We start from the raw sequence: 140,741 nt of genomic DNA on the forward strand, positions 1-140,741 counted from the left end.
TAAGTAGAGACAGGGTTTCACCGTATTAGCCAGGATGGTCTCGATTTTCTGACCTCGTGATCCGCCCGTCTCGGCCTCCCAAAGTGCTGGGATTACAGGCTTGAGCCACCGCGCCCAGCCTATTTATTTCTCTTTTGGTTTTTCTCACTGGATCGTAAACTCCATGAGGACAGGGCTTTGTCGATTTTACTCAATACCCTATTTTACAACATCCCTATTGCTGGGATCTCAGTATGCAGTCCTTAAATATTTGCAGAATTTAAGTGCCTCATAAGTGACCACGTGGGCAACGCCTTAACCCGCGCCATTTTTGGGGCTAGGATTGGTTGGACCCTCCGTCACGTGACATGCAGTCGCCGGACCGCCTTTGAGTCTCGTGAGGTACTTTTGGGCCCAGGCTCCGCGGAAGAGGTACTGCGCAGGCGTGGGGGGTGGGGGTGGGGGTGGGGGTGGGGGTGGGGGGGTGGGAGGGGGGGTCTGCGCACGCGCAGAAGCACGCCGGGCGTGCTGCAGGCGGAGGTTGGTGGCGCGCGGGGTCGGCGGGCGGTTGGCGTGAGCGGGACTTGAGCTGAGGCAGGAAGAGCCGGCGCCATGGTGGAGAAGGAGGAGGCTGGCGGCGGCATCAGCGAGGAGGAGGCGGCGCAGTATGACCGGCAGATCCGCCTGTGGGGACTGGAGGCCCAGAAACGGTCAGCGCCGGCGCGGCTTGAGGCGCCGAGGGTCTGGAGGGGGCGTCTGGTCTGAGGCGTTTGCGGCCCGGAAGGAGCGGGAAGGTGTGATTTGAAGGGAGGAGGCGGAAATTATGTGCTCCGGCATCGTCTCGCTCCTGAGGGAACTGGAGGAGTTGATTGGGGATGTTTCTGGAAGGTCTAGGAAGTGGTTGGGAGGGCCTTTCCGAAGGATGGGAGCTCTGAAGGGGGCGTTGGGAAGTCCTGAGAGAGCGGGAGAATTCAAACTCAGGAAATCCGAGGCCCGAAAGCGGTGATTGTGGGATTTAGGTCGCGGTTAGGGAATAAGACGGGCTGGGGTCCGTGGAAGGGGTGAGGTGAGGGACATAGTTCATTCATTCGATGGTGTGGGACCCGGTTCCGTGCTGGATACGGGGGAGACTGGACTGGCCGACCGGGCCGACGGGAGCTTACATTCTTGTGGGTTCTCAGGGGCGGGCCAGTCTGAAAGAATGCGGGTTTTGAGGAGTTTTGGAGCAAGTTATGTCAAATAGGAATCTTGAGAGGCTCGGAGAGTCTGGAGGGGGACGGCAGTAGGCTCCCAAAAAGGTTGCTTGTGTCTGGTATGGGGCTGTGCCTTGGTAAGACAGGAGACATAGTTTGGGCATTGTGGAGTAGCTTAGGGATGGCGTTTTCTTGTCTTTTCTCTTTTCAACGGAGTCTCTCCCTGTCGCCCAGGCTGGAGTGCAGTGGCGCGATCTCAGCTCACTGCAAGCTCCGCCTCACGGATTCAAGCAATTCTCCTGCCTCAGCCTCCCAAGTAGCTGGGATTATAGGGACCCGCCACCACGTCCGGCTAATTTTTGTATTTTTAGTAGACACGGGGTTTCGCCATGTTGACCGGACTGGTCTCGAACTGCTGACCTCAAGTGATCCACCCGCCTCGGCCTTCCGAAGTGCTAGGATTACAGGAGTGAGCCACCGCACCAAGACGTCTTTTGTTTTGTGCAGTTGGGCGATCTCGTCTCACTGCAGCCTCTGGCCTCCCAGGTTCAAGACTTCCTCTCAGGCCGGGCGCGGTGGCTCAAGCCGGTAATCCCAGCACTTTGGGAGGCCGAGACGGGCGGATCACGAGGTCAGGAGATCGAGATCATCCTGGCGAACACGGTGAAACCCCGTCTCTAATAAAAAATGCAAAAAACTAGCCGGGCGAGGTGGCGGGCGCCTGTGGTCCCAGCTACTCAGGAGGCTGAGGCAGGAGAATGGCGGGAACCCGGGAGGCGGAGCTTGCAGTGAGCTGAGATCGCGCCACTGCACTCCAGCCTGGGCGACAGAGCAAGACTCCGTCTCAAAAAAAAAAAAAAAAAAAAAAGACTTCCTCTCACCTCAGTCTTCTGATAGCTGGGATTACAGGCTCACGGCACCCCGCCCGGCTAATGTTGTATTTTTAGTAGACAGGTTTTCACCATGTTGGCCAGGCTGCTCTGGAACTCCGGACCTCAAGTGATCTGCCCGCCACAGCCTCCCAAAGTGCTGGGATTACAGACTTAAGGCACTGCGCCCGGCTTTTTTTTTTTTTTTTTTTTTTCCCCTCTCTGTCGCCCAGGCTGGAGTGCAGTGATGGGATCACAGCTCACTGTAGCCTCGACCTCCAAGGCTCAAAGTGATATTTCCTCTTAAGCCTCCCAAGTAGCTGGGACTACAGGTGCGCCCCACCACATCATCCGACTAATTATTGTATATTTTTTTTTTGTAAGATGGGGTTTTGCCACGTTGCCCAGACTGGTCTTGAACTCCCAAGCTCAAGCGATCCTTGGCCTCAAGAGATCTCCCCCCAACTCAGACTTCTAAAATGCTGGGACTACAGGCCTGAGCCACCATGCCTGGCCTCACTGATCAATATTTTTACTTAGCCGGGATGCAGTGGCTCACACCTGTAATCCCAGCACTTTGGGAGGCTGAGTTGGGGGGAGGGGATCTCTTGAGTCCAGGAGTTTGAGACCAGCCTGGGTAATGTTGCCAAACCCAGTCTCTACAAAAATACAAAAATTAGTCAGGCATGGCAGCGTGAGTTTATAGTCCCAGCTAGTCTGGAGGTTGAGGTGGGAGCATCACCTGAGCCCCCAGGAGGCGGAGGTTGCAGTGAGCTGTGATTGCGCCACTACACCCCAGCCTGGGCGACAGAGTGAGGAGGCACTGTCTCAAAAAAAAAAAAAAAATTCCACAAACGTGTACATATGTGTCAGTCATTAAAGGATGGTGAAGTGGGAGGGTTGTTTTGATAGGTTGGCTGGGGAAGGGCTCTGAAGAGGTAACATTGAGCCTCTTATGAAGGGGAAAAGCCTTGTGATCATCTAGGAGAACTTTCCTAGCAGAGAGAACAGCAAGTGCAAATGCCCAGAGGTCCAGGCGTGATCGTCAAATTAGAGAAATAAGGTGGCAAGAACCAAATGAGTTGAGTAGCTTTTATTCTAAGTGTGTGGGGAAACCTGTTGGAGTGTTTTGAGTATGGGAGTAACATGATCTGTGTTTTTTTTGTTTTGTTTTGTTTTGTTTTGTTTTGTTTTTTGAGATGGAGTCTCGCTCTGTCGCCCAGCTTGGAGTGCAATGGCTCAGTCTTGGCTCACTGCAACCACCGCCTGCCAGGTTCAAGCGATTCTCCTGCCTCAACCTCCTGAGTAGCTGGGACTATAGGCGCGTGCCACCACACCCGGCTAATCTTGTGTGTTTTTAGTAGAGACAGGGTTTCACTGTGTTAGCCAGGATGGTCTCCATCTCCTGACCTCATGATCCGCCTGCCTTGGCCTCCTAAAGTGCTGGGATTATAGGCATGAGCCACTGTGCCTGGCCTGGTTTTTGTTTCCATTACTGGCAGAAATGGAAGTAAAGATTCTGGCTGGACTATTGCAGTAATCCAGTTGAGACAAAAAATATTAGTGGCTTGAAACTCAAGAGGTCAAATATATATATTCTGGATATATATATATTTTGAAGGTAGAAGAGGGAACAGGATTTGGGGCAGAAATCCAGTATGACACCACTGTTTTTGGCTTGAGCACCTGGAATGATGGAATTGCCATTTTGAAAGATATGGGGAGCTGTAGGTTTGGTGGGGTCAGGGAAAAGTCAGTTCTCTTTTGGGTTTCAGATTTTTTTTTTTTTTTGAGATGGAGTCTCCCTCTGGCCTGGACTGGAGTGCAGTGGCATGATCTCGGCTCACTGCAAGCTCCGCCTCCCAGGTTCACGCCATTCTTTTGCCTCATCCTCCTGAGTAGCCAGGACTACAGGCACCCTGCTCGGCTTTTTTGTTTGTTTGTTTGTATTTTTAGTAGAGACAGGGTTTCACTGTGTTAGCCAGGATGGTCTCGATCTCCTGGCCTCGTGATCCACCTGCCTCGATCTCCCAAAGTGCTGGAATTACAGACATGAGCCACCGTGCCCTGCCCAGATTTTTTTTTTATACAACTAAGTAGAAATATGTGAGGGGTTGAGTTCAGAGATAAAATTTGGGTGATGGTGGGCATTGTGTGAGTACGGTGTATAGAATTAATGGAGGGGTTGGGGAAGCAAACACATCAGGAGAATTTAGTTTGAGGGGGTGGGAGCTTTCAGGAGGTTTTAGAGTGTGCAGTGGTGGGATGGGAATTACCTCAGGCTCATTTCAGATCTGTGGGGTCTTTGATGGGGTCGGGGGATGTCATCATGAGGTATTAACATTAGTGGGAAGGTTGAAGACACCTGGAATAGATTGAGAATTAAGTGATGAGAATATGCCTCTGGACATAGGTGGGCTGCATTGATTTTAGGGACTGCTATTTTCTGGGTGGAGTGGAAAGAGGGTTTATGTGAGTTGGAGAAAACTTTGAGGAAGCTTGGGGTGTTATGAGGTCCTAAAGAGTTGGGGAGGGGATTTTAAGGTCCTGGAAGGGTTAATCGAAGGGGTTTGTGGCAGTAGATAGTTTTGTTTGAAGTGGGGCAAAGTTGGTGAGATTTAAACTGGAATGTAGTTAGGGAACTTTCAGAGGGATAGGGATGATTTTTCTGAGAAGCAGTGAAGAATGCATGGGGGGCCTCTGAGTGGTAGATGACCTAAGGGACAAGTCAAGGTCAGGGCATGGAATTTGTGGGAGGTGGGAATTATTCTGAGGGAGTGGAGCTAACTGAATTTGGTGGAGAACTTGAAAAGGACTGGCTGGGAGTTGTAGGAGGGAGGGAAGAGGTTATTTCTAATTTGTACTCTTATTTTTAGACAGTCTTAGAGAGTTTATTAAAGTGTTTTTATGTCCATTTTCAGCGGAGTCTTTAAGAAATTAAACATTTTTGTGTGTGAGTACATAGTAGGTGTATATATTTTGGGAGTATGTGAGATACTTTGATACAGGCATACAATGAGTAATAATCACATGAGGGTAAATGGGGTATTCACCACCTTAAGCACTTATCCTTTGTGTTACAGACAATCCAATTATATTCGTTTAGTTACTTTGAAATGTACAACAAAGTATTGTTGACTAGTCACCCTGTTATGCTATCAAATTCCAGATCTTATTCATTGTATTTAATTATATTTTTCTACCCATTAGTCATCCCTCCTTCCCCTCCACCCCCCACTATCCTTCCTAGCCTCTGGTAACCATCAGTCTACCATCTGCATAAGTTCAATTGTTTTAATTTTTTTTTTAGTTCCCACAAATAAGTGAGAACGTGCAAAGTTTCTTTCTATGCCTATTTCACTTAACATGATAACCTCCAGTTCCTTCCATGTTGTTGTAAATGACAGGATCTCATTCCTTTTTTTTTTGTAGGCAGGGTCTCCTTCTGTTGTCCAGACTAGAGTGCAGTGGTGTGATCACAGCTCACTTCAGCCTTGACCTCTTGGGCGCAGGTGATCCTCCCACCTCAGCCTCCCAGTAGTTGTGACTACACCATGTGCCACAAACCCAGCCAATATTTTAGTAGAGGTGGGGTTTCACCAGGCTAGTCTCGGGCTCCTGGGCTCAAATAATCCTCCTGCCTCCCTTAAAAGTGCTGGGATTAGAGGCGTGAACCGCCATGCCCAGCCTTTGTACCACGATTTCTTTCTTTCTTTCTTTCTTTCTTTTTCTTTCTTTCTTTCTTTCTTTCTTCTTTCTTTCTTTCTTTCTTGCTTTTCTTTCTTGCTTTCTTGCTTTCTTGCTTTCTTGCTTTTCTTTCTTTCTTCTTTCTTTCTTTCTTTCTCTTTCTTTCTGCCTTTCTTTCTGTCTGTCTTTCTTTCTTTCTGTCTTTCTTTCTTTCTTTCTTGACAGACACTCTGTTGCCCAGGCTGGAGTGCAGTGGGGCCATCAGTGGCGCAATCTCAGCTCACTGCAAGCTCCGCCTCCCAGGTTCCTGCCATTCTCCTGCCTCAGCCTCCCGAGTAGCTGGGACTACAGGCGCCCGCCACCGCACCCGGCTAGTTTTTTGTATTTTTAGTAGAGACGGGGTTTCACCGTGTTAACCAGGATGGTCTCCATCTCCTGACCCCGTGATCTGCCTGCCTCGGCCTCCCAAAGTATTGGGATTACAGGCGTGAGCCACTGCGCCTGGCCATTTTTTTTTTTCTTTTTGAGACAGAGTCTCCCCCTGTCGCCCAGGCTGGAGTGCAGTGGCGCAGTCTCGGCTCACTGCAAGCTCCGCCTCCCGGGTTCACCCCATTCTCCCACCTCAGGCTTTAGAGAGTAGCTGAGACTACAAGCGCCCGCCACCACGCCCGGCTAATTTTTGTATTTTTAGTAAAGACGGGGTTTCACCTTGTTAGCCAGGATGGTCTTGATCTCCTGACCTCATGTACCACAATTTCTTTCTTCTTTTTTTTTTTTTTGAGACGAAGTCTCGCTCTGTCGCCCCAGGCTGGAGTGCAGGTGGCAAGAGCTCGGTTCACTGCAAGCTCCGCCTCCCGGGTTCATGCCATTCTCTGGCCTCAGCCTCCCTACTAGCTGGGACTACAGGCGCCAGCCACCACGCCCGGCCAATTTTTTGTATTTTTAGTAGAGACGGGGTTTCCCTGTGGTCTTGATCTCCTGACCTCGTTATCCCGCCACCTCGGCCTCCCAAGTGTACCACTATTTATTTATCCATTTGTCTTTTGATAGACACATGGGTTGCTTTCAAATCTTGGCTATTGTGAAGAGTGCTGTAATAAACATGGGAGTGCAGATACCTTTTTTTTTTTTTTTTTTAGACCAAGTCTCGCTCTGTCTAGAGGCTAGAGGACAGTAGCATGATCTCAGCCCAGTACAACCTCCGCCTCCCCGGTTCAAGCGATTTTCCTGTCTCAGCCTCTCGAATAGCTGGGATTACAGGCACCTGCCACCACGCCTGGCTAATTTTTGTATTTTTAGTAGAGATGGGGTTTACTATGTTGGCCAGGCTCGTCTCAAACTCCTGGCCTCAAGTGATTGGCCCTCCTTGGCCTCCCAAAGTGTTGGGATTACAGGTGTGAGCCACCACACCAGGCCTGATTGATTTTCTTTTTTGAGACGGAGTCTTGCTCTGTTGCCCGGGCTAGAGTGCAGTGGCCGGATCTCAGCTCACTGCAAGCTCCGCCTCCCGGGTTTACGCCATTCTCCTGTCTCAGCCTCCGGAGTAGCTGGGACTACAGGCGGCCGCCACCTCGCCCGGCTAGTTTTTTTTGTATTTTTGGTAGAGACGGGGTTTCACCGTGTTAGCCAGTATGGTCTCGATCTCCTGACCTCGTGATCCGCCCGTCTCGGCCTCCCAAAGTGCTGGGATTACAGGCTTGAGCCACCGCGCCCGGCCGTTTTTTGTATTTTTAGTAGAGACGGGGTTTCACTGTGTTAACCCGGATGGTATCAATCTTCTGACCTTGTGATCTCCCTGCTTCAGCCTCCCAAAGTGCTGGGATTACAGGCGTGAGCCACCACGCCCGGCCTAATTTTTGTATATATTTTGTATATTTTGTAAATTTTATATACGGGTTTTCCCCATATTGGCCATGCTGGTCTCAAACTCCTGACCTCAAGAAATCTGCCCGCCTCAGCTAATTTTGTGTATTTTTAGTAGAGACGGGGTTTCACCATATTAGCCAGGATGGTCTCCATCCCCTGACCTCGTGATCCTCCTGCCTTGGCCTCCCAAAGTGCTGGGATTACAGGCGTAAGTCGCTGCGCCTGGCACACCCAGCTAATTTTTTTTTTTTTTGTACAGATGGAGTCTTACTTTGTTGCCCAGGCTGGTTTCGAACTGATGGGCTCAAGTGATCCTCATGCCTTGCCTTCCCAAAGTGCTGGGATTACAGGTGTGACCCACTGCCTCCAGCCTGCTGTAGTTTTGTAGGAGAGAAATGATGGTGGCTCAAACTAGAGTGGTGGATGTGGAAGTTGAGGGAGGTAGATGGATGATGCTACCGTGAATGTGTATATTTTCTTTTCTTTTTTTTTTTTTTTCCAGACGGAGTCTCGCTCTGTCGTCCAGGCTGGAGTGCAGTGGCGCGATCTCTGCTCACTGCAAGCTCCGCCTCCCGAGTTTACGCCATTCTCCTGCCTCAGTCTCCCGAGTACCTGGGACTACAGGCGCCCACCACCACTCCTGGCTAATTTTTTTTTTTTTTGTATTTTTAGTAGAGATGGGTTTTTTTTTTTTTTTTTTTTTTTTTTTTTTTTTGAGGCGGATAGTCTCGCTCGTCGCCCGGACTGGAGTGCAGTGGCGGACTCAGTGTCACTGCAAGCTCCGCCTCCCGGTTTACGCCATTCTCCTGCCTCAGCTCCTGAGTAGCTGGGACTACAGGCGCCCGCCACCTCGCCCGGCTCGTTTTTGTATTTTTAGTAGAGATGGGGTTTCACCGTGTTAGCCAGGATGGGTCTCGATCTCCTGACCTCGTGATCCGCCCTCTGCAGCCTCCCAAAGTGCTGGATTACAGGCTTGAGCCACCGCGACCGGCTGAGAGGGGTTTTTACCGTGTTAGCTAGGGGGTCTCGTCTCCTGACCTGTGATCGCCTGCCTCGGCCTCCCAAAGTGCTGAGATTTAAGGTGTGAGCCACTGCGGCCGCCGAGTGTGTATCATTTTTGTGCCCATTTGGGTTTTTTTTTTTTTTTTTTTGAGAAGGAGTCTTGCTCTTTTGCCAGGCTGAAGGCAGTGGTGAGGTCTCGGCTCACTGCAACCTCCGCCTCCTGGGTTCAAGCGATTCTCCTGTTTCAGCCTCCCAAGTAGCTGCAATTACAGGTGCCTGCCACCACGCCCGGCTATTTTTTTTTTTTTTTTTTGCGACGGTGCCTCGCTCTGTGGCCCAGGGTGGAATGCAGTGGCGCCATTTTGGCTCACTGCAAGCTCCACCTTCCAGGTTCACGCCATTCTCCTGCGTCAGCCTCCTGAGTGGCTGGGACCACAGGCGCCCGCCAGCGTGCCAGGCTAATTTTTTGTATTTTTAGTAGAGACAGGGTTTCACCGTGTAGCCAGGATGGCCTCAATCTCCTGACCTCGTGATCTGCCCGCCTCAGCCTCCTAAAGTACTGGGATTACAGGTGTGAGCCACTGTGCCCAGCCCACGCCCTACTAATTTTTTGATTGTAGTAGAGATGGGTTTCACCATGTTGGCCAGGCTGGTCTCTAACTCCTGACCGCAGATGATCTACCCACCTCGACCTTCCAAAGTGATGGGATTTGTAAACCCAGCACTTTGCGGGAGGCAGAGGCAGGAAGATTGCTTGAGCCCAGGAGTTAGAGATCAGCCTGGGCAACATAGTGAGACCCTGTGTCTACAAGAAAAAAACCAAATCCATAAATTAGCCAGGTGAAGTGGTGTGTACTGTAGTCCCAGGACTCAGTAGACTGAGGTGGCATGATCACTTGAACCTAGGAGGTTGAGGCTGCAGTGAACCCCTCTTGCCACTGCCCTTCAGTCTGGTTTCACAGAATGAGACCCTGTTTCTTTTTTTTTTTTTTTTTTTTGAGACGGAGTCTCGCTCTGCCGCCAGGCTGGAGTGCAGTGGCCGAATCTCAGCTCACTGCAAGCTCCGCCTCCTGGGTTTAGGCCATTCTCCTGCCTCAGCCTCCCGAGTAGCTGGGACTACAGGCGCCCGCCACCTCGCCCGGCTAGTTTTTTGTATTTTTAGTAGAGACGGGGTTTCACCATGTTAGCCAGGATGGTCTCGATCTCCTGACCTCGTGATCCACCGTCTCGGCCTCCCAAAGTGCTGGGATTACAGGCTTGAGCCACCGCGCCCGGCCAGAGACCTGTTTCAATAAAACAAAATGTAAACATGATATTTGGTGTTGATGGCAGTTGAGTAATGAATTTTATTTTATTGTATTTTTTTCAGATAGAGTCTGTCACCCAGGATGGAGTGCAGTGGTGCAGTCCTGGCTCATTGACACCTCTGCCTCCTGGGTTCAAGTGATTCTTCTGCCTCAGCCTTCCAGATAGCTGGGATTACAGGTGCCTACATTAACACGCCCAGCTTTTTTTTTTTAAAAAAGCAGAGGCTAATTTTTTTTTTTTTTGAGACGGAGTCTGGCTTTACCGCCAGGCTGGAGTGCAGTGCCGGATCTCAGCTCACTGCAAGCTCCGCCTCTGGGTTTAGGCCATTCTCCTGCCTCAGCCTCCCGAGTAGCTGGGACTACAGGCGCCGCCACCTCGCCCGGCTAGTTTTTTGTATTTTTAGTAGAGACGGGGTTTCACCATGTTAGCCAGGATGGTCTCGATCTCCTGACCTCGTGATCCGCCCGTCTCGGCCTCCCAAAGTGCTGGGATTACAGGCTTGAGCCACCGCGCCCGGCCAGAGACCCTGTTTCAATAAAACAAAATGTAAACATGATATTTGGTGTTGATGGCAGTTGAGTAATGAATTTTATTTTATTGTATTTTTTTCAGATAGAGTCTGTCACCAGGATGGAGTGCAGTGGTGCAGTCCTGGTCATTGACACCTCTGCCTCCTGGGTTCAAGTGATTCTTCTGCCTCAGCCTTCCAGATAGCTGGGATTACAGGTGCCTACCATTAACACGCCCAGCTTTTTTTTTTTAAAAAAGCAGAGGCTAATTTTTTTTTTTTTTTTTGAGACGGAGTCTGGCTTTACCGCCCAGGCTGGAGTGCAGTGGCCGAATCTCAGCTCACTGCAAGCTCCGCCTCCGGGTCTACGCCATTCTCCTGCCTCAGCCTCCCGAGTAGCTGGGACTACAGGCGCCCGCCACCTCGCCGGCTAGGTTTTTTTTTTTGTATTTTTAGTAGAGACGGGGTTTCACGGTGTTAGCCAGGATGGTCTCGATATCTGACCTCGTGATCCACCCGTCTCGGCCTCCCAAAGTGCTGGGATTACAGGCTTGAGCCACCGCGCCCGGCCTTTTTTTTTTTTTTTTTTTAAACAGTTTCACTGTGTCACCCAGACTGGCATGATTTTGGCTTACTGCAAACTCCGCCTCCCAGGTTCAAGTGATTCTCCTGCCTCAGTGTCCCGAGTAACTGGGATTACAGGCACCCGCCACCACGCCTGGCTAATTTTTGTATTTTCAGTAGAGATGTGGTTTTGCCATGTTGGCTGGGCTGGTCTCGAACCCCTGGACTCAAGTGATCTATCTGCCCATCTTGACTTCCCAAAGTGCTTGGATTACAGGTGTGAATCACCGCACCTGGCCATATTTTTTTTTGTATTTTTAGTAGAGAGGGGGTTACACCAGGTTGGACAGGCTGGTCTCAAATTCCTGACCTCAGATAATCCACCCATCTCAGCCTCCCAAAATGCTGGGATTACAGGCGTGAGTCACTGGGCCCAGCTGAGTAATGAATTTTAAAAAACTGCAGAACAGAGTCTGTAGAGCTATGTAGAAATGTAGGTCGTGGAGGAGATTTATTGTCAGGGACTTTTTATATGTAGCTGTTGCTGGAAGAGTTCGGGGAGGGGGAGTGCTTGCTAGTGTCGACTCAGCCATGATAAAAAAGGCTTTTTTGAGGAAATGGCATTGGAGTTAGGTTTTGAAGAGGAAGGGCTTAGCTAGGCATTGAGAGGAAGAAATGGTGCATTTTGCGAGGGTGGAATGTTGTGATTAAATTTTACTTAATTTTTAATTAATAGCAAACTTATTAGCCAGCAGAACTTGAATTGTGTGAAACTATTCTTAGTTATTACTAAATCCTTTTCAGTATGAATAATACATTTGCTGCAGAATTATTAATGAGTTTGGTTACACGATGCAGCCCAAGATCTTGATGAGTTGTTTCATAATATATGATGTAAAGTCTGTATTTCCTTTTTGAAATCTGAAAAATTGTGATTCTGAAATACTTCTGGTTCAAGAGATTTCAGATAAGATATAGTGGATCTGTTCTGCTTCTTATTGACCTCAGACAAGCATTGGGATGGCCTGACCTCTGATTGCCTTTTTTCAACCTCATTTTCTGTCACTTTACAGATTTAAAAAGCTAAAAACAAGGCCGGGCGCGGTGGCTCATGCTTGTAATCTCAGCACTTTGGAAGGCTGAAGTGGGTGGATCATTTGAGGTCAGGAGTTCGAGACCAGCCTGAACAACATGGTGAAACCCTGTCTCAACCAAAAATACAAAAACTAGCTGGGCGTGATGGCAGGTACCTGCAGTCCCAGCTATTCGGGAGGCTGAGGCAGGAGAATTGCTTGAACCTGGGAGGTGGAAGTTGCAGTGAGCTGAGATCAGCCACTGTACTCCAGCCTGGGCAACAGAGGGAGACTCCGTCTTTAAAAAAACAAAAGGGTAAAAACAATTCCTGTGTACATGCTCTTTTCATGCCACTATGTGTTTTGCTTGTGTATTATACTTAACTAGTGCCTCTTCTCAGGACCTCTTCTGCTGTCATACTAGTTTGAGCCACCATCATCCTCCCTCACCTTAACAGTGACATCTTCCTACCCCCGTGGGTTTCCATCATGCTTAGAAGAAAATCCAGAATCCTTCCATTGCATGTAAGAGCCTTCATGATGTGGCCCCTGGTTCCAGCTTTTCAGCCTGTCTGTCATTCCTGTCCTTAGAACATGCCAAGCACTCCTGCTTCAGGGCTTTTGCATTTGCTGTTTTCTCTATCTAGAATGTTCTGCTCCCAAATATCTGTGTGTTTGTCCTTTATTTCATTTTGATTTTTGCTTATATGGCATCTCCTCAGAAAGGCTTGTATGATTTCTCTGTCTCAAATAGTGTACTTCATCATTCTTGATTCTTGTCACATTTGATTTTCATCACTTTTTCACATAATATGTATCTATTTGTTTATCTGTCTACTACTTTTTCATGAGGGCAGGGACTGTGTCTTTCTGATTCACTGCCTTATTTCCATACCATAGAAGGATACCTGGCATAGTAGGTACTCAATAAATATTTGTGGAATGAATTATTATGTGCAGTATGGATTGCAGCCTGTCTCTTTCCTAGATTTGAGGCGTGATGCCTCAATGCAGTTAGAACCAAAATGATTTCTTTTTTTTTTGAGACAGTGTCTCAATCTTGTTGCCCAGGCTGGAGAGCAGTGGCGTGATCTCGGCTCACTACAACCTTCGCTTCATGGTTTCAAGTGATTCTCCTGCCTCAGACTCCCAAGTAGCTGAGATTACAGGCGTCTGCCACTACACCCGGCTAAGTTTTGTATTTTAGTAGAGATGGGGTTTCACCACGTTGGTCAGGCTGGTCTCAAACTCCTGACCTCAGGTGATCCTCCCATCTCAGCCTCACAAAGTACTGGGATTACAGGTGTGAGCCACCGTGCCTGGCAAACCAAAATGATTTGTGTATTTTTTGTTCTGTGATTCTGCAAGCTTACTGTTCTATATTATCAGGTTAACAATGTTTGTCTTACAGGCTGCGGGCCTCCCGGGTGCTTCTTGTCGGCATGAAAGGACTTGGGGCTGAAATTGCCAAGAACCTCATCTTGGCAGGAGTGAAAGGACTGACCATGCTGGATCACGAACAGGTGCGCTGTTGTCAGCTCATTCCTCCCCTGCTCTGGGCTCCCCTTTCCAGTATGAAGACCTGCAGGTTTTGTGAGTTCCTACTTGTGCCTTAAGGGCTGTGAAAGGAGGGCTAACATTAATGAACCATTGCCTCTGGAGACTGAAGGTGATATTATTGGGTTTGAATTCCAGCTCCACCACATCTAGCTGGATGAGGAGTGGAGACTCACATCCCCTCATTGAGCTTGCCTGTCTGTAAAATGGGGTTAATAATATCTCCCTTGGTGGTTGCTTGTGAGGCATAGAGAAGTGTCTTTCCAATTTGTGCCTGAAAATGACCTGAGTGACTGACTGAAAATGCAGAGTGGCCTGGAGGCTTTGTGGTGCCCTAGCTTTCACCCCTAGTGATTCTCATTTAGGTCTGAGATGAGCTCAGGAGTATGTGCATTTAAAAGGTATTTTAGGGCCGGACGCAGTGACTCATGCCTGTAATCTCAACACTTTGGGAGGCTGAGGCAGGTGGATCATATGAGGTCAGTAGTTTGAGACTAGCCTGGCCAACATGGTGAAACCCTGTCTCTACTAAATATACAAAAATTAGCCAGGCATGTTGGTGTGCACCTGTAATCCCAGCTACTCGGGAGGCTGAGGCACAAAAATTGCTTGAAGTTGGGAGGTGGAGTTTGCAATGAGTTGAGATGGCACCACTGCACTCCAGCCTGGGCAACAGAGCAAGACTCTGCCTTAAAAAAATAAATAAATAAAAGGTGTTTCAGGAGATTGTGATTTAGGTGGTCCACAGTCATCACTTTAAAAAACACTGGATCAGGCCGGGCGCGGTGGCTCAAGCCTGTAATCCCAGCACTTTGGGAGGCCGAGACAGGCGGATCACGAGGTCAGGAGATCAAGACCATCCTGGCTAACATGGTGAAACCCCGTCTCTACTAAAAAATACAAAAAAACTAGCCGGGCGAGGTGGCGGGCGCCTGTAGTCCCAGCTACTCGGGAGGCTGAGGCAGGAGAATGGCGTGAAACCCGGGAAGCGGAGCTTGCCGTGAGCTGAGATCCGGCCACTGCACTCCAGCCCGGGCGACAGAGCAAGACTCCGTCTCAAAAAAAAAAAAAAAAAAACACTGGATCAGAGAGAATGTGTGCAGACTGCTTAGTATAGTGCTTGAACCTAACAAGTATCCAGCAATTAGGAATAATGATCTGACATGCTGTTTGTTTGTTTGTTTGTTTTTGTGAGACGGAGTCTCACTGTGATGCCCAGACTGGAGTGCAGTGGCACAATCTTGGCACACTGCAACCTCCACTTCCCAGACTCAAGCAATTCTCCTGCCTCAGCCTCCCAAGTAGCTGGGATTACAGGCATGCGCCACCATGCCTGGCTAATTTTTTTTTTTTTTTGAGATGGAGTTTAGCTCTCGTTGCCCAGGCTGGAGTGCAGTGGCATGATCTTGGCTCACTGCAACCTCAGCCTCCCAGGTTCAAGCAATTCTCCTGCCTCAGCCTCCAGAGTAGCTGGAATTACAGGCATGCAACACCATGCCCTCCTAGTTTAGCATTTTTAGTAGAGATGAGGTTTCTCCATTTTGGTCAAGCTCGTCTTGAACTTCCCAACCTCAGGTGATCTGCCCGCCTTGGTCTCCCAAAGTGCTGGGATTATAGGTGTGAGCCACCGCGCCCGGCCATGCCTGGCTAATTTTTGTATTTTTGGTAGAAACAGGGTTTCACTATGTTGGCCAGGCTGGTCTCAAACTCCTGACCTCAAGTGATCCACTGGCCTCAGCCTCCTGAAGTGCTGGAATTACAGGTGTGAGCTACCACGCCCTGCTGACATAATGCTGCTTGATTAATATGATGGTAGAGCCCAACTCCAGTGTAGCTTTCTCTGACCAGGCTCATCTTCAAGGTGAAAATAAGTGCCTCTCTCTCTACATTTCCGTGCCTCAGTGACATTTTATTTATTTTAATTTATTTATTTTGAGACAGAGTCTTACTCTGTTGCCCAGGCTGGAGTACAGTGATGCAACCTCAGCTCACTGCAACCTCTGCCTCCCGGGGTCAAGCACTTCTCGTGCCTCAACCTCCCTAGTAGCTAGGATTACGTAACTACTTCATCTGGTTGCAAGATTCCAACATTGGAGGCCAATCACAGAACAGTGATTCTGACACCACAGGTGTGAGCCATTGCACCCATCTTAGAGCATATTATTTAGTTTACGTTCGAAAAGCATCTGATAGTACCTACTGGGTGCCCTGAATTCTGCTAGGTGCTGGTGATAGAAAGATGCTCACGGTTTGGTTCCCATTCTCAAGTTTGTTTTTTTTTTTCCCCCCAGAAACCAGAGCAGGCTACCTGACTCAGGTTGTGAGACATGAAAGATTTCCTAGAGTCCTGATCTAAGTATTAAAGTACAAGGAGGATTTGTCAAGATAAGGGCCTGTGTTTAGGCAGGGGACATAGCAGTGTCACAAAGGCACTCAACAGTGTGGTAGAAATGGAAGATAAAAGTAGTTTGGTGTTTTTAGAGTGTGAGACCCAAAGTGGTGGATAGGGACAGGTTGCTGGTGAAGTCCAAGTCAGTAGGGGCTCCTAGGAAGCCCCACTGTAAGCTTTTACTTAATCCTCCGGGTGGTGCAGATTCACTGAAGAATTTCACATGACAGGAAGGGTGACATGGTTAGCTTTGGGCTTTATGTGTAGATCACTAATTACTGTATTAACTATGGTTGGCACAAAATACAGGGCAGAAGACCACTTAGAAGGCAGTTTTTAGTAGTTTAAGTGAGAGGCGAAAGTGGCCTTTCGGATAGGGATGGCAGGAAGCACACAGATGTGAGAAATAGATTTAGGTGGTAGAATCGGGAGGTCTGTGTATGGGAGCTTAAAGAAAGCCAGGAATAACCAGAGCAGCTGACACTAAAGGGGCTAGGCACTGTTCTTAGAGCTGCAGTTGTATTATCTCATAGAGTTCTCATGACACATCTTGAGATCAAGGACCTATTATCATCCCTGTTTTACAGATAGGAAAACAGAGAAAAAGGAAGAAAAGTACTGGCCCATCCAAGGCCCCAGTGGTATGGCCGAGACCCAGGCATCTGACTCCAGAGCCCATGTTCTCAGCCACCTCACTATGGACTACTCTCGTGGAAATAGCAAGGATATATGAAGACCAGGCTTCTGGCTTGAGTGACTGGGTGGGTGGTTGGTGGACTCTGGAGACGGCACACAGAAGCAGACAGACACGTAGGGTCTATAGATGTCTGAGAGGAAATGACTGATGGGCAGTACAGTAGAGAAGACTCAGGTAGATCAGGAAGAAATCTTCACCAGAAAGAGGGATTTGAAAAATAACAGCAGATTTTGGTAGAAACTAAAGAGGCATTGAGTTGATTTATGGAGCTATACAGAGTGAAAAGATGAGTAGTTCTGAGATGGAATCTTGGGGACAACCACACCTAAGAGGGCCCAAATTGAGACTAGAATGTGTAGCAGGGGAGGAGAACATAGCAAGAAAGGTGTGATCTGTGGACTGATAGTGATGAAGTGATAATTGTATGTGTATTTTTTTTTTTTTGAGACAGCCTCACTGTCACCCTTACTGGAATGCAGTGGGCATGATCATGGCTCACTGTAGCCTTAACTTCCTGGGCTCAGGGTATTCTCCCACTTAAGCCTCCCGGTAGCTGGGACTACAGGTGCACACTACCACACCTGACTAATTTTTCGTTGTTTTTTTTTTTTTTTTGAGACGGAGTCTCGCTCTGTATCCCAGGCTGAAGTGCAGTGGCAGAATCTCAGCTCACCGCAAGCTCCGCCTCCCGGGTTCCCGCCATTCTCCTGCCTCCACCTCCCGAGTAGCTGGGACTACAGGCGCCCGCCATCTCGCCCGGCTAGTTTTTTGTATTTTTTGGTAGAGACGGGGTTTCACCGTGTAGACCAGGATGGTCTCGATTTCCTGACCTCGTGATCCACCCATCTCGGCCTCCCAAAGTGCTGGGATTACAGGCTTGAGCCACCGCGCCCGGCCATTTTTCATATTTTTTATAGACACTGGGTTTCGTGATGTTGCTCAGGCTGGTCTTGAACTTTCTGGGCTCAGCCGTATTTTTGTTGTTGTTGTCTGTCTTTTTGAGGCGGAGTCTCACTTGTCACCCAGGCTAGAGTGCAGTGGCAAGATCTTGGCTCACTGCAACCTCCGCCTCCTGGGTTCAAGTGATTCTCCTGCCTCAGCCTCACAAGTAGCTAGTATTACAGGTGTGTGCCACCACACCTGGCTAGTTTTTGTATTTTTAGTAGAGATGCGGTTTCACCATGTTGGCCAGGCTGGTCTCGAACTTCTGACCTCAAGTGATCCTCCCACCTCAGCCTCCCACACTGCAGTGATTACAGGCATGAGCCACTGTGCCCGACCTCAACTGTATGTTTTTATCTGTGTCCTCGTTTTATATGGGATTCCCACATTCTTGCTCAAGGTCACACGGTTGTTGAGCCAGGATTGAATCAAAGATCGAATTCAGCCTGAATTATTTCAGAGCCTTACTGTTAACCATTGTGTGGTGCAGCTTCTCAGCACATAATGAGATCCCTGAAGAAGCAGAATGGGATGGGTCAAGGATACAGGGTTAGCCTGGAATGGGAAGTGGGCCAGCTCATTTTCTTGGAGGAAAAGGTAGTAAGATAGAGAGTGTACTGTGGATGGTTGGTAGGAGGCGATGAGGAGAGATAACTTCTGTTGAATCTAGTCTTGGTGAAGGTGGCAAGGTTATTTGCAGAGAATAATGGTTCAATTAGTTGTTTGATGCGTGAAGAAATCCTTTGAGAGCAGTATGGAATCTGTAATCTTACTGGTGGCTGTTAGGGGATTATATTATCCTGTCTTTGAGGCTCTGCTCTGCTGATGTTCAGCCTTAAGAGTGAAATAATTCCCATGTTTCAGTTCCCACATCTCTCTTTCTCTCTTGAGTTTTTTTTTTTTTTTTTTTTTTTTGGAGACGGAGTCTGGCTCTGTTGCCCAGGCTGGAGTGCAGTGGCCAGATCTCAGCTCACTGCAAGCTCTGCCTCCTGGGTTTACGCCATTCTCCTGCCTAAGCCTCCTGAATAGCTGGGACTACAGGCGCCCGCCACCATGCCCAGCTAATTTTTTGTATTTTAAGTAGAGATGGGGTTTCACCGTGTTAGCCAGTATGGTCTCGATCTCCTGACCTCGTGATCCGCCTGTCTCGGCCTCCCAAAGTGCTGGGATTACAGGCTTGAGCCACCGCACCTGGCCCCTCTCTGAGTTTTAATTGAATTTAAGAGTTCATTAAGAAACTGGATGTGAGGCCGGGCGCGGTGGCTCACTCCTGTAATCCCAGCACTTTGGGAGGCTGAGGCGGGTGGATCACGAAGTCAGGGGATTGGAGACCATCCTGGCTAACACGGTGAAACCCCGTCTCTACTACAAATACAAAAAGGCGCCGAGGGTGGTGGTGGGCGCCTGTAGTCCCAGCTACTCATAAGGCTGAGGCAGGGGAATAGTGTGAAGTCTGGAGGCGGAGCTTGCAGTGAGCCAAGATTGTGCGACTGTACTCTAGCCTGGGAGACACCAAGACTCCGCCTCAAAAATAAATAAATAAATAAACAAGGCCGGGCGCGGTGTCTCATGTCTGTAATCCCAGCACTTTGGGAGGCCGAGGCGGACGGATCACGAGGAGATCGAGAACATACTGACTAAAACGGTAAAACCCCGTCTCTACTTAAAAAAAAAACAAAAAAACAAAAACATTAGCCAGGTGTGGTGGCAGGCGCCTGTAGTCCCAGCTACTCGGGAGGCTGAGGCAGGAGGATGGCGTCAACCCAGGAGGCAGAGCTTACAGTGAGCCGAGATCGCACCACTGCACTCCAGCCTGGGAGACAGAGCGACTCCCGTCTCAAGGAAGAAACTGGATGTGGTGGCTCACACCTGGCAGCCCAGCTAATTGGGAAGTGAGGTGGGAAGATCACTTGCGCCCAGGAGTTTGAGGCTGCAGTGTGCTATGATCGTGCCTGCGAATAGCCACTGCACTCTAGCCTGGATGACATAGCCTGTCTATATATATATATTCATTATTATTATTATTTTGAGACAGAGTTTTGCTCTTGTTGCTCAGGCTGGAGTGCAAATGGCACAATCTCGGCTTACTGCAACCTCTGGCTCCCGGGTTCAAGTGATTCTCCTGCCTCAGCCTCTGGAGTAGCTGGGATTACAGGCATGCGCCACCACGCCTGGCTAATTTTGGGGTTTCACCATGTTGGTGAAACATGGTGAGATGGGGTTTCACCATGTTGGTCAAACTGGTCTTGAACTCTGAACCTCAGATGATCCGCCTGCCTCGGCCTCCCAAAGTGCTGGGATTACAAGCGTGAGCCACCGCGCCTGGCCATAGTCTGTCTATATTTTTTAAAAGTTCATTTCAAGCGTTGTTAATTTTGTCTGATTTTTGAACTGGTTTGATTTTTTTTTCTTTTTCTTTTTTTTTTTTTAAGTTTTCTCATGAGGTTGCAGTTTTTTGTTATTTTTTGAGAGAGGGCCCCTCTGTGTTGTTCAGGCTAGTTTTGAGCTCCTGACCTCAAGCAGTGATCCTCCTGCTTTGGCATCCCAAATTGCTGGGATTACAGATGTGAGCTACTGTGCCAGGCCACACTCCACACTGGTCTACTTTTTTTTCTTTGAGACGGAGTCTTGCTCTGTTGCCCAGGCTGGAGTGCAGTGGTACGATCTCAGCTCACTGCAACTTCCACCTCCCGGGTTCAAGTGATTCTCCTGCTTCAGCCTCCCAAGTAGCTGGGATTACAGGCACACACCACCACACCTGGCTTATTTTTGAATTTTTAGTACAGACAGCATTTCACCATGTTGGCCAGGTTGGTCTCGAACTCCTGACCTCAGGTATCCACCTGCCTCGGCCTCCCAAAGTGCTGGGATTACAGGTGTGAGCCACTGCGCCCTGCCCACACTGGTCTACTTTTAAACCATTGGAAGACAGAGACTTAATCCTGTAAACTACTGGTGTATTTCTACCCAAATGCTTATAGTTGGGCACATGCTAAGCATTTAGTCAGTTCTTGCCACTGGTCATCAGTCATTTGTTAGCAGTTACAAATTTGCATAGAAGAAGAAAGCATGGGCCGGGCGCGGTGGCTCAAGCCTGTAATCCCAGCACTTTGGGAGGCCGAGACGGGCGGATCACGAGGTCAGGAGATCGAGACCATCCTGGCTAACACTGTGAAACCCCGTCTCTACTAAAAAAATACAAAAAATTAGCTGGGCGAGATGGCGGGCGCCTGTAGTCCCAGCTACTCGGGAGGCTGAGGCGAGAGAATGGCGTAAACCCGGGAGGCGGAGCTTGCAGTGAGCTGAGATCCGGCCACTGCACTCCAGCCTGGGCGACAGAGCGAGACTCCGTCTCAAAAAAAAAAAAAAAAAAAAGAAGAAGAAGAAAGCATGGATTTTTTTGTTGAGAGTGAATTTTCTTTGTAAACACAAGGGGGTGCTCTTTAACCATCAATGACCAGTTTAAAAAAGTTTTAAAGTCATTTTAAAGACTTGGAAGGAAGCCTGCATAAGGAAAATTGCTACAGGAACAATAATACATTTTAGGGCCGTGCTCTGTGTTTCATGCCTGTAATCTCAGCACTTTGGGAGGCTGAGGCAGACGGATCACCAGGCCAAGAGATCAAGACTATCCTGGCAAACGTGGTGAAACCCCGTCTCTACTAAAAATACAAACATTAGCTGAACGTGGTGGTGCGCACCTGTGGTCCCAGCTACTTGGGTGGCCGAGGCAGGAGGAGAATCGTTTGAACTGGGGAGGCAGAGGTTGCAGTGAGCCGAGATCACGCCACTGCACTCCAGCCTGACGACAGAGCAAGACTCTGTCTCGAAAAAAAAAAATTTAAGTGGTAGGTATTTTAGCTATGCTTTAAAATTTAAAGATTGTCTTTGAGATTTATTTTCCCTAAAAATTCAATAATTTAAAAAATACATATATTATTCCTAGGTATCTCCTGAAGATCCTGGAGCTCAGTTCTTGATTCGTACTGGGTCTGTTGGCCGAAATAGGGCTGAAGCCTCTTTGGAGCGAGCTCAGAATCTCAACCCCATGGTGGATGTGAAGGTAGACACTGAGGATATAGAGAAGAAACCAGAGTCATTTTTCACTCAATTTGATGCTGTAAGTTTCTTAATGTAAAATCTGCTGTGGGAAGTAAACAAATTAAGGTGCTAGTTGTGTATACTTTCAAATCCCAAAGCAATCTGAGAGCATTCAAATATCAAATTCTGAGCTTTTTCCCGATAAAATGTATAAGCTGTTCTGTTGTTTAGGCTTAGTATATTGTGTGAATGTGTTGCTAGAAAGGTCCAGTCTTTTGGATCTGCTGTAGCTGTTGGTGACTTGCTGTCTGCTGGCTTCTTCTCTGGGCATATGTTCCCTCAGCCAGGTTTCATCTTTGGTGTTTTGTCTTCCTTCCAGAATCTTTGCACATAACTTTAATCCATGTTATTGCAAATGTTTTCTTCCGAAAACTTAACAAGTTGGTGATTAATTTCTGTGGCAGAGGCATTTTTTTTGTTAGAAATATCAAACTACAGCTTGTGTTTTGTCTTAAGAAAAAGCACACCTGATCTTGGTCTATCTATGTCTGTCTGTCTGTTTCTCACAGTCACGTTGACCATGTTGCCATGGATAACTAGAGAACAATTACTGTAGTCATAAGCCAAATGAGGCATATCCAGCCTCATTTGGTTTCACTGCCAAATCTATGCGGAGGTGAAAGGATAAATTAAATTCTTTGTCAATGTCTGCGACCTTTCAGACATAGTTCCCTGCGTTCTGGAAACGCTTAACAAATCTTGAGAACTGTGAAATAGTCATAGATGAGCTACTAGTTTTTCAAATGAAAGGTCCCAGTATGTTATATGAGAGGTTAGAAGTTGGGTTAGGTAGTTCGTTTTTTAACACTTTTTTTTTTTTTTTTTTTGAGACGGAGTCTGGCTCTGTCGCCCAGGCTGGAGTGCAGTGGCCAGATCTCAGCTCACTGCAAGCTCCGCCTCCCGGGTTTACGCCATTCTCCTGCCTCCGCCTCCCAAGTAGCTGGGACTACAGGCGCCCGCCTCGTCGCCCGGCTATTTTTTTTTTTGTATTCTTTAGTAGAGACGGGGTTTCACCGTATTAGCCAGGGTAGTCTCGATCTCCTGACCTTGTGATCCGCCCGTCTCAGCCTCCCAAAGTGCTGGGATTACAGGCTTGAGCCACCGCGCCCGGCCTTTTTGTTTTTTTGAGATGGAGTTTTGCTCTTGTTGCCCAGACTGGAGTGCAATTGTGCGATCTTGGCTCATTGCAACCTCCGCCTCCTGGGTTCAAGTGATTCTCCTGCCTCAGCCTCCCAAGTAACTGGGATTACAGGCATGGACCACCATGCTTGGCTAATTTTTTGTATTTTTAGTAGAGTTGGGGTTTCACCATGTTGGTCAGGCTGGTCTTGAACTCCTGACCTCTGGTGATCCACCTGCCTCGGCCTCCCAAAGTGATGGGATTACAGGTGTGAGCCACCGCACCTGGCCTGTTTTTTACACTTTTCTTTCTTTCTTTCTTTTTTGAGATGGAGTCTCGCTCTGTCGCCCAGGCTGGAGTGCAGTGGCATGATCTCAGCTCACTGCAACCTCCACTTCCCTGGTTTAAGCAGTTCTCTGCCTCAGCCTCCTGTTTTTACACTTTTCTATCTCATATGTGCATCTGTTCAAATATGGGCTTGGAAGGATGGATCATCTGTGCATTTGTCCTGTTTTCTTTTTCCTAGTCCCTTCTATTTTTTAACTTCAGGTATTGGGACACTTTCCATTTGGACATAAGTCTTCATTTTCTTATCTGTAGTAACCACATTTATTTTATGCCAGGTGTCCCTCGAACTTGTAGAAGTAGAAAGAGAGTTTGTTAAAACTGAAGTGTGAGGCTAGTTGATTGTGTAATGCGTGTGCATGGGACCATGTTGTCTGCCTTGCAGGCCATGTTTGGCTGGTCCTTGCAGGTTTGATAGTTACTTTAGACTCTGCAGGGTTCCATTTGATCAATTGGTTGCATGTTCACCTGTGGATTTCTTACCTTTTAGATGGGATTTTTCCTTGGGTGGCTGCATCCTTTGAAACACCAAAGAAACACATTTCTCTGTGAATGTTATTTCGGTATTCAGGCTGCTAGACAACAGCAAAGAGGGTCTATCAAGTGAAAATGTCCTTTTGTTCAGGAGAAAGCATGTGCAATTTGGAAGTTGTCTTTTAACCATGATCACAAAGCTTCTCCCAGAAAGACAGTATTTTGTGCAGTAGAACTTAGCCATTTCCAATACCTCAACTTACTGGAATACAACCTGGAGGCCCCAGAGCAACACTGATAATTCCACTGAGTGAATCACCAGTTCATTGTCTAAGCCTGAATGGAAGGTCACTTGGTCTATAACCTTTTCTTTTGTCCTTAAATTCAGATAAAGTTTCACACCGCAATCTGTGGAAAAATGATCTCAACAGGACTTGTTTATCTTCTTTATCTTAACATATCAATCAAAAGGAGGGGGAAGAAAAGTGCTTGTATTTAAACATGACCTTTGGGTCAGTTTAAAAAACTGGTTTTACTTCTCACTGTAGCTTATTTGGATTTTAATAGATTTAACGGTTTAGAAACAACTTGCTAAGTTATTTTTTTTCATGAAAACTATGAGATGTGTATATGTTCATGGATTACAGAAAACATTTGTTGAATAGCTTTTACTTTTTAGCTAAACACATTTTATTTTGGCTGCAGAACGTGACAGTCTCATAACTTATATTTTCTACACATTGAAACCTACAACTTTTCTTTTGTCTTCTAGCCATAGGACCCAAAGAACCTGTTGTACCAGTTTGAAACGTGTTTTAAACATGCCCAGAGAGACTGTTCATTAAGATTTATTTAGACATCAGGGCAGTGATTCACGGTATGCAAAACTCACACCCAGCCAATTTCTTTCTTTCTGCAGGTGTGTCTGACTTGCTGCTCCAGGGATGTCATAGTTAAAGTTGACCAGATCTGTCACAAAAATAGCATCAAGTTCTTTACAGGAGATGTTTTTGGCTACCATGGATACACATTTGCCAATCTAGGAGAGCATGAGTTTGTAGAGTAAGTGTTGGGAGAGGCGGGGAGAATGTAACATTTTCTCCTTTTTATACTTTTTTTTTAAAAATTATGTATGTATTTATTCATGTGTAGAGACAGGATCTAAGCTATGTTGTTCAAGCTGGTCTTGAACTCCTGGGCTCAAGTGAGCCTCCCACCTTGGCTTCCCAAAGTTCTGGGATTACAGGCATGAGCCATTGCGCCTAGATGACAACATAACACTTTTCAAAATTTAGTCTTATTTACTGGTAGAAAACAACCATCTAAGGAAATAATTTGATATAATACTTAGAACATTCTGAAACCAAGTCATTAACAACTTGCCACATACAATAGATTGTGGGTTCAGAATTTTAGGAGGTATGCCCCTGCTCTCCAAAATGATAGACTAAATCTAAAGCCTAAAGCAAGCAGAGTTTTACGGCAATAAAAGTACACCACATGGGTATTTGTTTGATCAGTCTGGGCTTCATGTGGTAAAGTCACATTTTCTGCATAGGGAAGGCTTGCTCTGATTGTAAACATTTGTTCCCCAACTTGGGCTTACATGTTTTCCTTTTTTTTTTTTTGAGACAGAGTTTTGCTCTTGTTGCCCAGGCTGGAGTGCAGTGGCACACTCTCAGCTCACCTCAACCTCCACCTCCCAGGTTCAAGCGATTTTCCTGCCTTAGCCTTCCCAAGTAGCTGGAATTATAGGCATGCACCACCAAGCCCGGCTAATTTTGTATTTTTAGTAGAGATGGGGTATTTCAGTGTGGGTCAGGCTGGTCTCGAACTCCCGACCTCAAGTGATCCGCCCACCTCGGCCTCCCAAAGTGCTGGGATTACAGGCATGAGCCACCGCGCCCGGCCTGCTTACATGTTTTCAAGTTGAGAGATAGTAAAATAAGTACAAAATAATTAGTTGAGTGACTCTGGAGGAACATTCAGCCAAAGTCTACCTTGGAAAAGGTATCCAATATCCAGAGAGACTCCTCTGGTAGAACAAACAGACCTCATCCTCTCATGTTGAACATTGAGGCTGCAGAACTTGGTAATTCTCACATGACAGGACTTGCAGTGTTTTGACTTTTTAGTCTCTGGGTGAAAGATGGCAGATGATCTGTTATTGTAAAACTATATGAGTTAGGTATTTTGGCTACAGTTTCTGACCACCCCCTCCAAAAAGAAAGACAGGCTCTGTGAGGTAGGAGCTTCCTACCAGGAGACTGAGAACTGTTCTCTTGTTCAGCCTCTCAGGCAAATCACTGAAATTTCTCTGGTCTCCAAGTTTCTTGCCTGTAAAGTCAAGACGGGGGAAGGACAGTCATGTTCCAGACATCTCCTAACTCTACTGTTTTATGGCTTTAGGATAATCTAGTTCTTTGGGCATATTATTATTATTTATTTATTTTTTAGAGACGGAGTTTTGCTTTTGTTGCCCAGGCTAGAGTGCAGTGGCGCGATCTCGGCTCACAACCACCTCCGCCTCCTGGGTTCAAGCTATTCTCCTGCCTCAGCCTCTGGAGTAGCTGGAATTACAGGCATGCGCCACCATGCCCGGCTAATTTTGTATTTTTAGTAGTGACAGGGTTTCTCCATGTTGGTCAGGCTGGTCTCGAACTCTGGACCTCAGGTGATCCATCCACCTCGGCCTCCCTAAGCGCTGGGATTACAGGCATGAGCCACCGCACCCGGCTATTATTTTTGAGATGGAGTTTTGCTCTTACCACCCAGGCTAGAGTACAATGGCACGATCTTGACTCACTGCAACCTCCACCTCCCGGATTCAACTTATTCTCCTGTTTCAGCCTCCGGAGCAGCTGGGACTGCAGGCGCCCACCACCATGCCCAGCTAATTTTTGTATTTCTAGTAGAGACGGGATTTCACTATGTTGGCCAGGCTGGTCTCGAACTGCTGACCTCAGGTGATCCACCCACCTCAGCCTCCCAAAGTGCTGGGATTACAAACGTGAGCCACTGTGCCTGGCTTCTTTGGGCATATTATAAAGAAGTCATAGTAGTGGAAAGCAGTCCAGATTATTTTAGCATAAGCTGCCCACAGCAGAGGGGCAGAATTAAGTTTGGCAATTTTTTTTTTTTTTTCTGAGACGGAGTTTCACTCAGTTGCCCAGGCTGGAGTATAGTGGCGTGATCTCAGCTCATTGCAACCTCCGCCTCCTGGGTTCAGGCAATTCTTCTGCCTCAGCCTTGCGAGTAGCTGGGATTACAGGCGCACGCCACCACGCCCGGCTAATTTTTTGTACTGTTAGTAGAGATGGGGTTTCGCCATGTTGGCCAGGCCAATCTCAAACCCTTGACCTCAAGTGATCTGCCTGCCTTGGCGTCCCAAAGTGCTGGGATTACAAGCGTGAGCCACTGCACCCGGCCAAGTTTGGCTATTTATTTCATGATTCAAGTAGAGTCTTTACAAAGTAATCACTTTGATTTATTGAGAGCAGCTGTGTGCCTGGCAGTGTGCTGAGCAACGTATGCTGCTGTGTTTTTCCCACGGTAATTTCCTGAGTGCCCAACAGTGTGAGTACCAGACTCATCACGTTATCAATGGCAGAGCTGGGATTTGAACCGAGATCTGACTCCAAAGCTTTTGCCCCTAACCACCATCCCAATCTGTGACCTGGAGAGGCTTTTTTTGATTCCAGTAGCATGATTCCTAGGGTAAAAATTACATTCCCTCCCCTTGTCACCCTCTAGGGAGAAAACTAAAGTTGCCAAAGTTAGCCAAGGAGTAGAAGATGGGCCCGATACCAAGAGAGCAAAACTTGATTCTTCTGAGACAACGATGGTCAAAAAGGTATGTGTAATGTGGGGGCAGAGGTCAGAAACCCTAGGGCCTTGGAGGGGACGGGCAATGATGATTGAAAAGGAGAAGAGAAAGCACTTCTGGAAGGCGTGGGGCGAGTGCTTGTCCCATCTAAAGGGAGACTGCCACAGCTTAGTGTCAGCCAGCTGTTGCTGTGAGGGAATGTGGGCCCAGTGATTCCAGATGGGATTTTTCAAGACAATGAGAAATGCAAACTTTTGTAGGCTCTGTCCCAAACTTTGTGTGTGTGTGTGTGAGTGTGTGAGAGATAGAATTTTTTTCTTGTCGCTCAGTCTGGAGTGCAGTGGCATGATCTCGGCTCACTACAGCCTCAACCTCCTGGGTTCAAGCAATTCTCCTGCCTCATCCTCCCAAGTAGCACCCCCGGCTAATTTTTTTTGTATTTTTAGTAGAGACAGGGTTTCGCCATGTTGGCTAGGCTGGTCTCGAACTCCTGACCTCAGGTGATCCACCCGCCTTGGCCTCCCAAAGTGCTGGGATTGCAGGCGTGAGCCACTGTTCCTGGCTCCAAATTTTTTTTTCTTTTTTTTTGAGATGAAGTCTCACCGTGTCCAGGCTGGAGTGGTGCAATCTCAGCTCACTGCAACCTCCGCCTCCCAGGTTCAGGAGTTTTTCTTGCCTCAGCCTCCCGAGTATCTGGGACTACAGGCGTGTGCCACCACACCCAGCTAAGTTTTGTATTTTCAGTAGAGACGGGATTCCGCCATGTTGGCCAGGATGGTCTTTATCTCTTGACCTCGTGATCCACCTGCCTCAGCCCCCATCAAAGTGCTGGGATTACAGGCATGAGCCACCATGCCCGACCAGAAGTTTTGTTTTTTTTTTTTAAGTGGCAAAACACCAGCCCCGGTTACAATAGCAAGACCCCGTGTCTACAAAAAAAAAAAATGTAAAAATGTGTCTGGTGTGGTGAGCACCTGTAGGCCCAGCTATCCAGAGGCTGAGCATGGAGGATTGCTTGAGCCTGGGAGGTGGAGGCTGCAGTGAGCCACGGTCACACCACTGCAGCCCAGCCTGGGCAACAGAGCAAGATCCTGTCTAAAACAAACAAAAAAAAGGCAAAACAAAAAATTTTTTGTATTTTCTCTGCTAAAAATACAAAAATTAGCCGGGCAAGGTGGTGCGTGCCTGTAGTCCCAGCTACTCAGGAGGCTGAGGCAGGAGAATAGCCTGAACCCGGGAGGCAGAGGTTGCAGTGAGCCGAGACGGCAGCACTGAACTGCAGTCTGGCGACAGAGCGAGACTGTCTCAAAAAAAAAAAAAAAAAAGTTTGCCTGTTTTTTCCTTTTACCAAACAACCTTTAGTAAGAAAAGTCTTTCAGTGTTGACAGGTATTATCAGATTCATAGTTGTTAATGTAGTTTATATTAGGGTGCTCAGCCTCTATTTGGATCAGGTGCAATAATTACATTTATAGAAAGGAGTGAAGAAGGGGTCAGAAGACGATGGTTTCTGTAGCTAGTGCTGGAATCTGAGATGGGAACCATGCGATGGGGAAAGCAAGATGAAGGGGCCAGAATTGGTTTCATTGAACTGAGAGGAAAGACATGACCAAGCCCATATTTACCCTTTGCTTTGTAGATTTAAATGTTGAGAAAGAAAAACAGTTGGTCAGAATGTTGAGTTAAATTATACTAACGAGGGGATTCTAAAGAGTTCAGAAACCACAAAAGAGACTGCAGAAAACCACAAAAGTGGAACTCTCAGACTCTCCAGCAAGGCGGCGTTGGAGATTTTCTTTCTCTTTTTGTGTTTGTGTTGGAGTAGTTTGGTGCTGTAAGTGTGATACAGAGGAATTAAGCCCTAATTTTAGTGTCTATTCACAGAACCGTAATTATCCAGAGTGAACCTTGGTGTTTTGGCCAAAACTTGGGTCCCTTTCTTTCTGCCTTTCTTTCTTTTTGAGGCCCAGTCAAGATTTATCTGAATAGCTCCATGAATTTGGTGGGGGGGAGATAAATTGTTAACAAACGGAGGAGTACAAAAGCTGCTTTGTGGGTGCTGTCAGTTTATAAATCACACCCTCTTACAAGTGTGACACTTGGCCTTGGTGTGAAGGGTTTTATGGCTTAAGGGCCTTCTCTGATTGAGGCGGGTCTTTCACATTCAAATGGAGAGAGTGCCTAGCTTTGTTAGCCATTCACAGCTGGAAGTTTCCCTGGAGTCAGTTCTGATGGTGCCCACTGGGGTGGATCTGGAAACCTTTTGGGAACCACTTTATGTCGCTATGAAGAGAATGTAGGCAGCCCAGGCCTTTGCCTACCATTACGGAGGGCCCTACAGGCACAGAGGTTTTTGTGCAGCCTCTTCCTTCGTGGAGCTGAGCTGGAAGGTATCAAAATATTCCCCAGCTGACATTGTTAGTCAGCTGTTACACTTGAACAATTCAGGCTCGGATTCCAACCCCAAGCCCTTAAGGTTACGAGGCATTCAGTGCATTCCTGTTGATAATCCCCGGGATTCCAAACCTTGCCTTTGTGTGGCTTCACCAAGGGCCCTGCGGACGGACTGGGCTGGACTGGGTTTTGGCCATGGCTTTGTCACTTTGCAATAACACGCCTCCTTCCGTTTTAGTACAGATGGCCCTGTGATTTCAAGGTTCTCTTCCAACACCAAAGATTCCTTGATTCTGATGCTGCCGTTTTGCCTAATTGTACAGAATAACTAGTTGGGTTGTGCTCAGAGAGTGCAGGGTGGGGGTGGGGAAGCAGCCACTTCCTGTTTCCTGTGAAAGGTTTTCTGGTTAGGGTTCCCTTCCCCTCCCCCTTTCCCTAGGTTTAATCAAAGGTTGTAAAGCCACTTTTGCTTCAAGGTACACTTTGTGCTCCTAAATTAGTAACGTTAAAAAACAAAAAGGAAAAACAGCCTGTGGTTTTCACACCCTCTAGGAACCTGGTGGGCCTTTCTAGCACCTGTGCCATTCTGATAAATAAGGCCTTAAGAAAATACCTTTTCCAGAAATAGGTGCTCAGTAGTTTGTTTGCTTTCTTTGGTGCCCAGGAGAAGATTTGATACGGATTTCGTCACAATTAGGTCTCGGGCACAAGCCTCATGTGGACACTGACATTCAGAAGACAGAGGAGGCCGGGCACGGTGGCTCACGCCTGTAATCCCAGCACTTTGGGAGGCCGAGGCAGGCGGATCACAAGGTCAGGAGATCGAGACCATGGTGAAACTCCGTCTCTACTAAAAACAAAAAATTAGCTGGACACGGTGGCGGGCGCCTGTAGTCCCAGCTACTAGGGAGGCTGAGGCAGGAGAATGGCGTGAACCCAGGAGGCGGAGCTTGCAGTGAGCCAAGATCGCGCCACTGCACTCCAGCCTGGTGGACAGAGTGAGACTCCGTCTCAAAAAAAAAAGAAGACAGAGGAGAGAGCAATGAGGTGGTGGTGAGGAAGTGCTCACAAAGGTTTCCCAGAGGAAGAGTTGTTTGTGTTGGCATGTGAGGGACAAACTTTCCAGGCACCAGAGCCCGGAGCAGTGCTCCGTCTGAGGAAGTAGGATAAACTGAAAGACTGATGTAGGGGCAGAGTTGCTCTGGCTGCCCTCACTGCCACAGCCAGCTCTTTCTGTGAGTTGCAGAATGCCTACTGTGTGCAAGGCACAGTGTTGAGCGCAGGGAATCACATCCAGTCTTGTTGTCCACACCTACAGCTGATAAAGAAGCTACAGAAATTAAGTGACCTGACCAAAGTCACACAGCTGTGGAAGAAGGCGAGAGCATAGACAGTGGGTACGGGCATAGGCTCACCCTATGATTTACAAAGAAGGATCCCCCTGAAGTTTCTAGGGTAACGTGACATATTAGGAGGATTGTAGGATAAAATGTATGAACATCGGGATCATTCTGGAAAACCTTTAGGGTAAAAGGCCACTGTCATGCTCCCATGTTTACGTTTCTTTATCGTGAGTTATTTGTGTTAGGTGCTGCCGGAGATGATGAGATGCCTGACAGTGGTTACTCTCTAATAGCTCTTTAAAATTAAAGACAAAGTAGGATTTGTTCCTGTCTGCACCAGAAATACAGATTTAATTTTATTTCTGCTCCTGAAATAGTTGACTAATTTGGAGTACTATTAATACTTTTTTCATGAATTAGTTGAGAAATTACACAGTTGAGGAGTAATTCATTCTTTTGACTCCCTCTTTCTGAGCAATTTGTTGACAACCTTCTCATCTTCTCCCACACCCGTCATTAAAGAAACAGTCGAGTTCTTTATCTTTCATGTGGTACCTTGGTTTCCACTGCTGATGGCCCTTGAGATTGATTGTGTCTGTCTCCCACCTTCCATTTTAAGCTCCATAGGAGAAAGGCAGTCTTGTTCACTGCTAGACTCCTAGTCCAGTGTCTAGCACAGTCATATCCAGGGAATATTTGTTCAGTGTACTGGTGGCTGTTAACTGCAGCATAATCCAACAATCCTGGAGGAAATTACTTTCTTCCTTTTTTTTCTTTGAAGCAAGGTCTCACTACTCTGTCACCCAGGCTGAAGTGCAGTGGTTCAAACACTGCTCACTGCAACCTCCCAGGTAGCTGGAATTACAGACATCCACTACACCTGGCTAATTTTTAATTTTTAAAAATTGTTACTATTTCTGAGATGGAGTCTTGCTCTGTCACCCACGCTAGAGTGCACTGACACAATCTTGGCTCACTGCAGCCTGTGCCTCCCGGGATCAAGCAATTCTCCTGTCTCAGCCTCCGGAGTAGCTGAGACTGCAGGTGTGCGCCACCACACTTGGCTAATTTTTGTGTTTTTAGTAGAGACGGTATTTCTCCATATTGGCCAGGCTGGTCTCAAACTCCTGACCTCAAGTGATTCGCCCACCTCGGCCTCCCAAAGTACTGGGATTATAGGCATGAGCCACAACTTCCAGCCTGATTATTTCCATTTTAAAAAAGAATAATTGAAGTGACCTTCTTTGTTACCTATGAAATGAATTAACCTTCTAGTATATTAATTCTCATGGTTTAGGTTATTTGAGCTAAGCTGAGAGAACAGGATACCAAAGAAGACAATAGACTTGCCCAGAAATATTTAGAAGTAAGTCATTCAGTTGCCTGGACTGGAACCGTCAGGCCAGAGACGTCCAAAATCCTGGCCTTTTGTTTTTTGTTTGTTTCTTTGTTTTTTTCTTTTTGAGATGGAGTCTCGCTCTGTCATCAGGATGGAGTACAGTGGCATGATCTCAGCTCACTGCAACTTCCGCCTCCCAGGTTTAAGCGATTCTCCTGCCTCAGCCTTCCGAGTAACTGGGACTACAGGTGTGTGCCACCATGCCCAGCTAATTTTTGTATTTTTGTTTTTGTTTTTTGAGGTGGAGTCTCGCTCTGTCGCCCAGGCTGGAGTGTAGTGACACAATCTCAGCTCACTGCAAGCTCCACTTCCTGGGTTCATGCCGTTCTCCTGCCTCAGCCTCCGAGTAGCTGGGTCTACAGGCGCCCGCCACCATGCCTGGCTAATTTTTTTTTTTTTTTTTTGAGACGGAGTCTCGCTCTGTCGCCCAGGCTGGAGTGCAGTGGCCGGATCTCAGCTCACTGCAAGCTCCGCCTCCCAGGTTTACGCCATTCTCCTGCCTCAGCCTCCCGAGTAGCTGGGACTACAGGCACCCGCCACCTCGCCCGGCTAGTTTTTTTAGTAGAGACGGGGTTTCACTGTGTTAGCCAGGATGGTCTCGATCTCCTGACTTCGTGATCTGCCCGCCTCGGCCTCCCAAATGCTGGGATTACAAGCGTGAGCCACCACTCCTGGCCAATCCTGCTAATTATTAATCAGAACTACTTGGTTCAAAGGAGTGGAAATAGGGCAACGAGGGGTGTAAATTTGCAGAGTTAGGTGGAATGCCGACAGCAGGTTTTCCAGGTCGGAGAGTTAGTTGGGGTGGGGGATATTAATGTTAGCTTATCTATCTATATTTAATTTTGTATATTATTTATTTTTGAGATAGGATGTAACTCTGTAGCCCAGGCTGGAGTGCGGTGGCACGAACGCAGCTCACTGCAGCCTTGAAATCCTGGGCTAAAGGATCCTCCCACTCACCTCAAGGTAGCTGGGACTTGCAGGCGTATGCCACCATGCCCTGCTAAGTTTTTCGGGTTTTTTTTTTTTTTAATGAATTACCTTCCTGTGTTGCCCAGGCTGATCTCAAGCTCCTGGCCTCAAGCGATCCTTTTGCCTTGACCTCCCAAAGTGCTGAGATTATAGGCATGAGTTACTGTACCCGGCCTATATATTTTTTTATTGTGACATTTCATGCACAAAAGAAGATATGCAACATCCATGCAGATAACAGAACAAAATAAACACTATCCACTTTAAAAACACAAACATTTTTAGTACTTTTGTACCAATCTGTCTGCTGCTTCTCTATCTCCTATTTCTTCTCACTGTGCCCTCACCAGATAAGTAACCCCAGAGCTACTGGTACATTTTTGTGAATTAAAAAAGACACCTGGAAGGGGCAGATACAGCCCTGCTTGACTTCTGGTTTTATCACGTTTATAAATCTAAGCAATGACATGGGACTTATTATACAATATTTTAGGCATAAATTAAGAATGATTTAGCTTACCATCATAGACCTGCCACTCAATTTGAAGCACTAAACATTACTGGTACGGTGAGGCCCTCTGGCTCTCCCTCCAACAGAAGTTACCACCCTCCTCAGTTGGGTTTCTCATTCCCATGCATTTCTTCTTACTACTTATGTATGTATTTCCAAGCAATACATAGAATTGCTTTGGATGCTTTTTAGCTTCTTAAAAACTGGTTTTATGTTGTATGCATGCTGCCACCTGCTTTTAAGGAGCAGCAACACGTTTATGAGGCCATCTGTTTATATGTTGTTCTAGGGCTTTGCTGTCCATTTTGGTAGCCACTAGCCACAGGTGGCTATTTAAGTTAATTAAAATCAAATAAAAGATTTAGTTCCTCAGTCTCACTGGTCACATTTGAAGTGGCCAGTAAGTATATGTGGCCATTGGCATCTGTATTGCATAGCACAGATTACATTCTGTTCCATCATCACAGCTAGTTCTCTTGGATAGCCCTGCAGGGCATTTCTTTTTGTTTTTATTTTTGTTTTTTGCCAGTCTTTGTTGCATGAATACATTACTATTTATATATCTATTTTTCTATTTATGAGCATTTGAGTGTGCAAGTTTTTACTGTTACAAATTGTGCTGCATAAGCATTTTGTTTGTGTGTGTATAGATGATCTCCTTGGTCTATTGTGTTAATTTCTCTTGGGTATGTACCTGGGAGTGAAATTAAGATAAGGGCATTTTCAGCTTTACCAGACCCTGTTAAGTTATTCTCAAGTGGTTTTATCAATTTATATTCTAGAACCAAGAGTATGTACGTATCAGTAACATTTGGTAACTTCAGGCGTTTTTTTTCCATTCTGCTGAGTGTGAAAAATGTGTTTTGATTGTGGTTGTCATTTGTTAGAATACTTTTTTAAAGCTTTTTAAAGATTCTTGGCCCCTCTAATCCCCCACTCCCCCACCCCAGGAATTTTGATTGGGTAGGACCTGGGGATTATATTCATCTTTATATGCAGAATTATATTACCTGTTACTAATGTTCAGCCTAATTTTTTTTTTTTTTTTTTTGAGACGGAGTCTCGCTCTGCCGCCCAGGCTGGAGTGCAGTGGCCGGGTCTCAGCTCACTGCAAGCTCCGCCTCCTGGGTTTACGCCATTCTCCTGCCTCAGCCTCCCAAGCAGCTGGGACTACAGGCGCCCGCCATGTCGCCCGGCTAGTTTTTTGTATTTTTTAGTAGAGACGGGGTTTCACCATGTTAGCCAGGATGGTCTCGATCTCCTGACCTCGTGATCCGCCCGTCTCGGCCTCCCAAAGTGCTGGGATTACAGGCTTGAGCCACCGCGCCCGGCCCAGCCTAATTTAAGAAGTAAAATAAGGCTGGGTGCAGTGGCTCATGCCTGTAATCCCAGCACTTTGAAAGGTCAAGGTGGGCAGATCACTTGAGCCCAGGAGTTCCGAGACCAGCCTGGGCAACATGGTGAAACCCCCGTCTCTACCAAAAATACAAAAATTAGCTGGGCGTGGTAGCACGTGCCAGTGGTCTCAGCTACTGGAGAAGCTGAAGCAGAAGGATTGCTTGAGCCTGGGAAGTGGAGGCAGCAGTGAGCTGAGATTGTGCCACTGTACTACATCCTGAGTGACAGAGCAACACACTGCCTCAAAAAAAAAATTTTTTTTTAAGTAAAATAAGTTCATAATTCCAAATGTGGGAAATACAGAACAAGTTAACGAAATGTTAATCCTACTACCAAATAACTGTAACCTTCCTTACAGTATTTTTCTATGTATATACAACAACATTGGGGCACTATTTAATACATATAATATATAAGGTTAGCTCTCCTTATTAATGGGTTTTGCATTCATGGATTCAACCAACTGTGGATCAAAAATATTTATTAAAATCATATTAATAATAAAATATTTGGGAAAAAACATTGCATCTATCTGTTCCAAACATGTACAGACTTTTTTTTTGTCATTCTCCAAGCAATACAATATAACAACTGTTTATGTAGCAATTACATTAGGTATTATAAGTAATCTAGAGATGATTTAAAGTATATGGGAGGCTGGACGCAGTGCCTCACTCCTGAAATCCCAGCACTTTGGGAGGCCGAGGTGGGTGGATCGCTTGAGGTCAGGAGTTGGAGACCAGCCTGGCCAACATGGTGAAACCGCATCTCTAATAGAAATACAAAATTAGCCGGGCATGGTGGGGCACACCTGTAAACCCAGCTACTCAGGAGGCTGAGGCAAGAGAATCACTTGAACTTGGGAGGCAGAGGTTGCAGTGAGCCTTAGCCGGGCATGGTGGGGCACACCTGTAAACCCAGCTACTCAGGAGGCTGAGGCAAGAGAATCACTTGAACTTGGGAGGCAGAGGTTGCAGTGAGCCAAGATCGCCCCATTGCTCTCCAGCCTGGGTAACAGAGCAAGACTCTGTCTCAAAAATAAATAAATAAGCAAATAAAGTATATGGGAGGATGTGCATAAAGTATATGCAAGTACTACACCATTTATTTATTTATTTAGAGACAGAGTCTTGCTTTATTGCCCAGGCTAGAGCGCAGTGGCACGATCTCCTCCGCCTCCCAGGTTCAAGTGATCCTCTGGCCTCAGCCTCCTGAGTAGCTGGAATTACAGGCTTGTGCTACCACACTCGGCTAAATTTTGTGTTTTTAATAGAGGGCGTTCCACCTTGCTTGCCAGGCTGGTCTCGAACTCCTGACCTCAGGTGATCCACCCACATCGACCTGCCAAAGTTTTGGGATTACAGGCGTGAGCCATTGCACCTGGCTTGTATATGTGTATATATATATGTATATGGTTTTGTCTTTTGCTTTTTTCACTAAGTAAGCACTCCCCAAATCTGCTTTGGAGCGTGTGATTTTAAATGTCTATATCATTTTTCCTCTTCTTGCCTAGCCGTAATCTATTTTACCAGTCTCCTATTGTATTCAGGTTATTGAGGTTATTGCTGTTTCCTACTATTCTAAATGGCTCCTAACAAGAACAATTTGATGGTTGATGGGCTATATGGAGAACTCATCTTTTTTTTTTCTCAAGACAGAGTCTTTCTCTTTCGCCCAGGCTGGAGTGCAGTGCACTGCAACCTCTGCCTCCCAGCTTCAAGCGATTCTCCTGCTTCAGCCTCCCAAGTAGCTGGGACTACAGGTGCCCGCCACCACGCCCGGCTAATTTTTTGTATTTTTAGTAGGGGTGGGGTTTCACCTTGTTAGCCAGGATGGTCTCGATCTCCTGACCTCGTGATCCTCCCTCTTCAGCCTCCCAAACTGCTGGGATTATAGGCTTGAGCCACCGTGTCGGGCGAGAATTCATCTTTTATATTTACTCATAGGTTTTTAGCAAATGAAAAGCAGGTCGGATTCTGTCAGCTCATGCGTATTTATTGAAAGTCTAGGCCGGGCGCGGTGGCTCAAGCCTGTAATCCCAGCACTTTGGGAGGCCGAGACGGGCGGATCACGAGGTCAGGAGATCGAGACCATCCTGGCTAACATGGTGAAACCCCGTCTCTACTAAAAAAAATACAAAAAGCTAGCCGGGCGAGGTGGCGGGCGTCTGTAGTCCAGCTACTCGGGAGGCTGAGGCAGGAGAATGGCGTAAACCCGGAAGGCGGAGCGTGCAGTGAGCTGAGATCCGGCCACTGCACTCCAGCCGGGCGACAGAGCGAGACTCCGTCTCAAAAAAAAAAAAAAAAAAGAAAGTCTAGTCTGTTCAGTGCTGTGCCTTTTCCTGCCTCAGGAAACTGATCCCCATTTGAAGAGAGGAGGTGAGTTAACGCTTTAAGAGGGCTTGTTATTAGTATTTTTTTTTTTTTTTTGAAATGGATTCTTGGCCGGGCGCGGTGGCTCAAGCCTGTAATCCCAGCACTTTGGGAGGCCGAGACAGGCAGATCACGAGGTCAGGAGATCGAGACCATCCTGGCTAACACGGTTAAATCCCGTCTCTACTAAAAATACAAAAAACTAGCCGGGCGAGGTGGCGGGCGCCTGTAGTCCCAGCTACTCCGGAGGCTGAGGCAGGAGAATGGCGTAAACCCGGGAGGCGGAGCTTGCAGTGAGCTGAGATCCAGCCACTGCACTCCAGCCTGGGCGACAGAGCAAGACTCTGTCTCAAAATAAAATAAAATAAAATAAAAATATACAGATAGAGGGCTGGGCGCGGTGGCTCAAGCCTGTAATCCCAGCACTTTGGGAGGCCGAGACGGGCGGATCACAAGGTCAGGAGATCAAGACCATCCTGGCTAACACGGTGAAACCCCGTCTCTACTAAAAATACAAAAAAAAAAAAAAAACTAGCCGGGCGAGGTGGCGGGCGCCTGTAGTCCCAGCTAATGTAGTCCAGCTACTCCGGAGGCTGAGGCAGGAGAATGGCGTAAACCCGGGAGGCGGAGCTTGCAGTGAGCTGAGATCCAGCCACTGCACTCCAGCCTGGGCGACAGAGCAAGACTCTGTCTCAAAATAAAATAAAATAAAATAAAAATATACAGATAGAGGGCTGGGCGCGGTGGCTCAAGCCTGTAATCCCAGCACTTTGGGAGGCCGAGACGGGCGGATCACAAGGTCAGGAGATCAAGACCATCCTGGCTAACACGGTGAAACCCCGTCTCTACTAAAAAATACAAAAAAAAAAAAAAAAACTAGCCGGGCGAGGTGGCGGGCGCCTGTAGTCCCAGCTAATGTAGTCCCAGCTACTTGGGAGGCTGAGGCAGGAGAATGGCGTAAACCCGGGAGGCGGAGCTTGCAGTGAGCTGAGAACCGGCCACTGCACTCCAGCCTGGGCGACAGAGCGAGACTCCGTCTCAAAAAAAAAAAAAAAAAAAAAAAAAACAGATAGAGTCTATACCACGTGTGGCCTAAAATAATTTTTTTTAGAGATGGGATCTAACAGTGTTCCCCCAGCTGGGCTATCTTAACTTCTGAGGAGTAGCTAGTTCTAAGAACTGCTTTTTTCTGGCTAGTCACAGTGGCTCACGCCTGTAATCCCAACATTTTGGGAGGCCGAGGCAGGCAGATCACCTAAGGTCAGGCGTTCGAGACCAGCCTGGGCAATATAGTGAAATCCTGTCTCTACTAAAAGTACAAAAATTAGTCGGGCGTGGTGGCATGCACCTGTAATCCCAGCTACTGGGGAGGCTGAGGCCCGAGAATTACTTGAACCCAGGAGGCGGAGGTTGCAGCAAGCTGAGATCATGCACTGCACTCCAACCTGGGTGACAGAGGGGGAGACTCTGTCTGGAAAAAAAACAATAAACAAAACCAAAACTTTTTTTGTATGTGTGTTTATGTGTGAACCATTTGTGAAAGTGGTCCCAGCATGATGCCACATGTGTCATTTCCAAATATTTCAGTCTGTATTTTTTTTTTTTTTTTCTGTGACTCAGGCTAGATTGCAGTGGTACATTCTGGCTCACTGCTGCCTCTACCTCCCGTGCTAAAACAATTCTCTTGCCTCAGCCTCCTGTGAAGCTGGGACCACAGGTGCATGCCACTGCACCCAGCTAACTTGTAGAGATCGGGGTCTCACTTTGTTGCCTAGGCTGGTCTTTGATTCCTGGACTCAGGTGATTGTGCTGCTTTGGCCTCCCAGAGTGCTGAGATTACAGAAGTGAGCCACCACACTCAACCGTAAATGTGTGGTGGTGGTGGTGGTGGTGGTGGTTTTTGAGACAGAGTTTTGCTCTTGTTGCCCAGGCTGGAGTGCAATCGTGCGATCTCGGCTCACTGCAACCTCCCCCTCCTAGGTTCAAGCTATTCTCCTGCCTCAGCCTCCCAAGTAGCTGGGATTACAGGTGCCCGCCACCACGTCCGACTGATTTTTGTATTTTTAGTAGAGACGGGGTTTCACTATGTTGGTCAGGCTGGTCTTGAACTCCTGACCTCAGGCGGGTCCACCCACTTCAGCCTCCCAAAGTGCTGAGATTACAGGCGTGAGCCACCTTGCCTGGCCTTGTAAATGGTATTTCAAAGTAAAATATATGTCATTGCATTTATCAAGATAATTTGAGCTTTATAGGTCCTAGCCATCCTTCTGCCTACCACTGGGGTTTTGCAAATGCTGTTCCTGTTTCCACAACCTGGAGCTTTGTCCCATCCCCTTTATTGTTTATCTTGCGGTTATTTATTATTGTCATGTATCATCATTAAACCATTCCTCTGCCAGGAAACATTTAATTTTTGTTTTTGTTTACTATTACAAAAACGTTTTATAGAATATTGTTAGACTTACATTCTTGCCTCTCATCGTGGAAGTATTCCTGTAGTATGAATACAGCCAGAGGTTTTTTGTTTTGGTTTGGTTTTTTTGAGGAGTCTCACTCCATCAGGCCTGGAGTGCAGTGATGCGATCTCAGCTCACTGCAAACTCCACCTCCTGGGTTCAAGTGATTCTCCTGCCTCAGCCTCCCAAGTATCTGAGAGTACAGGCAGCCGCCACCACGGCTAGCTAATTTTTTGTATTTTTGTTGAGACAGGGGTTTCACCGTGTTGGCCAGGCTGGTCTCCAACTTCTGACCTCATGTGATCCACCTGCCTCGGTCTGCCAAAGTGTTGGGATTACAGGTGTGACCCACCGCGCCTGGCCCAGCCAGAGTTAAAGAGCCAGAATGGAGGCAGGTCTTTGGGAGCTTGGCTCTGTCTTCCTTCAGTGCAGGGAGTTTGTGTTGTCCATCCCCAGCCTCTAGGTAAGCACATAGTGAGTGTTCAATAAGCATTTCTTAGATCAAATGGCCCCTGCTTCTTTTAATGTTCAGTAAACTTTAAATAATGAGATTTTTCTACCATAGAGAAGAGCGACTGCCTTGTGATTGAAAGTCATCGTATGTTATTCCTAAGCAGTTCTGCCTTTTTTCCACAGAAGGTGGTCTTCTGCCCTGTTAAAGAAGCCCTGGAGGTGGACTGGAGCAGTGAGAAAGCAAAGGCTGCTCTGAAGCGCACAACCTCCGACTACTTTCTCCTTCAAGGTGAGGCCTCAAAGCACAACTGACCCAAGGAGGGCTTTTGGCTCAGATTTCTGCAGATGTGGTTGCAAGGTCCAGATGGTTTTGTGATGTTTGCCTTGGGTGACATTCTTCATTGGCTAGTTCTCAGTGATCACTTGAGAAAGGCATGTGAAAGGGATGAGGTCCACCATTGAACTCTGGATTCTGATGACTTTTGCTTTTCTTACTTATTGAAATGACCTCCATAAGTTGACCCTATGGTAATAGTGTTACAGGTCACAGATTGAGCAGCCTCAACCTTTTTTTTTTTTAAACAGAGTCTTGCTCTGTCACCCAGGCTGGAGTGCATGGAGTGCAGTGGGGTGCAATGTCAGCTCACTGCAACCTCCACCTCCTGGGTTGAGGCGATTCTGGTGTCTCAGTGTCCCCAGTAGCTAGGATGACAGGCATGCGCCACTGCGCCCGGCTAATTTTTGTATTTTGAGTACAGATGGGGTTTCACCATGATGCCCAGGCCCTGAAGTACTGTATTATAGGCATGAGCCACCATGCCAAGCCTGATCGACTAATTTCTCTTCACCCTTTTTTTTTTTTTTTTTTTTTGGAGATGGAGTCTTGCTCTGTCACCCAGGCTGGAGTGCAGTGGCCAGATCTCAGCTCACTACATGCTCTACTTCCTGGGTTTATGCCATTCTCCTGCCTCAGCCTCCTGAGTAGCTGGGACTACAGACGCCCACCACCACACCCGGCTAATTTTTTTGTATTTTTAGTAGAGACGAGGTTTCACCGTGGTAGCCAGAATGGTCTCGATCTCCTGACCTCGTGATCCGCCCGTCTCAGCCTCCCAAAGTGCTGGGATTACAGGCTTGAGCCACCGCGCCCGGCTTTTTTTTTTTGAGACAAAGTGTTGCTCTGTCATCCAGGCTGGAATGCAGTAGTGCGTTCATGGCTCACTATAGCCTCTACTTCTTGGGCTTAAGTGCTCCCCATGCCTCAGCCTCCTGAGTAGCTGGTACTACAGGCACACACCACTGTGCCCAGCTAATTTTTGTGTATTTTTTGTAGAAGCGAAGTTTCTCCATGTAGCCCAAGCTGGTATTGAATTCCTGGACTATAGTGAAATCCCCGCCTTGGCCTTCCAAAGTGCTGGAGTTAAAGGCGTAAAGGCGTAAGCCACCAGCGCTTAGTCCCCTCTTCAGAATTCTTTCACTGCCTCAAAACCAGCCTCAGGCTGGTGAAAGGTGGGGTTGTTTTTCCTCTTACTATTAATGAACTACTTATCAGTCCATCTTTGCTGGTGCTTAGGAGACTATTAGTAAGTATTGATTGGCTTTTCAGTGTTCTTCCTGTGCCTGGCACTTTTTTGTTTGTTTTTGAGATGGAGTCTCGCTCTGTCCCCAGGCTGGAGTGCAGTGGTGCGATCTTGGCTCACTGCAACCTCTGCCTTCTGGGTTCGAGCGATTCTCCTGCCTCAGCCTCCTGAGTAGCTGGGACTACAGGTGTGTGCCAACACACCCAGCTAATTTTTGTGTTTTTAGAAGAGACAGGGTTTCACGATGTTGGCCAGGTTGGTCTCGCTCTCTTGACCTCGTGATCCGCCCACCTTGGTCTCCCAAAGTGCTGGGATTACAGGCTTGAGCCACCGCGCCGGCTTTTTTTTTTTGAGACAAAGTGTTGCTCTGTCATCCAGGCTGGAATGCAGTAGTGCGTTCATGGCTCACTATAGCCTCTACTTCTTGGGCTTAAGTGCTCCCCATGCCTCAGCCTCCTGAGTAGCTGGTACTACAGGCACACACCACTGTGCCCAGCTAATTTTTGTGTATTTTTTGTAGAAGCGAAGTTTCTCCATGTAGCCCAAGCTGGTATTGAATTCCTGGACTATAGTGAAATCCCCGCCTTGGCCTTCCAAAGTGCTGGAGTTAAAGGCGTAAAGGCGTAAGCCACCAGCGCTTAGTCCCCTCTTCAGAATTCTTTCACTGCCTCAAAACCAGCCTCAGGCTGGTGAAAGGTGGGGTTGTTTTTCCTCTTACTATTAATGAACTACTTATCAGTCCATCTTTGCTGGTGCTTAGGAGACTATTAGTAAGTATTGATTGGCTTTTCAGTGTTCTTCCTGTGCCTGGCACTTTTTTGTTTGTTTTTGAGATGGAGTCTCGCTCTGTCCCCAGGCTGGAGTGCAGTGGTGCGATCTTGGCTCACTGCAACCTCTGCCTTCTGGGTTCGAGCGATTCTCCTGCCTCAGCCTCCTGAGTAGCTGGGACTACAGGTGTGTGCCAACACACCCAGCTAATTTTTGTGTTTTTAGAAGAGACAGGGTTTCACGATGTTGGCCAGGTTGGTCTCGCTCTCTTGACCTCGTGATCCGCCCACCTTGGTCTCCCAAAGTGCTGGGATTACAGGCGTGAGCCACTGCACCTGGCAAACCTGGCACTTTTAATTTTATTTTAAATTTTTTTTGAGATGGAGTCTAGCTCTATTGCCCAGGCTGGAGTGCAGTGGCACGATCTCGGCACACTGCAACCTCTGCCTCCCAGGTTCAAGCAATTCTCCTATCTCAGCCTCCCAAGTAGCTGGGATTATAGGCGGGCGCCACCATGCCCAGCTAATTTTTTTTTTGAGATGGAGTCTGACTCTGTTGCTCAGGAGTGCAGTGGTGTGATCTTGGCTCACTGCAACCTCCACCTCCTGGGTTCAACCGATTCTCCTGCCTCAGCCTCCCGAGTAGTTGGGATCACAGGCACCTGCCACCACACATGCTAATTTTTTGTATTTTGAGTATTTTTGTATTTTTTTGTATTTTCACCATCTTGGTCGGGCTGGTCTCGAACTCCTGACCTCAGGTGATCTGCCCACCTCAGTCTCCCAAAGTGTTGGTATTACAGGTGTGAGCCTCTGCGCCTGGCTGCAGCTAATTTTTGTATTTTAGTAGAGACAGGGTTTCACTATGTTGGTCAGGCTGCTCTTGAACTCCTGACCTCAGGTGATCCGCCCGCCTCAGCCTCCCAAAGTGCTGGGATTACAGGCGTGATAATTCTTAAAATAGTGTTTTTGTTGTTGTTGTTATTTATGCATTTACTTTTTTGAGACAGAGTCTCACTCTGTTGCCCAGGCTGGAGTGCAGTGGCACAATCTTGGCTCACTGCAACCCCCACCTCCTGATTCGAACGGTTCCCCCACCTCAGCCTCCCGAGTAGCTGGGATTACAGGTGCCCGCCACCACACCCAGCTCATTTTTGTACTTTTAGTAGAGATGGGGTTTCACCATGGTGACCAGGCTGGTCTCAGACTCCCAACCTCAGATGATCCACCTGCCTCGGCCTCCCAAAGTGCTGGGATTACAGGTGTGAGCCACCATGCCCAGCAGGATGAACTATTTGGAAGTCCCAAATATCCATTTGTATGGAAATAATTAAATGGGTTGAACAGGAATGAGTCTTGCATGTGAGTGGGCTGCACTCAGAAAATGCCTCCTCTTGATAGTGGGACCAGGTGTGGAAGAGGCGCCAGCAGTCAGAACAGAGTCTTCTCCAGTCTGGGGTTCCATGTGGGAGCAGTGCCTGGGTCCTTTGGGAGAAGCATGTTGCTGACTGCCTCACATATAGAAAGCCCTCAGGGAACAGTGGCTGCTAATTTGCCAGGGTTTGGGTCTGACTTGAGCATCTCTAACTGCTGCTTTTGAAAGGAGTCAACTGGCCTTTGAGTTTACCATAATCCAGTGACTCTCAACTGGGGACATTTGGCAGTGATGTCTGGAAACATTTTTTGTTGTCAGAGCTGGATGGGGAGATATTACTGGCATCTAGTGAGCAGAGGATAGGGGTGTTACTAAATATCCCACAGTGCACAGGACAGGCCCCCCATGACAGAGTTATCCAGCACAGAATGTCAGTAGTGTGCTGAGGGGAAAAAATCCTGATTTAACCCTCTGCAGTTTCCACAGTATTTTCTCATTCATCTCAACATCACAGGGGTCATTGAACTGAGGGGACAAAACTGTTATCTAGGAGCAAAGTGGATATTCAGTGCAGATGCTACTGGCCATCAGCATCAGAAGTTACGGGGCTGGAGGGGTGGGCAGGTGGTTGAGGAAGAAACAGTAGCTTTATGACTTCTGTGGCAGGCAGTGGCGCATGATTGTTCCAGACAAGGCCTTTGGGCCGGGTGCGGTGGCTTACACCTGTAATCCCAGCGCTTTGGGAGGCTGAGGCAGGCAGATCACGAGGTCAAGAGTTGGAGACCAGCCTGGCCAACATGGTGAAACCTGCCTCTACTAAGAATACAAAAATTACCTAGGCATGGTGGTGGGTGCCTGTAGAATCACTTGAACCCAGGAGGCGGAGGTTGCAGTGAGCCAAGATCACCCCACTGCACTCCAGCCTGAGTGACAGAGACTCTGTCTCGGGGGAAAAAAAAAAGAACAAGACCTTTGGAATCAAAACAAACCTGGCTTCCAGTGGGCCACTACCATGTTCTTTTAGATGGGTGATCTTGAGCCACTAACTTCAAATTCCCTGAGCCTCAGTCTCAGATTCCCCTCTGCAGCTGGTGGTGTTAATAGCAGTTGCCTGAGGGCCTTTGTGAGGTTAAGGTGATATACATGCAAACCGCCTGGCACAGAGCAAGTCCTAGAGAACTCTGTCATCCGTGAAGATATGTGCTTTTTTTCTTTTCTCTCTCTTTTTTTTTTTTTCTGGCGTGTACACTTTTCAACTCTGGAGTAGATGATTTGTGATTGGCTCTGTTTTTTTTTTTTTTTTTTTTTTTTTGGAGACGGAGTTCAGCTCTGTCACCTAGGCTGGAGTGCTTTGGCACAATCTAGGATTACTGCAACTTCTGCCTCCTAGGTTTAAGTGATTCTGCCTCAGCCTCCCGAGTAGCCAGGATTACAGGCGCACACCACCTCATCCGGCTAATTTTTGTATTTTTAGTAGAGATGGGCCATGTTGGCCAGGCTGCTCTTGAACTCCTGATCTCAGGTGATCCACCCGCCTTGGCCTCCCAAAGTGCTGGGATTCCAGACGTGAGCCACTGCGCCCAGCCTGTTTACCCTTAATTCCATCCCTCAGTGGGCATTATGACAACAGTCTTGTGAGAGCCTGTTTGCCGGATAATATATCCTATCATGTTTACCGCTGTCTCCTAGATGGCATTATCTGTCTTTTTCAGTTTTGAGTTCCAGGGCTTTGGATATGGTGATCAAAACATTCAGTTCAGTTGTTAACAGTCAGAAATTTCTTTTCTTTTCTTTTCTTTTTTTTTTTGTGGTTAAAAGCACATAACATAAAATTTATCGTTATAACTTAAGTGTATAGGTCAATAATAATCATACAATTTTTTTTTTTAAATTTTTTTCTAAAACGGAGTTTCGCTCTTGTTGACCAGGCTGGAGTGCAATGGCGCGATCTCGGTTCACCACAACCTCCACCTCCCAGGTTTAAGCAATTCTCCTGTGTCAGCCTCCTGAGTAGCTGGGATTACAGGCATGCACCACCACGTCCGCAAATTTTTGTATTTTTAGTAGAGACAGGGTTTTTCCATGTTGGCCCGGCTCTCTGGAACTCCTGACCTCAGGTGATTTTGCTGCCTCAGTCTCCCAAAGTGCTGGGATTACAGGCGTGAGCCATCGTGCCCAGCCAATCATACGGTGTTAAAAGGAAGCAACCCCAGGTATCGTCTAAGCCAAGAATGGCAAATACGTATTTCCCATTCCCTCCATCCCTCACCTATGAAAGACATGGCTAAGGAAGCCCTACACGTTGACCAGCACATCTAAACCATCAAGCCACCTTCCCTATAGCTTCAGAATTCTTCATACAGCACTGCTTGCAGTCATTCTCTGTCCTGGCACACAAAATGAACCACTTTTCAATTCTACTTAGTCCAACTCTCTTTTCATGATAAAAATGAGGCCTAGGCCAGGTGAGGTGGCTCATACCTGTAATCCCAGCACTTTGGGAGGCCGAGGCGGGTGAGTCACCTGAGGTCAGGAGTTTGAGACCAGCCTGACCAACGTGGTAAAACCCCGTCTCTACTAAAAATACAAAAAAATTAACTGGGCATGGGGGTGGGCGCCTGTAATTCCCACTACTAGGGAGGCTAAGGCAGAAGAATCACGTGAGCCTGGGAGGTGGAGGTTACAGTGAGCTGAGATAGCACCATTGTACTCCAGCTTGGGAAACAAGAGCGAAACTCCGTCTCAAAAAAAAAAAAAAAAATAGACTGGGCGTGGTGGCTCACGCCTGTAATCCCAGTACTTTGGGAGGCCGAGGTGGGCAGATCACGAGGTCGGGAGATGGAGACCGTCCTGGCTAACGCAATGAAACCCCATCTCTACTTAAAATACAGAAAAATTAGCCAGGCATGGTGGTGGGTGCCTGTAGTCCCAGCTACTCAGGAGGCTGAGGCAAGAGAATGGCATGAACTCGGGAGGCGGACCTTGCAGTGAGCTGAGATTGCACCACTGCACTCCAGCCTGTACCACAGAGTGAGATTCTGTCTCAGAAAGAAAAAAGAAAAAAAATTAGCCAGGCATGGTGGCGCATTCCTGTGGTTCCAGCTACTCAGGACACTGAGACTGGAGAATTTCTTGAACCCAGGAGGTAGAGGCTGCAGTGAGCCAAGATCCTGTCATTGCACTCCAGCCTGGGTGACAGAGCAAGACTCTGTCTCAAAAAAACCAAAAAAAAAATAATGAGGTCTAGAAAGGAAAGGACTCTATGTTCATAAGCTGTGGTCCGATAGTACTATGTCTCAACCCACGTCTCCCAACTCTTCCAGGGTCCAGTTCTTTTACACCACACACAGTCCCTTCCCAATATTTTGCATATCCAATATAACCTTTCCTCGGCTTTTCTCTTTGTAGCAGATGACAAGTCCTAACTTTTATTGTATTGTATGTATTGTACATTTCTGAAAATGTTTTTATTCCCTCTTGGTCCTCCTGAGCTGTTGTGTCTCTACAGAAGTGCTGAACCTGAAACTATAAGGAGTGTTCGAAATGCAGTGGGCACAAGGGTGTGATTTACTTTCTTTTTTCTTTTTCTTTTATTTTTATTTATTTTATTTATTTATTTATTTTGAGACAGAGTCTCACTCTGTCCACCAGGCTGGAGTGCAGTGGCGCGATCTCGGCTCACTGCAAGCTCCGCCTCCTGGGTTCAAGCCATTCTCCTGCCTCAGTCTCCTGGGTAGCTGGGACTACAGGCGCCCGCCACCGCGCCTGGCTAATCTTTTGTATTTTTAGTAGAGACGGGGTTTCACTGTGGTCTCGATCTCCTGACCTTGTGATCCACCAGCCTCGGCCTCCCAAAGTGCTGGGATTACAGGCGTGAGCCATCGCGCCCGGCCCTTTTATTTTTTTTGAGAGGAGTCGCCCTCTGTCACCCAGGCTGGAGTGCAGTGGCGTGATTTTGGCTCACTGCAAGCTCTGCCTCCCGGGTTCACACCATTCTCTTGTCTCAGCCTCCCAAGTTGCTGGGACTAAAGGCTCCCACCACCACGCCCGCCTAATTTTTTGTATGTTCTTTTTTTAGTAGAGACGGGGTTTCACCAGTTAGCCAGGATGGTCTCGATCTCCTGACCTTGTGATCCATCCGCCTCGGCCTCCCAAAGTGCTGGGATTACAGGCGTGAGCCACCACGCCCAGCCCTGACCTCATATTGAGAAATACTTTTTTCAGTATTTTGCTTAGTTATTCATATAAATGAGATTCTCCAGTAATTTGACCTCATTGAATTTTTCCAGGAGAGCATGGCAGCTTCCCCAGGTGAGGTTACCTTCTGCCAAATATACTTCCCATTAAGTGTCTTTTTTTTTTTTTTTTTTTTTTTTTTGAGGCGGAGTCTCGCTCTGTTGCCCGGACTGGAGTGCAGTGGCCGGATCTCAGCTCACTGCAAGCTCCGCCTCCCGGGTTCACGCCATTCTCCTGCCTCAGCCTCCCGAGTAGCTGGGACTACAGGTGCCCGCCATCTCGCCCGGCTAGTTTTTTTTTGTATTTTTAGTAGAGACGGGGTTTCACCGTGTTAGCCAGGATGGTCTCGATCTCCTGACCTCGTGATCCGCCCGTCTCGGCCTCCCAAAGTGCTGGGATTACAGGCTTGAGCCACCGCGCCCGGCCCATTGAGTGTCTTTATGACCTGGGGCAAACCAGTCAACTTGCATCTTTAGGATTTTGTTTACTGAATTATAAAATGATAGGATTGGCTGGGCGCGGTGGCTCTTCGAGACCATTTTGTATTTTGTAAAAAATACAAAAAACTAGCCGGGTGAGGTGGCGGGCGCCTGTAGTCCCAGCTACTCGGGAGGCTGAGGCAGGAGAATGGCGTAAACCCGGGAGGCGGAGCTTGCAGTGAGCTGAGATCCGGCCACTGCACTCCAGCCTGGGCGGCAGAGTGAGACTCCGTCTCAAAAAAAAGAAAAAAAAATGATAAGATTAAGTTAGCCAGCCAATCTCAAGTTTCTACATTCTGACTAGTCAGTGAGAATGTAATAAAGTTCCTTCCTGTGTGTTGTCTTTCAGCCTTTGACAGAGCGAGACTCCGTCTCAAAAAAAAAAAAAAAGAAGTAGAAATAATTTAAAAGTGGCCTTGATTTTTTTTTTTTTTTGCCTACTGTAAAGTCAGGTCTCAGTAACATTCTGACTTCAGAATGTGGGGTGGCTTTGGGGGATATCCAAGTTGAGTGGTAAACTTTGTAGGCACTACTCTTGTTTCCATGTTCCTAGCACCTAACTTGATATCTTTTCTCAGTCTTGTGACAATCTTTAAAGTATAGTTGTTGGCCGGGCGCGGTGGCTCAAGCCTGTAATCCCAGCACTTTGGGAGGCCGAGACGGGCGGATCACGAGGTCAGGAGATCGAGACCATCCTGGCTAACATGGTGAAACCCCGTCTCTACTAAAAAATACAAAAAACTAGCCGGGCGACATGGCGGGCGCCTGTAGTCCCAGCTGCTTGGGAGGCTGAGTCAGGAGAATGGCGTAAACCCGGGAGGCGGAGCTTGCAGTGAGCTGAGACCCGGCCACTGCACTCCAGCCTGGGCGGCAGAGCGAGACTCCGTCTCAAAAAAAAAAAGTATAGTTGTTACATCATTTTCCTTTAAGGAGACCAAGGTTGAGCATGATTGTGACTGCTGAAAATCATATCCATGGTTTTATAGACAGTCAGAATTTAGACCATGAGGTTGTTTACCTGTGGACTTAGTTTTCAACATATTTAAGATAGATCTGTAGGTTGGGTGCGATGGCTCATGCCTGTAATCCCAGCATGTTGGAAGGCTGAGGTGGGCGGATCATTTGAGGTCAGGAGTTCGAGGGCAGCCTGACCGAGATGGCGAAATCCCGTCTCTACTAAAAAATACAAAAATTAGCCGGGTTTGGTGGCACACGCCTCTAGTCCTAGCTACTTGGGAGGCTGAGGTGAGAGAATCTCTTGAACCTAGGAGGCGAGGTTGCAGTGAGCCGAAATCGTGCACTCCAACCCTGGGCAACAGAACGAGACTCTATCTCAAGATAAAATAAATTAAATTAAATATCTCTAAACTAAGTACATCTCATTAAATTTCAAATCTGGAGTTCTGTGAGTTAGGGAAACAAGATCACCACGATACTAGAAAAAACTGATGCAGATAGTATTAGACACAAAGATTATCTGAATTTAGGCCCAGATAATTGTCTTCTGTTTCCCCAAGAAACATTTGAATTGTATTTCTGTTAGATAAGCATCATAGTAAAAAGTCTTCAAACTTTTTGAAGGCATAAAAAGTTTTCTTTGTGAAACCCTCCCCATTTTTCTGTCTTCTAAATTTCTAGGGGAACTACTGTTAAGTTTTTTAGTATCTTGTTGAAAAATGGTTAACAATTATTATCGTTTGTATTTGTGCAATCAAACTGTGAAACACTGGTTGGGAACTTGCTTGTTTACACTTGATGGTGTAAATTATAGGGAAAGAGCATATGTAGAGTGGCCTCTTTTGCTTTCTTGGCAGCATAATGTTGTATCCTTTGGATGCACCATCATCTATGACCAGTCTCACCTTGAAAGGCATACATGTTTTCCATTTTTCCCAGTGCTTGGAATTTGTTTCCAAAATTGTTTCTAGAAACATGACTAATGTGACTGACGATGCCTTAGGAATTCCTAGTGGGGACAAGGTGCTTGGCTGGGATACATACCTAGGAATACCTCACAAAGAAACCTGATTTTGTTTTACCATTGCCTAGTGGCGCACATAGTAGGTGCTCAATAAATAAATATTTTTTGCTGAGTGGTTTTTGCTTGTCTGGTCATTTGCCCTATTGTAGGGGGAGAGCAGTGTGCCCGCTGGGGTCCCCACAGGGTCATTTTGCCTTCATGCCTGCTTCTGTGGCACCCTTTAGGCTTTTGATTCCAATGTTGCCCTGGGCTCTTACTCACAGGTAGATGTTTTTTATTGCCCCATTCACAATTCAGCCACCCGCTGTCCGCATGCATGTGCTTGCCATGTTTAGGTATTGGGTGTTTTTCTAGTTTACTTAATAAGTTAGTGGCCAGACTGAATGCTTCCTGCTGCATTTTTCCACTGTCTTGAGAGTTGGCCTCGCCATCTATGAGCAAAAGGTCTCATCTTTTTATTATTCTCCCATGGCATGTTGCAAAACAATAAGCGTGAGCTGGTTTCCTGTGGCAAAAAGTTGACTTTGATTTGTTCTTTTTGAGGTTACTGTGAGTTTATCATAACAGGAGTGCTAAAAATACCAAGTCTGGTATGGAAACAGCATTCACTTACCAGCATGAACAATAACATACAGGTTTAGCCCAGAGCAGGAAGAAATGGACTTCATCTCAAGAGGAGAATACTTATCAGAGAATTCTTGGCAATCTTAACTTGCTCAGTCTCTGTTCTAATGAGTTATGGAAAAGTACTTAGACCATCTTTGAGCTACAGAATTGAAGCTGAAAATATTCTTAGACCAAACATTTTGTGAGCACCTGCTATGTGCCAGATCTCATGGCTGGGACTCGTCAGAGGAGGAGGAATAGAATAAGTCTCCTTGCCGATGTAAAATACAAACAAATAAGTCTACTCCTTGTGAGGACAGCCATAACAGAGGGCTATAGAAACTATCATATGTTGTTCCCGGTTTTTGTTTGTTTTTCCCCCCAAAACAGGGTCTTGCTTTGCTTTCCAGGCCAGAGTGCAGTGGCACAGTCATAGCTCACTATAGCCTTGAACTCCTGGGCTCAGGTTATCCTTTCACCTCGACCTGCAAAGTAGCTGGGACTACAGGTGTGTGCCACCATGCCCAGCTATTTTTAAAAATTTGTTTGTACAGATTGGGACGGGGGGGGTCTTGCTGTGTTGCCCAGGCTGATCTTGAACTCCTGGCCTCAAGAAATCTCTCACCTCAGTTTCCCAAAGAGGGGCTATAGGAAAGCACCACCATGCCTGGCTCATTGTTCTGTTGTTAAACACATTTGCATTATTCCATAATAATCAAAAGTATTTTATTATGGGAGCTTAGGAAACTGAAGGTCTGTCCGTCTCTGGGGAGTTGTGAAGTCTTGACAGAGGAGGGGAGATCTAAGCTATATTTTGCAGAACAGGTATTTGCCAGGTGGGAAAGAGGGAAGAATATTGCAGAGCAACACATGCCCAGGGCCAGCAGGACAGAGGCTGAGCCTCAGAGGGACTGGAACTTGGAAAGAGCGGACCAGTGGTTTCCCTATTGATAGAACATCAGAATCTGGCCAAGTGCAGTGGCTCATGCCTGTAATCCCAGCACTTTGAGAGACTGAGGCGGGCAGATCATGAGGACAAGAGATTGAGACCATCCTGGCCAACACAGTGAAACCCCATCTCTACTAAAAATACAAAAATTAGCTGGTCATGGTGGTGTGCACCTGTAGTCCCAGCTACTTGGCAGGAGAAGGGAGGAGAATCACTTGAACCTGGGAGGCAGAGGTTGCAGTGAGCTGAGGTAGCGCCACTGCACTCCAGCCTGATGACAGGGCAAGACTCCGTCTCCAAAAAAAAAAAAAAATCTATCTATCTATCTATCTATCTATCTGTCTATCTATCTATCTATCTATCTATCATAATCACCCAGGAAACAGTTGAAAAATGCAGAGTCGGCCGGGCGCGGTGGCTCAAGCCTGTAATCCCAGCACTTTGGGAGGCCGAGACGGGTGGATCACGAGATCAGGAGATCGAGACCATCCTGGCTAATACGGTGAAACCCCGTCTCTACTAAAAAAAAAAATACAAAAAACTAGCCGGGCGAGGTGGCGGGCGCCTGTAGTCCCAGCTACTCGGGAGGCTGAGGCAGGAGAATGGCGTGAACCCGGGGGGCGGAGCTTGCAGTGAGCTGAGATCTGGCCACTGCACTCCAGCCCGGGCGACAGAACGAGACTCCGTCTCAAAAAAAAAAAAAGAAAAATGCAGAGTCCCTGCTTCTAGCTCACATTACTGAATCCAGATAACCAGGAGTGACTTGCATGTCTGCATTTTTTCTATACCACCCAGGTTTCTCAGAAACCAGCCAAGTTAAGGGAAGGTACTACCATAGGAAAGGGAAACTCATTTCCCAGGCCAAAGCCTTTGCTTACTCGTTTATGTTTATTTTATTTTATTTTTAATTTTTTTTTTTTTTTTTTTTTTGAGACGAAGTCTTGCTCTGTCGCCCAGGCTGGAGTGCAGTGGCGCGATCTCGGCCACTGCGCCCGGCCTTATTGTATTTTATGTTTGAGACAGAGTCTAGCTTTGTTGCCCAGGCTGGAGTTGCAGGTACAATCTCAACTCATTGCAACCTCCGCCTTTTGGATTCATGTGATTCTTCTGCCTCAGCCTCCAAGTAGCGGGGATCACAGGCACACACCACCATGCCTGGCTAATTTTTGTATTTTTAGTAGAGACGGAGTTTCACCATGTTGGCCAGGCTGGTCTCGAACTCTTGACCTCAAGTGATCCATGCACCTCGGCTTTGCAAAGTACTGAGTTTATAGGCATAAGCCATCGCGCCCAGGCTGCGGTTTTCTTTTTCCTTTTTCTTTTTTTTTTTTGAGACGGAGTCTCGCTCTGTTGCCCAGGCTGGAGTGCAGTGGCCGGATCTCAGCTCACTGCAAGCTCCGCCTCCCGGGTTTACGCCATTCTCCTGCCTCAGCCTCCCAAGTTACTGGGACTACAGGCACCCACCACCACGCCCAACTGATTTTTTGTAATTTTTTTTTTTTTTTTTTTGAGACAGAGTCTGGCTCCGTCGCCCAGGCTGGAGTGCAGTGGCCGGATCTCAGCTCACTGCAAGCTCTGCTTCCCGGGTTTACGCCATTCTCCTGCCTCAGCCTCCGGAGTAGCTGGGACTACAGGCGCCCACCACCTCGCCTGGCTAGTTTTTTGTATTTTTTAGTAGAGACGGGGTTTCACCGTATTAGCCAGGATGGTCTCGATCTCCTGACCTCGTGATCTACCCGCCTCAGCCTCCCAAAATGCTGGGATTACAGGCGTGACCACCACACCCAATGTGTTTTTCTTTTAAAATGTATTAATTACTGCATTTCAAATTACATTTGTGCACTGAAGCAGGGAGGAAAAAGGAGCTAACCCAAGTAGCTGTTGAATATAGTATTTTGACTGTATACCCTCAAAGTAAAGAAAAAAATCTAGCCAATCACGATGGCTCACACCTGTAATCCTAGCACTTTGGGAGGCTGAGGCAGGTGGATTGCCTGAGCTCAGGAGTTTGAGACCAGCCTGGGCAAGATGGTGAAACCCCATCTCTACTAAAATACAAAAAAATTAGCCAGGCATGGTGACACACTCCTGTAATCCCAGCTACTGGGGAGGCTGAGGCAGGAGAATTGCTTGAACTCCGTAGGCAGAGGTTGCGGTGAACTGAGGTCCCGCCATTGCACTCCAGCCTGGGCGACAGAGTATCTTTTTTTTTTTTTTGAGGCGGAGTCTCGCTCTGTCCCCCGGACTGGAGTGCAGTGGCCGAATCTCATTTCACTGCAAGCTCCGCCTCCCGGGTTTACACCATTCTCCTGCCTCAGCCTCCCGAGGAGCTGGGACTACAGGCGCCCGCCACCTCGCCCGGCTAGTTTTTGTATTTTAATAGAGACGGGGTTTCACCGTGTTAGCCAGGATGGTCTCGATCTCCTGACCTTGTGATCCCCCCGTCTCGGCCTCCCAAAGTGCTGGGATTACAGGCTTGAGCCACCGTGCCCGGCCCAGAGTATCTTAAAAGAAAAAAAAAAAAAGAGGCCGGGCGCAGTGGCTCACGCCTGTAATCCCAACACTTTGGGAGGTGGAGATGGGCGGAATACAAAGTCAGGATCGAGACTATCCTGGCTAACACGGTGAAACCCCACCTCTACTAAAAATACAAAAAATTAGCTGGGCGTGTTGGCAAGTGCCTGTATTCCCAGCTACTCGGGAGGGTGAGGCAGGAGAATGGTGTGAACCCGGGAGACGGAGCTTGCAGTGAGCCGAGATTGCACCACTGCACTCCAGCCTGGGGGAAAGAGCGAGACTGTGTCTCAAAAAAGAAAGAAAAACTCTGAATAAATATTGAACTCTACTTAGTGGGGTTTTTGTTTTGAGATGAGGTCTTGCTCTGTACCCCAGGCTGGAGTGCAGTGGCATGATCATAACTCATTGCAGCTTCTCCCTCCCAGCTGTGATCCTCACGTCACAGCCTCCCAAGTAGCTGGGATTATAGGCAAGTAGTATGGATTGCGGGAATGCAATACCACACCCAGCTGATTTTGGTATTATTTGTAGAGATGGGTCTCACTGTGTTGCCCAGGGATAGTCTCTGTCTCCTGGGCTGAAATGAGCCTCCTGCCCAAAGTGTTGGGATTACACGTGTGAGCCACTTTGCCTGGCCTAGTAGGTTTATTTTTCACAGTGGTGTGGGTTAGCAATTCTGAAACTACTTACTGTTTGTTTCTTCTAAGATTGAGCAGATAGATAAATGTAGTGTTGATAATGAGAATCAAGTTTTCTTATTGTCAGAAAGGAGTGTTCCTATGAATATGGATAGTGAGAAAGGCTAGAAGGAACCATGTGGTATTGGATTGGAATTGAAGTTATCTAGAGGAACTCATGGTTTCTTATATGTGGATGTAGCAATATGTATGTGTGTATGCGTATCCACTTTTACACGTGTTTATTTCCTAGAACTGTTTGTTGAGAGGGTTTATGCCCAGAGACATCCCAGAAGCACTGAATGCACTCATGCCAAGATGTTAATACCTTTCCCCACTAAATAGAAACCAGGGTTCCTTGGAGAAATGGCTGATTCCAGTGCTGGGGTAGGAAAATTACAGGTGAGCTTGGAATATCCTGCTATGCCAGAAAGTAAGGAAGTGCTCTAAGAATGATAGGGGCATGTCAGAAGAACAAGAAAAATAATCAATTAATATAAACAAGGAATTATGAAGGTAACAAAATCTATCTTTGACTATCACCATAGTACTAACAATTCTTTCAAGAATCAAGATGCTAAAATCAATGGGGAACAGTTTGTGGTGAAACAGTGGAGATGTTTCCTTATCACATGCTTTTATGCTATGCCTGGTGGCGCACCCCTATAAATGCCAATATTTTGGGAGGCTGAGGCAAATTGATCACTTGGGCCCAGGAGTTTCGAGACCAGCCTGGAAAACAAAGCGAGACCCCATCTCTACAAAAAATACAAAAGTTAGCCAGAAACGGTGGTGCATGCCTGTAGTCCTAGCTACTCGAGAGGATGAGATGGGAGGATCCATTGAGCCCAGGAGGTTGAAGCTGCAGTGAGTTGTGATTGCACAGCCGCACAACTGCCGAGGCGGGCAGATTACCTGAGGCCAGGAGTTTCAAACTGGCCCGGCCAACAGGGTGAAACCCCCTCTCTACGAAAATACAAAAGTTATCTGGGCATGGTGGCGTGTGCCTGTAATCCCAGCTACTTTGGAGCCTGAGGCGGAAGAATTGGTTGAACCCAGGAGGCAGAAGTTGTAGTGAATCAAGATCACGCTACTGCACTCCCCACCTGGGTGACAGAGCCAGACACCGTCCCAAAAAAAGAACATGGGAGATGATGATAACCTTTTACTCTCAGTGATCATGTATAGGAGAGCTTTAGAAATAGTTCTATTTTCTCCTTTTTAAATTATTTGTATTTGTATTTTTGAGACAGTCTCGCTCTGGCACCCAGGCTGGAGTGCAGTGGCGCGATCTCGGCTCACTGCAACCTCTGAGTCCCGCGTTCTAGCGATTCGCCCACCTCAGCCTCCTGAGTAGCTGGGATTATAGGGGCATGCCACCACGCCGGGCTTATTTTTGTATTTTTAGTAGAGAGGGGGTTTCGCAGGCTGGTCTCAAACTACTAGCCTCAGGTGATCCTCCCACCTCAGCTTCCCAAAGTGCTGGGATTATAAGTGTGAGCCACTGCGCCTGGCCACTTTTTAATTTTATGTAATTTTTTTTTTTAAGATAGAGTCTTGCTCTAAGGCTATAGTGTAGTGGTATGATCACAGCTCACTGCAGCCTCAACCTCCTGGACTCAAGCGATCCTCCCACATCACCATTCTGAGTAGTTGGGATTGTTGTAGGCAAATTTTTAAATTTTTTTTGTAAAGAGGCCTCACTTCGTGGTCTAGGCTGGTCTTGAACTCCTGGGCTCAAGTGATCCTCTCACTTCTGCCTCCCAAAGCATTGGGATTACAGACATGAGCCACTGCACCCAGCCTGTTAGATAATTTAGAAAACTTTCTTTCCTCATTCTTCAATTTCCCCTCATTCACACTCCCTACTTTCTTGTTTTGTGATTTTTAAATGACTTTGTCTTTGGATGCCGGCTTGATTTGGTGATTAGTTCTCTTCAGAAGAAACTTCTTATTTTAGAACTTGTAACCTTTGCAAAGCAGGCCATAGGCAGCCATCGCTATTTGGGTATGACGTTCCCCAGTGGGTTTTTGGTGTCCAGTAATGACAAAAACTGCTGAGAAGGAGACAGCCACAGGGAAATGGGTTCCGATAATGGGGCAGCAGCTGAGTGCTTGTTGATTTGCTGTTGTCATGACCACAGATGTTTAAAAATAATTTGTAAGGAAAAAGGAAAAAAAAGCATAGTTGTGTGTGTGTGTGTGTGTGTGGTGTGTGTGCACCACTGCCTTATCAGTGGTAGAGAATGCAGACCACAGTCATTCAGAAAGGAAGAAGGCATCACCCTGCAAACAGGAGAGGTGAGGGGAAGGGCAAAGGTGACCCACAAATGCGACTCCGTGCCTTGCAGCAGAGAGCTCATGAGAGAATAGAACTGTGACTCTGCTCCTTCGTCTGCAAGAGAGGTTCAGCACCAAGTCTATGCCACACAGTACTGGAAGGATTAGATGAAGGCCTGGCACACATTGTAAATTAATAGCTGTTGGTTACAGGTGGGGTGCTGTGGCTCATGCTTATAATCCCACCCCTTTGGGAGGCCAAAGTGGGAGGATTGCTTGAGGCCAGTAGTCCAAGACCAACATGGGTAACACAGCAATACCCTGTCTCTCTCTCTTTTTTTTTTTTTTTGGGGGGGGGAAGCAGTCTCATTCTGTCTTCTGTCACCCAGGCTGGAGTGCAGTGGTGCAATCTTGGCTCACTGTAACCTCCGCCTCCCAGGTTCAAGCAATTCTCCTGCCTCAGCCTCCTGAGTAGCTGGGATTACAGGTGCCCACCACCATGTCTGGCTAATTTTTGTATTTTAGTAAAGATGGGGTTTCACCATGCTGGCCAGGCTGGTCTCGAACTCTTGACCTCAGGTGATCCACCCACCTTGGCCTCCCAAAGTGCTGGGATTACAGGCGTGAGCCACTGTGCCTGGCCGGTTCATGTACTTTACATGCATTGTGATCATATTAAATCTTCATTACATCCTTACTAGATCAGGTCTTGTCCTGTTTTGACATGAGGAAATTGAATCTTGGAAGGGCTAAGTCATTTGTCCAGGGTCATCACACTCCGTATAAGTATTAGAGTCTAGACTTGAGCCAGAGCTGTCACACTGTCATCCCTAGGGCCTTGTGTTTAAGCATCGCCTGACAAAGTGCTCAGTCAGACTTTAATTATTAGCATTAGTAATAATACCATTACGATGATTATTTTGTCTGAACTTCACAGGCGCCTTGTGACATTTTCTTATTCCACTTTTGCAGATGGGAAACTGAGGTCCACCAAGATCAGATTACAATAATGGGCAACATTGTCAGCAACCTGCCTTGCTGTTTTTCTTTGCAGGCCTACATCTCCCCCACTCCCCCACCCCCTTGGCAGTAGCCTGTGTTTGAGCTGCTCACAGGCCCCAAGGCCCAGCTGCAATTCTTGTTTAAAGCCTCACATCTTTTCTCTGACTGTCAGACAACAGTCACGGGAATGTCCTGTGCCATGTTCCCTCGGCAAGAGGGGTTGGCAGAGAGCAGCAGATGCCTAGAGTCAAGGTCATGTGCTGCTCAAGTGCTGGGCTGGAGACAAGACCCTCTCTCCCTGCTGCTTGTGACCAGGCAGGGTGGCTCTGAATGTAGAGGGTTCTGTCAGAACAGTTCTGTGACCAGAGGGTGTGGTTGGCAAAGCAATGCATTAGGGGCCCATGGAAGTTTATACTTGTTTTCCACATTATTTCCCTGTGACTTTTAGATTTTTTTTTTCCTTTTTCTTTTTGTAAACTAGTTTTTTCATACTAGTTAGAATGTTTCAGTTTAAAGGTGAGAGTCACGCTCTGGGATCACCTGACCTTTTTTTTTTTTTTTTTTTTTTTTGAGACGGAGTCTCGCTCTGTCACCCAGGCTGGAGTGCAGTGGTGCAATCTCAGCTCACTGCAAGCTCCACCTCCCAGGTTCATGCCATTTTCCTGCCTCAGCCTCCCGAGTAGCTGGGACTATAAGCGCCCGCCACCACGCCCGGCTAATTTTTTTTGTATTTTAGTAGAGATGGGGTTTCACTGTGTTAGCCAGGATGGTCTCCATCTCCTGACCTCATGATCCGCCCGTCTCAGCCTCCCAAAGTGCTGGGATTACAGGATACATGCCCTGCGGAATTGCCTGACTTTTTTTTTTTTTTTTTTTTTGAGACGGAGTCTAGCTCTGCCGCCGAGGCTGGAGTGCAGTGGCGCGATCTCGGCTCACTGCAAGCTCCTCCTCCCGGGTTTACGCCATTCTCCTGCCTCAGCCTCCGAGTAGCTGGGACTATAAGCGCCCGCCACCACGCCCGGCTAATTTTTTTTGTATTTTTAGTAGAGATGGGGTTTCACTGTGTTAGCCAGGATGGTCTCCATCTCCTGACCTCATGATCCGCCCGTCTCAGCCTCCCAAAGTGCTGGGATTACAGGATACATGCCCTGCGGAATTGCCTGACTTTTTTTTTTTTTTTTTTTTTTGAGACGGAGTCTAGCTCTGCCGCCGAGGCTGGAGTGCAGTGGCGCGATCTCGGCTCACTGCAAGCTCCTCCTCCCGGGTTTACGCCATTCTCCTGCCTCAGCCTCCCGAGTAGCTGGGACTACAGGCGCCCGCCATCTCGCCCGGCTAGTTTTTTGTATTTTTTAGTAGAGACGGGGTTTCACCGTGTAGACCAGGATGGTCTCGATCTCCTGACCTCGTGATCCACCCGTCTCGGCCTCCCAAAGTGCTGGGATTACAGGCTTGAGCCACCGCGCCCGGCTGCCTGACATTTTTAAGGAAAGGAATAGAATATTGGGCTGGGGCTAGTCTGAAATGATGGTTTGCATTATTCTAAATTGATGGGCTCTAGGTTAGGGGCACCAAATCCATTTTCAAGTGATTTTTGTAAAAATTGGCATATCTTCTATTTTATCTGTTCCAGAGGTGACGCTATAACATAGAGGTTAAGAATGTGGTGACTTTTAAATCCGTCATGACCATAAACCTCTCCTAAGCCTCAGTTTACTACCACTAAAATGGGGGTGGTAACAGTTGTACCTACCTTGTTCAGTCTTTTTTGTTTCTGTTTTTTTGTTTTTCAGACAGAGCCTTGCTCTTGTCGCCCAGGCTGGAGTGCAGTGGCGTGATTTCGGCTCACTGCAACCTCCACCTCCTGGGTTCAAGCGATTCTCCTGCCTCAGCTTCCCAAGTAGCTGGGATTACAGGCGCCCACCACCATGCCCATATAGTTTTTGTATTTTTAGTAGAGGCAGGGTTTCACCACGTTGGTCAGGCTGCTCTTGAATTCCTGACCTCAGTTGATCCGCTCACCTTGGCCTCCCAAAGTGCTGGGATTACAGGCATGAGCCACTGCATCCCGTCCCCAAAATCTGAAATGTTTTGAGTGCTGACATAACACTCAAAAAAATGCTTATTGGCCCCGGGCGCGGTGGCTCATGCCTGTAATCCCAGCACTTTGGGAGGCTGAGGTGGGTGGATCACCAGAGGTCAGGAGTTCAAGACCAGCCTGACCAACGTGGTGAAACCCCGTCTCTATTAAAAATACAAAAATTGAGGCCGGTCGCGATGGCTCAAGCCTGTAATCCCAGCACTTTGGGAGGCCGAGACGGGCGGATCACGAGGTCAGGAGATCGAGACCATCCTGGCTAACATGGTGAAACCCCGTCTCTACTAAAAAACACAAAAAACTAGCCGGGCAAGGTGGCAGGCGCCTGTAGTCCCAGCTACTCGGGAGGCTGAGGCAGGAGAATGGCGTAAACCCGGGAGGCGGAGCTTGCGGTGAGCTGAGATCCGGCCACTGCACTCCAGCCTGGGCGACAGAGCGAGACTCCATCTCAAAAAAAGAAAAAAAAAAAAATTGACCAGGTATAGTGGTGGGTACCTGTAGTCCCAGCTACTAGGGAGGCTGAAGCAGGAGAATCACTTGAACTCAGGAGGTGGAGCTTGCAGTGAGCTGAGATCCGGCCACTGTACTCCAGCCTGGGCAACAGAGTGAGACTCTGTCTCAAAAAAAAAAAAAAAAAAAAAAACCTCATTGGAGCATTTTGGTTTTTGGATTCTTAGATTTGGGGTGCTCTATCAGTAAGCACATTGTAAATATTTCAAAGTCTGAAAATACCCAAAATTCAAACACTTCTGCTCCCTGTCATTTTGGATAAGGGGGACTCATCCTGTGTAAACAACACTGCAGTGAACATTTATAGGTAATTCATTCAGTGGGTAAAGGTCAGGACCTTTTATAGGGATCCTTAATACCACATTTTTACATGGTTCACTGAGCGTTTGTGCTCCCCTCCGCTGAAGGTCCCTCAGCCTTGCTTGGGTTGAGTCATCTTGGTCCTTAATTTGGTAGGCAAAAAATGGCATCTTGTTTTTGACCTCGTTTCTGAGAAAGTGCATGCTCCTTTTCCCCATCAACAACTTTCATCCGGCACCTTGGAATCTCTTCAGTAGAGTGAGATGCAAATAACGAGGCACAGCTTCTTTCCCTTTTCTGAGCTGATGCCTGGTGAGGCCATAGACTGGGTTTCACTGCAAAGACGAAAGCGTGGGCAGGACTTGGAGCACAAAAAGGGGGCATTTCAGAGTGAGTCTTCAGGGGCGGCTGCTCCGGAGGTGAAGTTTTCTAGAGAAAGAGATGAAAGCACCATGTGGCTGTGGCGACAGACAGAGGCTTATGAGCCAGCTCTCTGGAGATTGTGAGCTCCACGTGTGAGGGCAAGGCCTGGGGCTGTCTGGGTCGCTTCTGGGTCCCCAGCACGGCTAGCATAGAGTAGCGGTGGAGAGCAGGTGCTCAGGAAGTGATTTTTGAAGAATGGATGAATAAATACATGCACACACATACTTTTAAGTTTCTGGGTTAAAGAGGAAAACAGAATGAGATAAACAAAGGAAAGTAATGTAGAGGTAAACTGAGCAGATGGCAAGATGCCGTGAATGGTAAGAGGCCAGGAGATCCAGAATCAGGGTGGCTTCTATGAAGTGTCCCTGCCTCCTCCCCCAGCCCAGCTATGTCCCTCCTCTGAGCTTCACACCTATGGACTGTTCTGCACCCTAGCCCTCAGATGCAGTGGTGAAAGTAGGACTCCTATTGTGTTTCCTTGTTAAGGGCAGGCATGGTGCCCTGTGTATCTGCTGCTGCTGTTTCCTTTTTTTCTTGCTGAGTATTCCGTGTGTAGCATGTTTGTAACACTTGCTAAGAAACAGAACCATCCAGATAGCTCGAACACTTTTCTTTCTTTTTTTTTTTTTTGAGACGGAATTTCGCTGTGTCGCCCAGGCTGGAGTGCAGTGGCGCGATCTCGGCTCACTGCAAGCTCCGCCTCCCGGGTTCCCGCCATTCTCCCGCCTCAGCCTCCGAGTAGCTGGGACTACAGGCGCCCGCCACCTCGCCCGGCTAGTTTTTTTGTATTTTTAGTAGAGACGGGGTTTCACCGTGTTAGCCAGGAGGGTCTCGATCTCCTGACCTCGTGATCCGCCCGCCTCGGCCTCCCAAAGTGCTGGGATTACAGGCTTGAGCCACCGCGCCCGGCCTGAACACTTTTCAATTCAGTCAGTAACAGACCAGGTCTGCTTTGGATTTCCAGGAGCTCGTGTCACTTTATTTTTTTTCTGAGCCAGGGTCCCTCTTTGTCACCCAGCTGGAGTGCAGTGGTGCAATCTCAGCTCACCGCAGCCTCTGCCTCCAGGGTTCAAACAGTTCTTGTACCTCAGCCTCCCAAGTAGCTGGGACTACAGGTGCCTGCCACAACACCCGGCTCATTTTTGTGTTTTTAGCAGAAACAGGGTTTCACCATGTTGTCCAGGTTGGTCTCAAACTCCTGACCTCAGTTGATCTGCTTGCCTTGGCCTCTCAAAGTGCTGGGATTACAGGCGTGAGCCACCGTGCCCGGCCTCTGGATTGCCCGACCTGTGTCACTTTGTCATGAGCCCTTCTCCCCTAGTTATCCTTTATTCTTCAAACAGGCTTCCTGTGTGACATATTTTATCAGTGCCAGCTATGGGGAAAGCCCTGTGCCAGGTGTTAAGTATATAGTAGTAGTGAACAAACAGACATGGCCTCTGCCCCACAGAGCATAAAAATCTAATGGAAGAGACAAGCCAATCCTTTTTTTTTTTTTTTTTTTTTGAGACGGAGTCTCGCTCTGTCGCCCAGGCTGGAGTGCAGTGGCCGGATCTCAGCTCACTGCAAGCTCCGCCTTCCGGGTTTTTACGCCATTCTCCCGCCTCAGCCTCCCGAGTAGCTGGGACTACAGGCGCCCACCACCTCGCCCGGCTAGTTTTTTGTAATTTTTTAGTAGAGACGGGGTTTCACTGTGTTAGCCAGGATGGTCTCGATCTCCTGACCTCGTGATCCGCCCGTCTCGGCCTCCCAAAGTGCTGGGATTACAGGCTTGAGCCACCGCGCCCGGCGCCAATCCTTATACTAATTCATTTCCACAGGTGAATATAAAACCACAAACTGGGCTGGGTGTGGTGGCTTATGCTTGTAATCCCAGCACTTTCAGAGACTAAGGCAGGTAGACAACTTGAGCTCAGGAGTTTGAGACCAGCCTGGGCAATATGGTGAGACCCCGTCTCTACAAAAAATAAAAAACGAGTCAGGTGTGGTGGTGCATGCCTGTAGTCCCAGCTATTTGGGAGGCTGAGGCAGGAGGATCACTTGAGTTCAGGAGGTCCAGGCTGCAATTAGCTGAGATTGTGCCGCTCACTCCAGCCTGGGTGACAGACTGAAGCCGTGTCTCAAAAAAAAGAAAAAAAATCACAAACTGGACGTAAGAGTGTCTGAGGGAAAAACAGGGTGCTGGGAGTGAATGTCAGGAGACAGGGAGGTCTGAGGCAGTGTTGTGTCCAGAGCTCACAGCTGAATTAATGGTGATGCAGCTAAATGAGCTACTGTGTGGCACAGGTCACCACAACAAGTGTCAGCTTTTCTAGGGCAAGTGTGAGCTGGGTTCCTGCACTTTGCTTAAGAGCAGTGACAGACCTGGAAGATACTGCCCCAGGCACTCTTGGGTGCTTTACATGTATTGGTTCGTTTAATCTTCAAACCCCACAAGTGCCCTTGGGATTCCCATTTTGCAGAGGAGGCTCAGGGTCTTTGTCACTTGCCCAAGGTCACAGTAAATGAAAGAATAGGGAGTCTAGGGCTGTGCTCTTCCCTGCCGCCCTCCAGTTGGAAAGCTCTCCAGGCCAGGGACAGGCTTTGCAGAGAGAAGGTGCAGAGGACGGGACAGACAGATATCCAGGGACTGTGAGGACCGAAGTGGTTCTGCCAACTGTGGAGGGCCTGGTTACTTGACAAGGCACCTCTTTGCAGCCCCCCTGAGGCTCTCTCAAAGCCCCTTTTCCAGTTAGGACATTTTGTTATCTCCTGTGTTGTTTTTGTTGATTGCCCTCTGAAATGCTATGAGAGGACAGATCATTCTGCCCTCGCCTGCCCAGGCCAGCACCTGGCACAGTCATTGCTCAGTGTATATTTATTGAATGAACAATTGACTGAATGTCAGGCCCAGGGCTTTGCCTTAGGAAATAGGCTGTTGGATAAGAGGACTACCATACTTTGCATTTTTTTCTGGAAATTTATGTCACCTGGGAGTGGAGCAGATTACCAGGCTGTTTCCAGAGATAGCGACTCTCCATAAAGTGAGCCAACCCTGGAGCCGGGTGCGGTGGCTCACACCTGTAATCCCAGCACTTTGGGAGGCTGAGGCAGGTAGATCATGAGGTCAGGAGTTTGAGACCAGCCTGACCAACATGGTGAAACCCCATCTCTAGTAAAAGAAAAAAAATACAAAAATTAGCCGGGTGTGGTGGTGCATGCCTGTAATCCCAGCTACTCAGGAGGCTGAGGCAGTAGAATCGCTTGGACCTGGGAGGCAGAGGTTGCAGTGAGCAAAGATTGCGCCACTGCACTCCAGCCTGGGTGACAGAGAAAGAGACTCTCTCTAAAAAAAAAAAAAAAAAAAACCAACCCTGGGGAGGAGGCCGTGTTCAGCCCCAGGGAGCCAGAGAATTGGGGCCGAGGTGTCTGGCACCGAAAAACTTTAGGCCTTTCTCAGGTAAATGAAGTTTTGATATAGATTCAGCTCCCCTACCCCCCACAATTGAAATGTTTTGGGGGCCAGCAATTAGGGGCTAATTTGTGACAGTGACTTTATTTTCTTCCTATTAAAATAGTGGTTTAGTCAGTAGCCTTGGTGAATAAATTTAGGCATAATAGTTAAATGTAATAAAAGTTTATGTAACAAACAGTGATTTTTTTTTTTTTTTTTTTTTTTTTTTTTTTGAGACGGAGTCTTGCTTTGTCGCCGGGACTGGAGTGCAGTGGCCAGATCTCAGCTCACTGCAAGCTCCGCCTACCGGGTTTACGCCATTCTCCTGCCTCAGCCTCCCGAGTAGCTGGGACTACAGGCACCCGCCACCTCGCCCGGCTAGTTTTTGTATTTTTAGTAGAGACAGGGTTTCACCGTGTTAGCCAGGATGGTCTCGATCTCCTGACCTCGTGATCCGCCCGTCTCGGCCTCCCAAAGTGCTGGGATTACAGGCTTGAGCCACCGCGCCCGGCCGATTTTTTTTTTTATCATTATTATTATTTTTTTTGTGACAGAGTCTCGCTCTGTGGCCCAGGCTGGAGTGCAGTGGCCGGATCTCAGCTCACTGCAAGCTCTGCCTCCTGGGTTTACGCCATTCTCCTGCCTCAGCCTCCTGAGTAGCTGGGACTACAGGAGCCCGCCACCTCGCCCGGCTAGTTTTTTGTATTTTTTAGTAGAGACGGGGTTTCACCGTGTTAGCCAGGATGGTCTCAATCTCCTGACCTCATGATCCACCTGTCTCGGCCTCCCAAAGTGCTGGGACTACAGGCTTGAGCCACCGCGCCCGGCCAACAAACAGTGATTAATAATGTTGCTGTCAAAAAAAATAATAATAATAATAATAATAATAATAATGTTGCTGTCCAGATTCCTGTTACAGCTCTAACCTGATGTTATGAACTGAGATTAAATTTGAATTTGAGTGCTTACATTATTTTGTAAAGGTGGCAGTATATCCACATATCCACAGTTTTTTCTTTTAAATATGTGAAACTGTGCTTAGTTTCTCTTTTCCAAAGTTGGCCTTTTCCATTACATGGGCAAGTCCTGAATCTAAACCGAGACACTAGCCCATCATCTCCAGCAATGAATGTCATCCCCCCGGACTTCAGCAACCTGAGTTAATTAAAAGGTTCAGATGAAGTTAATCAAGTTTGGAACTCTAATTTTGTGCAGTGTTTTGATACGATTTGATGAGTCATCTTTTGGTAGAGCAGCTCTCTATCCCTGACAGTGTTTGATCTTAACGGAACAGTTTTATAATGTGTAAACTGGTGGGAGGTGCTCTTCAGAAATGCAGAGTCAACAGTGGTATGTGTGTGCGCTGGCTCTTCGGGTGGGGCGCAAAGCAGAACAAAGAGGAGAATTTAATAAGCAAGAACTTGTCAGGGTCTAGGGTCAGTTCTGAGGCTGCTGCCTGTCAAAAACATGGGTTTTTTCCTGCCCCCCTCCACTGCTGCTAACTGGAGTCTGACCTTCGAGAAAGAGTGAAAAAAGACAGCTTCTGTTTGTTTTGCTGCAAATAAGTGGCTGGACTGATTGGCCCCCTTCCCAGAGGCCCTGCAAGGACTTCAGATGTGGTCAGCGAGGTATGTGGACGGTGCCAGCCTGCCGGTCCTCGTCCAGCCGAACTGCACCAGGAACAGGCAAGGGGCCCAGAGAAACAGCAGGGCCAGCTGCCGCTGCCTTTGCTCCTACTCTTAATGCCATCCTATTTATTCCTGGTCTTACTCTTTCAAGATTGATGGGCAAGGTTTTGTATGATCTCCATCCCCACTTCTCACCCACTGAACTTACAGCTTGAAATTAACAGAGGCAAGGCCCATCTGGAAAAATGCATTTGACAAAAACATGATCAACTGGGGGATCCCCTGAGGTGGGTAGCAAAGAACCAGACCACTTGGAATCCTAGGTGCTATGTCCCTGTATGGACCTGCGGTTTCTTTTGGATTCCATTAGGGTTAAGAAGCACAATTTCTGAAGCTAGATTTGAGTTTACATTTCTGCTCCAGTACTTGGGAGTTAAGTGACCAAGTCATTTAATGTTTCTGAACTTCAGTTTCCTGATCTGTAAAGTAGGAAGGGTAGGCCGGGCGTAGTGGGTCATGCCTATAATCCTAGAACTTTGGGAGACTGAGGCAGAAGGATCACTTAAGGTCAGAAGTTTAACGTAGTGAAGCCCTGTCACTACTAAAAATACAGAAGTTATCTGGGTGTGGCTGTGGGCGCCTATAGTCCCAACTACTCGGGAGCCCGAGGCAGGAGAGTCACTCGAACCCAGGAGACAGAGGTTGCAGTGAGCTGAGATGGTGCCAATGCAATCTAGCCTAGGTGACAGAGCGAGACTGTGTCTCAAAACAACAATAAAAACCAGTAGGAAGGGTGATAATAATTACCCCCAGGTTATTGTGAAGATCACATGAGTGCTAATGCGTGTGAAATGTTTAGTATGGTGTCTGGCACATAGTAGGCACTATAACGCTTTGGGCTTTGGTGCTCCCACAGCTATGTTTTCAAACCAAAAGATGAAAAGTTTTGTGGTAACAGCTGAAAAAAAATCACCTCTTGTTGGTCCCATGTGACAGTTGGTGCTTCTGTCCTAGTGACACAGAAATAAGAAGAGCCATCTAGCACAGGACTCCTGCCACTGTCCACCACCTTGCACCTGGAAAGCAGGCAGCCTCAGTTTCCACGTGACTGCTGCAGGGCCTCAGACTATGCCCTGTGAGCAGCCCTTGCTCAGCATTGCCTCCATCTGCTCAGGCAGTGTTGGTACCCATTCTGGGTCTTATTGCCCTGTTCTCTTAGGAGTGATTGACAGGACTAGCGTTTGACATTTGATGTAATATCCTCTGCTTTGGCTATACTAACAGATGGCTGGATTCCTTATTTTTATTCATTTATTTACTTGATTTGGTTTTTTTTGTTTGTTCTTTTTTGTTTTTTTTTTTTTGAGACAGAGTCTCACTCCATCGCCCAGGTTGGAGTGCAGTGGCACGATATCAGCTCACCATAACCTCTGCCACCTAGGTTCAAGCGATTCTCTTGCCTCAGCCTCCCCAGTAGCTGGGATTACAAGCGCCTGCTACCCCACCCAGCTAATTTTTGTATTTTTAGTAGAGATGGGGTTTTACCATCTTGGCTAGGCTGCTTTTGAACTCTTGACCTTGTGATCCACCCACCTTGGCCTCCCAAAATGCTGGGATTACAGGCGTGAGCCACTGCACCTGGCCTCCTTTATTTTATGGGACATTTTTGGAAAAGAGGCTTGGTCCAAACAGGCAGTACTTTCCACTTCTGCAGTCATTTCTCTACCCTGCCCCCAAATGGTTACTTAGTTGCATTTATTTATTTACTACAATCGGAGTACCAGCAGCACATCTACAAAATTAGAAGTCTTGGGTGGTAGCAGATCAGTGCTCTCTGGCATCCAGATGGTCACAGCCTTACAGCTTTTTTTTTTTTTTTTTTGAGACAGAGTCTCACTCCATCGCCCAGGTTGGAGTGCAGTGGCACGATATCAGCTCACCATAACCTCTGCCACCTAGGTTCAAGCGATTCTCTTGCCTCAGCCTCCCCAGTAGCTGGGATTACAAGCGCCTGCTACCCCACCCAGCTAATTTTTGTATTTTTAGTAGAGATGGGGTTTTACCATCTTGGCTAGGCTGCTTTTGAACTCTTGACCTTGTGATCCACCCACCTTGGCCTCCCAAAATGCTGGGATTACAGGCGTGAGCCACTGCACCTGGCCTCCTTTATTTTATGGGACATTTTTGGAAAAGAGGCTTGGTCCAAACAGGCAGTACTTTCCACTTCTGCAGTCATTTCTCTACCCTGCCCCCAAATGGTTACTTAGTTGCATTTATTTATTTACTACAATCGGAGTACCAGCAGCACATCTACAAAATTAGAAGTCTTGGGTGGTAGCAGATCAGTGCTCTCTGGCATCCAGATGGTCACAGCCTTACAGCTTTTTTTTTCTTTTTTTGAGACAGAGTTTCGCTCTTGTCGCTCAGGCAGTGGCACAATATCAGCTCACTGCCACCTCCACCTCCTGGGTTCGAGAGATTCTCCTGCCTCAGGCTCCCGAGTAATAGATTACAGGCACCCGCTACCATGCCCAGCTAATTGTTTTGGTATTTTTAGTAGAGATGAGGTTTCACCATGTTGGCCAGGCTGGTCTTGAACTCCTGACCTCAGGTGATCCACCTGCCTCAGCCTCCCAAAGTTCTGGGATTACAGGCATGAGCCACTGTGCCTGGCCAATTGTCATAGCTTTCAGTTGGCTACCAAGTGTTGAGGTAGCATTGAGGGTTGCAGAAGCTGTGTTCTTGAAAAAGAGAAGAGTAACATTCTCAGAAAGCAAACAGTATTCAGAGTCCATGGGTTTTCTGGAGCTTTTTTCTTTCCCAGGATGAAGTGCAGTGGCGCGATCTTGGCTCACTGCAAGCTCCGCCTCCTGGGTTCACGCCATTCTCCTGCCTCAGCCTCTTGAGTAGCTGGGACTATAGGCATCCACCACCACACCCGGCTAATTTTTTTTTTTTGTATTTTTAGTAGAGACAGCGTTTCACCATGTGATCCAGGATAGTCTCGATCTCCTGACCTTGTGCGCCCGCCTCAGCCTCCCAAAGTGCTGGGATTACAAGCGTGAGCCACCGCGCCTGGCTTTCCTGTTTTTTAAAGAAATTACCAGCCAGGTGCAGTGGCTCATGCCTGTAATTCCAGCACTTTGGGAGGCCAAGGCAGGAGGATCACCTGAGGTCAGGAGTTTGAGACCAGGAATTTGTATTTTTAGTGAAACCCCGTCTCTACCAAAAATACAAAAAATTAGCTGGGTGTGGCTGCAGGCATCTGTAATCCCAGCTACTCGGGAGGTTGAGGCAGGAGAATGGCTTGAACTTGGGAGGCAGAGGTTGCAGTGAGCCGAGATCATGCCATTGCACTCCAGTCTGGGCAACGGACTGGAGTGCAACAGACAATGAGACTGTCTCAAAAAAAAAAAAAGAAAGAAAAAGAAAAAAAAATTACTTCTGCTCTGATGTGCAGAGCCCCATCTATACTGGACACCTGAAAGTTACCAGAGAAATACAGGCCAGGGGCCTTTGACATTGGCACTGAGAAAAGCATAGCGCAGAAACAGGGTGTGTCTTTTTTTTTTAACCTGAACATCTGTGATTTGAGGTCTTCTTGGAACACTTTATAACCCATTTCTGAACTTCTCCCAGGCTTCAGTGGAGCCACCTGTTGTAGCTTCTAAAACTCTGTTCTCCTCAGTTGTTCTCCCACCCATTGCCTTCACAGATGCAGAGACCAAGATTCACTCACTCGACATTGGACCTTTAGCACCCAGGTCTGTCTGGCACAAAGTAAGTGTTTGGCCAGGCTGGTGGAGTGACTTCTACTTAGAGAATGGTCCTCAACATAGGCTGCTCATTACCAAAACTATTTGGTCTTTAAAAAGTGTGACTCTGATGCTTGAGTCTGGGGTGGGTACCAAATACTTGCTTTTTTTTTATTTTTTATTTTTATTTTTTTGGAGACAGCGTCTCGCTCTGTCACCCAGTTGATCTCGGCTCACTGCAAGCTCCGCCTTCCGGGTTCATGCCATTCTCCTGCCTCAGCCTCCCAAGTAGCTGGGACTACAGGCGCCTGCCACCACGCCTGGCTAGTTTTTTTGTGTTTTCGGTAGAGACGGGGTTTCACCATGTTAGCCAGGATGGTCTCAATCTCCTGACCTCATGATCCGCCTGTCTCGGCCTCCCAAAGTGCTGGGATTACAGGTGTGAGCCACTGCGCCTGGCCCAAATACTTGCATTTTTAAAGAGCTTCACAGCAACTCCTGGTAGTTTTCAATTTACCTTAACTTTTATGTAGGAACCCCTTGTCCTGGTAGAGAGTATAATTTGCTGAATAAGTCTACTTTTTCAATCAACATATACGGAAGAGACATCAATGAAAGAACTGGCAAACTGTAAAGCCCCCTCTCCAGGTGTGAAATACGGTCCCAGCGCACTCAGGGCTTGGGCCTAGAAGCTGATCCATGTCTCTGTGTCTGTTCTGAAATATCTTGTGTGATATGGGAGAAGGAGCATTGTCCTTAGAGACAAGGCTCGAGACTGGCTGTGCCCTTTCCTTGGGCAGCATGTAGGGAGAAAGAATGCCTGCCCACCCACAGGCACGTTACTTGTGGACAAGGTGTAGTGGGCAGTTAGAAGGTGTTGGTATGTTAATCTTTTTTTTTTTTTTTTTTTTGAGATGGAGTTTTGCTCTATCACACAGGCAGAGTGCAGTGGCGCGATCTCGGCTCATTGCCTCCTCCTCCCAGGTTCAAGTGATTTTACTGCCTCAGCCTCCCAAATACCTGGAACTATAGGTGTGTGCCACCATGTCCGGCTAATTTATGTGTTTTTTTAGTAGAGACAGGATTTCACCATGTTGGCCAGGCTGGTCTCAAACCTCTGACCTCATGATCTGCCCGCCTCAGCCTCCAAAAATGCTGAGATTGCAGACGTGAGCCGCCATACCTGGCCAGTGTTCCAGTGTTTTTTTTGTTTTTTTTTCTGAGATGAGATCTCGCTCTGTCGCTCAGGCTGGAGTGTGCAGTGGCGCAATCTCGGCTCACTACAACCTCTTGTCTCCTGGGTTCAAGCGATTCTCCTGCCTCAGCCTCCTGAGTAGCTGAGATTACAGGTGCCTGCCACCACACCTGGCTAATTTGTTGTATTTTTAGTAGAGACGGTTTCACCACGTTGACCAGGCTAGTCTCAAACTCTTGACCTCAGATGATCCACCCGCCTCGGCCTCCCAAAATGCTTGAATTACAGGCATGAGCCACTGCACCCAGCCTAATCAGTCTTTTGCTCCTATTTGTCTTTGTTTGGGATAAAAGTTCTAGCCTTATTGGGGTCTTCTTACACAATAGTTCTGACTCACAGCCATCATCTGAACCTTTCCTCTGGTTCACAACCAAAATTAAACATCCGTTTATGGGGATTGAGATCGTTTTCGTAGTAAAGGAGGTTTTGTTTGTAATGACGTGCCTGTTTGATGGGTCTAAGTATTTGTCTGGCCTTTCTGGCTAAAGCAGGCTTTGAACTGGTCCTGCCTAGAATGCATACCTCCCATTCCTTATCATCTCTCTTCTGGGTCCCTTCCCCTTCCCCTTCCCCTTCCCCTTCCCTTCTCCCTTCCCTTTTTCCTTTTCCTTTCCTTTTTTTCTTTCTTTTTTTTTTTTGATAGTGTCTCATTCTGTCACCCAGGCTGGAGTGCAGTGATGAGATCTCTGCTCATGCAGCCTTGACCTTCTGGGCTCAAGTGATCTTCTGCCTTGGCCTCCTGAGTAACTGGGACTACAGGCACCACCATACCTGGCTAAATTTTTTTTTTTTTTAAGTAGCAGTGAGGTCTCTCTATGTTGCCCAGGATGGTCTCAAACTCCTGGGCTCAAGCGATCCTCATGCCTCGGCCCCTCAAAGTGTTGGGATTGCAGATGTGTGACACCACACTCGGCCTCTTCTGGGCCTTTTTTTTTTTTTTTTTTTTTTTTTTTTTTTTTTGAGACGGAGTCTCGCTCTGTCGCCCAGGCTGGAGTGCAGTGGCCGGATCTCAGCTCACTGCAAGCTCTGCCTCCCGGGTTTATGCCATTCTCTAGCCTCAGCCTCCCGAGTAGCTGGGACTACAGGCGCCCGCCATCTCGCCCAGCTAATTTTTTGTATTTTTTTAGTAGAGACGGGGTTTCACCGTGTTAGCCAGGATGGTCTCGATCTCCTGACCTTGTGATCCGCCCGTCTCGGCCTCCCAAAGTGCTGGGATTACAGGCTTGAGCCACCGCGCCCGGCCTGGGCCTTTTTTTCGTTTGAGATGGAGTCTCACTCTTGCTCAGGCTGGAGTGCAGTGGCACGATCTCGGCTCACTGCAACCTCTGCCTCCTGGGTTCAAGCTATTCTCCTGCCTCAGCCTCCCAAGTAGCTGGGATTACAGGTGCCTGGCAAATTTTTGTGTTTTTGGTAGAGACAGGGTTTCACCATGTTGGCTAGGCTGGTCTTGAACTCCTGATCTCAGGTAATCCTCCCACCTCGGCCTCCCAAAGTGCTGGGATTACAGGCGTGAGCCACTGCACCCAGCTTTTTTTTTTTTAATTTTACTTTTTTGAGACAGAGTCTCACTCTCACCCAGCTGGAGTGCAGTGGCACAATCTTGGTTCACAGCAACTTCTGCCTCCTGGGTTCAAGTGATTCTCTTGCCTCAGTCTCCCGAGTAGCTGGGAGTACAGGTGTGTGCCACCATGCCTGGCTAATTTTTGTATTTTTAGTAGAGCTGGGGTTTCACTATGTTGACCAGGCTGGTCTCGAACTCCTGACCTCGTGATCCACCTGCCTCAGCCTCCCAGAGTGCTGGGATTACAGCTGTGAGCCACCGCACCTGGCTCTTCCAGGTGTTAATAGAGCCTTTTTCCTCTACTGGAAGCTTCAACTGCTTTCTGCCCCTTTCAAACTCATACATTGTTGAATTGTTATTTCCTCAGGGAAGCCTTCCTGATACCACCCTACAGAGGGTGTCATACCCCCTATTATACTATCACAGCACTTTTCGCAGTAAGGTAAATTGCTTTTACAATTGTTGGATTGCCTCTCTGACTATGTTTGTTGAATAAAGAAAAAAAGGTGGCCAGGCTGGGCGCGGTGGCTCAAGCCTGTAATCCCAGCACTTTGGGAGGCCGAGACGGGTGGATCACGAGGTCAGGAGATCGAGACCATCCTGGCGAACACGGTGAAACCCCGTCTCTACTAAAAAATACAAAAAACTAGCTGGGCGACGTGGCGGGCGCCTGTAGTCCCAGCTACTCGGGAGGCTGAGCCAGGAGAATGGTGTGAACCTGGGAGGCGGAGCTTGCAGTGAGCTGAGATCCGGCCACTGAACTCCAGCCTGGGCGACAGAGCGAGACTCCCGTCTCAAAAAAATAAAAAAAAAAAAAAAAGGTGGCCAGGTGCGGTGGCTCACGCCTGTAATCCCAGCACTTTGGGAGGCTGAGGCGGACAGATCACGAGGTCAGGAGTTTGAGACCAGCCTGACCGACATGGTGAAACTCCATCTCTGCTAAATATACAAAAATTAGCGGGACATGGTGGTACGTGTCTATAGTCCCAGCTACTCAGGAGGCTGAGGCAGAAGAATCGTTTGAACCCGGGAGGCAGAGGTTGCAGTGAGCCAAGATCGTGCTATTGCACTTCAGCCTGGGCGACAGTGTGAGCCTCCATCTCAAAAAAAAAAAAAAAAAAAAAAAAACGGGTAACTTTATAACCTGCCTTCTTTTTCTTTTTCCCAGTGCTCCTAAAGTTCCGTACAGATAAAGGAAGAGATCCCAGTTCTGATACATATGAGGAAGATTCCGAGTTGTTACTCCAGATACGAAATGATGTGCTTGACTCACTGGGTATTAGTCCTGACCTGCTTCCTGAGGACTTTGTCAGGTTGGTCTCAGTATTTATCACTGTTTAGTCTGGACAGATGAAGTTTGTTTTCAGGATTTGCCTTAATTTGAGGAGCTCTTTTATTAGACCCAAAGCCCTGCAGAGAGCCCCCTGACGCATTCTACTCACTCCTGTCGACTTCTGCCTCTCCACTAGAATAGCAATATATAAAAAATAAAGAGGGGGCAGATTCTGATTTTTACAATAAGTATCTTATATTCACGTTCAAAATTCAAGGCAATATAAGATCTGTAAACACTATTCTCTACCTTTTTTCACTTTACGTGATCTTGTTATTTCTTGACGATATCTCCAGATCAGTACATAGTTTGCTCCCTCTTTTCCACAGCTCCTCAGTATTCCAGTGTGTGAAGCGATGGAGTTTATTGAACCAGTTGCCTGCTCACTCAAGTTGTGTTCAGGCTTTTCTGTTTTGTTTTGTTTTGTTTTGTTTTTAGACAGAGTCTCGCTCTGTTGCCCAGGCTGGAGTACAGTAGCGCGATCTCCGTTCACTGCAAGCTCTGCCTCCCGGGTTCACACCATTCTCCTGCCTCAGCCTCCCGAGTAGCTGGGACTACAGGAGCCTGCCACCACGCCCGGCTAATATTTTGTATTTTTTAGTAGAGACAGGGTTTCACCATGTTAGCCAGGATGGTCTCGATCTCCTGACCTTGTGATCTGCCCGTCTCGGCCTCCCAAAGTGCTGGGATTACAGGCGTGAGCCACCACGCCTGGCCCGTGGCAAAGATTACAGGCTTTTCTAACTGTGTAACACTGTAGTGTGTGACCTTGTGTTGTACATGTGCAGGTATAACTGCAGGATAATTAGGAGGAAGGGAGTTGATGGGTCAGAAGGCTATAATTTATCATTTGGTCGGCATTACCACTTTGCCCCCATTGGTATCCTATCAATTTATACCCCCAGCAGCACAGCCACCCATGTTCCCAGCATCCTCTCACTTGGACATTACATGCTTTCACCTTACGTGACCACCTCTTTGCTCTCATAAACAGGCTTAGGATTTGATTGGAGAAGACCAGATGGTGACTAGGTCACAATCTCCTTTTTTTTTTTTTTCGAGACAGTTTCGCTCTTGTCGCCCAGGCTGGAGTGCAGTGACACAATCTTGGCTCACTGCAACCTCTGCCTCTCAGGTCCAAGCAATTTTCCTGACTCAACCTTTTGAGTAGCTGGGATTACAGGTGCCCAACACCATGCCCAACTAATTTTTTTTGTATTTTTAGTAGAGATGGGGTTTTCCATGTTGGCTATGCAGGTCTCGAACTCCTGACCTCAGATGATCCGCCCACTTTGGCGTCCCAAAGTGCTGAGATTACAGGCGTGAGCCACCACACGCTCCATCCATAATCTCCTTCAAGTAGCTCTGGGATCATACACTCACCCTCATCCCCTTTCCATGTCTTGAGGGGCTTCCTAAACTCAGCTTTGCAGTGCCTCCAGCTTGTAGCAGTAATAATGGCTATAGTTTACTGAGCAGCTATTATGTACTAGGCATCAGGCAGTAAGTAGCCAACCCAGATCCCACCCCAGGTATCATCACAGTGCTTGCTCTAGCAACAGCATGCTACCTTGGTTTCTTATCAGCAGTAAGGTCTGCCAGAGTCCCTAGTCCCTCCTTTCTTCCCTTTCTGCTGGGAACTTCAGGTAGGCAACAGCAAACCCCACTCCATTTAGGGCCAGCAGTGGTCTTTGAAGCACCTGCGGTGCCCTGACCCAATAAGCCATGATTGTCCTGGTGCAGTGCCTCAAACCTATAATCCCAGCATTTTGAGAGGCTAAGGCCGGCAGATTGCTTTGAGCTTAAGAGTTTGAGGCCAACCTTGACAATGTGGTGAAACCCTGTCTCTGCAAAAAATAGAAAAATTAACTGGGCATTGATGACTGGTGCTTGTAGTCTATGTATATATATATACATACACACACACACACACATATACACACACATATATATGGCATAGCTGGGACTACAGGCATGTGCCACCATGCCACCTCTTGCATATCTGAGACTACAGGTGTGTGCCACCATGCCTGGATAAATATGTATATCATATATATGTGTGTATATATATCATATATATAATAAAATATTTATATAAGTAAAAAGCTATAAACAATTTAAATATCCACCAATAAAGTATTGGTTAAATAAACTACCATATTACCTAGATAACAAAAAATTGTGGAATGTAAGTAATATGTATCTGTATATTTATTGACACAAACGGGTCCATAATATGCTGGGAAAAGGCTGTCAAACAGTACGGATAGTATATTCCCATCCTGAATTAATTAATTATTAATTAATTATTTTGAGACGGAGTGTTGCTCTGTTGCCCAGGCTGGAGTACAATGGCACGATCTCGGCTCACTGCAACCTCCGCCTCCCAGGTTCAAGTGATTCTCCTGCCTCAGCCTCCAAAGTTGCTGGAACTACAGGTGCCTGCCACAACACCCGACTCATTTTTGTATTTTTAGCAGAGACAGGGTTTCGCCATGTTGGCTAGCCTGGTTTTGAACTCTTGACCTCAGGTAATCCGCCCACCTCAGCCTCCCAAAGTGCTGGGATTACAAGTGTGAGCCACCACACCTGGCCCATTTTGATATTTGAAACAAGAAAAAGATGTAAATATACAGAGAAAAGTTTGTGAGGCTAGACCCCAAAATGTTAGTGGCTGGGATTACCAGGGATTCTGTTCTTCCATTTTACACTTTTTGGCAATGGACATCTGTAGTTTTGCAATCAGAAAAACAACAAAGTTCTCTGAAAAGAGAATCAAGAACACAAACTGAAGGACACTGCAGGCAGAACACAGACAGATGAGGGAAACAGAAACTTGTACACAACTCTCCCTGCTCAAGTGAACACACCCCACACCCCAGAGGTAGTAGGCAATCTGGAAAGACAGCTCAGCTGCAAGACAACAGCTCGTTTTCTTGCCGGCATCCCTAACCCATGTCAGGCCATCTTGCAGCCTGTCTACAGAAAGACTTCAAGAGGCCACCAGACACCTCTTACTTAAAAAGCAAGCAATAGAGACCGGGCGCGGTTGCTCACGCCTGTAATGCCAGCACTTTGGGAGGCTGAGGCGGGCGGATCATGAGGTCAGGAGAGTTAGACCATCCTGGCTAACATGGTGAGACCCCATCTCTACTAAAAATACAAGAAATTAGCCGGGTGTAGTGGTGGGCGCCTGGAGTCCCAGCTACTCAGGAGACTGAGGCAGGAAAATGGCGTGAACCCGGGAGGCAGAGGCTGCAGTGAGCCGAGATCGCGCCACTGCACTCCAACCTGGGCAACAGAGCAAGAGCGAGACTCCGTCTCAAAATAAGAAAAAAAAGGCAGCAGGCCGGGCGCAGTGGCTCAAGCCTGTAATCCCAGCACTTTGGGAGGCCGAGACGGGCGGGTCACGAGGTCAGGAGATCAAGACCATCCTGGCTAACATGGTGAAACCCCGTCTCTACTAAAAAAATACAAAAAAAAAACTAGCCGGGCGAGGTGGCGGGTGCTTGTAGTCCCAGCTACTTGGGAGGCTGAGGCAGGAGAATGGCGGGAACCCGGGAGGCGGAGCTTGCAGTGAGCTGAGATCCGGCCACTGCACTCCAGCCTGGGTGACAGAGCGAGACTCCGTCTCAAAAAAAAAAAAAAAAAAGGAAAAAAAGGCAGCAATAGAGTGGCAGTGCCTGAGCACAGGAAACTGAGACATGGGAATGCAGTTTCCCCAAAGGGGGTGGGCAGGGAAGGAACCACTTTGGAGAGAAGACTAGCCAGCAGCTCGTTAGGCTGTGACTTTCCTCTTCTGGGAAGCAGGGCCTTCAACTCTACTGGCCGGTGATGCAGAGCTGGACCGTTCATCACTTTGAATGCCCAAATTAGTCACTCGGCTGCACACTCACGGCCCAGCACCCAGCCACAGGTATGCTTAGCAGCTGCTGCTTTCCATTGGCTGACTGGCTGGGGTTGTTGGAACTGAAGCCCTGCGTGACCCAGTCCTTCTTCCTGCTGTGAAGCACAGCAGAGGAAACACTTGCTTCTCACAAACTTATTCCTCCACCAAGAGATGAATGCCCTGATGAGTTACCATGAGATCCAAGTCTGCCCAGTGTCATCAGCCCCTGACCTCACCGTGCCAGTGTTACAAAAGCACCTTGTAAACTGCTGCCTATTTTTAAATGATGGCTTTTTTTTGTTTGTTTTTTAAAGATAGAGTCTCGCTCTGTTGCCCAGGCTGGAGTGCAGTGGTGCAATCTCGGCTCACTGCAAGTTCCACCTCCCAGGTTGACACCATTCTCCTGCCTCAGCCTCCTGAGTAGCTGGGACTATAGGCACCTGCCACTACGCCCGGCTAATTTTTTTTTATTTTTTGGTAGAGACGTGGTTTCACCATGTTAGCCAGGATGGTCTAAATCTCCTGACCTCATGATCCGCCCGCCTAAGCCTCCCAAAGTGCTGAGATTAAAAGCATGAGCCAGTGTTCTCGGCCTTTTGTTTTGTTTTGTTTTTTTCTTCCCTTCTTCATAGGGTCTCTCTGTTGCCTAGGCTAGAGGAGTGCAGTGGCACATCATAGCTCACTCCAGCATCAACCTCCTGGGCTCAGGTGATACTCTCACCTCAGCCTCTTGCATAGCTGGGACTATAGGCGTGTACCACCAAGCCTGGCTAAATTTTTTTTTCTTTTTCTTTTTTTTTTAATTGACAGGGTCCCGCTATGTTCACCAGGCTATGTTTCCTGTTTTTTTAAAGTTATGTACTACATAATACAAACAAGAGAGTACACAAAACACATCTGCCTGAGTTAAATGATAATTAATATGTATTTATTTTTGTTGTAGAGACAGGGGTCTCACTCTTGCCCAGGCTGTTCTCAGACTCCTGGATTCAAGCCATCCTCCTGCCTTGGCTTCCCAAAACTTCTGGGATAGACAGGTGTGAGCCACTTGTATCTCTTTTAATTTGGAATCATCCTTGGCAAACTGGCTTGCCACCTCTTTTTGTAAATAAAGTTTTATTGGCACACTTACTCATTTATATATTATCTGTGACAGCTTTTGTGCCACAGCAGAGTTAAATAGTTATAACAAAGACCATATGACCCATAAAGCTGAGAATATTTTATTATCTGGTTCTTTTGTTTGTTTGTTTTTGAGACAGAGTCTCACTCTGTCACCCAGGCTGGAGTGCAGTGGCACTATCTTGGCTCACTGCAACCTCTGCTTCCCGGGTTCAAGCAATTCTCCTGCCTTAGCCTCCTGAGTAGCTAGGACTATAGGCGTGTGCCACCACGCCCAGCTAATTTTTGTATTTTTAGTAGAGATGGGGTTTCACCATATTGGCCAGACTAGTCTCAATCTCCTGACCTTCTGATCCACCGGTTTGGCCTCCCAAAGTGCTGGGATTACAGGCGTGAGCCACTGCCCCGGCCTATTATCTGGTTCTTTTTTTTTTTGAGACGGAGTCTCGCTCTGTCCCCAGGCTGGGGTGCAGTGGCGCGATCTCAGCTCACTGCAAGCTCCACCTCCTGGGTTTACGCCATTCTCCTGCCTCAGCCTCCCGAGTAGCTGGGACTACAGGCGCCCGCCACCTCGCCGGGCCAGTTTTTTGTATTTTTTAGTAGAGACAGGGTTTCACCGCGTTAGCCAGGATAGTCTCCATCTTCTGACCTCGTGATCCGCCCGTCTCGGCCTCCCAAAGTGCTGGGATTACAGGCTTGAGCCACCGCGCCCGGCCAAGATTCTTTTTTTTTTTTTTTTTGAGCTGGAATCTCGTTGTGTCACCCAGGCTAGAGTGCAGTGACGTGATCTCGGCTTGTTGCAACCTCTGCCTCCCAGCTTTAAGTGATTCTTTTGCCTCAGCCTCTTGAGTACCTGGAACTATGGGCACGTACTACCACGTCCAGCTAATTTTTGTATTTTTAGTAGAGACGGGGTTTTACCATATTGGCCAGGCTGAACTATTCCTCCAACATGACCAAAATGAGATTATACCAGCAATGGGAGGTGTTTTTTTTTTTTTTCTGGTCTCTCTATTGCCCAGGCTGGAGTGCAGTGGCGCCGTCTCGGTCACTGCAACCTCTGCCTCCTGGGTTCAAGCAATTATCCTGCCTCAGCCTCCCGAGTATCTGGCATTACAGCTGCCTGCCACCACGCCCGACTAATTTTTGTATTTTAGTAGAGACAGGGTTTCACTATGTAGGTCAATCTGGTCTTGAATTCCCGACCTCAAGTGATCCACCCGCCTCAGCCTCCCAAAGTACTGGGATTACAGGTGTGAGCCACCATGCCCAGCCCTAGTTCTCCATATATTTTAGAGCTCTGTAGTGGACCTTGATAAACAGGAAGATGTTACCTCTGGATGAACAAAATGGGAATGTGCTGGTCCTGGCCAGGGCATGAGGAGCCGGAGGTGCCTTCGGACACAGCTCTTGGGGTTGGAATGGATACAACCTTTTGGGAGAGCATTTTGGCAATACATATGAAAACCTGGCCGGGCGCGGTGGCTCAAGCCTGTAATCCCAGCACTTTGGGAGGCCGAGACGGGCGGATCACGAGGTCAGGAGATCGAGACCATCCTGGCTAACACGGTGAAACCCCGTCTCTACTAAAAATACAAAAACTAGCCGGGCGACGTGGCGGGCGCCTGTAGTCCCAGCTACTCGGGAGGCTGAGGCAGGAGAATGGCGTAAACCTGGGAGGCGGAGCTTGCAGTGAGCTGAGATCTGGCCACTGCACTCCAGCCTGGGCGACAGAGCGAGACTCCGCCTCAAAAAAAAAGAAAACCTAACATTGCTATATTTAGAAATTTGCCTTAAGGAATTATTTCAACATCTGTGTCTTTGTCAAGACATATGATTACAGTGTTGAACAGCTTAAATGTCCCTCAGTAGGTTATAGAACAGAACAAGTAATAGTTGATAATATTTGGGTTTAAAATTACACCTATTTATTTATTTTTTGAGACAGTCTTGCTCTGTCACCAGGCTGGAGTGTAGTTGTGCAGTCTCAGCTCACTGCAACCTATGCCTCCCAGGTTCAAGTGATTCCCCTGCCTCAACCTCTTGAGTAGCTGGGACTGCAGGCGCACCCCAACCACGCCAAACTAATTTTTGTATTTTTAGTAGAGACGGAGTTTCACCATGTGGGCCAGGATGGTCTCGATCTCTTGACCTTGTGATCCACCTGCCTCGACCTCCTGAAGTGCTGGGATTACAGGCATCAGCCACCAAGCCTGGCCTAATTATACCCATTTAGATTGTGCACTTTTTAAAACGTCTAGAAGGGGCCGGGTGCGGTGGCTCACACCTGTCATCCCAGCACTTTGGGAGGCCGAGGCGGGCGGATCATGAGGTCAAGAGATCGAGACCAGCCTGGCCAACATGGTGAAACCCTGTCTCTACTAAAAATACAAAAATTAGCTGGGTGTGATGGCAGGCGCCTGTAGTCCCAGCTACTTGGGAGGCTGAGTCTGGAGAGTGGCGTGAACCCGGGAGGCAGTGCTTGCAGTGAGCCGAGTTCGCACCACTGCACTGCAGTCTGGTCGACAGAGCAAGACTCCGTCTCCAAAAAAAAATGTCTAGAAGGATGTACACCAAACTGGGGAGACTCGAGGTAGTATTCTGTAGGGAGGCTTTCCCTTTCACTTGTCTGTGTTCCAGTGTGCTTGGTGAGCACACACCATTGTGTTCAGGAGTAGGAGCTGGCAGAGCACACTTCCTTTGGGGAAGTGGTGGAATAAAGTGATTTGCTCACTAGGATGGGTGACTTGGAGGGGCAGGTGACTGTGTCATCTAAAATGTGTCCTCTGGATGCCCCATCCTGGCCCAGAAGGGCTGGTTTCTATGTGGGTTGTGAAGACTTTTTCTGCCCTCATACTTTAATTTCAGACCTCAAATTTCCCTTGCCTCCTACATGTTAACACAGGCCTGCTCGCTGACATTTGTCTGGGAATAGCATATAGAACCCACTGCCCATTATGGGTAAGAAGAGAATTGCGAGAATGTGACCAGGGCGCTGAAACATCTGATATCTCTAGGACAGATATAGGAAGCACAGATATAGTCTTTCCTTTAACTTATAAAGGTAAAAATAAAAGTATTGTGAAAGAATTTCTGGTTGCCAAAGTTCAAAGGTCTTTTCCAACCACTTATGAACCCCTGGCTCAGATTTCGTTTTCATGCCTAGATGCCAGTATTAACACTGCTGTCTGAATCGGGCCCTCCTGCTAGAAGTTGTTTTTATGCAGGAGAGTCTACTACTGAATTTCTCCAGATGTCATGGTCACAGTTCTGTTCCCAGTGCTCCATTTTCTTTGTCTTCCTTCTCTTTTAGTTACTGCTTCTCCGAGATGGCCCCAGTGTGTGCGGTGGTTGGAGGGATTTTGGCACAGGAAATTGTGAAGGTAAAACATCACTGTGGAGCAGAAAATAGTTAACCATGACTTTGTATATGTGCTGACAGAGAGAATGGAAACTGTCTTAGACAGCTGCTTGCTTTCTCTTACCCCATTCATCTTTGTTTCATGCCCTACCCATTTCCACCTCATCCCATTTTCTCTGGCCCATCCAGGTGGCCATTCAGCAAATGACCTTGGAGTGCCTGCTCTGTGCTCAGCGCACAGTTGGCCATAGTGCCTCAAAGGTGTGATCTGCTCTCCCCTAACTGTGTTAGTTATCCAGTGCCTGTTGTTTTAGTCAGGGATTCTGCTTCTCATGGCTCTTATAGTGAGTACTATCATGATCCCCACTTAAGAGGAAGACACTGGGGCCCATGAAAGGGGCTCCAGAACCTGTGCTTTTTTTTTTTTTGAGACAGAGTCTGGCTCTGTCGCCCAGGCTGGAGTGCAGTGGCCGGATCTTAGCTCACTGCAAGCTCCGCCTCCCGGGTTTATGCCATTTTCCTGCCTCCTTAGCTTCCCAAGTAGCTGGGACTACAGGCGCCCACCACCACACCCGGCTAGTTTTTTGTATTTTTTTAGTACAGACGGGGTTTCACCGTGTTAGCCAGGATGGTCTCGATCTCCTGACCTCGTGATCCGCCTGCCTCAGCCTCCCAAAGTACTGGGATTACAGGCTTGAGCCACCACCCCCGGTTGAACCTGTGCTCTTAACCTCTGTACAGTTTATCTCCATTCATCACCATGACATCAAAGCCCTCCCCCCCCTTTTTTTTTTTTTGGGACGCAGTCTCGCTCTGTCACCCAGGCTGGAGTGAAGTGGCACAATCTCAGCTCACTGCAAGCTCTGCTTCCCAGGTTCATGCCATTCTCCTGCCTTAGCCTCCTGAGTAACTGGGACTACAGGTGCCCGCCACCACGCCCAGCTCATTTTTGTATTTTTAGTAGAGACGGGTTTTCACCGTGTTAGCCAGGTTGGTCTCGATCTCCTGACCTCGTGATCCGCCCACCTTGGCCTCCCAAAGTGCTGGGAATACAGGTGTGAGCCACAACACCCGGCCAAGCCTCCCTCTTTTTAACCCACACACTGTAGGTATTTGCAGAGAAATTGATGTCTGTGTCCCCATGAACACACCAGGAGCCCCTCAAGGCTCTGTACAGGATGACCCGTGACCCTGTTAGGTAGGTGTTAGTGTCTCTCTCAGAAGGGAAGCATTTCATACGGGGTCACATAACCAGTAACTAGCACAGCCTTTTGAGGGTCTTCTGGAACATTTGGGTGCTAAAACTATCCCATACCCCCAAACATACTGTACATTCTTTGCGGACTTTCCTAGTTGCCCAACGATGTTAAGTTTGCCTTTTGCAGGTTCTTGGCTGCCTTAGTGGACTCTGGTGAGGCTTTTTCCCTCTTTCTTGTGGAGCAGAGTCATGCCTGGTTAAATAATTGACCATGTCCATGTACATGTCAAGTTTGAACTTAGGAGGACAATTTGGAGACCCAGCCCTTAACACTTTGTCTTGGGGTCTGTAAATTCTGGAGACATTTGGCTCAATTTGTTAGTTACACCGTTTTCCTAAGGCTACCTTTTTTGGGTTTTTTTTGTTTTTTTGTTTGTTTGTTTGTTTTTTGTTTTTTTGGTCTATTCTTTTCTGATCCTTCTTTCTGGTCTAAATTCTTCCTTCCTTTGATCAAATCTAACTTTCTTCTATGTGATGGGCACTGAGGAGATGTTTGAAGGGGGAAGAAAAGTGTGCAATGGCCATACCTCTTTCCTTGCTCAATTTTATACGTAACCCAGAGTGATGTGAAAATTACAGTTTATATGCCCAATCTGAGAAGAGGGTAATGACCACCCAGAGGACTATTTGAGCAGTATTCTGAGGCTCCCTGTAGACAAACTACAGGAAAGAGTGCAGCAATGGGAACGTTCTAAGTGGTGAATGGGAATGTACATATTTTTGTAGCCTAAAATGATGACACCACCAATAGTAATAGACAAGACTTACTGAAAGCCCACTGTCTGCCACACAAAGACAGTGTTTTTTACATGGATACTCATTTCATCTCCCACCGGCCCTATGAGGTAGGAACTCCTGTGATCCCTGGTTTATAAAAGAGGAACTAAGGTGCAGGAAAGAAGTTGCTTGCCCAGTCTAGTGAGTGTGGTGCCAGGATTTGGGCCCAGGCACTCTGGTTTCTGAGCCTGTCCTCTTCACCATGTGGCAGTCATGTGTCAGGTGTTGCCTTCAATGGCACCATCATGTAGAGACTGCATGGACCCCTGGGCAGCTGCCGTTGCACCATCAGCCTCACTTCTGTACATCCCATTGAGGGGCTTCCCCTAAATTTTTCATGTGGGATGGAGACTGGAGGTTGGGGCAGGTAGCCTTGACCCCATTGTTGGTGGTAGCTTCTCACATCCCCATCCTCACACAGCCCCCTCCTTCCTGCCTGCTGGAGACAGCTGGTGCCCAGCATCTTGTTTCTGTTTATCCCAGATAGCCAGAGTACTCTGCATTCTTGGTTGCTGGGTGTGTTTGGAATCTCCTCCTACCCCATCTTGCTTGGGAAGCACTTTACCTTTTGCCCCATGTTCACCCCATACCCTGCCCTCATCCCCAGTACTCCTTCATACTTATCACAGGTCAGCCTTCAGCCAGCTGGCAGGCGGGGCCTACAGTCCAAGGGCCTCAGACTCGCCTTTCTCTCCTGAGGCACTGTCTAAGCACCTATAGAAAGCTTACACTAGGAGATGGGGGCAAGCGCAAGTCTACTCCCTTGGAATCATCTTTTGCGTCTTTCCTTTCTTATATCATTTTAGATACCCTATTTTATATCCATGTCTACTTCCTTAACTTTATAGCAGTTTTCCTTTCTCTCCATCCCCACCGTCCACGGCAGGTCTCCCTGTCTATGGTAAGAGAGGTGATAGTAGACCGGGCGCGGTGGCTCAAGCCTGTAATCCCAGCACTTTGGGAGGCCGAGACGGGTGGATCACGAGGTCAGGAGATCGAGACCATCCTGGCTAACACAGTGAAACCCCGTCTCTACTAAAAATACAAAAAACTAGCCGGGCGAGGTGGCGGGCGCCTGTAGTCCCAGCTACTCGGGAGGCTGAGGCAGGAGAATGGCCTGAACCCGGGAGGCGGAGCTTGCAGTGAGCTGAGATCCGGCCACTGCACTCCAGCCTGGGCGACAGAGCGAGACTCTGTCTCAAAAAAAAAAAAAAAAAAAGAGAGAGGTGATAGTGAAAGCAGCAGCCATCCCAGGCTCCTGGTAAAACACGTACCATCTCCTGTATCTTGGGTTTGAGGGTCTAAGAGTTCCAGCTGTGGACTGTTGGACCCTTCCACCTGGCTGGGTTGGTGGCATCCCCAGTATTGGTAAAGGACTCCTGGCCCCTATTAATAGCAGCTCCTGCTTACTGAGAATTTACTATGTGCTAGGCACTTTACAAGCCTGGCCACATTTCATTCTCACCAAAAGCTCTAGCAGGCAGGTGCTTTTTATTTGCCTATTTTATACGTGAGCCCAGAGAAACAAACTTCTTTCTGATCCAAGCTCCATGTGGACAGAGACCTTCTCAGAATCTTAATGTCTAGCCAAATACCTGGCATAAAGTAGATGCTGAATAAATTTTCCCTTGACTGGGTGCAGTAGCTCAAGCCTGTAATTTCAGCACTTTGGGAGGATTACTTGAACCTAGGAGTTCAAGACCAGCTTGGGCAACATGGGGAGACCTCATGTCTACAAAAGTCCCAGCTACTTGGGAGGCAGGGTCTCTGTGGGAGCTGGGGAGACGGAGGTTGCAGTAAGCCGAGAATGTGCTTCCCACCTGGGCAGCAGAACAAGATCCTGTCTCAAAAAATTAAAATTAAAAACATTTTAAATAAATAAAATTTCCCTGGAAAAATGGCTGGATAACACTATTTGTATATAGTAGATGTGATTGTCCCCGTTTTGTGGATGAGGAAATGAAAAGGGTTTGGTGCTGAGTTTGAGGAGGAGCAGTTCAGGATGTGTAGCGCCACCTTCCTCATGAATGATGGTACGGTGCTCCTGGGAACCGTTAAACCCTGCCCTGGCAGCTTGCCTAGGTGATGTCCTTCTCTTTAAATGGTGGCTTGTGGTAAAATTTCAGTCCTTTCTAGGTTAAGCACCTGTTTGAAAATTTGTGGACAATTGTAAACCCTTTCTCATAAGAGTCAGTATGTTGTTTCAGGGGCTGACCCTACCTCAAAAGACAGGTCTTTTGTAGATAAGGGGTTTTGCCATGTTGCCCAGGCTGGTCTTGAACTCCTGGGCTCAAGTGATTCTCCCGCCTCAGCCTCCCAAAGTGCTGGGATTACAGGTGTGAGCCATTAAGCCCAGCCCTGTTCTTGTCTTTTAAAGTGCTCTGTCTGGTAACCCCACAAGATAATCACCATTGCCATTGCTAAATAGCATTGTCCAGGCCCTCTGGATCCCAGCCCTGACCCCCTGTGGAAGCCTAGCGATTTTATGTCCTCATGGAAGATCCTCCTTCTGGATCAGTGTGCTTCTTGATTAAATGTGTCCCCTTAGGTGATCAAGGCCACAGCCTAAGAACTGCCACCTTTCTGAGTTGAATAGTCATGAATAATTATTTCTGCTGTTGCCCAGTGGTGGTACAACACAGTGTTAGGCATTGCTTTAGTCTTAAGGTGTTTTTTTTTGTTGTTTTTTTTTGTTTTGTTTTGTTTTGTTTTGGAGACAGGGTCTCACTCTGTTACCTAGGCTGGAGTATAGTGGCTCTATTACAGCTCACTGCAGCCTCAATCTCCCAGGCTCAAGCGATCCTCCCACCTCAGCCTCCCGAGTAGCTGGCACCTTGGGCACGCATCATCATACCTGGCTAATTTATTTCAGTTTTCTTTTCCTTTTCCTTTTTCTTTTCTTTTTGAGACAGAGTCTTACTCTGTTGCCCTGGCTGAGTGCAGTGGCGCAATCTCAGTTTACTGCCTCTGCCTCCCGGGTTCGAGCGATTCTCCTACCTTAGACTCCCAAGTAGTGTGCCACCACACCCAGCTAATTTTTGCATTTTTAGTAGAGACACGTTTCACTATGTTGGCCAGGGTGGTCTTGAACTCCCAACCTCAGGTGATCTGCCCACTTCAGCCTCCCAGAGTGCTGGGATTACAGGCGTGAGCCACCGCACCCGACCTATTTCAGTTTTCATGTAGACAGGGTCTCACCATGTTGCGCAGGGTGGTCTTGAATTCCTGGGCTCAAGTGATTCTCCCACCTCGGCCTCCCAAAGTGCTGGGATTACAGGTGTGAGTGTGCCTGGCCCTGGCCTGCTTTAAATTTTTGAGATACATAGTTTAACCCAAGCTAATACATTTCTTATTCTCATGTTAGGTAGAGAAGGTAATGTTTGGAGGTTAAATAATCTCCTCATGGACACAGCTTGTAAGGGATAGAGCAGAGATAGGACAATCAAAATTGTCTCCAGACGTTGCCAAATAGCCCTTTGGGATCTAAATCAACCCCAGTTAAGAACCACTGCCGGCCGGGCGCAGTGGCTCAAGCCTGTAATCCCAGCACTTTGGGAGGCCGAGATAGGCGGATCACGAGGTCAGGAGATCAAGACCATCCTGGCTAACACGGTGAAAGCCCGTCTCTACTAAAAAATACAAAAAACTAGCCGGGTGAGGTGGCGGGCGCCTGTAGTCCCAGCTACTCGGGAGGCTGAGTCAGGAGAATGGCGTAAACCCGGGAGGCGGAGCTTGCAGTGAGCTGAGATCCGGCCACTGCACTCCAGCCTGGGCGGCAGAGCCAGACTCCGTCTCAAAAAAAAAAAAAAAAAAAGAACCACTGCCCTAGACTGCTTTTAGAATTTTTTTTCCCTCTATTCCTCTTAAAGCACCTTGAGATAAACCCTCTTTTCATTTTTCTCCCTAGGCCCTGTCTCAGCGGGACCCTCCTCACAACAACTTCTTCTTCTTCGATGGCATGAAGGGGAATGGGATTGTGGAGTGCCTTGGCCCCAAGTGAACTCAAGACTTGGCAGCTCCGGAGATGCCAATTGCAGCATGCCCGCCTGTATTCCCTGTCCCCTTCCTTCATGAAGGCATCTCCAGGCAAGGAAAACTGAAGTCATTGGCCCAGTACAAAACATTTCCTGCGACGAAGGAGGTGGTGCCGACATGCTGCTTCCCATCACAAGCAGCTGCTCGACAAGGGGCAGGGTTGCTGTCTTTGTTCCAGCACTGTTCAGGCTGCCTGTCATCCTGGGCCTGCCAGCTCCCCTGAGTGATGAGCACTTCCAAGCACCCCTCTGCCCTTTGTCTGTCCTTATGCTGTCATAGCCTCGCCAGCCCTCTGGGGCGTTGTGGGAGATGCCTGCCAGGAACGAGCATGCTCTGTTGCTTGGGAGCCTCTTGCCACCTTCTTGGACTTACTCCTCACCTGATGTCTTACAGAGAAAAGTGTGACTTCAGGTTGAGAGTAGACCCAGGCCCAGTGAGGCACCAGTGGAAGCACAGCTCCAAGTTCAGACAGGTGCCCTCAGAGAGGAAAACCATGACAGGCAAATGCATTTCCTCTGGAGTTTGAGACCCTGACAAACAACAGGTGGCATCTGGTGTGCTGTTCTTGAGTTTTCATTTAGGATTAGTTGAGTTCCAGCTGGGTGTTGGGAGAAAGGAGATGTTACCAAGTCTTGGATGTTAGGGTGAGACCCTGCAATTTGAGTATTAGTAGGAGAGCTTGTCTTTCAATGCAGGTTCCTGGGGCTTCAGGGCTGGGAGGGAGGAGCCTGCCCTTTTAACAGAACCCCAGTCACATGCATCCCAAGCCACTCAGAGGCTGTTGCATTTCAGGGTTGTGTTGGTCCTTTGTTTACCTCCTAAACCACAGCTGTTTGTGTTTCACATATGTTGTGAATTTTCCTTGGTTCTTTTTAAAGGAATGATAATAAAGTTACTTGCTTTAGGATTTGCTTGTTTTTCTTCCACTTCAGAAGCTTCTGAGAGAGAATGGGATGATCCTACCAGTTGCCTTTTCAGACCTGAAGAAATCTCCTTTAAGACTCTTAACTCAGAGATTCCTCCTCTCTCTCACCATTCCTGCCACCATTTTTTCTGGGTGATGCAGCAAGAGTTAAATTGTTTACATTCTAGAGTGTGTAGAAGCTTCTGGCTCCAGTTGTCTAATGGGTAATTCAGCTAAATAGTGGCTATTTTCAGTGACAAGAATTATAATAATAAAAGGAAGTCAAAAGTGATGCTTAATATGCCCCAAGTCCCACAGCCGCTACGGGTCAGAGCTTTTATTGGAAGACCAGGTTTGTCTTGATGCAGCCAAAGCACGTTCCAGTTCACCCCACTCTTGCTCCTGTTTCTTCTTTATGTAAATTGTGTGATGTTTCAATAAATCAGTCTCTCCTATTCCAATCCCACAGCAGTCAGTTGGGGAGAAAACTGGTCTCCACTACAGGAGGGCCTCCGTTCCTCAACCCTGCATCACCTGCTCCCACCAGAGGTGAGACGGGCTGCATTTCGGAAGGGATCCATGTCTGGCCACCTTTAGTGCAATCATGGTGTCGGTCAGCAGTTACATTGCTGCATGAATTTCACATGGTCTTTAAATTTTGAGCTAATTACATTCTTGACTGTAATGTGCAGCCTGGGTCACAAGGGGGAGCAGGTGGGTTTGGATTGATAAAAACAAAATTGTAGAATCCCCGGAAGCTTCCAACTTTTCCACCCTGTACCTCTAATGGCAGAGATTAAGTCACCCAGAGGACCCCTCAGGAATCAAGGGGAAAGCTGCCAGCCCCAGGCAAGAAATACCTAGTTTCTACAAATTTCATAAACTCCCACATGATGTTTGTATTAATCATAAAAATGTAAAAAAAAAAAAAAAAAAAAAAAGGCCAGGCGTGGTGGCTCACACCTGTAATCCCAGCATTTTGGGAGGCTGAGATGGGCAGATCATGAGGTCAGAAGTTCGAGACCAGCCTGGCCAACATAGTGAAACCCCATCTCTACTAAAAATACAAAAAAATTAGCCAGGCATGGTGGCGGGTGCCTGTAATCTCAGCTGCTGGGGAGGCTGAGGCTGAGACAGGAAAATCACTTGAACCCAGGAGGCGGAGGTTACAATGAGCCGAGATCACATCACTGCACTCCAGCCCGGGTGACAGTGCATTACTCCATCTCAAAAAAAAAAATCTTCAGTTGGTCAGGCATGGTAGGAGGCTGAGGTGAGAGAATCATTTCAGCTCAAGAGTTCAAGACCAACTTGGGAAACAATGCAAGACTGCATCTCCATAAAAAAAGAAATAGCTCGGTGAAACCCCGTCTCTACTAAAAAATACAAAAAACTAGCCGGGCGAGGTGGCGGGTGCCTGTAGTCCCAGCTACTCGGGAGGCTGAGGCAGGAGAATGGCATAAACCCGGGAGGCGGAGCTTGCAGTGAGCTGAGATCCGGCCACTGCACTCCAGCCCGGGCGACAGAGCGAGACTCCGTCTCAAAAAAAAAAAAAAAAAGAAATAGCTGAGTATGGTGGCTTGTGCCTATGGTCACAGTTGCTTGGGAGACTGGGGCAAGAGGATTACTTGAGCCCAAGAGTTTGAGGCTGAAATGACCTGCATTTCACCACTGCACTGAAGCCTACCTAGGTGACAAAGCGAGATACTGTCTCAAAAAAGAAAAAAAAGCTCAAAAAGCCGGGCGCGGTGGCTCACGCCTGTAATCCCAGCACTTTGGGAGGCCGAGGCGGGCGGATCACAAGGTCAGGAGATCGAGACCACAGTGAAACCCCGTCTCTACTAAAAATACAAAAAATTAGCCGGGCGCGGTGGCGGGCGCCTATAGTCCCAGCTACTCGGGAGGCTGAGGCGGGAGAATGGCGTGAACCCGGGAGGCGGAGCTTGCAGTGAGCTGAGATTCGGCCACTGTACTCCAGCCTGGGCAGCAGAGCGAGACTCCGTCTCAGAAAAAAAAAAAAAAAAAGAAAAAAAATCTCAGCACTTTGGGAGGCCGAGGCAGGCGGATCACGAGGTCGGGAGTTCAACACCAGCCTCACCAACACAGTGATACCCCATCTCTACTTAAAAAAAAGACAAAAATTAGGCATGGTGGTGTGCGGCTGTAATCCAGCTACTCAGGAGGCTGAGGCAGGAGAATTGCTTGAGCCCGGTGGGAGGTGGAGGTTGCTGTGAGCTGAGACCACCACTGCACTCCAGCCTGGGCAACAGAGCGAGACTCCATCTCAAAAAAAAAAAAGTTATCCTGACATATGTTCTATTAGCTCGTTACAGGTGTGGAAGAGATGGCTTAGGTTGCAGGTGGCAAGTTTAATGATAACAGTTAACAGTCATACCCATGCAACCTGCCTGGTACTTTTCAGAGTCCTTGTTCTTTGAGTTGGAATCCCCACAGCAACCCCATGGGGGTAGATGCTGTTCTCCCGCCTGTGCTGGAGATAAGGAAACAGCCTCACGTCACAAGCAAGGGATAGATGGAAATGGCGTTGATTGGGAAGGCCATGATGGCGGGGTACTCAGTGGAGATTCATGTAGTGGCACGTGCCGGCTTGTTCGCTCGGTGGGAATAAGATTTTGGACTTTCCTTTCACAAGTCCCTGAGACCCAGTAGTCACTGGAAAGCATCATGTCGGCCTTCATGAAAGAGGGCCTTCAACTAGGTCCAGAAGGGTGGGTGGATTTGGTTTCTAAGCTTGTAAAATATTCAAGCAATATACAAGTATAAAGAGAAGATTCCTCTCTGCTGCAGGGCACAGCCTGTCAGCACAATGTTGGCCACATAATAGTAGCAGCTGACTTCACAGCTAAACTGTATTTTGGAGAGAAATATGAGATGCTTTTTGGACATGTTAGCTGTATCCACTTTTTTTTTTTTTTTTTTGAGACAAGTCTTGCTCTGTCACCCAGGCTAGAGTGCAGTGGTGTGATCTTGGCTCACTGCAACCTCCGCCTCCTGGGTTCAAGTGATTCTCCTATCTCAGCCTCCCAAGTACCTGGAATTACAGGCCCCCACCAACATGCCCAGCTAATTTTTATACTTTTAGTAGACAGGGTTTCACCATGTTGCCCTGGCTGGTCTTGAACTCCTGACCTAAAGTAATCCACCTGCCTCAGCACCCAAAATGCTGGGATTATAGGTATGAGCCACCATGCCCAGCCTAGCTGTACTGCATCCACTTTTTTTTTTTTTTTTTTTTTTGAGATGGAGTCTCACTCTGTCACCCAGGCTGGAGTGCAGTGGCACAATCACCGGCTCACTGCAATCTCTGCCTCCCAGGTCCAAATGATTGTCCTGCCTCAGCATCCCGAGTAGCTGGGGTTACAGGCACCCGCCACCACGCCCGGCTAATTTTTTTTTTTTTTTTGTATTTTTAGTAGAGATGGGGCTTCACCGTATTAGCCAGGATGCTCTCGATCTCCTGAACTCATGATCCGCCCGTCTCGGCCTCCCAAAGTGCTGGGATTACAGGCGTGAGTCACCGCGCCCGGCTGGCTGTATCCACTTTCATATCCACTCCCTGGAGGTCACCCCTGGTAACTGTTGAGAGTGAATCCTTCCAGACTACCATGTTCAAACCTAGATTCTACCACTTAGCCATGTGACCCTCGCCACACTACTTTCTGTTGCCCCATCTCTAAAATGAGTAGAATAATGGTACATTCCTCAGATATGTGAGGATTAAAAAATAAATTCATTCTTTGAGTCGAAATTGCTCAATGTTAGCTGCTATTTTACGTATTCATAAATAACTATTTTTCTCCAATGTACTTTTTTCTCAATATGTCTCAGAGATCCTTGTATCTCATGCATCAAATTCCAAAACCAAAACGGGTAAACCATTAACTATTGAATCAGTCTGCTGCTGAGTAACATTGAGCTTGTTTTCTTTGTGCACACTTAGGAAAGACTTCCCAAAGCCAAGTTCCAGGGTTAGCGAGTATATAAATGCATTTTAGAAGTTGGTTTTCATTGGTTTTTGTTTTGTTTTGTTTTTTGAGATAGAGTCTCGCTCTGTTGCGCAGGCTGGAGTGCAGTGGCATGATCTCGGCCCACCGAAACCGCCACCTCCCAGGTTAAAGCAACTCCTCTGCCTCAGCCTCCTGAGCAGCTGGGACTACAGGCATCCACCACCATGGCCTGGATAATTTTTGTATTTTTAGTAGAGACGGGGTTTCACCATATTGGCCAGTCTGGTCTCGAACTCCCAACCTCATGATCCACCCACCTCAGCCTCCCAAAGTGCTGGGATTACAGGTGTGAAACACCGTGCCTGGCCTGTTTTGTTTTGTTTTGTTTTAGTGACAGGGTCTTACTTGGTCGCCCAGGCTGGAGTGCAGGGGTGTCCAATCATGGCTCACTGAAATCTTGATCTTCAGGGCTCAAAGTGAGTCTCCCACCTCAGTCTCTTGAGTAACTGGGACCACAAGCAGGCACCACCATACCTGGCTAATTTTTTCCCCCTGGCTAACTTTTTAAAAATTATTGGCTGGGTGCAGTAGTTGACGCCTGTAATCCCAACACTTTGGGAGGTCAAGGTGGCTGGATCTCCTGAGGTCAGAGGTCAGCAGTCACCAGACCAGTCTGACCAACACGGTGAAACCTCATCTCTACTGAAAATACAAAAATTAGCTAGGTGTGGTCCACATGCCTATAATCCCAGCTACTCTGGAGGCTGAGGCAGGAAAATCGCTTGAACCCTGGAGGTGGAGGTTACAGTGAGCCGAGATTGTGCAATTGCACTCTAGCCTAGGCAACAAGAGTGAAACTCCATCTCAAAGAAGTTATATACATATTTTTAGTAGCCATGAGATCTCACTATGTTGCCCAGGCTTAACCTCTGGCCTCAAGTGACCCTCTTAGCTCAGCCTCCTAAAGTACTGTGATTACAGATGTGAGCTGCTGCATCTGGCTGGTACTTTTCTTTCTTTTTTTTTTTTTTTTGAGATGGAGTCTTGCTCTATCGCCCAGGCTGTAGTGCAGTGGCACGATCTCGGCTCACTGCAACCTCTGCCTCCTGGTATCAAGCAGTTCTCCCACCTCAGCCTCCCAAGTAGCTGGGATTATAGGTGCACACTGCCACACCCGGCTAATTTTTTAATTTACAATTTTTTTTTTTTTTTTTTGAGACGGAGTCTTGCTCTGTCGCCCAGGCTGGAGTGCAGTGGCCGGATCTCGGCTCACTGCAAGCTCTACCTCCCGGGTTCACGCCATTCTCCTGCCTCAGCCTCCCGAGCAGCTGGGACTACAGGCGCCCACCACCACGCCCGGCTAGGTTTTTTGTATTTTTTAGCAGAGACGGGGTTTCACTGTGTTAGCCAGGATGGTCTCGATCTGACCTCATGATCCACCCATCTCGGCCTCCCAAACTGCTGGGATTACAGGCTTGAGCAACCGCACCCGGCCTAATTTACAATTTTTTTACTTTTTATTTATTTATTTTGAGACGGAGTTTCACTCTTTTTTTTTTTTTTTTTTTTGAGATGGAGTCTCACTGTGTCGCCCAGGCTGGAGTGCAGTGGCGCATCTCAGCTCACTGCAAGCTCCACCTCCTAGGTTCACACCATTCTTCTGCCTCAGCCTCCCGAGTAGCTGGGACTACAGGCGCCTGCCACCACGCCTGGCTAATTTTTTTTGTATTTTTAGTAGAGACAGAGTTTCACCATGTTAGCCAGGATGGTGTCGATCTCCTGACGCTGTGATCCGCCCGCCTCGGCCTCCCAAAGTGCTGGGATTACAGGCGTGAGCCACCACGTCCGGCCGGAGTTTCACTCTTGACACCCAGGCTGGAGTGCAGTGGTGTGATCTCAGCTCACTGCAACCTCCACCTCCTGGGTTCAAGTGATTCTCCTGCCTCACCCTCCCAAGTAGCTGGGATTACAGGTGCCCACCACCACACCCAACTAATTTTTGTATTTTTAGTACAGATGGGATTTCACCATGTTGACCAGGCTGGTCCAAACTGCTGACCTCAAGTGATCCACCCACCTCGGCTTCCCAAAGTGCTGGGATTACAGAAATCTACAGATGTTAAAGGCTCAGTGAATCCCAATCAGGATAAATATGAAGAACATCGTGTTTAGAAAAAACATCTAGGTGGCTAGGCGCAGTGGCTCACACCTGTAATCCCAACTACTCAAGAGGCTGAGGCAGGAGAACTGCTTGGACTTGGGAGGCAGAGATTGCAGTGAGAATCATGCCACTGCAGTACAGCCTGGGCGACAGAGCAAGACTCAGTCTCAAAGAAAAAACAAAAACAAAAAAAAGGAGGCCGGGCGCAATGGCTCATTCCTGTAATCCCAGCATTTTGGGAGGCCAAGGTGGGCAGATCACCTGAGGTTGGGAGCTTGAGACTATCTTGACTAACATGGAGAAGCCCTGTCTCTACTAAAAATACAAAATTATCCGGGCAAGGTGGCGCATGCCTGTAATCCCAGCTACTTGAGAAGCTGAAGCAGAAGAATCACTTGAACCCAGGAGGCGGAGGTTGTGGTGAGCCGAGATTGTGCCACTGCACTCCATCCTGGGCAAAATAAGTGAAGTTCTGTCACAAAAAAAGCAAAAAACAAAAGAACCTCTATTTGTCTCCATGCTTAAATATTTGTGAGCCGGGCAAAGGCCATGCAGAGAGTGTTCGCACCCAGGTCAAAGCCCTGCTTCGCCTTCACTGCAGTGCATGGCCATCCCTTTGGTAGAGGATGTGACGTCTTCCCATAACTGGCTCCCCTTTCTCATAATATGTCTTAGAATTATTAACATGGTTGAATTTAGGTCTACCATTTGCTTCCCATTTGTCCCACTTTTGTTCCCCCGTTTCTCTTTTCCTGCCTTCTTTTGGAGTATTTGATTACTTTTTGTTTGTTTGTTTGATACAGAGTCTCACTCTGTCACCCAGGCTAGAGTGCAATAGTGTGATCTCGGCTCACTGCAACCTCCACCTCCCGGGTTCCAACAATTTTCCTGCCTCAGCCTCCCAAGTAGCTGGGATTATAGGCTCCCACCACCATGCCAGCTAATTTCTGTATTTTTGGTAGAGACGAAGTTTCACTTGGTCAGACTGGTCAGACTGGTCTTGAACTCCTGACCTTAAGTGATCCACCCACCTCAACCTCCCAAAGTGCTGGCATTACAAGCAGTTGCCTCCTCACTCAGCTAAATGTTCTAATAAATACCCACATACCCACTATTTTGCCACTGCAGTTTTTGTTCATCATTATCTGTGATTTTTCTTCATGTTGGTAAAGCTCTAGTTCATTCCCGCTAATGAATGTATACTGTTCTGTTGTGTGATTACATCAGACTTTGTTTTGTTTTGTTTTGTTTTGTTTGTTTTGTTTTGAGACAGAGTCTGGCTCTGTCGCCCAGGCTGGAGCACAGTGGCGTGGTCTTGGCTCACTGCTACCTCCTCCACTTCCCGGGTCCAAGAAATTCTCCTGCTTTACCCTCCCAAGTAGCTGGGGTTACAGGTGCCTGCCACCACACCGGCCAGTTGTATGTATGTATGTATGTATGTATGTATGTTTTTATATTATTTTTGAGACGGAGTCGCACTCTGTCACCCAGGCTAGAGTGCAGTGGTGCAATCTCGGCTCACTGCAAGCTCCACCTTCTGGGTTCACCCCATTCTCCTGCCTCAGCATCTTGAGTAGCTGGGACTACAGGCGCCCGCCACCACGCCTGGCTAATTTTTTGTATTTTTAGTGGAGATGGGGTTTCACCGTGTTAGCGAGGATGGTGTCGATCTCCTGACCTCGTGATCTGCCTGCCTCGGCCTCCCAAGTGCTAGGATTACAGGCATGAGTCACCGTGCCTGACCCTATTTATTTATTTATTTATTTATTTATTTATTTTGAGATGGTGTCTCACTTTGTCACCCAGGCTGGAGTGCAGTGGTGCGATCTCGGCTCACTACAAGCTCCGCCTTCCGGGTTCATGCCATTCTCCTGTCCCAGCTTCCTGAGTAGCTGGGACTACAGGCGCCCGCCACCACGCCTGGCTCATTTTTTTTTTTTTTTGTATTTTTAGTAGAGACGGGGTTTCACCGTGTTAGCCAGGATGGTCTCGATTTCCTGACCTCGTGATCTACCTGCCTCAGCCTCCCAAAGTGCTGGGATTACAGGCGTGAGCCACCACGCCCGGCTAACCCTATTTATTTTTAAAACGAAATTTTGCTCTTGTTGCCCAGGCTGGAGTGCAATGGCACAATCTCGGCTCACTGCAACCTCCTCCTCCTGGGTTCCAGCGATTCTTCTGCCTCAGCCTCCCAAGTAGCTAGGATTACAGGTGCTTGCCACCATGCCTGGCTAATTTTTGTGTTTTTAGTAGATACGGAGTTTCACCATGTTGGCCAGGCTGGTCTCAAACTCCTGACCTCGGCTTACCAAAGTGTTGGGACTACAGGTGTGAGCCACCTGGCCTGGCCACTCCATAAGACTATTTACCCTTCCACCTGCTGTTGGATACTTAGATGGTTTTGTGCATTGCCAGTACTTGGATATTTGTATGCACCCGTGTTCTTCTAAGGGGGATGCCCACAAAAGCTATTGCTTGCCACAAGGTATGTGCATTCTCATCTTGACACCATGTCTGAGTCTGTTTTGTCTTGCTTTGACAGAATTGCACAGACTAGGAAATGTATAATGAACAGAAATCTGGTTGGGCGCACTGACTCACATCTGTAATCCCAGGCCTTTGAGAAGCCAAGACAGGTGGATCACTTGAGATCAGTAGTTCAAGACCAGCATGGCCAACATGGTGAAACCCCATCTCTACAAAAAATTAGCCCGGCATGGTAGGGCACGCTTGTAATCCCAGCTACTAGAGAGGCTGAGGCAGGAGAATCGCTTGAACCCAGGATGCAGAGGAGGCAGTGAACTAAGATTGTGCCACTACACTCCAGCTTGAGAGACAGAGTGAAATTCTGTAGGAGACAGAGCGAGACTCCCTCTCAAAAGAAGGAAAAAAAGAGGCCGGGCGCGGTGGCTCAAGCCTGTAATCCCAGCACTTTGGGAGGCCGAGATGGGCGGATCACGAGGTCAGGAGATCGAGACCATCCTGGCTAATAGGGTGAAACCTCGTCTCTACTAAATACAAAAAAAAAAAACTAGCCGGGCGAGGTGGCGGGCGCCTGTAGTCCCAGCTACTCGGGAGGCTGAGGCAGGAGAATGGCGTGAACCCGGGGGGGCGGAGCTTGCAGTGAGCTGAGATCCGGCCACTGCACTCCAGCCTGGGCGACAGAGCGAGACTCCGTCTCAAAAAAAAAAAAAAAAAAAAAAGAAATCTATTCTATTGGCTCACAAATCTGAAGGTTGAGAAGTCCCAGATGGTGGGGCCGGTATTTGGTGAGGGCCTTCCGACTTCGTTGTAACATGGAGGGAGGCATCTCATCTGAGAGACAGAGGGGTGAACTCATTCTTTAATAGGGAACCCATTCCTGTGAAAACTCACTTCCGTGGTCATGGCATTAGTGCATTTCTGAGAGCAGAGCCCTGGTGACGTAATTACCTCTTGAATGTCTCACTTCTAAAATCTGTAGCACTGGGGATTACATTTCCAACCCAAGAACTTTAGGGAACTCATTCATATCACAGCACACGGTTTTATCAAATACCTCTCCAAAGTGATTGTTCCCGGTTACCACACCCTGGCCATCCAGATGGGCCATTTCCCCTAGCGTCCCTTTCGCAGCAAGGATAGTTGGGAAGGGGTGGATCTGGGATTGACCCTGTGTCTGTAAATATTATATAATTATATACCCTGCTTCAGAGTCCCCCTTTGTTGCCCTGGAATGCAGTGGTATGATCATAGCTCACCGTAGCCTCCAACTCCTGGGCTCAAGCTATGATGATCCTCCTGCCTCAGCCCCCTGAGTAGTGGGTACTATAGGCATGTGCCACTATGCCTAGCGAATTAAAAAAAGTATTTGTGTGTGGAGATGAAGTCTTGCTATGTTTTCAGGCTGTTCTTGAACTCTGCAAGTGATCCTCCCACCTCAGCCTCCCAAAGTGCTGGGATTACAGGTGTGAGCCACCACACCTGGCCTATACCTTGCTTCTCTCTTTTCTTCTTTCTTTTTTTCTGGAGACAGAGTCTCCCTCTGTCACCCAGGCTGGAGTACGGTGGCATCATCTTGGCTCGCTTGCAACCTCCACTTCCTGAGTTCAAGGGATTCTGCTGTCTCAGCCTCTTGAGTAGCTGGGATTACAGGCGTGCATTGCCACACCTGGCTAATTTTTGCTTTTTTTTTTTTTTTTTTCTTGAGACGGAGTCTCGCCCTGTCGCCCAGGCTGGGGTGCAGTGGCCGGATCTCAGCTCACTGCAAGCTCCGCCTCCCGGGTTCCCGCCATTCTCTTGCCTCAGCCTCCCGAGTAGCTGGGACTACAGGCGCCCGCCACCTCGCCCTACTAGTTTTTTGTATTTTTTTTTAGTAGAGACGGGGTTTCACCGTGTTAGCCAGGATGGTCTCGATCTCCTGACCTCGTGATCCGCCCGTCTCGGCCTCCCAAAGTGCTGGGATTACAGGCTTGAGCCACCGCGCCCGGCCTAATTTTTGCATTTTTAGTAGAGACGGTTTCACCATGTTGGCCAGGCTGGTCTAGAACTCCTGATCTTCGCCCACCTTGGCCCCCCAAAGTGTTGGGATTATGACCCCCCCCCTCCCTCCCTCCCTCCTTCCTTCCTTCCTTCCTTCCTTCCTTCCAGACAGGGTCTTGCTCTGTCACCTAGGCTGGAATGCAATGGCACAATCTTGGCTCGCTGCAACCTCCACCTCCAGGGTTCAAGCAATTCTCCTGCTTCAGTCTCTTGAGTAGCTGGGATTATAGACACTCACCCCCACGCTCAGCTGATTTTTGTCTCGATCTCCTGACCTCAGGTGATCTGCCCACCTCCCTGCTTCTCATTGAGGTCTCTGTCACTCAGTTATCAGTACAGGGAAACGGCTCAAGGGCAGTGTGTGGCCATGGCCATTTGCAGAAGATGGCAGTAGGAGTGACCCTTTCTACATTTACTCAACACAGCTGCTTATGCCCAGCCTGGTTAGGCCTCAGGGCAGTGTGCGGGGACTCACTGTGATCTTAGCTCCAAGTGCTCCTCCAGCTGGAGAGGCAGCCTATGGCTGATCACAGTGCAAGGCCAGACAGATGTCCCTTTCTGTCTCTGTGAGGGCAGAGATGATGTCTGTCTCATGACTCTATCCCCAGCACTTGTCACTTGTCACAGTGGTGCCTCTGAATATGTTATGGGTCATTCACTCATCCATTACATATCAAGTGCCCTTACAACATACTTTATCCACTGGGGACAAAGTGAGGATAAAGCAACAAAGAACCCCTACCCTTTTGGGGACTTCACTTTTTATTTTGTTTTTGAGACAGGGTCTCACCCTGTCACCCAAGCTTGAGTGCAGTGGCTTGATCATAGCTCAAGGCAGCCTCCAACTCCTGGGCTCAAGTGATCCTCCTGCCTCAGTCTCCTGAGTAGCTGGGACTACAGACGCACACCACTATGCCTGGCTAATTTTTTTCTTTTTGTAGAGATAGGGTTTCACTGTGTTGCCCAGGCTGGTCTTGAACTCCTGGGTTCAAGAGATCCACCCATCTCAGCCTCTCAAGGTGCTGGGATTACAGGCATGACCCATGGCACCAGGCCGAGCTTCACTTTTACCAGGAATGGGGATGATGAAGGCTGGGAGTGTCCCAGTCTGGCAGAGCCCAGGCCCCTCAGCCTTTCTTCTGATGGAGCCACAACTGCCAGGGCCCGCCTCTCCCACCCACTCACAAGCAGGGCTCACAGAGCCTCCGATTAGAAGACCTCGCCAAGGCCACGCTGCAGGGAAGGCAAGCAGAAAGAGTATCCACTGTTCCAATCTGATTTTATTGAAAAGGAAACATACAAAAATCATGTACAAAAAAAATTAACCAAACATGTACAGAAAATTCATTCCGGTATCTACAGCAGCGCATATACAGTATCTTACAGGCTGGGCCATCCCTCCCCACTCCCAGACTCCTCCCTCTTCTGAGATTTCCCCCCCTCCCTGACTCCCCATCTTCCCCCCAGCGCTTGGCCCTGGGGACTAAGGCTGGGGCGGCTTCAGCCAAAATCTCCCACCCCCCAAATGAATGCCAGTGGTCACACGTGCTCTCTCTAAACCTATGCAATGGGATTGATGGGGCAGGGGGCGGTCGTGGGCAGAGCACAGGATTCACAGTCTGGGCCCCTCCTGGCCACCCCCGCATGAAGGTGAGGCAGGCACGCCCACCACCCGCCGGCTGGCTCAGGGAAGATGGCTGGGCACCTGGCTGGAACAACCGGCAGACGTGCCCCACTCTCTGGCTCCAGGAGGCTAGTGGTCACGTTTGGCTCATTTGCTCTTCACGGGCCCCCTCCCAGGAGGAGGGGGGGAAGCACCAGGGGCCTGAGGCCAGGCCCAGAGTGAAGGAGCACCGAGAGGAGAGCCCCCCCTCAGTGTCACCCCTGCAGCTGGAACGGACACCAGTACAACAGCCTTTCCTGAGATGGTGGTGGGCGGCAGAGGCGGGCGGCTCAGTCCCCACCCCCTTGGTCACCGCCGCCTTCCGATGCTGAGTCCATCAGCCCTCCCTCCCCTGGCTTCTTGGCCAGGGACCCAGGAGTCCGCATCTCTGTCAGTGCACCCCAGGCTGGGCTGGGGCTGGAGTGGCTGCCCCGGCCCACCCCCGGGATAGGCAGGGCTGGGAGTCCAGTATGCTACATGGTGCAGAGAAAGTCCCCCACACTGGCCAGGGTGTCAGGAGGTGGGAGGGGCCTGCCCCCCGAGTCCCTGACGTCCACCGGGCGGGTGCAGGCACCTAATTGGGCTCCATTTCGGGGGCTCTGTGGCCCCTGGGTAAGGGCAGGAGTCCCATGATGAGATTGTACAGGACCCTCCAGGGCGAGGGGCGGTGTCGCTGCTGCTCCTCTTGTCTCTGGGGAAAAGAGAGAGACCGGGCAGTTAGCAGGGGACTGAGTATGGTGATGGGACAGGGGATGGTCAGCTCCAGCAGTGAGGCAACAGTCTCGCCCACCCTATTCCAGCTCCTCCCCGCACCTGGGCTAATGTCCATGTCTTGGAGGTCACATCCTCATCCAGGACCTGAGACCAGGAGGCAGAGGACAAACACGGAATGTCTTCAGCAGAGAGCTGGGCACCAAGCGAGTGTGTGGCACATGTGAGCTGTGACCGCCCTAGCCCTGTTGTACATTTAGGAGAGACATCCCACAAGGGGCTGAAGGACAGACTGCAGCCCATCCTGCCCCTCCCTGCAGGGCCGGCAACATGAGGAGAAAGGAGCAGGGTGCCCACAGTCTTGGCAGTTCTAGAACAATCTGTGGAAGGAGGAGAACTGGGAAGAGTTCACCCCCCATTGCAAAGGCTTCAAAAGAAGCACCTCAGGCCGGGCGCGGTGGCTCACGCCTGTAATCCCAGCACTTTGGGAGGCCGACACGGGCGGATCACGAGGTCAGGAGATCGAGACCATCCTGGCTAACACAGTGAAACCCCGTCTCTACTAAAAATACAAAAAAACTAGCCGGGCGAGGTGGCGGGCGCCTGTAGTCCCAGCTACTCCGGAGGCTGAGGCAGGAGAATGGAGTAAACCCGGGAGGCGGAGCTTGCAGTGAGCCGAGATCTGGCCACTGCACTCCAGCCCGGGCGACAGAGCAAGACTCCGTCTCAAAAAAAAAAAAAAAAAGGCCGGGCACGGTGGCTCAAGCCTGTAATCCCAGCACTTTGGGAGGCCGAGGCGGGCGGATCACGAGGTCAGGAGATCGAGACCCTCCTGGCTAACACAGTGAAACCCCGTCTCTGCTAAAAATACAAAAAAAAAAAAAAAGCCGGGCGCGGTGGCTCAAGCCTGTAATCCCAGCACTTTGGGAGGCCGAGACGGGCGGATCACGAGGTCAGGAGATCGAGACCATCCTGGCTAATACGGTGAAACCCTGTCTCTACTTAAAAATACAAAAAACTGCCGGGCGCGGTGGCTCAAGCCTGTAATCCCAGCACTTTGGGAGGCCGAGACGGGCGGATCACGAGGTCAGGAGATCGAGACCATCCTGGCTAATACGGTGAAACCCCGTCTCTACTAAAAAAATACAAAAAACTAGCCGGGCGACGAGGCGGGCGCCTGTAGTCCTAGCTACTCGGGAGGCTGAGACAGGAGAATGGCGTGAACCCGGGAGGCGGAGCTTGCAGTGAGCTGAGAGCCGCCACTGCACTCCAGCCTGGGCGGCAGAGCAAGACTCTGTCTCAAAAAAAAAAAAAAAAAAAAAATACAAAAAACTAGCCGGGCGAGGTGGCGGGCGCCTGTAGTCCAGCTACTCGGGAGGCTGAGGCAGGAGAATGGCATAAACCGGGAGGCGGAGCTTGCAGTGAGCTGAGATCCGGCCACTGCACTCCAGCCTGGGTGGCAGAGCAAGACTCCGTCTCAAAAAAAAAAAAAAAAAAAAAAAAGCCCAGCGCGGTGGCGGGTGCCTGTAGTCCCAGCTACTCGGAGGCTGAGGCGGGAGAATGGCGGGAACCCGGGAGGCGGAGCTTGCAGTGAGCCAAGATTGCGCCACTGCACTCCAGCCTGGGCGACACAGCGAGACTCCGTCTCAAAAAAAAAAAAAACCAAAAAACTAGCCGGGCGAGGTGGCAGGCGCCTGTAGTCCCAGCTACTCGGGAGGCTGAGGCAGGAGAATGGCGGGAACCCGGGAGGCGGAGCTTGCAGTGAGCCCAGATCGCGCCACTGCACTCCAGCCCGGGCGACAGAGCGAGACTCCGTCTCAAAAAAAAAAAAAAAAAAAAAAAAAGAAGCACCTCTAGGCAATGCTGAGTGAAACCCCTGCCCTCTCTCCAGTGGCAGAGTGAAAACAAGGTGGTCTCTAGGACCCTCTCAGCTCCAACATGCTAGGAAGTGGGAAGGCAGGAGGCTAAATCCTAGGAAAGGCTACCGACTGGTAAAAATTAAAGGCAATACTAAAAAGTGTACGGAGGCCCAGCGCGGTGTCTTATACCTGTAATCCCAGCACTTTGAGAGGCCAAGGTGGGAGATCAGCTAAGGTCAGGAGTTTGAGACCAGCATGGCCAACATGGTGGAACCCTGTCTCTATTAAAAATACAGGCTGAGTGCGGTGGCTCATGCCTGCAATTGCAGCACTTTGGGAGGCTGAGGCGGGCAGATCACGAGGTCAGGAGATTGAGACCATCCTGGCTAACACAGTGAAACCCCGTCTCTACTAAAAATACAAAAAAATTAGCCAGGCATGGTGGCGAGCGCCTGTAGTTCCAGCTACTCGGGAGACTGAGGCAGGAGAATGGTGTGAACCCAGGAGGCGGAGCTTGCAGTGAGCCGAGAGCACGCCACTGCACTCCAGCCTGGGCGACAGAGCAAGACTACGTCTCAAAAAAAAAAAAATGGCTGGGCAAGGTGGCTCATGTCTGTAATCCCAGCACTTTGGGAGGCCAAGGCAGGTGGATCACCTGAGGTCAGGAGTTCAAGACCAGCCTGGCCAACATGGGGAAACCCCATCTCTACTAAAACAACAAAAACTAGCCGGGCATGGTGGCACGCACCTGTAGTCCTAGTTACTTGGGAGGCCAAGGCAGGAGAATTGCTTGAATCCGGGAGGCGGAGGTTGCAGTGAGCTGAGATTGCACCACTGCACTCCAGCCTGGGCGACAGAGCAAGGCTCTGTCTCAAAAAACAAAACAAAAAAGCGTACAGAGAGCTGCAGTCCTCTGCCACTCCCTGTAGCTCCACAGGCAGGCTCTGTGCTAAGTGGGGACCACCTAACCTCCTCCCCTTCAGGTGCTAGGGAAGGAGAAACTCACTTTACAGAAGGTTAAAAGATCCTCATCTTCCTCATGTTACCTGGCAGTGAGTTGCCTGGTACCAGCCCAGTCTCCTCAACACTCCCTAGCAACTCTTGGGGCCAGGATATGGTGGCAAAAGCGGCACATCGGATTGGCATAAGTTATAAAACCCACCACTGTCAAACTGCTGTGGGTGCCACCTGGTGAGCAAGCTAGCAATCACCTAGTAAGGTGGATGGTGGCAGACCACCCAGGTACCTACTCTAGAAACACAAGAGCACACCTGGAAATATGCATATGTAGGAGAGGAAAAAAGGCAATAAATAATGGCCGGGCGCAGTGGCTCACGCCTGTAATCCCAGCACTTTGTGAGGCCAAGGTGGGTGGATCACCTGAGGTTGGGAGTTCAAGATCAGCCTGGTCAACACAGTGAAACCCTGTCTCTACTAAAAATACAAAAATTAGCCAGGCATGGTGGCGAGCGCCTGTAGTTCCAGCTACTCGGGAGACTGAGGCAGGAGAATCGCTTGAATCCGGGAGGCGGAGGTTGCAGTGAGCTGAGATTGCACCACTGCACTCCAGCCTGGGCGACAGAGCAAGGCTCTGTCTCAAAAAAACAAAACAAAAAAGCGTACAGAGAGCTGCAGTCCTCTGCCACTCCCTGTAGCTCCACAGGCAGGCTCTGTGCTAAGTGGGGACCACCTAACCTCCTCCCCTTCAGGTGCTAGGGAAGGAGAAACTCACTTTACAGAAGGTTAAAAGATCCTCATCTTCCTCATGTTACCTGGCAGTGAGTTGCCTGGTACCAGCCCAGTCTCCTCAACACTCCCTAGCAACTCTTGGGGCCAGGATATGGTGGCAAAAGCGGCACATCGGATTGGCATAAGTTATAAAACCCACCACTGTCAAACTGCTGTGGGTGCCACCTGGTGAGCAAGCTAGCAATCACCTAGTAAGGTGGATGGTGGGCAGACCACCCAGGTACCTACTCTAGAAACACAAGAGCACACCTGGAAATATGCATATGTAGGAGAGGAAAAAAGGCAATAAATAATGGCCGGGCGCAGTGGCTCACGCCTGTAATCCCAGCACTTTGTGAGGCCAAGGTGGGTGGATCACCTGAGGTTGGGAGTTCAAGATCAGCCTGGTCAACACAGTGAAACCCTGTCTCTACTAAAAATACAAAAATTAGCCAGGCATGGTGGAGGGCGTCTGTAACCTCAGCTACTTGGGAGGCTGAGGCAGGAGAATCGCTTGAATCCGGGAGGTGGAGGTTTCAATGGGCCAAGATCGTGCCATTGCACTCCATCCTGGGCAACAAGAGCGAAGCTCTGTCTCAAAAAAAAAAAAAAAGCCAATAAATAAAATCTGAAATATATTTAAAAATAGGCTGAGTGAGGTAGCTCAGGCCCATAATTCCAGCACTTTGGGAGTCCGAGGCAGGAGGATCACTTGAGGCCAGGAGTTTGAGACCAGCCTGGGTAATGCAGAAAGACCTGATCTCTATAAAAAAATAAAATAAAATAAAAATTAGCCAGGCATGGTGGACCTGCCTGTGGTCCCAGCTACTTAGGAGGCTGAGATGGGAGGATCCCTTAAACCCAGGAGTTGGAGGCTGCAGGGAGCTGTGATTGAACCACTGCACTCCAGCCTGGGAGACAGAGTAAAACCCCGTCTCTAAACATAAAATAAAAATACATATCTATCCTAAATATCCATCAATGAGAAAATGAATAAGGATACTATGTTTATCCAACAGAATACTATGTAGCAGTGAAAATGGCTTTTTTTTTTTTTTTTTTGAGACAGAGTCTCATTCTGTCCTTCAGGCTAGAGTGCAGTGGCTTGATCTCCTGATCTCGGCTCACTGCAACCTCCAGACCTCCACCTCCTGGGTTCAAGAGATTCTCCTGCCTCAGTCTCCCAAGTAGCTGGGATTACTGGTGTGCCACCATGCTCAGCTAATTTTTCTTTTCTTTTTTTTTTAGACGGATTTTTGCTCTTGTTGCCCAGGCTGGAGTGCAATGGCGCTATCTCGGTTCACTGCAACCCCCGCCTCCCATTTTCAAGCAATTATCCTGCCTCAGCCTCCCGAGTAGCTGAGATTACAGGCCTGCGCCACCACACCCAGCTAATTTTGTATTTTTAGTAGAGACGGGGTTTCTTCATGTTGGTCAGGCTCCCCTCAAACTCCCGACCTCAGGTGATCCGTCCTCCTCAACCTCCCAAAGTGCTGGGATTACAGGTGTGAGCCACCGTGCCTGGGCTTAATTTTTGTATTGTTAGTAGAGACGAGGTTTCATCATGTTGGTGAGACTGGTCTTGAACTCCCAACCTCAAGTGATCCTGTTGCCTCTGCCTCCCAAAGGGCTGGGATTACAGGCATGGGCCACTGCATTGTTTCTTTCTTGTGATGGTCTTGTTCTGTCTCCCAGGCTGGAGGTAAGTGGCCCTCCATCGCTCACTGCAACCTCGACTTCCCTGGCTCAAGGGACCCTTTCACCCCAGCCTCCTGAGTAGCTGGGACTGCAGGCTGGCGCCACCACACCCGGCTAATTTTTTTATTTTTTGTAGCAACAGGGGTCTCATTATGTGGCCCAGGCTGGTCTAGAACTCCTGGGCTAAAGCGTCCTTCCAACTCCGCCTCCCAAAGTGCTGGGATTACAGGCGTGAGCCACCGAGCCTGGCTGAACATATGGTGAATCTGAAGCCTAATATTGAGGGAAAAACGAATTCTGGGGAGGAACAAAAACTATGTCATGCAGGCTAAGCTAAGACTGTCCCATGATTCTAAGCCCTGGTTCTGGCCTGGTAAATATGGAGTAAAAGCAACACCTGCAGGGGTTGAGAGAGGCCAACTTGAGAGATTTCCTTTGGATGCAGGAAGGGGGAAGGGATGGGGAGAGTGAGGAGCTTCACCACATGCATTTCTGCGGTTTTGTTTGGTTTGTTAATAAGCAATGCGAGTGTAATGTTCAGACTGAACAGAGCTGGCTAGTGGGCGCACGATGTTTGTTATTTCCCATTCTCTGCTGTGGGCTTCAAATATCTGTTTTAAAAACTCGGGGCCGTGCCAGGGGCTGGGGGCGGGGCCTCCCGCGGGGCGGGGCTCCGAGCCCTCCCTTGCAGTCCTCAGCCCGCCCCGGCTGTCCCCGGCACGCCCCGGCGCCCGGGAAGCTGTGTGGCGCTGCGGGCCGCGCGAGAGGGACGGCAGGGGGCGGGCGCGGCGCGGCTGCTGACTCACCAGCTATAAATAGCCCGAGATATATGAGCCGCGCCGCCCAGCGACGCCCTCAGTCCCCGCGGCCGCGGGCCACGGGCGCGCCGCTAGTCTCTGCGGCGGCCTAGTTCCCGGCCCTGGCCCTGGCCCTGGCTCGGGCTCCGACTATGCCAGCCGCGGCGCGGAGTCCCTGGGCGGCTCTGCGGGCGCGCGATCCCCCCCACCCACTCACCCCCCACCTGCCTGTCCGCGGAGCGACCCAGCCGCGCAGGGCAGCAGCTGCCGCACATCTGGCGGGGGCCGCCTGCCGCCCCCTCCTCCGGCGGGAAGTCCCACCTGCCGTCTACCCCACCCCCAGCACTCACCCGCCGCTCGTACTGCGCGTTGAGGTCGTCCGCCATCCGCCGCAGCTGGGCCCCGATCTCCCGGGCCCACTGTTCCTCCTCCCCGCGGACTCCCGGGGCCGCCTGGGTGGGACCGCCCGCCAGGGCCCCCGGGGCGCTGGGCACGGGCGACTCCAGGTGCTGCTCCGCCAGCGAGAGCGAGGGCTGAGGACCTTGGAGAGGCAGAGGGGCGCGGTCAGCACCCACTACCCCTCCAGGCCTCGAAGTGTACGGGCCCGCTTCCCTCTTTCCCAGCTACTGCTCCCCGACTCATTTCTAGTGATCCCTTCGCCCCGTCTTAGAGTCAATTTCTCAGCTTTTCCTCCCCAGGCACCAGAAAGCAAAAAGGACCTGGGGACGCCGCTCTGGGGTCACCTGTCTGGCCAGCTACGTCCCCACGGCCCTTGTCAGTGTGGAAGGTAGACGGCCAGACAGGTGACCCCGGGGGTGGTCAGGCTTAACGACCTCTATTTCCCAACGGGGCCACATCTTGCCTGTTCCATGTGACAGGCAGGGAAACTGAGGCCCGCCCGTAGGGAGTATCCCAAGGTCACACAGGGATACAGCGACTGAACCCCACCCAGATCACAAGCCTCAGGTCTCCTGCCCTGTCGTGTCCAACCACAGGGAAGCCACACCTCCGGATGTGGCAGAGGCCTAGAGACCAGAAGGCCAGAGACTGGCAGCTTCAGAGCGCGGGCCTGGGGGCTGGGACGCGGGAGATGCCTTCCTGCCCCACCCCCTTCTGAGCGCCCTAGGAGGCTCCTGTCCTCCCGTCCCACCAGATCCTGGTCTGAGGGTTCCCTAAGGCCTACAACCAGGGCCTCAGTTTCCACATCTATGACCTTGGCCTTGAAATCGGTGTCTCCTTCCAGGGCTTCCAGGAACTGAGCTAGGGAAGTTTTCTCTTTCCTTGCTCCCCTTGGGCTGCCGGGACAGGATGGGGGATGGGAAACCAGGACTCACTTTCCCGGGCTACAGCGCCTGCCGGCAGGGATGGGGGGGCTCCCCGGGCACCACAGGGTTAACAGCCCATCAGGCAGGGGACCTTTAACCCTTCCCTCCCCAAGACTCCCCCCCTCCCCGAGGGGACTTTCCCAACACAATGGCCCCTCCCCCTCTCCTTCCTCCGCTGGGACTGCGGAGAGGGCCAACCCTGGCCAAAGAGATGCAAATAAAGGCAAAAGGCCCCTCGACCCCTCCCCAGAGCCGAGAGTTGACAGTCCTCCCGCTCGGCCTACACTCCCTGCAATAAGAATCCTCCAGGGGGTCTAGGGGACCCAGACTGGGGGAGGGCAGCTCGGATGCAGCTGTTGCCCCAGGCCCGGAAGAGACAGTGGGCTGCAATTCGGGGACTGCAGTCAGATTCCAGGAGGGACTTCCCACTTGACCTCCCCCTCCACCCCCAGCCTCCGTCTTCCTGCTTCTTTCAACACAAAGACCACATTGGCCACACCCTCCCAGTGGCCCGGCCGGGCTCGCCACTTCCCCCCCACCCCGTCCTCTCCCACTTCTCCAGTTCCTCCGAGTCTCAGGTCCTCTCTCTTCCCGACTCCTATCACCCGGGGGCGGGGCGGGCACTCACCGTCCGGGCGTGGGCCTCGGGGCCGGCTGCGGGGACCCCCAGGCCAGCGGGGGCCCCCCAGGGCGGCGGTGACGGCGGGTGGGGCGGTGGGGGCGCAGAGGTAGGCAGCGGGCAGCAGGGCGGGGGCAGCGGGGGCGGCAGCCAGGCCGGGCTCGCAGAGGCCGCAGGACACTGCCGAGGGCACCAGGCGGCCGAGCGGGAAGGGGCGCGGGCCGTCGCGGGCCAGGCCCTCTACGGGCTCCGGGGAGCTGCCCTCCTGGCGTGCGCGGGCCATGGCGCTCCCTGGGGCCTGCGGGACACGGGAGGAGGAGCAGGTCAGCAGAGAAGTCCAGGACCCACTGTACCTCCAGTCTACCCGGGGTCAGGACCCAGATGGAGAAGAGGGGAGGTGTGTGTGCATGCGGAGGGGGTGATGGCCCCACAGAGACACGCCCAACCAGGGGATGACACCACCAGGTCCTGGCTGGTCTGGAGAGCCTCCCGGTGCATACAGTGATGGGCACACAGGAGGGACAGGGAGCACAGGATGGCTCTCACAGCAAAGACAGGGCTCACACAGGACGGATGGAGGAGTCTAGCAGGTGTGTGTATGAGGGCTGTGACAGTCCCACAACACAAACTCACTCCACTGGGGACTCACAGCATGGGCTGGTGGGGACAACTTTCCCAACACAGCGACGGGCACACAGGGAGGACAGCGGGGCACACAGGGAGGGCAGCGAGGCACAAGGAGGCCCCCACAGCACACACACAAGGACTCACACGGGACTGGCCAGCCTGACCACCCACCCCACCTCCCACTTGCCCACAAACACTGAGATGGCCCCAGTCTCAGACATCACTACTCAGTACACACAACACACACACACACACATACACCCCGACCAAAGCAGGAGCATCCAGACAGACCATCACAAGCACTCGACGTACTGCGCACACTGGCTGGCACAACCCATCCCCACACACACATCCAAACTGTCAAAGTCTCACACACTGACCCACTGTTGATATGCCCAGGGGCACATGCAAACACAATGCAGCCATTGCAAACACACACACACACACAAGCTAGGCACTGCCTCAGTTCCCAAACCCCTCTCCACACACACACACACACACACACACACTCACTCCAGAGATAAGACCGGCACACCTCTGGACTCACATATCAACACAAAACAGACACCCACGGACACACATACATCAACACCCCCAAAACACACCCACATGTCACCAACTCTCAGGACACACGTAAATCAGGCACACACAGACGCATGCCATCAGACCTCAACACACCACCAGACACACGGGCTACGACCAGCAGACACCAACCCACCGTCCTCAAGCAGCCCTCAAACACCATCACCAACTGTCAGCAACACACACACACACACCCTACAGCTAACTCTAATCCCACACAGCCCAGCAGCACACACACCTAGCGCACCCACAGAAAACACTGGTCTCACGTGACTGACATAAACACTACACACACGCAGCCCACATGACACACATGAGCCAGCCGATCACAGTGACAAGCCCCTCAGACCCAACACACACACACATACACTACACACACACAGACACACAGAGGCTCAGACACAACCCCATCCAGAGGCTGCGAGCAACACCCACCGTCTACACTGTGTAGACCCCACAGATCCTGGGCCCTCATATCGCAGACGCTGCAGCCAGACACACAAGCCAGACCCAGACTGAAACAACCCCCCACCACACACACACACACACCTGAGAACTCACACAGACACCTGGACAGAAAACAAGACATTTGCATTTAGCAGGCGCAGCATCACAAACGCTGGGCAAAGACCTACATGCCCCGGAGATACAGAGAGACGGCCTCAGCCAAGACAGAAACACACAGGCAAGACACAAGCACACATACCGCACGCTCGGGCAAGACACACACATAAACACACAAACAGCTCACTCCAGCAACACACACACACACTACAACCTCCACACCCCAGCACACGCAGGCAACAGACCCCCACTATCACCCCAAAACAGCACACACAGACAACTCTCACCGAGAACACACGCAGGTCCACCCACCCCACAGGCAGGGCACCCAGAGATAGAACCCCACACAAACAGGCGCGGGGACTCACGCAGACACCCCGACGGGTCAGAAACCCCAACATTCCTCCGGATCGACACCACCACTCGCTGCAGAACCCAGCACAAACTCAGAGCCAGACACGCGCACACACCCAGGCGAGACACCTGCAGATCCACAACCCCGCACACGCGCGCTCCCACGGCGGTCCCAGACGCCCCCCTCCGCTGTCACAGCCCCCCCACCGCCGCCACGTGCGCCCGCCCCGCCCGCCAGGCGAGCGCGGGGCCAATAACCGGCTGTTGCTGGGGCGCAGCCCCCGCCCGCAGGAGCCGCAGACTCCACGGCCCGCGAGCCGCCCCCCGTCGCCGCCCCCAGCGGGCGCGCGCCCTGGGTGTGGCCGCCCCTCCGTGCCGCCCCCCCGCCCCTCCCGGACTTTGGGGGCTGGGGCACCCCGGGGTCGACCCTCTTCCCCAGGGCCGCACTGGCCGCCAGGGGGCGCTGCCGAGCCCGCACCCCATTGTTTGTAAACAAACCCGCCAGACCGCCGAGGCACCTGTGCGCCCAGACCGGCGCCCCAACGCCGAGCCGCCTCTCACCCGGCGACCCCGGCCCAGGGTCCCTCGCAGGGTTTGGAGGGAGGCGCGGTGTGGGGAGGCAGGGCGCCCACACTGCTCTTCGCCTGCACTCCCGTCACCTCCTCCAGGGAGTCCACCCGGCCTGGCCGATGGCCGCCGGCGAGGAGTCGGGGCGCGCACACTCACCCCGGGGGCATGAACACGCCGGAGGGGGCGGCGGTGGGGGGCGGGCGGCTTCCTTCAGGAGGGCGCGCCCGCCAAGCGCCGCTCTCCGCGGCGGCTGTTGCTGGGGCTGTCGCTGCTGCTGCCGCTCTAACTGCAGTGGCGGCTGCTGTGGCTGTGGCTGCTGCCGCTCCCCGGGCCGCAAGCGCGTCCGCGTAGTGGCCGCCGCTGCTGGGATCGCTGGTGCCGCCGCCACCGCCAGGCGCCCGCTTGCATGTGGCTCGCGCCGCGTCTCAGGCCGCCCGGCGGATCCCGGGCCCGCTCCAAAGCCGCCCCGCCCCGCCCCGCCCCCGCCCGGCGGGTCCCACGCCCCGCCCCCGCGTGACGCTACAGCCCCGCCCGCCCGCCGCGGACAAGTCGGGACTTGCAGGCGCGCGCCGCGCCCCCCCTGCCTCCACGCCGGGGGTTTCCCTGCAGCCGGGGACGGGCAGGGCCTGGCCCAAGGCGAGGAGGACCCAGGCGCTGTGCGGCGGGGTGCAGGGAGATCGCCCAGACACCGGGACAGTCGGACACACACACTGACTGGGACCCACAGATCCACACCCCCAGGGATGCATACACAGACCGACCGACGGGCGTTCCAGGGTCTACCAAGTCACGTGCCCAGAGGATGTACTCATGGACACAAGGCCACAGTCTCACAAATCCACACCATGGACAGGGGCATGAACACACACACTCAAATACTGATGGGGCTAACACACACACCCAGACGCAAATGCACAGACTCACTAACAGGGTCCCCCAGACAAGCAGACGGACACAATGGCAGGGCCACACACAGTTGCACAAACACCCACACTGATGATCACACCTGGGCCCACAAACTGTGTTCACAAACAACCCTACCGAGCAGGCACCCACACCACATACACGGTGGTGCAACCGCACAGACAGAGGCGGAATGCTTATTTGGAAACACAAACTTGCTGATAGGCACAGGGGACACACACACACACCCAGACACACACAGACACCTGTTACAGGGATACCTGGACACACAGCCAAATCCAAATCACACTCCAACAGGGACATACACAAATATACTCACGCAATTTCACAGCTAACACATTAAAACTATCAGAAACTGACATTTGCCCCACACGGTGGCTCACATTTGTAATCCCAGTACTTTGGGAAGCCAAGGTGCACGGATCGCCTGAGGTCAGGGATTCGAGACCAGCCTGACCAACATGGTGAAACCCCGTCTCTACTAAAAATACAAAATTAGCCAGGTGTGGTGACGCATGCCTGTAATCCCAGCCACTTGGGAGGCTGAGGCAGGAGAATTGCTTGAACCTGGGAGGCAGAGGCTGCAGTGAGCCGAGATCCTGCCATTGTACTCCAGCCTGGGCAACAAGAGCAAACTCGGTCTAAAAAAAAAAAAAAAAAAAAAAAAAAAAAAAAAAAAAAAAGAGAAAAAAGAAAAAAGGAAAGAAACTAATATTCAGAGACACAGACCAAATCAGACATAGACATAGAAGAAACTGACCACCAACACATGTCATGAAGTCACACCTGTGACAGCTTCTTGCTAACTGGTCCACTGACTGCACACACACTGGAGCATGCACACCTGGCCACACTCACCACAAATCTGGCAGGGGACCCATGTCGCAGAAGAAGCCCTGGGCCCCTGGCATGGACATGCCCGGGCAGACCCCACGCCAAATTTTATCCTGTCTCATAGCTTTCTATTCCCTTTCCTTTTTCACTTTCTCATTGTTACTTCCTGCCCTGCTCTGGTTCAGGGAGTTTTGTCCTTCCTTCTTCCAAAGCTGTGGACTCCTGTCTCCTCCTCTACACTTTCCATCCTTACCAGGTCTCACCCAATCACAATCGCCTCATCAGAATGAGTCACCTTCCAGTGCCTAGCATGGGGCTGGCTGAGAAAAGATGTCAGAATTCTCAAACTTGACTGCCTCCAAGTACACATTCTTAGCTTCCCCAAGAGAAGCAGGTAATCTATATCTCACATGAAATTTCCCCATTTGAAGCATTGGGAACGCCTCAGCTTTCCTCTCTCTTTCGCTTTCCCTGATTATTCATTCTCCCTTCCTTCTTCCTGGTGTTTTCCAAACTGTGGTTCATGAGTAAACCATGGATTATGACATATGACATCACTTACATGGATCTTACTTTTTTTTTTTTTTTTGAGACAGAGTCTTGCTCTGTCGCCCAGACTGGAGTGCAGTGGCACGATCTCGGCTCACTGCCACCTCCGCCTCCTGGGTTCAAGCAATTCTCCTGCCTCAGCCTCCTGAGTAGCTGGGACTACAGGTGTGCGCCACTACACCCAGCTAATTTTTGTAGTATTGGTAGAGACGAGGTTTCACCATATTGGCCAGGCTGGTCTTGAACTCCTGACCTCAGGATCCGCCCGTCTTGGCCTCTCAAAGTGCTGGGATTACAAGCATGAGCCTCCGCACTTAGCTTTTTTTTTTTTTTTGGATAAAAGTTTCACTCTGTGGCCCAGACTGGAGTGTAGTGGCACAATAGATAGTCTTGTGGTACAATAGCCTTGCAGCTTCAAACTCCTGGGCTACAGAGATCCTCCTGCCTCAGCCTCCTAAGTAATTTTTATTTTTATTAAAATTTTTAAATTTTAAATTAAAAAATTTAGATTTTTTAATGCCCAGCTAATTTTTTTTTTTTTTTTATAGAGATGGGTGGTCTCACTATGTTGCCCAGGCTGGTCTTGACCTTATGGGCTCAAGCAAACCTCCTGCTTCAGCCTCCCTCAGTGCTGGGATTACAGGTGTGAACCACCATGCCTGGCTGATCTTAATGCATTTTACTCAGTAAGATGCATTCACATCCCAACTAACTTGTGCTTTATTGAGATGTATTTAAACACAAGAACATTCACTCTTTTTAGGTGTATGGTTTGTAAGTGGTGACAAAAGTACAACATTTTGTATTACCACAACTTCTACCTGCAATTTTACTGGCCCTAGACAAGAGGTTTTGTTAGTGGTGTTTTAATTGAGATAGAATCTGGCTGTGTTACCCAGGCTGGTTTCAAACTTCCGGGCTCAAGCGATCCTCCCACCTCAGCCTCTCTAGTAGCTGGGATTATAGGCATACATGTCTGCTTTGACCAGAGTTTTTAAAAAACTACACTACAGGCTAGGCACGGTGGCTCACACCTCACTCCTAGTACTTTGGGAGGCCAGGGGGCGTAGATCATCTGAGGTCAGGAGTTCGAGACTAGCCTGGCCATCATGGTAAAGCCCCATCTCTACTAAAAGTACAGAAGTTAGGCCGGGTGCTGTGGCTCAAGCCTGTAATCCCAGCACTTTGGGAGGCCGAGACGGGCGGATCACGAGGTCAGAAGATCGAGACCATCCTGGCTAACACGGTGAAACCCCGTCTCTACTAAAAAAATACAAAAAAAACTAGCCGGGCGCGGTGGCGGGCGCCTGTAGTCCCAGCTACTCGGGAGGCTGAGGCAGGAGAATGGTGGGAACCTGGGAGGCAGAGCTTGCAGTGAGCTGAGATCCGGCCACTGCACTCCAGCCTGGGATTCAGATCGAGACTCCGTCTCAAAAAAAAAAAAAAAATACAAAAAACTAGCCGGGTGAGGTGGCGGGCGCCTGTAGTCCCAGCTACTCGGGAGGCTGAGGCAGGAGAATGGCATAAACCCGGGAGGCGGAGCTTGCGGTGAGCCGAGATCCGGCCACTGCACTCCAGCCTGGGCAGCAAAGCGAGACTCTGTCTCAAAAAAAAAAAAAATACAGAAATTGGCCGGGCCTGGTGGTGTAATCCCAGCTACTTGGGAAGTTGAGGCAGAAGAATTGCTTGAACCCAAGAGAAGGAGGTTTCGTTGAGCCGAGATTGCGCCATTCCATTCCAGCCTGAGCGACGAGAGCAAAATTCTGTCTCAAAACAACGCCAACAACAACAAAAATACACTACAGCCTGGGCATGGTGGCTCTTGCCTGTAATTCCAACACTTTGGGAGGCCGAGGAGGGTAGATCACTTGAGGTCAGGAGTTCGACACCAGCCTGGCCAACATGGTGAAACTCCCTGTCTACTAAAATACAAAAATTAGCCAGGCATGGTTGCATTGCCTGTAATCCCAGCTACTCAGGAGGCTGAGATGGGAGAATCGCTTGAACCCGGGAGACCGTGGTTGCAGTGAGCCGAGATTGCACCACTGCACTCCAGCCTGGGTGCTGAGCAAAACCCCATCATATATATATATATTTTTTTTTTTTGAAAAATTATGAAGTCAAGGGAAAGTAATATTTTTTTTTTTTTTTTTTTTTTTTTTTTTTGAGACGGAGTCTTGCTCTGCCACCCAGGCTGGAGTGCAGTGGCCGGATCTCAGCTCACTGCAAGCTCCGCCTCCCGGGTTTATGCCATTCTCCTGCCTCAGCCTCCCGAGTAGCTGGGACTACAGGCGCCCGCCTCGTCGCCCAGCTAGTTTTTTGTATTTTTAAGTAGAGACAGGGTTTCACCGTATTAGCCGGGATGGTCTCGATCTCCTGACCTCGTGATCCGCCCGTCTCGGCCTCCCAAAGTGCTGGGATTACAGGCTTGAGCCACCGCGCCCGGCCGGGAAAGTAATATTTTATGAACATTTTATTGATGTATAGTGAATACATATTAGGTTACAAGAAAAGTATTTTTCTGGCCGTAGATCAAGTTCAAAGACGTTTGAGAAATACTGCTTTAGATACTTATTAAATGAGATCACACTGGAAGTCATTTAGTGCAGTATTGGACATATAGTAAGTGCCTAATAAGTGTTAGCTATTATCACTTGTATAACTAATTATTGCCAGTGTTTCCTCTGTGTTTGACAGTGATGAAGTTGAGAGAGGGGCAGTCTCTAGCCCTCTGCTAGCTCATGGTCCCTCCTGTACCTCACACCTCTCACTCACTGAGCAGTGTCCAGACTGCCTATTGCCGGGCAGATACCCGGAGGCCAGATGTACTGGAATGTTCTTTTTTTTTTTGAGATGGAGTCTCTCTGTGTCATGCAGGATGGAATGTGGTGGCCCAATTTCTGCTCACTGCAACCATCACCACCTCCTGGGTTCAAGCGCTTCTCCTGCCTCAGCCTCCTGAGTAGCTGGGATTACAGGCATGTGCCACCATGCCCAGCTAATAATTTTTGTAGTTTTAGTAGAGACGGGGTTTCACCATGTTGGCCAGGCTGGTCTCGAACTCCCGATCTCAGATGATCCGCCTGCCTCGGCCTCCCAAAGTGCTGGAATTACAAGTATGATTCACTACGCCCAGCCTGTAATGTTCTTTTCTTCTTTTCTTCCTCCTCCTCCTCCTTCTTTCTTCTTCTCCTCCTCCTCGTCCTCCTCTTCCTCCTCCTCCTTCTTTTCCTTCTTCTTTTTTCTTTTTTTTTGAGACAGAGTCTCGCTCTGTTGCCCAGGCTGGAGTGCAGTGGCCGGATCTCAGCTCACTGCAAGCTCCGCCTCCCGGGTTTACGCCATTCTCCTGCCTCAGCCTCCCAAGTAGCTGGGACTACAGGTGCCCGCCACCTCGCCTGGCTAGTTTTTTTTTTTTTTTTTGTATTTTTTAGTAGAGACGGGGTTTCACCGTGTTAGCCAGGATGGTCTTGATCTCCTGACCTCGTGATCCGCCCGTCTCGGCCTCCCAAAGTGCTGGGATTACAGGCTTGAGCCACTGCACCCGGCCTTTTTTTTTTTTTTTTTATAAAGATGGAGTCTCACCATGTTACCCAGGTTGGTCTCAAACTCCTGGGCTCAAGTGATCCTCCCTCCTTGGCCTCCCACAGTGCCTCGATTATGAGCATGAGCCACCGCGCCCGGCCTCAGAATGTTCTTTCTTTCTTTGTTTCTTTGTAGAGACAGGGTTTCACCATGTTGCCCAGGCTGGTCTCAAACTCCAGGCCTCAAGCAATCCTCCCTCCTTGACCCCCTAAAATGCTGGGATTACAGGTGTGAGCCACCGCACCGGCCTGTAATGTTCTTTTGAGAAGAAAATGAGTGTGAAGGATAACGGGGATCTGGCTTGGTGGCTGGAGGTAGAAAAGACGGGGAAAGGCCAAGAGTCTATTTGGCCATAAGCATTGTCAGTAGTCAAAATCCTCCCTACAGCTGGGCGTGGTGGCTCACGCTTGTAATCCCAGTATTGTGGAAGGCCGAGGAAGGCAGATTGCCTGAGCCCAGGAGTTCCAGACCAGCCTGGGCAACATGCAGAAACCTAACTGGGAGGCTGAGGTGGGAGGAACGCTTGAGCCCGTGAGTTCGAGGCTGCAGTGAGCTGTGATTGCACCATTGTACTCCAGCTTGGGCAACAGAGCGAGACCCTATCTCAAAAGCAAAACAAAACACCAGCCTGGACTTCATGGTGAAACCCTGTCTCTACTAAAAATACAAAAATTAGCTGGGTGCGGTGGCACATGCCTGTAATCCCAGCTACTCAGGAGGCTGAGGCAGAAGAATCGCTTGAACCCGGGAGGCGGAGGTTGCAGTGAGCCGAGATCGCACTACTGCACTGCAGCCTGGGCGACAGAGCAAGACTCCATCTCAAAAACAAAAAACCAACCCCCACCCACAAAACAATAACACAAAATCCTTGTGGGCAAAGAAAAAGGAGTTTGTGGGTGGGTCAAGGGCTGCCTCTTTTTTTTTTTTTTTTTTTTGAGACAGGGTCTTGCACTGTTGCCCAGGCTGGAGTGTAGTGGCATGATCACAGCTGACTATCACAGCTCACCGCAGCCTCCACCTCCTAGGCTCAAGCAATTCTCCCACCTCAGTTTCCCAAGTAGCTGGGACTACAGGTGCGCCCCACCACGCCTGGCTAATTTTTTAACTTTTTGTAGAGATGAGGTTGTTGCCTGCCCAGGCATGTTTCGAACTCCTGGCCTGAACCCATTCGCCTGCCTTGGTTTCCCACACCCGCATACAGTCCTTACAAAAGACTGTGGGCTGTGAGTCTAGATGGCCTGAGTTAGAATCCCCTCTGCCACCTACTGGCTGTGGGTGATGTTGGGGGAATTGGTCACAGCTTTGTGCCTCAGTTTCCTCATCTGTGAGTTAAGACAGCACAAGTCCCTACCTCATAGGATGTGCAGTCAGAAGATGAATAAAGATAAAACACTGGGCCAGGCACACAGTGGCTCATGCCTGTAACTCTGAGAGAGTGAGGCAGGAGGATCACTTGAGCCCAGGAGATCCAGACCAGCCTAGGCAACATAGTGAGACCCCCATCTCTACAAAAAATTAAAAAATTAATCAGGTGTGGTGGTGTGCACCTGTGGGCCCAGGTACTTGGGAGGCTGAGGAAGGAGGATCACTTGAGCCCAGGAGGCCAAGGCCACAGACAGCTATGATCCCATCACTGCACTCCAGCCTAGGTGACAGAGCGAGACTCTGTCTCAAAAGTAAATAAATAAATAAAATAAAGAGACCCTGTTTTATAAATAAACAAAAAAATTAAACAATAAAAGTACTGGGGCATGGTGGATGTTTAATATATTTTACCTATCATTACTATTACCAATGTGGGAGTCCCTTGACTCTCTGAGAATCCAAGCAAGGAAACCTCTAGCTAAGGACGCCTCTGCCTCTTTTATGAGACAGGGTCTCACTCTGTTACCCAGGCTTGAATGCAGAGGCACGATATTGGCTCACTGCAACTTCCGCTTCCCAGGCTCGGGTGATCCTCCTGCCTCAGCCTCCTAAGTAGCTGGGATTACAGGCCCATGCCACCACGCCCAGTGAATTTTTGTATTTTTAGAAAAAATGAGGTTTCACCATTTTGCTCAGGCTGGTCTTGAACTCCTGGGCTCAAGTGATCCCCCCACCTCAGCCTCCCAAAGTACTGGGATTACAGGCATGAACCACTGGGCCCGATCTGGACCCCCTTTTTTTTTTTTTTTGAGACGAAGTCTTGCTCTGTCACCCAGGCTGGAGTGCAGTGGCATGATCTCAGCTTACTGCGACCTATGCCTCCCAGGTTCAAGCGATTCTCCTGCCTCAGTCTCCTGAGTAGCTAGGGCTACAGGCATGTGCCACCATGCCTGGCTAATTTTTGTGGGGTTTTTTTTTTGTTTTTTCGGTGTTTTTTTTGAGATGGAGTCTCACCCTGTTGCCCAGGCTTGAGTACAGTGGTGCGATCTTGGCTCACTTGCAACCTCCGCCTCCCAGGTTCAAGTGATTCTCCTGCCTCAGCCTCCTGAGTAGCTGGGACTTCAGGCATGCGCCACCACGTTCGGCTAATTTTTGTATTTTTAATAGAGACAGGGTTTTGCCATGTTGGCCAGGCTGGTCTTGAACTCCTGACCCCAGGTGATCCACCCGCCTAGGCCTCCCAAAGTGCTGGGATTACAGGCGTGAGCCACTGAACCCAGCCCAGGACCCCTATTTTTATGGGGCCAGGATGCCTGCATTCTCTTCTGGGAAGGATCGTCAGCCCTATGTTCAAAAATCACGATGCCTGAATCCAGTTTGGGGAGAGACAACCAGTCCCTGTGTTCATGGGGTCAGGATGCCCAGGTCTCCTTCTGGGAGGAAGACAGTTGGTGTCTATTTGCACAGATGCTCATGGTGAGGCCGGGGTCTCAAACTGGTGGCCCACAGGCCGGCCACAAGTGTGTTTTCTTGACTGTGAAGTTTCTTATTTTGAACGTTAATGCCTCTCCCACGGGCTCACAGCACAGAGGAACGATAACGCGCCCGGGCGCTGGAGTCATTTGAACCCGTTCAAATGATGACCTTGAGCAAGCAGCTTCCCTGCTCTGTGCCTCAGTTTCCCTCTCTGTCCAAAAGGGATCGGCACAGGCAGGACCAAAAATATTGTGAAGATGAAATGAGTTCGTATTTGTAACATACTTAGAATAGTGCCCGGAGGTAGTAAGCCGGATGTGAAGTGCTGGTGAGACAAAATAGAGCCGGTTGACTGCAGACCTAAAACCGTCTCATCTCCAGGATCTTGTCTGCCATTCTGGGGAAGCAGATTTCGCAGCCTGGGGAGAGGGAGTTGGGAAGGACTTAACTTTTCACTGCAGGGTCTGAGTCCTGGCTTTCCGCGGTGGGGAGGGGGTCTCCCGGGTCCCCTCGGTGTGGCCGACCCTGCAGGCCCGGAGGCTGGACCGGGGTCGGGTGGGGGCTGGGCGGGGGCGCGGGCGTCCGCAGGGTCCGAGCGGCCGGCGCGCGTGTGAAGGTTACCGCTTCCCGGCGGGGCGGGGGCTGCGCGCTGTTGCTGGGGTCTGCGGGGCCTGCCTGCGCCCGCGCCCCCCCTCCTTCCCGGCCAGCCAGTGAGCGGTACCCGCCGCCGTTGCCAGGGGAAACTCGCCGCCCCGTTACCCAGCAACAAGCCTGGCCCAACCAGGCGCGAGGACCCCCCAGGCCCCGCCCGCCGCTGCCCACCGCGTGCCCAATGCCAGGCGGGCAGAGCCGGCCCAGCTCCCGGAGACGGCGAGCGAGCTCATTGGCCACCGCCGCGTCCGCCCGGATCTGGGGGAGCCCTCGGCACGGGGGGCGGGGAGCCGGGCCCCGGGGAGCTGCCGGGCGCGCGGCCTGCAAACCTGCGACCGGCTGGGTGATACCCGGGCTGTGCACCATCCACCTCCCTGCTCCCCTGCCCCGCACTCTCGGGTGAGGATGGGCAGTTGGGATGGGCTGGAAATGGGGTTGCGCATTCTGTTCCTACTCCCAGAATGGCAACCTGGAGTTGGCCTTGTGCAAATAGACACCAAGGCCCCCCCACCACAGGGAGACCTGAGCATCCTGACTCCATGAAGGCAGGGACTGGTTGTTCCCCCGCCCCACCCCCGCAAAACAGGATTAGGTATCGAGGCTCTTGAACATAGCGGCTGAAGTTCCCTTCCAGAATCGAACCCAGGCGTCCTAGCCCTATAAAAATAGGGGTGTCACTGCACCCCCAAAGGACCCAGGCATGCCTGAACCCGTGAAAACAAGGATATGAGCCCCCTCCTCTTAGGAGATGCAGATGTCCTAGCCCCGGGACACAAGAACTGAGGGTCCCCCCAGAAGGGGACACAGTCATGTCTGATCCCAGGAAAACTAGGGCTGAACATCCCACTTCCACAAGAAACTGCGGACTCAGGCCTTTGGGCTCCCGACCCTAAGATGTCACAGAGCTCCTGGGCATCTTGGCCCTCACCACACTGATGATGGGAGACACTCCTGCCCCTAACAGTCACCAGACCCTCAGGCATCCAATTTACCTGGGTGGGACCACCTGCCCAGCCCCAAGGTGCAGACCTGCCCACTTCCCACCCCTATGAGCCCTTTTCCCCGGAGTCCAGGTGGTTGATCTCCCAGGACGTGGGCATCAGACTTCAGAGTCGCTCTCCTTACCTGTTGGCAACTACCCCCCACCCTGCGCCAGGGTACCAGGCCTCATAGTGCCAAGGACCCCAGAAGTCCAAGCCCTGGGTCTCAGATTCCTCAGACACTTGGTCCAGCGACCCAGCCCCTCACAGTGGTGTGGCTGGGGAGGAGGGGATAGTGGAGAGGTTGGGGGGCGCTCCCCAGTCCCAGACCCCCAGGTCTGGAAGATCCAGCCCTGCAGCACCTTTACTTGGCCCCATGGATCCGGACTGGGAGCCCCCAGTCTCGAGAGACCCTAACGTGCATGGCTGGGCCACTTCAGAGAGGCCCAATTCCTCAGTCCCCTCCCTCCCCGGGAGACCCAAGGCAGCGCCGCCTGCAGCTCCAGACCCCAGCTCCAGACTTGGTGAGCCCAGGTGCGGCCCGCCCCTACCCTGGTACCTGGCGGGGCGGAGTTGAGGATTACTCAGCCTCCAGAATGAGGCGATGACATCATCCTGGAGGGGGGAGTTGACTAATGGCCGCGCTGGGGGGGGGCGGGGAAGTTTACCCGGTAACAGCGGCTGCAGCACGGCCCCGCCCCCGGGGAAGGGCTGGGAGGGGGAGGCACAGCCCGCGCTGGCGCACACACACACGCACACACGCACAAACACACACAGACACAGCGCATCCCTCCCCCACCGTCCCACATCTAACACAGCTTCCTGGGGCAAGGGCAGGGATGGGCGGGTTGGGTGTTTGTGTGACTGTGTGTCCTCTGTAAGTCTATGTTAGTGTGCTGTTGTGTCGGGGGTTCACACATTATGGTGGTGGTTGTGTCAGTGTGTGCTATTGTGTGTCACTTGATGGATTGTGTGTCAGTGTGATGGTGTGTGTCAGCATGCTACATTTGTCACAATGCTATATGTCATGGGCTGCTGTGACAATGTGATTGTGTGTCAGTGTACAATTGTGTGATGTTCTGGTGTGCTGTGTGTGATCATGATGGTGTGATGTGTGTGGTTCTGTGCAGCATGCTGGTCTGGCAGTGAGATGTGTGTGCCCATGTGATTGTGTCTCTGTCATGCTGGGATTGTATGTGTGTCAGAGTGATGTTGTGTTAGGAGGAAGATTTGTGAAGGTGCTATGTCACTGTACTGTCCTGTTGTCGTGGTTGGATGTGTTTGTGTAATGCTGTGTCACTGGGGTTGTGTGTGTATGTCGTGGTGATGGTGTGTACATGTATACAATGCTGTGTGTATGTGGGATTGCGCGTGTCACTGAGTGTGTCAGTGATACTTGTGTTGTGGGTGGTGGGACTGTGAATGTGTCACTGTGACAGTGTGTGACCATGTGCTGTGCTGGGTGTCAGGTGAACATGTGCATACATACTACTATTGTGTGTGCCTGGACAATATGGTGCGTGGTGGGATTGTGTGTGTGTGTCACATTGTGATTGTGTCTCAAATGCATGTCTGTGGGACTGTGTATCACCGACAGTATGTGCCTGTGAAATGCTGTGTGTCACTGTGGTTGTGTGTCATTTTGGTTGTGTGATGTTGTGTGTTCATGGAACTGTGTATGTGTCTAATAGATTGTGTGTGTGCTATATTGTGTCTCACTGTGATTGAATGTGTCACTGTTGCGATTGTATCACTGTGATCTAGTGAGTGTGTTGGGACCAATTTGTTGTGGGATTATGAGTGTCACTATATTGATTGTATGTCACTGATACTGTGTGTTTCAGGGTGATGTTGTGTGTTCAAGGGACTGTGCATAACTCATGGAGATTGCATGTGCCTGGGCAGCACTGTGTGGACCTGTGGTTGTGGGTCTGGGGAGTGCTATGTGTCCTGGGACTGTCTGTATCACTGAGGTTTTTTTTTTTTTTTGATACGGAGTTTTGCTATTGTTGTCCAAGTTGGAGTGCAGTGGCAGCGATCTTGGCTCATTGCAACCTCCACCTCCCGGGTTCAAGCGATTCTCCTGCCTCAGCCTCCCAAATAGGTGGGACTACAGGTGCATACCACCACGCCCAGCTAATTTCGTATTTTTAGTAGAGACGGGGCTTCACCACGTTGGTTAGGCTGGTCTCGAACTCCCGACCTCAAGCGATCCACCTGCCTCGGCCTCCCGAAATGCTGGGATTACAGGCGTGAGCCACCGTGCCGGCTGTCACTGTGATTTTGTGTCTGTGTGATGCTGTGTGTCTGTGTGTTCCTGAGACGTGTGTCTGTCGCTGTGTGTGTCACTGTGATTGTGTATGTGCGGGGTGCGACGCTATTTGTCTCTGGGACGGTGTGTGTGTGTGCGCGCGCCGATGCGATTGTGTGTCAGCGCGCTTCGCTGGGTGTCGGGGGAAGGTGCGCGTGTCTCCAGGCCTCCTGCCCGAGAACAGCGGCGCTGCTCTCTGATTGGCCGCGGCCGCACCAGTGAGAAGCTCCCGAATCCTGCGGTAACTTGGTAACTTGGAGACTCGGCCCGCGACGCCGCCGCGGGGCTCCGGGCTGGGGGCTGGGAGGGCGGGGAGGGGAAGGGCCCGGGGCCCGCCCCGCCCCGTCCCACCCGGATCTCGCAGGCCCGCCGGGCGCCCCTCCCCGGCCCCCTCGCCCCGTCTCCCCTACCTCCAACTCGGCACCTCTGAACCCCTACTTTGACTCCATCTGCCTCACCTCTGCGTCGCTCCTGACTCCCCCATGTCTGCCACTCCTAGGTCTCTCTGTCTCTCTCTTTCCCGTGTTTATCTCTCCCGTCTCTGTCTCCCTGTAGATCTCTTGTGCCTTTGTCTCTGTCTCCCATGTCCCATCTCTGTTTCTTCCATCTGTCTCTCCCATCTGTCTCCACCACTGCTGTCTCTCCCCGTCTCTGTCTCCGCCATCTGTCTCTTCCAGTCTCTGTCTCTGCCACTTCTGTCTCTTCCCGACTCTCTCATTTCTCCCTGTCTCTGTCTCCGCCACCACTGTCTCTCCCCATCTCTGTCTCTGCCACCACTGTCTGTTTCCATCTCTGTCTCTGCCATCTCTGTCTCTCGCTGTCTCCACCATCTCTATCTCTCCCCATCACTGTCTCTGCCATCTCTATCTCTCCCTGTCTTTGGCTCTGCCATCTCTGTCTCTGCCATCTTGATCTCCCTATCTCTGTCTCTCCCTGTCTCCCTCTCTGCCACCTCTGTCTCCGCCATCTGTTTCCATCATCTCTGTCTCTATCTCTGCCATCTGTCTCTCCCTGTCTCTGCCATCTGTCTCTCCCTGTCTCTGTCTCCTACACTTCTGTCTCTCCCTGTCTCTGTCTCTACCATCTCTGTCTCTCCCTATCTCCCTCTCTGTCTCTGCCATCTCTGTCTCTATCATCTCTATCTCTGTCTCCTTCATCTCTGTTCCTCCCTGTCTCTGTCTCTCCCTGTCTATGTCTCCATCATCTCTGTCTCTCCCTGTCTCTGTCTCCACCACCTCTGTAGCTCCGTGTCTCCTCCATCTTTGTCTCTATCTCTGTCTCTTCTTGTCTCTGCCATCTCTGTCTCTCCCTGTCTCTGTCTCCCCTATCCCTGTCTCTGTCGCTCCATCGGACTTTCTCAGCTCTCCCTCCTTGATTCTGTCTCTCTCTCTTCCTCCTCTGCCTCAGTCTCCCCACCTTTGCCTCTTCTTCCCGTCGTCTCTCCCATCTCTTATCTCTGTCTCTTCCGCCCCGCTCTCCCTCCCCCAGTGTCCTTTTGCTTACTCCCACAGCCAGGCTCAGAATTCACTTTTCATCCTTCTAAGACAGCCAGGGGGCCATTCGCTACTTTGTCCTCTCCCCTCCCCTCCGGCCCAGGCTTCTGGCAGCAGGCCCCACGCAGGGCAGACTTCAGGAAGGACTTCCCGCCCTGGTTCGGCACGAGAGCTTTATCGCTCGGGCCAGGCGGAGGCCGGGCGGCCCCGTGGCTTCCGGAGGCGCCCGGGCGGGATGAGCTCACTGCGAGTTGGCCAGGATTTCATCAGCTTCCTCCTGAGGACTTGCCCCCGCTCCTTTCCCGGTGCGGCCGCGCGGGCGAATCCGCCGGGCGCCTGCTGCCCCCGAGCGGCAGAAGGCGGAAGCACAGGCGCCGCGCAAAAAGCCCACCTTTGCATCAGACGATGTCGCTACCTCAGGAAGCCTGCAAATCCAAACCCAATTCATCCTCACAACCACCAGGGGAGATGGAATATACGTATATCTATATCTATATCTATATCTATATCTATATCTATATCTATATCTATATCTATATCTAATCTATCTATCTATAGAAACGGAGTCTCGCCCTGTCGCCCAGGCTGGAGTGCAGTGGTGCGATCTCGGCTCACTGCAACCTCCGCCTCCCGGGTTCAAGCCATTCTCCTGCCTCAGCCTCCTGAGTAGCTGGGACTACAGCCGCCCACCACCATGCCCGGCTAATTTTTGTATTTGTAGTAGAAACGGGGTTTCACCATGTTGGCCAGGATGGTGTCAATCTCTTAACCTTGTGATCCACCCGCCTCGGCCTCCCAAAGTGCTGGGATTATAAGCGTGAGCCACCGCGCCTGGCCCCATTTATTCTTATATCCACTCACTCAGCAATTACAACTGAGTGTCTCCCCTGTGCCAGGCACTGGTGCAGTTGTAGGCATGGGGATACAGCTGTGAGCAAAACGGATAAAATCCTGCCTTCATGGGACTGACACTCTGGTCTGTGGCAGATAGACAATCAAGAACACAGTTACAATACAAAGTGAAACTTCAAGTAGCAAAAGGAAGCAGGGAAGGGCCGTCAGGAGTGTTGAGGGATGATGTCTTTGAAAAAGTGCTATTTGCAGCTGGGCGCGGTGGTTCACATCTGTAATTCCAGCACTTTGGGAGGCCGATGCAGAAGGATCATTTGCGGCCAGGAGTTTGAGGCCAGCCTGCCCAATATGGTGAAACCCCATCTCTACCAAAAATACAAAAAGTAGCTGGGTGTGGTGGTGCATGCCTGTAATCCCAGCTATTCGGGAGGCTGAGGAAGGAGAAAGGCTTGAACCTGGAAGGTGGGGGTTGCAGTGAGCCAAGATCATGCCATTGCACTCCAACCTAGGTGACAGAACGAGACACTGTCAAAAAAGAAGGAAAGAAAGAAAGAGAAAAGAAAGAAAGAGAGAGAAAGAAAGAGGGAAAGGGAAAGGGAAAGGAAAGGAAAAGAAAAGAGAAAGAAAGAAGAAAGAGGCCGGGCGCGGTGGCTCAAGCCTGTAATCCCAGCACTTTGGGAGGCCGAGGCGGGCGGATCACGAGATCAGGAGATTGAGACCATCCTGGCTAACACGGTGAAACCCCGTCTCTACTAAAAAGTACAAAAACTAGCCGGCGAGGTGGCGGGCGCCTGTAGTCCCGCTACTCGGGAGGCTGAGGCAGGAGAATGGCGTGAACCCAGGAGGCGGAGCTTGCAGTGAGCTGAGATCCGGCCACTGCACTCCAGCTTGGGCGACAGAGCGAGACTCCATCTCAAAAAAAAAAGAAAAAAGAAAGAAGAAAGAAAGAGCGAGCGAGCTGATGGGATTGGCTGAAGTACTGGATATGGATGCCAGGGACAGAGAGCAGTTTAGGGGCAGCCGGAAGGATGAAGGTTCTGAGAGACCAAGTTGTCATCATCATCATCATCATCATGGCAGCTCTGTCAGTTCACCTACTGTGTGCTAGGCTCTGTGCCATTGCAGAGCTTTACATGCATGACCTGGTTACATCCTTATGACCATCCATAGATCCAGGAAGTGGAGACGAGAGCTGTGGTAGGATTCAAGATATATATATATATATGGTGTGTTTGTTTGAGACAGAGTCTCAAACAAACAAACAAACACACTGAGCTGAGATCATGCAGTGGCATGATCTCAGCTCAGTGCCACCTCTGCCTCCTGAGTTCAAGCGATTCTCCTGCCTCAGCCTTTTGAGTAGCTGGGATTACAGGCACACACCACCAAGCCCGGCTAATTTTTGTATTTTTAGTAGAGACGAGGTTTCACCATGTTGGTCAGGCTGGTCTCAAACTCCCGACCTCATGATCCACCCACCTTGGCCTCCCAAAGTGCTGGGATTACAGGCGTGAGTCACCGCGCCTGGCTTTTTTTTTGACAGGGTCTCACTCTGTCACCTAGGCTAGAGTGCAGTGGTGTGAACATGGCTCACTGCAGCCTCCACCTCCCAGACCTAAGCAATCCTCCCACCTCAGCCTCCCTCCTGAATAGCTGGGACTACCTTCTTGTACCACCATGGCCAGTTAATTTTTTTTTTTTTTTTTTTTTTTTTTTTGAGATGGAGTTTCGCTCTGTCGCCCGGGCTGGAGTGCAGTGGCCGGATCTCGGCTCACTGCAAGCTCCACCTCCCGGTTCACGCCATTCTCCTGCCTCAGCCTCCCGAGTAGCTGGGACTACAGGCGCCCACCACCTCGCCCAGCTAGTTTTTTGTATTTTTTAGTAGAGACGGGGTTTCACCGTGTTAGCCAGGATGGTCTCGATCTCCTGACCTCGTGATCCGCCCGTCTCGGCCTCCCAAAGTGCTGGGATTACAGGCTTGAGCCACCGCGCCCGGCCTGGCCTTATTTTTTTTAAGACAGTGTCTTGCTCTGTTGCCCAAGCTGGGGCAGTTGTGTCATCACAGTTCACTGTAGTCTCAACCTCCTGGGCTCGAGTGATCCTCCCACCTCAGCCTCCTGAGTAGCTGGGACCCCAGGTGTGTGCCACCATGCCCTGCTAATTTTTTTCTTTCTTTCTTTTTCTTTTTTTTGAGACGGAGTCTCCCTCTGTTGCCCAGGCTGGAGTGCAGTGGCGCGATCTCGGCTCACTACAAGCTCCGCCTCTCGGGTTCACGCCATTCTCCTGCCTCAGTCTCCCTCAGTCTCAGTTGGGACTACAGGCACCCGTCACCACGCCCGGCTAATTTTGTTTTTGTATTTTTAGTAGAGACAGGGTTTCACTGCGTTAGCCAGGATGGTCTCGATCTCCTGACCTCGTGATCCACCCGCCTCGGCCTCCCAAAGTGCTGGGATTATAAGCGTGAGCCACCGCGGCCCTTTTTTTTTTTTTTAATAGAGATGGGGATGGGAGGGGTTTCACTATTATGCCCCAGGCTGGTCACAAACTTCTGGGCTCAAGTGATCTTCCCTCCTTGTCCTCCCAAAATTCTGGGATTACAGGAGTCAGCCACCGCGCCCGGCCCCTCCCAAACTCTTAAGTGCAGAACTCCATGCAAACAGCACCTAGGTGGAGAAACAGAAAGTTTTTAGCCCCATTTCCTGATCCTGCTTACCCTAATCATCCTCAGGGTAATCATTATCCTGAATTCTAACACCAGAGATTAGTTTTGCTTGTTCTAGAATTTCATATAAATGGACCATGAAATACGTTCTCTTTGGTGTCTGTATGGTTTTTGTTATGCAGCCTAATGTTTGCAAGATTCATTCATGTTCTTGTTTACTTTTACTTTTTTTCTTTCTTTGTTTCTTCCCCTCATCCCCCACCCCTGCCTCCCCCACAGAGCCTGGCTCTGTTGCCCAGGCTGGAGTGGCAGTGGTGCGATCTTGGCTCCTTGCAACCTCTGCCTCCTGAGTTCAAGCGACTCTTGAGACCCAGCCTCCCGAGTAGCTGGGATTACAGCCCCAGTGCCATCAGGCCCAGCTAATTTTTGTATTTTTAGTAGAGACGGGGTTTCACCATGTTGGCCAGGCTGGTCTCAAATTCCCTACCTTAGCCAGGTGTGGTGGCTTACGCCTGTAATCCCACCACTTTGGGAGGCCGAGGCGGGCGGATCACAAGGTCAGGAGATCGAGACCACAGTGAAACCCCGTCTCTACTAAAAACACAAAAAATTAGCCGGGCGCGGTGGCGGGCGCCTGTAGTCCCAGCTACTCAGGAGGCTGAGGCAGGAGAATGGCGTGAACCCGGGAGGTGGAGCTTGCAGTAAGCTGAGATCTGGCCACTGCACTCCAGCCTGGGCGACAGAGCGAGACTCCGTCTCAAAAAAAAAAAAAAAAAATTCCCTACCTTAGGTGACCCACCCGCCTCAGCTGCCCAAAGTGCTGGGATTACAAGCGTGAGCCACTGTGCCCAGCCATGACTGACTGACTTCCTTCCTTCCTTCCTTCTTTCGAGACAGGGGTCTCACTTTGTTGTTGCCCAGTCTGGCGTTGAACTCCTGGCCTCTAGTGATCCTCCCACCTTGGCCTCCCCAGTAGTGGTGCACCACTGCTCCCTGCTGATTGGTCGCTTTCACTGTTGCAGAGTATTTCACTGTGTAAAGGCGGGATCATAACTCACTGCAATCTTGACCTCCTGGGCTCAAGCAATCCTTCTGCCTCAGCCTCCCAAGTAGCTGGGACTAGAGGCATGCACTGACACTCTCGGATAATTTTTTTTTTTTTTTTTTGAGATGGAGTCTTGCTCTGTCCCCCAGGCTGGAGTGCAATGATGTGATCTCGGCTCACTGAAGCCTCTGCCTTCCGGGTTCAAATGATTCTCCTGCCTCAGCCTCCCAAGTAGCTGGGTTTACAGGCACACACCACCACGCCTGGCTAATTTTTTTTTTTGCGTGTGTAGTTTTAGTAGAGACAGGATTTCACCATGTTGGCCAGGCTGGTCTTGAATTCCTGACCTCAGATGATCCTCCTGCCTTGGCCTCTCAAAGTCCTGGGATTACGGGCATGAGCCACGACGCCTGGCCAAGGCTGAGTCTTTATCTTGGGGACTGGCCTGGGCACTGGAAGATGTTCAGGAGCAGCCCTGGCCTCTGCCCACTAGATGGCAAGAGGACCCTCTCCTGTGACAACCAGAAATGTTCCTAGTCATTGTGAAACGTCCTTTAGGGGGCAAAATTACCTCCGTGGAGAACTGGATAAGAACATGGAGTGTGAGGATGCACAAAAGGGAGTGATGTGGCTGGAGAGGGCAGCAGCGGTGACACACACAACGCTCAGACTCCGTCAAGTCAGCTCTGCCCAGGGTGCTCTGGGCAGCCTCTTTCTGTTGGAACAGTTGCCATGGTTTGAATGTGTCTGTCGAAGTTCACGTGTTGAAAACAATCAGCAGGGCATAGTGGCTCACGCCTGTAATCCCAGCACTTTGGGAGGCCGAGGCGGGTGGATCACGAGGTCAGGAGTTCAAGACAAGCCTGGTCAAAATGGTGAAACCCTGTCTCTCCTAAAAATACAAAAAAACTAGCCAGGCATGGTGGCCCATGCCTGTAATCCCAGCTATTCGGGAGGCTGAGGCAGAGAACTGCTTCAACCTGGGAGGCGGAGATTACAGTGAGCCGAGATTGTGCCATTGCACTCTGGCCTGGGCAAGAAGAGCAAAAGCTGTCTCAAAAAAGAAAAGAAAAGAAAAGAAAAGAGACACACACGCACACACACACACACACACACACACAGAGAGGTGGGGATCTCACTATGTTGGCCAGGCTGGTCTCGAGCTAGCTCCTGGCCTTAAATGATCCTCCCACTTCTGCCTCACAAAGTGTTGGAATTACAGGCATGAGCCACTGTATTTGGCGTACTTTTAAATTTTTTTGGTGGAGACTGGGTCTCAGTACATTGCCCAGGCTGGTCTTGAATTCCCGAGTTAAAGTGATCTGCCCACTTTGGCCTCCCAAAGTTCTGGGATTACAGGTGCGAGTCACTGCACCGGCCTGCAAGTGAATTTTGTTACATGCATAGATTGCTATTTGGACAATTATAAAAGGATTACATTTCACTGGTATCTCTGAAAGGCTGTGAACAGTAGCCATATAAGTGGTAAGCAATTACCAGGTACTTCCACTTTCCATCTCTTAAATCACAAAATAAAATTACTAGCACCGCAGGGAATCTGGTCCGTTCACTTATAAGTGTCATTCACCTTCTCTGAGGGCATTCTATAGCATTCATCATCATTTGTTACAATAGCTTTTTAATGTATTTATGTATTTATTTATTTATTCTGAGACAGAGTTTCGTTTTTGTTGCCCAGGCTGGAGTGCAATGGTGCAACCTTGGCCCACTGCAACCTCCATTTCCCAGGTTCAAGTGATTCTCCTGCCTCAGCCTTCCAAGCAGCAAAGGTTACAGGCATGAGCCTCAGCGCCTGGTCGGCTTGTCACAATAGCTTTATTATGTCTACAATGTTGGTTAATGCCGTAACCTCCCGGACTCTGCAGTTATTCAGCTGCTGTTGCTTTGAGTATCTTGTAGTTTTGGGAATGCACCCAGCTCATTCACCACAGGGCCTTTGCATAGGTTATATCCTTGGGCCTGCTCAGGCACCCTCTCACCCTCGGGCCTCTCCTGCCCCTCTTGCCAGGCATCTCCCACAGGTGCTGCTATTTCCCATTTACTTGTGTCTTCCCTTAGGAGGACAAGGATGGGTTCAGCTTTGTTCATCATCTCAGTTCCCCCTCCAACCTTTCCCCCCAGTACACAGCCTGGCAGTCAATGCTGATTTGGGAGAATGAACGAGTGATTCTATCGGTGGAATGTTTATTTTATATTTTATGATTTTATTTATTTATTTATTTTTGATACAGAGTCTCACTCTGTCGTCCAGGCTAGAGTGCAGTGGTGCGATCTTGCCTCACTGCAACCTCTGCCTCCCCGGTTCAAGCAATTCTCTGTCTCAGCCTCCCAAGGAGCTGGGATTACAGGCATCTGCCACTACGTCCAGCTAATTTTTGTATTTTTAGTAGAGACGGGTTTCACTATGTTAGCCAGGCTGGTCTCGAACTCCTGACCTTGTGATCCACCCGCCTCAGCCTCCCAAAGTGCTGGGATTACAGGGGTGAGCCACTGCGCCCAGCCTGTTATTTTATTTTATTTAGTTTTTTGAGACGGAGTCTTGCTTTGTCACCCAGGCTGGAGTGCAATAGCACGAACTTAGCTCACTGCAACCTCTGCCTCCTGGGTTTAGGCGATTCTCCTGCGTCAGCCTGTAGGTGGGATTACAGGCGTTACAGGTGCCTGCCACCATGCCTGGCTAATTTTTGTATTTTTTAGTAGAGACAGGGTTTCACCACGTTGGTCAGGCTGGTCTCAAACTCCTGACCTGAGGTGATCCACCCGCCTCAGACTCTCAAAATGCTGGGATTACAGGTGTGAGCCACGTCGCCCGGCCTATTTTATTTCATTTTGAGACGGAGTCTGGTTCGTCGCCCAGGCTGCAGTGTGGTAGTGCAAGCTCGGCTCACTGCAACCTCTGCCTCCCAGGTTCAAGTGATTCTCCAGCCTCAGCCTCCCAAGTAGTTGGAATTACAGGCGCCCGCCACCAAGCCTAGCTAATTTTTGTATTTTTTTTTGAGATGGAGTCTCCCTCCCTCGCCCAAGCTGTAGTGCAGTGGTGCGATCTCGGCTCACTGCAAGCTCCGCCTCCCAGGTTCACGCCATTCTCCTGCCTCAGCCTCCCCAGTAGCTGAGACTACAGGCGCCCGCCACCACGCCTGGCTAATTTTTTTTTTTTTTTTTTTTTGAGATGGAGTCTCGCTCTGTCGCCCAGGCTGGAGTGCAGTGGCCGGATCTCAGCTCACTGCAAGCTCCGCCTCCGGGTTTACGCCATTCTCCTGCCTCAGCCTCCCCAGTAGCTGAGACTACAGGCACCCGCCACCACGCCTGGCTAATTTTTTTTTTTTTTTTTTTTTGAGATGGAGTCTCGCTCTGTCGCCCAGGCTGGAGTGCAGTGGCCGGATCTCAGCTCACTGCAAGCTCCGCCTCCCGGGTTTACGCCATTCTCCTGCCTCAGCCTCCCGAGTAGCTGGCACTGCAGGCGCCTGCCACCTCGCCTGGCTAGTTTTTTTTTTTTTGTATTTTTAGTAGAGACGGGGTTTCACCGTGTTAGCCAGGATGGTCTCGATCTCCTGACCTCGTGATCCGCCCGTCTCGGCCTCCCAAAGTGCTGGGATTACAGGCTTGAGCCACCGCGCCCGGCCAATTGTTTTGTATATTTAGTAGAGACGGGGTTTCACCATGTTGGCCAGGATGGTCTTGAACTCCTGGCCTCAAGTGATCCGCCCTCCTCGGCCTCCCAAAGTGCTGGGATTACAAGCGTGAGCCATCGCGGCTGACATTTTAATTTATTTTTGAGAAGGAGTCTGCTTTGTCGTCTAGGCTGGGTGTGGTGGCATGATCTCGGCTCACTGCAACCTCTGCCTCCCTGGTTCAAGCAATTCTCCTGCTTCAGCCTCCCAAGTTGCTGGGGTTACAGGCGCGCGCCACCACAACCCGCTAATTTTTTTGTGGAGATGGGATTTCACAATGTTGGCCAGGTTGATCTCGAACTTCTGACCTCAGGTGATCCGCCCGCCTCGGCCTCCCAAGGTTCTGGGATTAGAAGTGTGAGCCGCCCCCGGCCAGTTGAACATCTGAAGCTTCCAAAGCGAACTCCAAGGTTTCATTGGCACGAGGGGCACGAAGCAGGTCAGCCTTCCAGGCGTCAGTGCCCAATGCTTGGCATCTACTGACAGAAACCAGGAATGAGGGGCTGGAGGCGGAAACAGCCGGAAGAAAGAGGTAGAGGCCAGAGAGTGAGGACGGTGTCTCCTTTTCCTGGAAGTTGGTAATTCAGGCAGAAGGAAATTGGATGAGCTTCCAGAACACCCGGGGAGCCAGGTGGCCCCCCTCCCACTTCCACCCCGGAGACGCGGCCCCTTTAAAGCTCCCGGAAACGATCCCAGAGGACCGGAAGTGACCCTCTTTATTTCTCTGCCTCACGTGGTGCGGGCAGGAAGTGACGCGCGTGGCCCGGGAGCTGCGGACGCAGAGGCCGACGGAGCTGGAGTCGCGGACGCCGCGGGGTCTCCGGGACAGGTGACCGGGGGGAGGGGGCCGGGAGCGCGCCTAGAGAAGGCGGGGCCTGAAGCCCCACGTGGCGGGGAGCGCGAAGAGGCGTGGGCGGGATGGGGAGCCGCCGGCGGGGGCGGGGTCGGAGTACTCTGCGGGGGGCGGGGACAGGACGCCCACATGGGAAGCTGGAGGGGCGCTGGCGCGGCTGGCCGTTGGAGGTGGTGGGTAGGGCCGGGGCGAGGCGAGGCGGGGCGGGGCCCGATCCTGGGCCGGCGGCTATGGGCGGGGCCTAAAAGTTGTGGCTGGACTGTGGGCGGGGCCATAGTGTTGTTTGGACAGCTGTGTGGCGGGGCTCGGATGCGGGGCGGAAGCGCTGTGGGCGGGGCCAGAAAGTTTTGCCTGACTGAAAGTCCAGATTGTTGGCCGGGACGTTGGGGGCGGACCCAGAGGCTGACGCGTGCCGGGGGCGGGACCGCAATGTAGTGGGGAGCCAGGGGGCGGGGCCAGGGAGCTGGCGGGTAATGCTAGGGGTGGAGCCAGAAAGTTTCGTCTGAGCCATGGGCGCGGCCAGAGCGTTGGCGGGGAAGCGGGGAGCTGAGCCAGAACCCTGGGGAAGCCACGGGTGGGGCCAGATGCTGACGTAACGAGGTGTGGGAGGGAGTCAGGGGGCGTGTTCAGGAAGTTGTCCAGGCCAATCGGAGGCGGGGCCAAAGGGTTGCCTGGGCAGGTCGGAGGCGGGGCTAGAATAATAATAATAAGAGATGGGAGGGGCGGGTCTAGGCTGTTGCCTGGGAGAAAGTCGGGAGCGGGGCCAGATTAATGGCCCATGGGTTGGGGCGGGGCTAGAGCGGTTTCCAGGATGTCGGGAAAGTGGCCCTGGCATTCCCAGCTGGATTGAGGCTGGAGCTTTGCACAGAAAATCTGGGGCGGGCCTGGGTATTTTTGTCCTTGTTGGGGCTGATGGAGTATTCAGTGGGGCAAAAGTCCAGTTCCAGGAAGCCTCGCCAGTGAGTTCTGGGCCTGTGTACAGAATCCTTTCGGGGGAGGCGGGAGGCTGTCGAGCTTCCTTAGGGTGCTGGAGACAGGGACTAGGAAGTCTCTGGGGAAGGTGTGGGCTTGGCGTGTTCTCTGAGAACTTGGGCAGCCAATAAGAGTGGGGTTCAGACTTTCTCTGAGCGTGGGATTGGGAATGTTTCTGAACCTTACCTGGCGGAGCTAGAATATTCGCCTGGATATGAGAGGCACCAGGATGAGCACAGGAAGGTGGGTCTGGAACTTTCTTGTGCAGGCTGGTTGGAGGGATTGTAGTTGGAACTCTCTTGATAGGGAACCGGGCTAGCACTCATACCACAGGGTATGCAGGCTGGACTAGAATCTGCGTTTGGAGGAGAGCAGTGTTGGATACTTAAGTAGTGGGTGGGGGCCAGAATATCCCCAAGGTGGGTTTTTTTTTTTTTTTTTTGAGGCGGAGTCTCGCTCTGTCGCCCAGGCTGGAGTGCAGTGGCCGGATCTCAGCTCACTGCAAGCTCCGCCTCCCGTGTTTACGCCATTCTCCTGCCTCAGCCTCCCGAGTCGCTGGGACTACAGGCGCCCGCCACCTCGCCCGGCTAGTTTTTGTATTTTTTAGTAGAGATGGGGTTTCACCGTGTTAGCCAGGATGGTCTCGATCTCCTGACCTCGTGATCCGCCCGTCTCGGCCTCCCCAAGTGCTGGGATTACAGGCTTGAGCCACCGCGCCCAGCCCCCAAGGTGGGTTTTACTAGATTGTTTACATGGGAACTGGGTGAGTCCACAAAGATCATGAAAGGGCTGAGTCTTAATTTCTTTTTTTTTTTTTTGAGACGGAATCTCACTCTGTTGCCCAGGCTGGAGTGCAGTGGCGCGATCTTGGCTCACTGCAAGCTCCTCCTTCCCGGGTTCACGCCATTCTGCTGCCTCAGCCTGTAGCTGGGACTGCAGGCGCCCGCCACCACACCCGGCTAATTTTTGTATTTTTAGTAGAGATGGGATTTCACCGTGTTATCCAGGATAGTCTCGATCTCCTGACCTTGTGATCTGCCCATCTCGGCCTCCCAAAGTGCTGGGATTACGCCTGGCCTGCCTGGCTAATTTTTTTGTATTTTTTTTTAGTAGAGATGGGGTTTCACCCTGTTAGCCAGTATGGTCTCGATCTCCTGACCTCGTGATCCGCCCAGGCCTCCCAAAGTGCTGGGATTACAGGCGTGAGACACCACACCCGGCCCATCTTAATTTCTACGGAGAAGGTGGAGCTGGCAGTTGAAGGGAGGGAGAGTGAGGGCTAGAATTCTCTTGCGGTACAGGTTTTTTTTGTGTATGGCTGTGAGGAGCCCCCAGTAATGTTAGAGGATGAAGTAGATTGGGGGGCCATTGGCCTTAGTCCTTCTTTTTCTTCTGCCCCCAGGAACCCTCAGTGCTGTGTCTAGATTCTGCAGGGGAGGTTTGCTGGGACCTTGACCCCACCCAGCCAGCGAAATGGTGAGGCTGAAAGTGGGTCTCTAGAATCTCAGTTTGGGGGAAGGGAGCTTGGGAGGATGAGATCCAGGGGGGCAGACTCTCAGACCCTGGGGAAAATCCCTGGTATGGATGGAGGTTTTTCCTTCCATCCCTCAACTGCCTCCCGGTCTCAGGCAGCCACACTCGATTTGAAATCAAAGGAGGAGAAGGATGCTGAGTTGGACAAGAGGATCGAGGCTCTTCGGCGGAAGAATGAGGCCCTCATCCGGCGCTACCAGGTGCCCTAGCCCCGCCCTGGGAGACCCCATCCCCTCTCTTCCCCGCAGTGAGTTTTTCTCACCTCTCCCTTAAAACCTTTTCATGGCTCTCCATCACTGTCAGGATAAAAACCAAAGGCCTTAGCCTGA

General features: G+C 49.8%; 3 protein-coding genes across 9 annotated transcripts in view; 2 read left to right on the top strand and 1 right to left on the bottom strand.

The window, feature by feature from the left end:
- Positions 1-481: 481 nt before the first annotated feature.
- On the top strand, positions 482-90,894 carry SAE1 (SUMO1 activating enzyme subunit 1). 3 transcript variants are annotated; one of them, XM_033223804.1, is made up of 10 exons: positions 563-689; positions 12,451-12,574; positions 13,461-13,572; positions 21,581-21,754; positions 24,594-24,736; positions 27,428-27,527; positions 40,984-41,089; positions 75,381-75,525; positions 83,870-83,939; positions 89,860-90,894. In XM_033223804.1, coding segments are annotated over exons 2-10 (945 nt in total). In that variant the 5' UTR covers positions 563-689; positions 12,451-12,572; the 3' UTR covers positions 89,953-90,894. The 3 variants fall into 3 exon arrangements, with proteins under 3 accessions (XP_033079696.1, XP_033079694.1, XP_033079695.1); XM_033223803.1 differs by lacking the exon at positions 12,451-12,574 and having other exon boundaries at positions 484-689; XM_033223805.1 differs by lacking the exons at positions 12,451-12,574; positions 83,870-83,939 and having other exon boundaries at positions 482-689.
- An 11,909-nt stretch (positions 90,895-102,803) lies between these two features.
- Positions 102,804-116,858, bottom strand: BBC3 (BCL2 binding component 3). Of its 5 annotated transcripts, none has more exons than XM_033223807.1 (4): positions 114,795-115,065; positions 111,951-112,239; positions 110,348-110,538; positions 102,804-103,895 (listed from the first exon to the last, which is right to left on the bottom strand). In XM_033223807.1, the coding sequence occupies exons 2-4, from the start codon at positions 112,222-112,224 to the stop codon at positions 103,779-103,781; spliced, it is 582 nt and encodes a 193-aa protein (XP_033079698.1). In that variant the 5' UTR covers positions 112,225-112,239; positions 114,795-115,065; the 3' UTR covers positions 102,804-103,778. The 5 variants fall into 5 exon arrangements, 4 of the variants coding, with proteins under 4 accessions (XP_033079698.1, XP_033079700.1, XP_033079697.1 ...); XM_033223809.1 differs by lacking the exon at positions 114,795-115,065 and adding an exon at positions 114,185-114,329; XM_033223806.1 differs by lacking the exon at positions 114,795-115,065 and adding an exon at positions 114,083-114,105.
- A 20,874-nt stretch (positions 116,859-137,732) lies between these two features.
- Positions 137,733-140,741, top strand: part of CCDC9 (coiled-coil domain containing 9) — a 16,882-nt gene continuing 13,873 nt past the window's right edge. The window contains exons 1-3 of the mRNA XM_033223810.1: positions 137,733-137,883; positions 140,282-140,355; positions 140,508-140,612. Of these exons, the coding sequence (XP_033079701.1) occupies positions 140,353-140,355; positions 140,508-140,612 (108 nt within the window). The 5' untranslated portion in view covers positions 137,733-137,883; positions 140,282-140,352. The remainder of the gene's footprint in view (positions 137,884-140,281; positions 140,356-140,507; positions 140,613-140,741) is intronic.

Source organism: Trachypithecus francoisi, unplaced genomic scaffold (assembly GCF_009764315.1).
Source record: "Trachypithecus francoisi isolate TF-2019V2 unplaced genomic scaffold, Tfra_2.0 Lachesis_group12, whole genome shotgun sequence".
Classification (NCBI taxonomy): domain Eukaryota; kingdom Metazoa; phylum Chordata; class Mammalia; order Primates; family Cercopithecidae; genus Trachypithecus; species Trachypithecus francoisi.

Bases quoted from the DNA above. Each gene is read 5' to 3' on its own strand.
- SAE1 (XM_033223803.1), top strand. From the start codon at position 592: ATGGTGGAGAAGGAGGAGGCTGGCGGCGGCATCAGCGAGGAGGAGGCG. The intron at 13,573-21,580 runs GTGCGCTGTTGT...TATTATTCCTAG, and splicing joins CCATGCTGGATCACGAACAG to GTATCTCCTGAAGATCCTGG. The intron at 75,526-83,869 runs GTTGGTCTCAGT...CTTCTCTTTTAG, and splicing joins CTTCCTGAGGACTTTGTCAG to TTACTGCTTCTCCGAGATGG.
- BBC3 (XM_033223807.1), bottom strand. From the start codon at position 112,224: ATGGCCCGCGCACGCCAGGAGGGCAGCTCCCCGGAGCCCGTAGAGGGC. The intron at 110,539-111,950 runs GTGAGTGCCCGC...TGCCTCTCCAAG, and splicing joins CCGAGGCCCACGCCCGGACG to GTCCTCAGCCCTCGCTCTCG. The intron at 103,896-110,347 runs GTGAGTGCTGGG...TCTTTTCCCCAG, and splicing joins ACGCGCAGTACGAGCGGCGG to AGACAAGAGGAGCAGCAGCG.